Consider the following 113,260-nt stretch of genomic DNA (forward strand, 5'->3'; position numbering starts at 1 on the left):
TCTTTTAGCCAAGTGTTGGATTTTCATATTAGACGGCACTCATCTATGTTTCCTTTAACTTGAACAGGTTGGTGAAAAGCTATCGAAGAAAATGTTACCTTTACCGAGGGACCCGCCATGTACCTTTGGCACCCCAGATTAGCGAAAACGTCACGTGGTACATGCACTCTGGTTATGCCATAAGGAAATTACAAGTTTGAACTGCATATGATACATTGATATTGAACAAAACATATTAAGCACTGTATTCAATAAAGTCGCGTCTCTTTACTTTTTTGCTGTTTATTTAACTGACGTAACTTACAGTGTTTAGTCTAACAATTCATTTGAAGTGTTTTTTTTTTCAAAAAGGAAAGCAAATATGCAGTTATAACTGTGACATTGCTCAAGTTGCTGTATATTTTCAGTTCTTCAGTAAGTTTGTATCATTGAAGGTTCCGTGTGCATCGGTGCATGAATACATCTACCTGTGTCTCTAAATAATATTTTTTTCTACCAGTATCATCAGTAAATGTTTAGTTCTACTCAACCAGCGGACAGAAGGCGTGATCGGTAACTTGCATTTCTACTACCGTCCGCGAATAGGCTCAATCAAACCGTGTTGCAACATTTTGATTTATGTCGTACTGAGGTTTTTCAATTCTTCTATTCTATATCGTGATCGAATTTGTAAGGTTTTATTTCGCTTTTAATTTTATCTATTGAAAGAGATTTTTAAACGATATTGTATTGAATTAAATTAAATTTATCTAGTTCATATTGACAATTTAAGATAAGAAACTGATATAAAGAAAGAGCTTATGAAATTAATCCACCAGTGAGAGCAAATACATACATCCTATTAGCGCAAATGCGTATATTCTTGCTATATAGGGATCATTGAAAAGTTAAGTAAAGCAGGAAAAGTTTGTATTTTTCCTACTTCCCTTTTTGTCTTAATTGCAGTGCATTACTTTGCCAATTGGATAGATAGTTATATATGAACATGTGCCACGATTTATTAATTTGTTTTTAATTTTACTTCCTTATTTAACGTTTTCCTTATATCATTTTCGGACTAAAGTTATCACGTGCCATTCTGTACCATGCAAATGGATTCCTTTTAGAAAATAACTTCTCACCACTTACAAACTCGAAAGATTTTGCTTTTTTGTGTTATATAACATTAATTTTTAGACGATATTTACCTCATCATTTGAAAAGAAATTTGTGATGTTTACAAATCTGTATCATCTTATTATGATAACGGCGAAATGCAGAACTAACAGAGGATTGTGTACTTATTTGAATAAATAAATCCTGAGAACATTGGACTAAAGTCAGGTGACTGCAGCAGTTGACGTGCTAAACAACACTTTGATTGTACTTACACATGTGCATAATATCGGATGTTTCTCTTTCTCGAGTCCTTCCTTTTGAAATATTTTATTCTCTGGGTATTTAGAAAAAATGCATAATAAGATCTATAAATGAATGTTTCAATTTTAATTTAGATGAAAAACTCATTTGCAGTTTATAACTTGAAACAGCAAATGTAAAAGTTCCACATTGATGGGTGAAAGCGAAAAAGTCTTTTTTTTTATTTATAACCATTTGGACTTCTTTTGATCTCATTCCCAAACGTGCATTTATAATGTAAACTAACCTACTCACTATAACATGTTGATATTATAAACTAACCTGGTTATTACATTTCTTTTTAGACTGGTTTTTACTCACAATGTGAGATATTTTATAATGACGCAGGAATAAAAAGAATGATATATTTTAGCTTTGCACGTTTTTAAACAATATTGAAACAAAATATAACCGTTTAATTTCAAATAAAGCTGCTTTAAATAAAATTATTGTAAAACTAGTTGTACTCCATAAACTCATAATTACTACCTATAATAAAATGATACATAATAAAATCTACAAAAATATTATCTAGAAGCATAGAACATTACCGAGCAAACATAAAAGCAGACTTGGTTTGATTGATCAAAGGTAATGAAATGTGACGCACCTCTCATGGTCCCTAGCTCTGGCTTAAGCGGAACTAAATTATCCATAAACATTGAATAGTCTCCATGATCCCAGAGAACCAGAAAATATAACAACACTGAGTCCAAGTACGGGGAGAAAGCACTTAAAGTGTGCCGTTAGGATAGTTGATAAAATGAGCCGAGCCATGAGAAAACCAACATAGTTCATTTGCGATTAGCATGGATCGAGACCTGCCTGCGCATCAGCGCAGTCCGGTCAGGATCCATGCTGTTCACTAACAGTTTCTCTAATTGCAATAGGCTTTGAAAGCGAACAGTATGGATCTTGACCAGACTGCGCGGATGTCCTGCAGGCTGGTCTGGATCCATGTTGATCGCAAATGGTTTTCTCATGGCGCGGCTAAATATTATAATAAGATCCTTTAGAAGCATTAAGCGCAACCAAGCAAACACAAGACTCAGAAAGGGATTTTGATTTAAAGACGACACAAACTTCAATAAGGATAAATATATTGTGTGTTGAGTTGTTTGAGTCATCGAATATTTCAAAGAGCACACGACTTATAGACGACAACTCGATGTTTACAAGACGGTTTTATTGCAAAACTTTAATGTATTTTGGATTCGATACCGGTAATTTAACAGCACTTGTGGACTGCTGTATGTCTAAAGAGAACTTCCGCTGCGGAGTAATGTAACAATGCGTAATATTTTTATTTTGTTTCTCTGCCGCAACGTATTAGTTTAACTGAAGATGTAGATGCCTGGTCCTGGTGTCTTACAACGATATTATGTTTAACTAATAGCTTAAACGCAGATATTCAGGTATGGCAGGAACAAAATGAAACAATATTTTACACACTTACAAACTGTAGCAAAACACTTGCGGCCAAGCAGATGGCAAACAAATCTTTTTGTCGCCAAAATCAAATATTGTAGAATAGGTCAGTTTAACATAATAAGAAAATAACTGTTTATCTGGTAACTTTTCTGAGTTTTGGTAAATATCTCAAAAAATACTTGTCACATGACTCACATTTTGACGTAATAAAATATGATACATTACAAAGTGAAATATGCAAGAAAGTGAAAATTGAAAAAAAAAAAGTTTTGTACCGTCCGTGACGGGAATTATCTTTTGAGGCGATTATTTCCCTTACAAAGATGGCCGCATGGTGGTATGATAAAACGTACAAGTACTTTCTCATTAAGTTACATATAAATATATCAATACATTGCCTTGACACAGTGTTTTAAAGGCAAAAGCAAATACCTTTCCTTTAAAAAGCTATTCAAGAGGAACATAAAAAATCAAGTGACCTGTTGACCTGACATCAGAATGAAAAGTGTTTAGCGTTTTACCAAAGTGAAACGGTCCAGTCTACTTTTTGTATAAATCCACAGACAGTCATTCTCAAAAGAAATGATATTCCAGCAAAATTTGACCCCTTTTCATTTGTTCACACCAGTTCTAAAAATGTGGAAAACTTCAGCAGCTCAAGATGTGTCGAGAGGTAATACGCCCTTGTCTCTGAAATGTAAGGATTTTTGTTCCAATAATCAGTCAATAATTTAATATAATAATAAGTACATGTATATATATGCAGAGGTCGGACTCATTTACATCTGTCGACATTACATTTTGTTTTTGCTATCAGCCTTTTGAATATAAGCATAAAAGCGTTAACATACAACATACAATCAATTTATCCAGATTTAGGATCTAGATAATATTAATAAGGATTGTAAGAAGAATATAATAGTGTGCCATCTTCGGAGCATACTACTTAGATCTTGAAAATATACAAACTTACAGATCTTTCTTTCTGTCGTTATTCTATTGAGTGTACAGCTTATTTTCGAATATGACAGTAATATTTAAGCCACGCACGCCCAAATTTTACAAACTCATATGGAGAAACTCCAGCAACTAAATGTGTGAAAACTGAACTTTGTCATACAGCATCTTTCACATTCCTTCGGACGACAAAAGGCACGCCCTATTCTGACATTGCAAGTCCAGTGCCGTGTAGCAATAAGAATAAAATATTAGAAAATCCTGAATATTTTACAAAAAGTAAATGCGCAATTCTATCTCGGTTACCGCAATTTAAGCAAAGTACATGCCACCTATTTCAGTCATGATTTTTCCCTTTTTGGTTTCAAATAAGAATATCATGTATAAAATGATTATTTATTTGCTATATGTTTTCTACAGCAAGAATATAACATTTATGTACAAACTTCAGATATCATTGAACGATATTTTTATCAATATACCTGTAGGATTATTATCGTTCATCACTTGTTTTTTTTCACTAATCAAGCACATGTTTTCCAGAACAAGTCTTTGTTTATGTACAGGTCAGATATCTATCATCCTGGTAACTTTTATATCAAAATTCATCATATTGTGGTAAATAATTACAAGATGCCAAGACGCTGATTCACCAAAACAGATTCAAACGAAATTCAATAAGTCGTCCGGTGTTTATATTATAATCTTTACTCCGTTAAAATGCTTCTATGTTTAGGCGACATGCAAATCCAACCCCGGTGTATCCACCGAGGAATTTTGCAATGGATTTTGTCAAGTTAAATGGTTTATGGTTTACGACATTTACATTTTTAAAACAATCTAAATCTGTTTTGCTAGTATTCAATTTTTATTTGTGTGTAAACTCTCTATTCAGGGAAAGTTACTTAGTTAACTTAGGATACATCTGTTTCAAATGTTCATTCTCTCAACATGTTGAACAACAGAAATAACGAACTTGTAACCTGTTTTTCCACATGTACATTTTCGTCTTTCGTTAACATTAATGTCTTGTGATGAACACATGTTACCGTAGGGTAAAACACTTTTAAAATTCACACATGTCTTCGGCATCATCAAGTGACTTCAGTGGACGTGAATGATTTTAACTTTTATTTTGTCAAACTTATGCCCCCTTTAAACTTAGAATTTCAGGTTCAAGTTTGCATATAAGCAGGTTTTTCAAAATATACTCAGATGCTTTTAAACTTTACACATGTCTTCAACATCAAAAGATGACCTCACAGGACAAGTTACCTAACTCTAACATATATTTTCGTGATATTAAACTTCAAAACACCGTCTGTTTTATAACGAATCTCAGTACGGAAATTGTCATAACTTACCTTATTTCTTGATTTGATCATTATGCCTAACTGTACGTTCGTGTCCATATTTAATTTTAAGTGATATCATTAACTGAAAAAAGGGGTGCTTACCAAAAAGATGTGCAGGTTGATCATAATCTACATCGGTCAAGGAGGGAGAAGCAATAGTGTCCAGCATGATAAGGGCTAGAGATAGAAATTAAATGGTCTTTGGGTGTTTAAACTAAGCATAAAACCTCTCTCCGATTTTCTATAAATAATTTGTTATGATCATTTAACAACAGTTTCAAACTATAAAAAGCAAATGAATTGGGTCCAAGGTCTTCCTCCACCATTAACGGCTGGATGTCTCAAAAGATAGAAGTAAGTTTAAGTCAAAGACATTAAAAAGAATGTTGCATTAACAAACCTTTAGAAATGAATAAGTAGTGTATGTTTTGATCTGAACGTTACATGATTACATATTTACTGATAGCTGTAGTTGTTATTACCTTATAGAACTTTGGAAAGAAAACACGGGAAAAGAAGGCTAAAAGGATTTAATATAAAATATATTTGTTTGAACTTATTTGTATATTTCTGCTTATTTATTTTTCTTAGGTACATACGACAGGTAAGAAAATTTCAATGCATTTAACTTTTGTATTTTTGTATTGTTGTATAAGTAAAAGTGTATAATAAAACAAAGTCGCAACCAATCATTTTGCATCTACAGAGGAAATACAGTCAAGACTGTTTTAAAAAGGGCATAACTTTGTGATATCAAAACAAAAAAAAAGAGTTATGGAAACTGTATTTCATATGATTACATTCAGATCATCACAGCAAGCAAGTGTGCAAAATTGTAACCAACCGGGTCATGCAAACAGACATAATGTCAAGTGCAATAGCTTTACATATTCTATGAATAGTCGATATCAGACGTGGCGTATTGTGTCACGTTCTCCAATTTTCAGTGGGAAAACGAATTGTTCATCTAGATTTATCATGTTTCTCGAATTCCTTTGATAGTATACTCCGTTTTAATCATATAAACATGCTGATCATGTTTGTTTCGCTTCTGGCTTTTCAATTTGTTTACGTTTATGATGTTTTGGAGTTGCTTGTACTGCACATCTGTAAAGCATAAGAACACTTCATAGATGTAGTCCTCATTAATCTGTATAAAACTGAGAAACATTCAATGTTTCAGCACACTCCAGGAACAAGTTCAAATGTCCTTACATTTTGTTGATGAATATAGTCAGTTCATAAGAAATATGAAAAGAAAAGTGGGGGTCAGTTTGATGCAAGAAAAATATTTTCCGTCATGTCAGCTCAAAATTGAAGTGATGGAATATGATCTAAGTTTCCATGAAAAATTCTGAAAAATTTATGCTACTTATTTGTCTTGTGATTTAAGAAGAAACACTGCAATAGATATAAGGTAAAAAGCAAATATCTGACCATTTGAATCCGTCATTATGCGACAGTTTCCTCTTTAGTGCCTGTATAATTTGACAACCATTCACATTATTACAAAGTACAAGAAAGTACATTCGCATAAATATGCTACAACCTTGATTTTTTCATCAAATATGCATATTATTATATTATTTATACTACTTTTACACAAAATCATTTTGATATTGATAATTTCACTTGGATCAATAAAATAATTTTCCATCGCCATAATAAAGAAAAAGAAAAAGAAAGAAGCTATCAAAGTGCAGTATAATATTTGGTTTTATCTCAGTCTCTCCATGATCCCAAATGACCAGAAAATACAAGAACACAGAATCCAGGTACAGGGAGAAATTTGGCGACCACCGCGACACTTAAAGATTGCTATTGTGGTAATAATCCTGTGCAATCTTTATATAATTCTATATTAACTTTGACATTGTTCTTTTCTTATATTAATAAGAGATCTATTATAATGTGTTTTTGTAGTACTTACGACATTATATACTAAAACTTAGACTTACAAAGTTTGTTGAGATCAAGTAATCTGTAATAAAGTTTACTCTTTCTTCAAACTGACATTGATATTTTCTCCGAAAACCATTTTCCCTCTTGGCTCATCTCAACAGTTAGAGTCAGAGGTAAGAGATATTGAAATATTTTTCAGAAAGTAGTATCAGAGAGGATTGATTTTATGGCCAATTGCTTTACATCTAATAATTCTAACGACTGATGCCAGTCTAACTAAAACTGTCTTCTAAAAACTATAGCATAACGCAACTAATTCTTCCTTTTTTCGGCAAAACAAAATGCAAATTTTTAGCTCTAGTATTCGAAGAATATTACGAGCTATTTTACTCACCCTGGCGTCGGCGTCACACACTGGTTAAACTTTTGCATGCAAGTACGTATAGCTATCATTACCAACCGGCTTCTTTGTTCCGATGAGGTCTATAAACACCTTACAGACCGCTTATGAGGTCTGTAGGAATTTCCAGACCTGTCCTATTTCTAATGTCTACACAAAAATCTCAAGTGTCAGTAGCGGGAATCGAACCCGAGTCGCTCCGATGCTAGTCCAATGCTCTAACCACTGAGCCAAATTGTCGACACACTTACGCAATTTTTCAGAGATTAAATTAAAGTTATGCGTAAGCGACCGAAACAATGCAGTAGAATCATGAAAAGTCCGTGCATGACATTTTATGTAGACATGTGATTGACTCCGTGAATATAGTTTCAACTGTTTCCAAAAAAGTATGTTATAAGTGAAAAAAATCCGACTAGTTTTACATATCTTGAAAATTGCTTTAAACTTGACTTTACTTAAAGTTTTATCATTCAATTTTAAGCAGGTCTTGATATTTGTCTGAACGTTAATACGGGCATACTCTTTCGTCAGAGTGGAGAATGCTTCCTGAAATAGGACAGTTTATTTTGCAAAGAAAAATATTGATTGCTAAAAATACAAACTAAACAAACTTCCTCCAAGTTAATTAATAGTCTGCTAATGCAAATTGTGATGATATTCTGTACAGTTAACATGGAACATAAGTAACGAAGTTGTATTTTTGAAAATAACCCAGTAAAATTATCGTGATACATTCCGAGCGTGTCTGAAATAAGACTAATAGTTTAAACATATTCAAAGGCAGTTTTAGGTAGTGGTAACTGTTGAGAAACTGGTTAATGTAATTTCTTGTTTTCTGAAAAAAATGTTCCAATTTTGCTGAATGTCGTATCGAACTAACACTTGACATTTTATGCCTTTAAATATTATTTCATATTTTGCACTGTACAATGTAAACAAGTGTATGACAACTTCTTCACGTGAATCAGGTGTAGAGAATCAAAACGACATTAAACTTTATAATGTTTATTTAAATCGTTGCCATGGCAATCAAAACAGAGGCCTCTAACTACAAACTTCTTAATTAGTTGTACTCATTGTCAAGAAAACGGAAGCTTTTTATATCTTCTCGATGTTGTGCGCGCAGGTTTTAGCACATTTCGTTGTGCCAAATCAGGATATATTATGATATGCATTTCTTGTAATAATGTAATAATAAATCTATATCAATACTTTTTATACGACAAATTAAAATTAAATTAAGAGCTAAATAAACTTTTATTTTGGGAAAAAATAAATAAATAAAAAACATTATAAAAAACCCATAAAATACCATTCGCGCCAAATTCTGACTAACTGACTATTGACTAGATACACATTGATGATCTCGGAGAGAGACTATTTCCCAAATATGCACGGATTTTTCATGCAATGCAAAAAGACATGTCCTAATTACTGACAAATATATTTACAGGTTCGTAGCAAGTTTGGTCGTTTGTTATATTAATACTATCAAATAAATTGTGACATATATTGTCTTGTTCTTTCTTCTAACTATTTGTTTTTATGATACATACACGTTACACACCTTCTTCAAATCCGACACCAATCTGGACTATGTAAAACAAAGAAGCATGTAGGTAAGTCAGTTATCATTCTCGGAATAGGTCTGCATTGTGTTTATAGACCTCTGAGGAGATTTGAAAACCTCGCTCGCACAATGCAGAACTATTCCTCGAACAATAACTATTACTTAAAGGCATGTTACACTGAAATTTATTAATAGTATCGGCGGGCGGGGTGGGGGGGGGGGGGGGGGGGGGAGGGGGGAAGGTGGGGGCTATACTGGATTTCAGTCCGTCATAGACGGATTTGTCACCTTTTGAGCTTAAACATTTCTGGTTAAAGTTTTGAATACTAGTTACTAGCTAAAAAAACTCAAGAAAAACAAAAACCAAATGCAGATACTTGATTAAAACTCTACTGGTATTTTTAACATTTAGGGTAATATGCATGCTTCTGGGACAACAATTCGAATAGTTGAGTATTGCATCTTACGATTTCACAGTTTACCTAAAACCACTTTGTTTTGTGTGAATTTACTCTAACACATGAAGACACAGAATTGTAAATACACTTAAAGGCAATTAATCAACACGTAATAAAGTTTGTAGTGCGATAATGGTCATCAATCAAAACAAAATTTCACTTAAGTAATTTCATTAACTGTATAAAATAGCTATTTTTCACACTTTGCCAATACCGGTCGGTACTGAATTCACGATTAAAAATTCAGAAGTAATTTTAAACATTCAAACATGATCACCAAAACCGACACTGAGCTTCTAAGAGACAAACATATATCAAAGATAACTCCCTGACACAATATACTATGTATAAATGCATTAAAATATCTTTAATCATACGGACAGGCAAGAATACATTGTTGTGTTTCAGCACACATTATCCTAATATGGTAATTAATTATAAGTGGCAGAGTTTTCTAAAAATAGAAAGGCTTCGTTGCACTATCTTTTTTTTGTTTTAGTATTCCAGGCGTAAGTGAAAATATAGAATAGCAACACGTAAGAGAACAGAACTAGATAACACACAAGTCGAATAACGGTAGTACAGTCACAAAGGGTCCAGATAAAGTGTATTTCGGGAATTGTATTCAGTCATTAAGTAGTTTAATTAAGAAACACTGAGAAAACGTGATAAACTTTATTAGTAGTGACTAATACAAAAAGCACCTTTGCCACAATATATGCACATGTATAGTAAAATTATAATTAAAGTGTAAATATAACACAACAAAAAAGCAAATAAAAAACAAAAAAAATAAAAAAAACAATAAAATTAACAAATTAGAAATGATAACTGTAAAATGCCAGTACATTTTTATATATGCTTTATTATTGTTGCTGTATAGAACATAATGTATAGACTCGCTAAACCTTATGGTCATAATAATGATCTGTCATTCAGTAGACTAAGTCCAGAAATTTTTTAGACAATATTATAAAATTGATTTCTAGTGACAACAACATAAATCACCTTTACATGTATAGTAAAATAATAATTAAAGTGTACATATAATATTAAACAAAGAATATCAATAAATTAACAAATTGAAAATAATAAAAGTGTAAAATGCTGGTACATTTTTATATAAGCTGCCTTAATATTGTTGTATAGAACAAAATGTATAGTCGTTCCCAATCTGATGGTCATAATAATGACCTGTCATTTAGTAGTCTATGAAACTTTTAAGAAATATTATAAACTTTATTTCTAGTGACAAAAAAGGTCTCCTTTGCCGCAATATATACACATGTACAGTAAAATTATAATTAAATTGTAAATATAACTTTAAACTTCTAGAATATCAATAAATAAACAAATTGAAAATATAGAAGTGTAAAATGCTGGTACATTTTTTAAATTTTATATAAGCTGCCTTAATATTGTTGTATAGAACAAAATGTATAGTCTTTCCCTATCTGATGGTCATAATAATGATCTGTCATTCAGTAGTCTATGAAACTATTAGCAAATATTACAAACTTTATTTCTAGTGACACATACGAAAATACCCTTTGCCGCAATATATACACATGTATAGTAAAATTGTAATAGAAGTGCAAATATAACACAAATATCAGTAAATAAACAAATAAAAATGATAATAGTGTAAAACAATTGTACATTTTTATAATAGCTGCCTTATTATACTTGTGAAGTACAAAATGAAGCCTTCCTCAATCTGAATGTCATAACAATGAGCACTGCTGACCACCTTTTTATTTATTTCTAATACAAGTGTTTTCAATGTACGTGTCTATTGGTCGGAAGTAACTCAAGCTTGGTACACCTTGACTGTCCCTTGGACTATTGTTCTACAAACTGCACATTTTCGCAAAGATTTTGAACATTCTACACAAGATGCCAAATGACCACATGGAAGAAATGCCACGCATGCGTCATTATCAAGACAAATTTTGCACGTTGTAAGATCCTTAAGTTTACGATTTTCTTCCTCCAATCTTTGCTTTTCTGCAAAACAAAGAATTCAACATTAAATGAGTTTAGATAAGAGGCTTACACTATTTAAGTAAAGACGTTGGTAGGAAATAAAATATTCGTAGACGTAAACATTTGGAATATTCCAACTAATGAAAAGGTGTGAAAAAGAGAAAAAGCTATTTGAAAATAACTTTCACGTACATTTTTCACAGACGGTTCTGTTTTCTTTCTGTGCATATTCTTTAAAAATCCATCTACATTCATGACAATTTCCTTACTTTAGTCTAGTTTACACAGAAAATACTTTACAATTTCTTCAAAAATTATGTTACAAGACTTGGTAGTAATATTAGTTGAGTATTAGTTTTACATTTACCTGATTTGATTTTTGAGTCTACCGTACTTCTTTTGTCGTTTGTCTCTGTCGCATTGCTAATAACATTTTGTGGTTTATCTTTTCTTTTTACCTATTCAGACATTTTGTGCTTCCCGGTTGCTGGAAGCAGTTGTGTAGAACACTGCTTTTTTGCCTCTAGCATATATTCCATGATAAACTGAGCTTTGATTTCTGTTGGACCTGAAAACGAAATGAGTTTCTCTTAAATACATTTAATCCATCTATATAAATTTTAGCAAATGTAATAAAACTTGGAAATAAACTTTCCCTAGAAGAAAATATTTAAAATCTAATATGCCTTCTCTATACATACCGTATTTCTGCCTTGCAAACATGACACCCTTTTCAACGTCCTCTTGTTTATATCCCACGGATAACACAATTTTGGCCGCAGCACTGTTTATATTCTCTATCAACCAATCATCGGGACAATTTTTTTGATCCATTTGCGACTGAAAAAAAGACAGTTGTGAACCATAACATACTCATTACACACATTTTGTAAGTATGCAGAATCGGTTTCTCTATGTCTGTTGTTTTTATAAAATATGTTAACAACGCCAACTTGAAGTTTACCTCATTATCATAAACAGTGACAATATCAGCATTAACTGAAGAGCTGCAAATGTTAACAAAGGCTTCTCCTTTGCACAGTTTAAGATATGCACAATTGGGAAACCACTTCGCATGTTCGACCCATGCATTGTCTCCTGTCTGCCAATTTTTCATACCTCCATTGCAGAAAAAGCATCTTACACAGTCTTGTATACCTGAAGAACAGAAAAAATATGTTAATAAAAGAAATTGAGGAAAAAAAATGTTTCTTGGATAATAATCATTAGTCACTGAATATATAGCAGAATTTTGAATGATTTCTTCTTTGCTTGACTATTCTTCAAACACTTCTTAAACTTAAGATGATTTGACAGGACTTTAGCAGATGTTTTCGAAACATTTCCAAATTATCCAGGGAACTTAACAAACCTGCAGAGTAGAATCCGGCCTTAGCTAAAACATTCGGATCAGCAACATGCCGTGCAGGCCATTCATGAAATGATGCTAGCCGCTCACTTAACAAGGCATACTCGGAATGTTTAGATCTGGAATGGCTTATCCCTGGATAAATTTCAATCTGTCCGTTCGTAAGTGAAGACACGGACTTCGTCGTCATGCCATATTCTTGATTTGTAACCCCTTGATTTACTGTTGAAATTTCAGTAGAAGCATGTCGAGGCGATGTGCCGCTTACATACAGATTCCTCTCATCTTCGAATATTTCATTTGGTTGTTCAGCAGCATGCGTAGACTCTACATCCCTTTTAGATTCTAATGTTTTAAACGCAGAATTTCCATGCACTTTATTTGAACACTTTGATACTGTCTTCAGTCCGTTATCTCCGTGAATGGCAATATTAGTGGTATCCGCACCACATACAAATCTGCAGTGCGGGGAAAGTCGCCTGTGAACTTCCAGCAGAGACTCGTCCTCAGTCCAAATATCATTTCTCACTCCACAGCAGAAGCAAATAGCTTCTTCTCCTGAACCAGTGTAATAGAATCCAGCCTTAGACAATCGTATAGGCTTTGCAACAGAATTTGCAGGAAACGCTAAAAAGGACCCAAACCTAGACCACTCGTTGTGCATAACATCCATTTGAATATTTGCAACTCTGCTCCCTAAGTTTTTGATTATATTTGACGATGTTACCCGTCACCTTGTCGATATTTATACCGATTTTCTTTCTAAATTTAGATCGTAATCGCCAAGTCAGCACATTTTTGTGTAATGGTTTGTACTTTTCGTATTGCTAAATATAGATAATGTAGGGGAAAGGGGGAAAACCATGTTATGATTATTTTTAGTTTAATATAGTTAGCCAAACGTGTAGTGTTTAGCTGTTTGGTAAACAGAGGAAATCCTGTAACACACTTAATATTACTTTGGAATAAAAATCCTTTGTTTTTGTTTTGTTGGGTTTAACGTCGCTCAAACACTATAGGTCATATGGCGAGTTTCTAGTTTTGATTGTGGAGGAAGAACCCAGGTGCCCCTCCGTGTATTATTTCATCACAGGCGGGCACCTGGGTAGAACCAAGACTTAATTAAGTGTACAACATGGCTAAAATTCACGATTGAACAGTTTAGACATCTTAAGATACAAAAGCATTGAAAAAGATACATTATGCTTCATGATTTTAAGTAATTATTATTTTTTTTTTATAAAATATGAAGTAAATTTCATTAAAGCATATTTACTTCCCTTTGAGATCATTTTTGAATATTCTTTCTGAGACAATAGACCGAATGAAGAGTGTGAGGTTGACGGAAGTTCCATCCTAACCAGGAATAATTAAAATGACTCCGGGAGTCTTCAGTTCTTGTCAAGCATTAGCTTAATATTTCAAATGAAACATTTTATTTAAGAAATAATTTTTAGCAAAAGAGTGCTTTAACACTATTTATGCACGATGGGCGGTTATACGTCGGACGTTATAATTTCACGATGGCGCAGCCCGAGTGAAATTATTTGTACGACGTATTACCGCCCGAGTGTATTAATAGTGTTAAAACACGGGTTTGCTATGAATTATTTCGATTCTAACATGCCCTTAATCTAAAAAATTAGATATAATATAGAAGCGCTCTTTTTTGTTCGCAATAAAAACTTTGACGTCATCGCAACGACGTCATTCTAGCGTAAGAGTGTTTTAACAGAGAAAAAGTATATTAGAATATCTCTTCGATCCTTTTAAAGAGTGTATTTGCAATCTATTTTGTTAACTTAAAATGAGCCATAGAAAAAAGCATGATAGCAAATTTTAGAGTCATGCAATACTTCTTGTGGTCTTATATTGGTTGGTCTGTTAGCATTGGTGTTGTAGTATATAATTTCTCTTATTCTATGACATTGGCAAACGTATTGCAAATAGAAGGAATTATTGCATGTATTTTGTTTATTTTTGTCTTATTGACTTCAATCAAGGAAGTAATATGACTCAAATTAGAAATACCTAAATCATATTTCATACAGGTTATGGAAGGGTGAGAGCCAAACTGTTCTAAATGAGTTTTTGTCTACATGAACTTACACCCACCCATTTCCCTCTCACACCTCGTTATGAAATGAAAATAGCATAGGATCAGTACTGAAAACTATATAGAATTAGATGTATACAAGTTTAATGAGCTATGTACTGAAACTACACGAATATAATGATATAAAGAAATATATGAGGCCATATGTTTTATACAAGACCGAGCATGCACATTAGGCAATTGAACTATTAACATCTGAAAACATTAAAATCATAAGAAATTTAACTACTTTCATATATATAGCGCCTTTGTAAACAGAAAATTTAATGTGTAATTGTTTAATTCGCAGTGAGTAACTATAAATACACCGTCAGTATTTAAATTAAATTTTCATTCTGAGTGTACTTCTACCGTACTAGAACTAAAGTACATAGTCTCCTGTCACAACCTTGCAATTGTTAGGAAATCTTTATCATTATTTGTCAAAGCAAGGTGTATGTTTATGCATCTAGTTGAACTCTTTAAGCATATTTCCGCCATCGAATTCAGAATGTGTATTAATTGTCAAATGTTGATTCTAGGTCATGTTGACCTTCATCAAATATATTATGTAACGTGTATCATCAAGATTGCATATTGAATAAACTTCTTTGCTAGAAACTTCTTTGCTATGATTGCAAAATATGTAAGCTTTATTAGAATATTGACAATTGTTACCCTAATGTTACCTACTTACATGTATGTACTATATTTTCTTATTTTCGGTCAAAAGCAAGATAACCCGTCTTGTTTTATCAATTTTAAGATTTAAAATCCCATCCAAGTATGTTTTATATTCATACATTCTCTAAAAATAATGCACAAGATACATATCAAGATTTAAGCTATTACAATTTCATAAAATACTACATGCCACCTTAAGTTCTACGCCTCTAGAGGTATTTACTCATCTAACAGAAACTTTGTGAATTTTTAAAAAGTAGGTGGAGGCTAGTACATCACTCAGATTTGTTGAAATTTAACTATTAAAACAAATTGTTTTAAATGTGTGCGAAAATTAAACTTCTACTATATGTTTTATTAGTTGTATGAAAGGTATGCTAAATATTGAGTTTTGCTTTAAAAGATTACTTAAGTGCACAGTTGTATGACTTAAGATACTGCCGCCACCAAGCATTTAAGTAAATAGGCTCTCTGTGAATTATGTTACTATGTTAATCAGAGCTTCTGCAGATCATTCAGCACGACATTTATGTTATGTTAGTATGCTATGTAAATTTCAGCTTGAAAATGTCGGCTTATACCGTTCCATTACTCCTGATTTAATAGCAGTGGGTATTGTTTAATCACCCCTAGGATATGATGCCTTTTTGATTTTGCGCTTTGGCAGTTCCTGTGATATGCAGGCTCCTTAATTTCAGATCCCCTCTCTAAATTCTAGTTTGTTTAATTCTGCTCATTGTTTCCTCATTAAGGGCAACATCATTATTTTAAATGGGAACAATACACCATTTTGTATTGAATCGCACTCTGCGTATAATTGAGATTCCATGTGCATCTCGCAATAGAGTCCGCAGGAAACGCTATAAAGGACCCAAACCTAGACCAAATTCTTCAAATTTGTAACTTTTATCGCTATGATTCAAAGTTAACCAGACCTTTTCGTGTATTAACAGCAATTCATATTAATACGGAATAAAATTAAACTTTTCTCTCTAAATGTAGTACATGTTTGTACATATGATGAACTTGCTATAATCACATCACTAAGTCTTTTCCTGTTACTAAATTTAGATCATGTAGCGGGAAAACCATATTATTATACATAGTTATATTTAGATTTTATCCAGTGTTGAACTTTTTAGTTCAATTTTGTCAATATGACTATGAAGGTAGGAAACCCTGCATAATACTTGATATTACTTTTGAATAAAAATCCTCAAAGACTTAAGATTATGAAGTGATCAAACATGGCTGAAATTCACAATGTAGTTTAAACATATAACGCTAAATAATATATCTTTAAGTAATTTTAGTACATTTGTTTTTCAACAAATTTAATGGACAGTGTAGTTTTGAGATATTTTTTATAAATTTTCCAAACAATTTCATCAAAACATATTTACTTTCTTTCGATTTAATTCTTGAACATTTTACATTCCTGTAATATTTCAGAAGTATTTTCAGAAGAATTTTTTGGAAGTATTATCAGGACTTAACTAACACGGCTATGGAAGGTTGCTGTTTTTGTTTAGCACTAGCCCTGTATGAAACATTTCGTTATGTTATAATTATTTAAAAAATATATATTTGAATTGTCTTTTTTAATCATAAAAACAGCCACAGAAAAAAATGTATAATAGACAGTAACTCAATGATATTCAATGGCTCCTGCTTTCTTTTGTTTGTTGTTTTTTATTTTAGATCCGTGGTTGTCTTATATAAATTTGCATATTCTATGACAGTTTCGTTGCATTTACAGACATGTTCAAACTTTCGAATTGCAATTAGAAGAAATCATTTAATGTATTTTATTTGTTATTTTTTTCGTATTGACTTGAAACCCCCATTTTGGGCTCATATGTCTAGTACAATAAGTTTAAAATACTTGAGGATAAATCCCCTTCCATAAAGAATATCGAGGGGTGAGAGCAAAATTGTAATAAATGCTTCTTTGTCTATGTACGATTAGACCCATTTCGCTCTCACCCTTAGATGCATATGTTCAGAACCTAAAACTATAGATTGAAATAGATGAATACAAGCACTATAACAACTTGAATTTAATCACTTTCTTAAAAGAAAAGAAATGACATAATATTCCAGTAACCTATATCGTTCCGATACTTTAGATAGTAAACAACGGACATATAAAGCGATATATTATTATTATTATTATCTTTATTTCCTCCATAACTGAAGAGCATTTACATGATAAATATATAAGTACAGGAAAGGAACACATTATAAACACAATATAAATACGAACATTTGTCATAAATAACTATAAATGTAACGTAGTATTATAGTTACAATATATATACAAGTGCATTTGTCATAAGAAACAACAATATGGATATCAATATAATATATATAACCGATTAAAACCAAACAGATGAAAAAAAAAAGTAGCACACAGAATAAGACAGCCTTAATCGAAACGAAACATTAAGACGACATGTATGTGCAATGAAATTTAATCTCAAAAGTAGTTGATGATAACATCGCAGTCTTACGTATGATACGAAAGTGTAAGATCGCTAATGTTTCATGCTTAATGCAAAAAGTAAGATAAAAAATGGTATATTTTAGTGACATATTAAATTATAAGAATAACCATCAACACAATCACATAGCAAACATGTAATATAATTTGAGTAAAAATCAGATTGCGGTGTGAACAGCTATACAATAATCTACAACGGATATTGGTCTATAAAGAACAGAACTTCTCATAGACATGTATAGTTTTCTTGTTACAAAACTTTTAAGTAATTGCTAAATGAGTCTGTTGTTGGTGTTATTATGCGATAGTTTATAACTCATATATAATTACATACAATTTGATGTCATGTTGTGAACACTAGTCAGGAAGACTTTAAAGCACGATACTCTGACTTTGTCGTCAAGATCAAAAGAAGAAAATCCGCTGAACATTTCTAGCAATTGTAACTCCGGCGAAAGGTTACACAGTACTTCAAATTGTTTTACCCCTAATAGCTTTGACAGGTTTACCCATAATACTGCTCTTGAACTGTCTTTTTTCTCGCAGAATAATGCAATATGCAGAGTAATGGTTTCTGTAAGTAAGTCACAATTTCGCACTTTACTTCGTAATTTCTAGAAAAAAACTTACAAAGCAGTTTAAATGCTGAGGCACATTGTATCTTATATGATTTGAACTGGCGACTAAACCTCCATAGAATACATGACTCATATTTCGAATGTACTTGGAAAAAACCTGACAGACTGGCATCGCATAAAATTCTATGTCGCCAGTTGAATTCCACGGTTTTATGAACGGCTGATTTGACAATTTTTTTCCACGCATGAGATGATGGAATAATTCCGGTGTGCATATAGTTTCTCAAGTAAGTGCTTAATCCGTAGCGCTCTAGTATTCTATATATGTCTGGGACAAAGCCCGGCACTTTTCTTGGTTCCAACATATAGGACGTTAGTCTCGAGGCAAATACTTGTTTTATCTTAAATTTTGTATTTAGGCGACACAACAAACCAAAGAAAAGAAGTTTCCTCTTATCAATAATTGTGCTTATCGGGTATATGCCGAGACTACTTAAGATAATATCGGTTCTTGAACTTGTCGGTACGCTTTGAATATATTTGATGCATTGGCGATTGGTCCGTTCCAAGGGAGCTAATTGTGTATCTGTAATGTCACTCCATAATTCGCTCCCATACAATGCCCGCGGTAATACAACCGTTTCATATATTTTCTTAGATGTTAGTGGGTTTAGTCCATGTTTTTGTATCCCACAATCCGCAGTGCTATAGAAAGGTTTACGAAGTTTTGTACAACTTTCGTCTATGTTTTCGTTTAAAGATAGCGATTTATTACACAACACTCCCAGATGTAAATAACGCTCAGTTTCATTAATTTCACTGTTTCCAAGTTTCCATACACACGATATTTTACTTTTATCATTGAAAACAACAACCTTGCACTTGTCTGTATTGTATAAATAACGTTCATTTTGTGAGTTCTTATAACATAAGTCAAGAAGGTTGTCCAAACCGTGTTTTACGTAAGATATAATCACCATGTCATCAGCCGAAGTTGGACAGCTGCAACGTATATCGTTCAACTTGAAGCAGTATTCACTATTTTCAATTTCATTCATTAAGTGGTCGATGAATAAGAGGTAGAGATACGGACTGAGGCATTGGCCTTGTCGAGTTCCTTGCAAAATTGGGAACTAGTCAGATGTATAACCTTGAGATTTTACACAGCTGAAGCAATCTGTAAAAAGGACACCACTGATTTGAATATTGTTATATCGATGCCGGTATTGTACATTTTTTTAGCAATAAGGAAATCCAGGTTCTGTCAAACGCTTGTTTTGCGTCTAAGAAACACGTGTACATTGGGGAGTTGTTTTCCTTTGCATAGTAAATACATTCACGCATCATATACGATGTCATAAGGCAGTTCACATTTTTTTTGAAATCCTCCCTGCGATGAGTTAAAATTCAACTTTCCATCTTTTTCAATTAATTGCATTAGCACTTTTTCATACAGTTTTAGGACACACGAACACAATGAAATTGCCCGATAACTATTCGGGTCAGTTTTCTTTTTGTTTCCTCCTTTGAAAAGTGTTGTGATTATTCCTTTTTTCAAGTCGACAGGTGTGTGTGAAAAGGTAAGCATATCGTTAAAGAACTTTACTAATACGCTCCGTAATAGGGGTCCACCGTGTATGATATTTTCATAAAATATTTTGTCATTTCCACAGGCCTTGCCCCTTTTGCAAGATTTTAGAGCATTCAAAATCATTTCTTCGTTCACTTTATGCTGTTTTCCACACTTATGCGTTAATGATGCTTTTAATGATTTCAATTCATTTTCGACTTCAGTTTTATACGTCGGATTGAAGGATGCGTCATGTGTGGGCGAATAAAGTTCACTGAAATAGTTTTTCCACCCGGTATTAATTTGCTTAGGATCGTTTAACATTTTGCCGTTAAAGTTCATTTCAAATCCGGTGTTAAATGATTTCTTTTTCCGTCGCTTATTTATCAATTTCCAGATTTCATTATTATCGTATTCTGCATCAGTATCAATTTCTTCTTCCTGGTTCTGTAGATAGCGGAATACGGTCTCCCTGTGAGAACTCCTAAAGAATCGCTTAGCCTTTTTATAGTTGCTATAGGAGAACGTCTCTTTAGACTGGTTTTCATTTAACCATATTTGCCTTTTTCTTTCATATCATTATGGAGGGACGTCAGTGTATCATTCCAATACGGCTTAATATAGGGCTTAAAACGTACTTTAGGTATATATAAGTCTGTCGCTAGATTGATTATAAGAACTATTGTTGAGTATAGGTCATCTATTTCCTGAGTATTGCTTATTTTTAGTTTGAGGGCACACTTTAACACGTCACTATCGTCTAAGAATGCTCTGTATGCATCTAAATTTTCCTGCTTGACATTTCGCCAATTTATCACATTATAACGGGTACTCGTGTGCTCATTTCTCACCTCCGCATGTATATAATAAGTACAAACAATAGGTCGATGTGTGGAAACATTAAGCGCATCGTCATATAAAATTTGACAATGAATTACATTTTGTAAAAATGTATCCTCAACAATAATATGATCTATAAGTGTTTGTCTATCACTGTTATAAGGTACATTGCTGAACTTCGATCCGTGGCACGCATCAAGTGTATTAATTGATTTAAGATCAAATTTTGCTATAGGATTTGATAGCATTTTGCTTCTAGAATCTATATTGATCGTGGTTTGAGTGCGATTTGATTCGAGTTCAGCATTGTAATCACCCATGATAAACAACGCGCCTTTATTTTGATATGTACATATAATATATTCTAACTCTTCAAGGTATTGCTTAAACAATCGTATAGAATGATTTTTACAAGGAAAGTACACTTGTATTATAAATATATAACAGCCTGGTGATGTTATAATTTGAATACCGATGAAAGTTTCACAGTTTAGTTCTAGTGTGGTTACTGCTGAGTTTTAGTTTCTATGCCATAGAAGAGCAAGGCCTCCTTTGCCTACTTTTCTGGAGGACGTCATATCAAGGTCATGGTAAGATATTGCATAACTTGTATAATCAGAGTTAATACTATCTAAGAAGTGCAGATCCCGTCTAAACAGCCAGTGCTCTGATATTCCACTTATGTCTATTTTGTTATTTGTTAGAAAGTCTGCTAAGTAGCTTGCACTTGACATAATGCCAGTTGCGTTCATGTTGCTATTTTTAGATTACATTTATTCTGATAAATATTCATTGGATAAAGCTAAGATTCTATTCCACGTCGTCGTCAATATTGCTATAGGGGTTGTGATCAGTCGGATTATGCCGACCACCTCTATAACGGTTATGATGCCACGCATCCGGCGGGTAACGGGACCTTTCATTATTGGCCTTTCGTTCTCTTTGATCAAGGGATATATCATTATTACGGTTCTTATAACTGTTTTGTGATAACCAAGGTCTATACTGAATACCCTGGGGCCAAAAGTATGGGTCATTAACCAGTAAATTGACCATATCGTTGTCTTCTACATTGATTCGGACAACGGTTGTCCTAAATTTCTTATTTCGGAAGATTGAGACTTTTGTGACCTTAGGACCCCTATCTCCTACATGATTTGCCAATTTTGCTTCTGTAATCGTATGTCGGAAACCGCCAACGTAGAAGCGTTTCGTTCGCCGACGAACATACTGTGAGAAGTCATCACTACTATCTGTATGCTGTGTTTCACGGCGCCTATCAGAACAACCGGTGGGTTCTTGATGTATAGGCAAGTTTGCGAAGTTATTTGGGTTTGGTTGTCTTGAGTTTGAAGCCCGAGACTCATGTGGGTTTAAACCATGGATTGTATCACCGAATGAAACCGGTTTTCTATTGGGGTGGTCAGACATGTCTGTCGTTCGATTGGTTATAATGGGTGGGATAGGAAGACCCCCAAAAGATGAGTCTGTTCCCATAGCCTCTGTGTCGGTGACTGTTTGAGTGACGGGGTAAGCTATATATTCAAAGCTATCTGGGACACCTCCTGTGGAATCTTGTACTTCAGTAAAGGTGTCATCCTCATTATCAAGGCAAATTTTACACGCTATAAGATCCTTTAGTTTACGATTTTCTTCCTCCAACTTTTGCTTTTCTGCAAAACAAAAAATTCAACATTAAATGTGTTTAGATAAGAGACTTACACTATTTAAGTAAAGACGTTGGTAGGGAACAAAATATTCGTAGACGTAAACATTTGGAATATTTCAACTAATGAAAAGGTGTGAAAAAGAGAAAAAGTTATTTGAAAATAACTTTCTCGTACATTTTTCAGACAGTTCTGTATACTTTCAGTGCATATTCTTTACAAATCCATCTACATTCATAACATTTTCCTTACTTTAATCTAGTTTACACAGAAAATACTTTACAATTTCTTCAAAAATTATGTTACAAGACTTGGTTGTATTATTAGTTGAGTATTATTTTTACATTTATCTGATTTGATTTTTGAGTCTACCATACTTCTTTTGTCGTTTGTCTCTGTCGCATTGCTAATAACATTTTGTGGTTTATCTTTTCTTTTTACATTTTGTGCTTCCCGGTTGCTGGAAGCAGTTGTGTAGAACACTGCTTTTTTTGCCTCTAGCATATATTCCATGATAAACTGAGCTTTGATTTTTGTTGGACCTGAAAACGAAATGAGTTTCTCTTAAATACATTTAATCCATCTATATAAATTTTAGCAAATGTAATAAAACTTGGAAATCAACTTTCCCTAGAAGAAAATATTTAAAATCTTATATGCCTTCTCTATACATACCGTATTTCTGCCTTGCAAACATGACACCCTTTTCAACGTCCTCTTGTTTATATCCCACGGATAACACAATTTTGGCCGCAGCACTGTTTATATTCTCTATCAACCAATCATCGGGACAATTTTCTTGATCCATTTGCGACTGAAAAAAGACAGCTGTGAACCATAACATACATTACACACATTTTGTAAGTATGCAGAATCGATTTCTCTGTTTGTTGTTTTTATAAAATATGTTAACAACGCCGTAACAAAGAACTTGAAGTTTACCTCATTATCATAAACAGTGACAATATCAGCATTAACTGAAGAGCTGCAAATGTTAACAAAGGCTTCTCCTTTGCACAGTTTAAGATATGCACAATTGGGAAACCACTTCGCATGTTCGACCCATGGATTGTCTCCTGTCTGCCAATTTTTCATACCTCCATTGCAGAAAAAGCATCTTACACAGTCTTGTATACCTGAAGAACAGAAAAAATATGCTAATAAAAGAAACTGAGGAAAAAAATGTTGCTTGGATAATAATCATTAGTCACTGAATATATAGCAGAATTTTGAATGATTTCTTCTTTGCTTGACTATTCTTCAAACACTTCTTAAACTTAAGATGATTTGACAGGACTTTAGCAGATGTTTTCGAAACATTTCCAAATTATCCAGGGAACTTAGGCCATTCATGAAATGATGCTAGCCGCTCACTTAACAAGGCATACTCGGAATGTTTAGGTCTGGAATGGCCTACCCCTGGATAAATTTCAATCTGTCCGTTCGTAAGCGAAGACACGGACTTCGTCGTCATGCCATATTCTTGATTTGTAACCCCTTGATTTACTGTTGAAATTTCAGTAGAAGCATGTCGAGGCGATGTGCCGCTTACATACAGATTCCTCTCATCTTCGAATATTTCATTTGGTTGTTCAGCAGCATGCGTAGACTCTACATCACTTTTAGATTCTAATGTTTTAAACGCAGAATTTTCATGCACTTTATTTGAACACTTTGATACTCTCTTCAGTCCGTTATCTCCGTGAATTGCAATATTAGTGGTATCCGCACCACATACAAATCTGCAGTGCGGGAAGAGTCGCCTGTGAACTTCCAGCAGAGACTCGGCTTCAGTCCAAATATCATTTCTCACTCCACAGCAGAAGCAAATAGCTTCTTCTCCTGAACCAGTGTAATAGAATCCAGCCTTAGCCAATCGTATAGGCTTTGCAACAGAATTTGCAGGAAACGCTAAAAAGGACCCAAACCTAGACCACTCGTTGTGCATAACATCCATTTGAATATTTGCAACTCTGCTCCCTAAGTTTTTGATTATATTTGACGAAGTTACCCATCACCTTGTCGATATTTATACGGATTTTCTTTCTTAATTTAGATCGTTATCGCCAAGTCAGCACATTTTCGTGGAATGGTTTGTACTTTTCGTATTGCTAAATATAGATAATGTAGGGGAAAGGGGGAAAACCATGTTATGATTATTTTTAGTTTAATATAGTTAGACAAACGTGTGGTGTTTAGCTGTTTGGTTAACAGAGGAAATCCTGTAACACACTTAATATTACTTTGGAATAAAAATCCGTTGTTTTTGTTTTGTTGGGTTTAACGTCGCTCAAACACTATAGGTCATATGGCGAGTTTCTAGTTTTGATTGTGGAGGAAGAACCCAGGTGTTATTTCATCACAGGCGGGCACCTGGGTAGAACCAAGACTTAATTAAGTGTACAACATGGCTAAAATTCACGATTGAACAGTTTAGACATCTTAAGATACAAAAGCATTGAAAAAGATACATTATGCTTCATGATTTTTAAGTAATTATTTTATTTTATAAAATATGAAATAAATTTCATCAAAGCATATTTACTTCCCTTTGAGATCATTTTTGAATCTTCTTTCAGAGACAATAGACCGAATGAAGAGTGTGAGGTTGACGGAAGTTCCATCCTAACCAGGAATAATTAAAATGACTCCGGGAGTCTTCAGTTCTTGTCAAGCATAAGCCTAATATTTCAAATGAAACATTTTATTTAAGAAATAATTTATAGCAAAAGAGTGCTTTAACACTATTTATGCACGATGGGCGGTTATACGTCGGGCGTTATAATTTCACGATGGCGCAGCCCGAGTGAAATTATTTGTACGACGTATTACCGCCCGAGTGTATTAATAGTGTTAAAACACGGGTTTGCTATGAATTATTTCAATTTTAACATTACCTTAATCTAAAAAATTTAATATAATATAGAAGCGCTCTTTTTTGGTCGCAATGAAAACTTTGACGTCATCGCAACGACGTCATTCTAGCGTAAGAGTGTTTTAACAGAGAAAAAGTATATTAGAATATCTCTTCGATCCTTTTAAAGAGTATATTTGCAATCTATTTTGTTAACTTAAAATGAGCCATAGAAAAAAGCATGATAGCAAATTTAAGAGTCATGCACTACTTCTTGTGGTCTTATATTGGTTGGTCTGTTAGCACTGGTGTTGTAGTATATGATTTCTCTTATTCTATGACATTGGCAAACGTATTGCAAATAGAAGGAATTATTGCATGTATTTTGTTTATTTTTGTCTTATTGACTTCAATCAAGGAAGTAATATGACTCAAATTAGAAATATCTAAATCATATTCCATACAGGTTATGGAAGGGTGAGAGCCAAACTGTTCTAAATGAGTTTTTGTCTACATGAACTTACACCCACCCATTTCCCTCTCACACCTCGTTATGAAATGAATATAGCATAGGATCAGTACTGAAAACTATATAGAATTAGATGTATACAAGTTTAATGAGCTATGTACTGAAACTACACGAATATAATGATATAAAGAAATATATGAGGCCATATGTTTTATACAAGACCGAGCATGCACATTAAGCAATTGAATTATTAACATCTGAAAACATTAAAATCATAAGAAATTTAACTACTTTCATATATAGCGCCTTTGTAAACAGAAAATCTTATGTGTAATTGTTTAATCCGTAGTGAGTAACTATAAATACACAGTCAGTATTTAAATTAAATTTTCTTTCTGAGTGTACTTCTACCGTACTGGAACTAAAGTACATAGTCTCCTGTCACAACCTTGCAATTGTTAGGAAATCTTTATCATTATTTGTCAAAGCAAGGTGTATGTTTATGCATCTAGTTGAACTCTTTAAGCATATTTCCGCCATCGAATTCAGAATGTGTATTAATTGTCAAATGTTGATTCTAGGTCATTTTGACCTTCATCAAATATATTATGTAATGTGTATCATCAAAATTGCATATTGAATAAACTTCTTTGCTAGAAACTTCTTTGCTATGATTGCAAAATATGTAAGCTTTATTAGAATATTGACAATTGTTACCCTAATGTTACCTACTTACATGTATGTACTATATTTTCTTATTTTCGGTCAAAAGCAAGATAACCCGTCTTGTTTCTTCAATTTTAAGATTTAAAATCCCATCCAAGTATGTTTTATATTCATACATTCTCTAAAAATAATGCACAAGATACATATCAAGATTTAAGCTATTACAATTTCATAAAATACTACATGCCACATTAAGTTCTACGCCTCCAGAGGTATTTACTCATCTAACAGAAACTTTGTGAATTTTTAAAAAGTAGGTGGAGGCTAGTACATTACTCAGATTTGTTGAAATTTAACTATTAAAACATATTGTTCTAAACGTGTGCGAAAATTAAACTTCTACTACATGTTTTATTAGTTGTATGAAAGATAATGCTAAAATATTGAGTTTTGCTTTAAAAGATTACTTAAGTGCACAGTTGTATGACTTAAGATACTGCCGCCACCAAGCATTTAAGTAAATAGGCTCTCTGTGAATTATGTTACTATGTTAATCAGAGCTTCTGCAGATCATTCAGCACGACATTTATGTTATGTTAGTATGCTATGTAAATTTCAGCTTGAAAATGTCGGCTTATACCGTGCCATTACTCCTGATTTAATAGCAGTGGGTATTGTTTAATCACCCCTAGGATATGATGCCTTTTTGATTTTGCGCTTTGGCAGTTCCTGTGATATGCAGGCTCCTTAATTTCAGATCCCCTCTCTAAATTCTAGTTTGTTTAATTCTGCTCATTGTTTCCTCATTAAGGGCAACATCATTATTTTAAATGGGAACCATACACCATTTTGTATTGAATTGCACTCTGCGTATAATTGAAATTCCATGTGCATCTCGCAATAGAGTCCGCAGGAAACGCTATAAAGGACCCAAACCTAGACCACTCCTTGTTCATCACATCCAGCTGACTAGAATTCTTCAAATTTGTAACTTTTATCGCTATGATTCAAAGTTAACCAGACCTTTTCGTGTATTAACAGCAATTCATATTAATACGGAATAAAATTAAACTTTTCTTTCTAAATGTAGTACATATGATGAACTTGCTATAATCCCATCACTAAGTCTTTTCCTGTTACTAAATTTAGATCATGTAGCGGGAAAACCATATTATTATACATAGTTATATTTAGATTTTATCCAGTGTTGAACTGTTTAGTTCAATTTTGTCAATATGACAATGAAGGTAGGAAACCCTGCATAATACTTGATATTACTTTTGAATAAAAATCCTCAAAGACTTAAGATTATGAAGTGATCAAACATGGCTGAAATTCACGATGTAGTTTAAACATATAACGCTAAATAATATATCTTTAAGTAATTTTAGTACATTTGTTTTTCAACAAATTTAATGGACAATGTAGTTTTGAGATATTTTTTATAAATTTTCCAAACAATTTCATCAAAACATAATTACTTTCTTTCGATATAATTCTTGAACATTTTCCATTCCTGTAATATTTCAGAAGTATTTTCAGAAGAATTTTTTGGAAGTATTATCAGGACTTAACTAACACGGCTATGGAAGGTTGCTGTTTTTGTTTAGCACTAGCCCTGTATGAAACATTTCGTTATGTTATAATTATTTAAAAAATATATATTTAAATTTTCTTTTGTAATCATAAAAACAGCCACAGAAAAAATGTATAATAGACAGTAACTCAGTGATATTCAATGGCTCCTGTTTTCTTTTGTTTGTTGTTTTTTATTTTAGCTCCGTGGTTGTCTTATGTAAATTTGCATATTCTATGACAGTTTCGTTGCATTTACAGACATTTTCAAACTTTCGAATTGCAATTAGAAGAAATCATTTAATGTATTTTATTTGTTATTTTTGTCGTATTGACTTGAAACCCCTATTTGGGCTCATATGTCTAGTACAATAAGTTTAAAATACTTGAGGATAAATCCCCTTCCATAAAGAATATCGAGGGGTGAGAGCAAAACTGTAATAAATGCTTCTTTGTCTATATACGATTAGACCCATTTCGCTCTCACCCTTAGATGCATATGTTCAGAACCGAAAACTATAGATTGAAATAGATGAATACAAGCACTATAACAACTTGAATTTAATCACTTTCTTAAAAGAAAAGAAATGACTTAATATTCCAGTAACCTATATCGTTCCGATACTTTAGATAGTAAACAACGGACATATAAAGCGATATAACTACTTGGCCTTGAGCTTACCAACGCAATGAATATAGACCGATTGAAATACGATTACATAAGTTTATTTAACTTTCGCTACAAAAACGTAATCATAACATAAGCGTAGCAGTTGACAGTTCCCAGCCTTAGATGCGCTTAACTTTTTGCCACCAACCAACATAATGGTGATATTTAGGAAAATTGGTCCGTATTTTAGCGTATCTAGGTTTCACTATTAGCTATACGTAGATACTTCAGAGTCTTATAAATGACATATATTGTTAATGAATCTTACGAAAACATACAAATACATGATAACTATATGCTTTATTTCTTTCAAATACATGTACGTCATTGTAATACGTTGGTTGTACTGTTAAATCAGAAAGTTTCGCGAGGCATTTATTTTCAGTTGAACTGCGAAAATACTCACGAAAAAGTATTTAATTAAAGTTAGATAAAGCATCTGAATCCAAGAACTTGCAAGAGGCACGCTCAAAAATCGCGGGAGGTAATTGTGTTATTCATATAGTTGAACGTTTACATTTGAAAGTTCTGTTTCTTTTAGCATGTACATAAAAATTGTGTAAGCACTGTAACGAGAATATCCCAATCATATTTTAAATAATATCAATAAGAAATTAGTGCACTTGCACTGCAAATTGCAGAATAAGTCGTATAGTATAGATACACATCTCTGACGAACAGCGCCTTATCGCAGGATCGGGCCTAGCAGAATTGAACAAGGCACCCGCCAGCAAACACAAAGTCAGCAAAATTCAAGACGTTTGCCAGGTTTATGTGTCGCTCGTTGAAATCCAGGTCATTGGAAGGAATCAGAAGAATGCCCAATGACCAATACTAACAATAAGATAAGTACATATTTTTGCAATAAGATTAGTAGCAAATGTTCGGAAAACTTTTCAGGTGTCACCAAAAGTTTAGAGCAAGAAACAAAAGTGAGAATCTTTCGAAAACTAAGTCCGATAGTATGTCAGATTGCTATCAGAATTCCGGAAATGAAAGAGATCAAAAACAGGTAAAATCACCAGTAGGTAGGCTGAAAGAATGTTATATCGAATGGGAGTCTATTTATTAAAAATGTTGTAAAAGAAGGTTACAGACTTCCTTTTAAAGAAGTACCAAGCAGGGCCGTGTTAAAGAATAATAAGTCGACTAGAGAAAATCCAGAATTTGTTCTGACAGAAATTAAGAGCTTGTTAGAGAAAGATGTCATATCAAGAACAGGAACTGTTCCACATGTAGTAAATCCTTTTACTTCAGCATATGGTAAATCCGGATATGGTTCCATATTGCAGACATATTAATCCGCATTTGCACTTGTTCAAAGTCAAGTTTGAAGATGTTAATGTAGTTTTTTGAAAACAGTTCTTTTTTATCTACATATGATCTGAAAGACGCATACCATCACATTCATATTTTTGAAGAACATAGAACATATTTAGGATTTTCATTTTCTGTAAGAAACGATGAAAATTTTTATGTTTTCAATTCCTTGCCATTTGGAATTCGAACGGCAGGTCATATTTGTACGAAGCTTTTGACAGTCGTTGTAACAGTATTAAAAAAAAACGGTCATCGGGTTGTAATGTTTTTAGATGACGATATAGGTGGCAATAGAGATTATGAGGCCGCAGTTATGTCAAGCAAATATGTGCAAAGCACAATAAAGGCTTTTGGTTTCCTTTTCGCAGACGAAAAATGTCAATTGCAACCAACACGGAAGTTCGTATTGATAGGTCATGTGATTGATATGAATAAAAAAAATTGTTATTCATAACGGAAGAACGAAATCAGATTTTAGAGATAAAGATAAAATCACTTATTTTGCAAATAAGATTTGACAAATACGGAATTATCCCTGTCAGATGTTTAGCTTCAGTAGCAGGCCGAATACTCTCTATGCAGTCGGTAATAAAGTGAGATAATATACAAGAGAGTTGTTTAAGTGTATAAAACGCAGAGCTAGCTGGAATGCGCCGGAAAGGGTATCAGAACAAGCGGTTGGAGAACTGCTTTACTGGAAAGAGATAATGAGAATGGAGCACATTTAAAGTACTTCCGTAAGAGTGATTTAGTCTTATACTTGGATGTGAGTGCGAGTGCCACGGGGTACGGAAGTTTACTAGAACAAGATAACGCAAGTTCATATTCCTGTTGTATTAATGATATTTTTTTTACATTTTCCCCGGAAGTGGAATTGGAAGGTAAGCACACCCACTATGTTGGTTTTCCCATGGCACGGCTCATATATTTTCTACAACTTAAAGCTTGAAACAACTCATTGAAACGTTGATTAAGTTAGACATAAACACATAGGCAATTGGTATGTTATATTTGTGTTGTCAACAAGAGCCGTTTAGAGCAATTCATGCTAGAAAAATTATTGAGAAATTTTTGTTTAAGATATCTTTCGTATATGTCGAAAGGTTGCAATATTTCATGTAACATAATGGAATTAAATACAGAAATTGCAGATTTATATACTTTTTGGTATCAATAAAGATATTTCTAATATTTAAAATGAAAATGTAACATTTGAACTTTAAAGATGGCACTCTTTTCTGTGGTAATCATTTCCATAAAAATATTGATTGTAAGAGAATAATAGCGAAAGGACAATCAGAATGTTAATATATTTAGCACAAGTACACATATGTTGCAAAATCTTTTCTGTAAAATATATTCTCGGAACTGTAGATATCGTGGCTATTTCTAGTCTGTGCCCATGTAGTCATAGTCCATACAAACAGCTATTATTGCAGGTGACGTATAAAATTCTTCTGCATCGATTTTTCCATCTCCTATAAAATCAATATTTTACATTAACACTGATATAAAGGGCATGGTTGCTGACTTCTGCCATGTCGAGTTATCATGTTACGACAGCACGACAACATGACACATACAGGAAGTGTCACTCTGTCGTGTCGACGGGCCAAATACACGACAGTACGACAGCTCGACAAATAAAGGACACTAGTAGAACGACATTTTTATAACCACCAACATGAAAACTCAACAAAAATATATGTCGAGTTAACGGCATTTATTGTCGTTATTTCTTGTAAATTCTGTCAAAATGTTCACCACGCAAAAACTCGACATGACAAAAATCAGCCACGGTGACCATATGCACCACTGCACAAATAAGTGTATTCAATTAAAAGCGGGAATTGTATCTAAATTCAGTGCGACACAAATAAAAATTTCATAAAGCGTTATATTTCACCATAAATGTCTTTTAGTTTTATTACATTCTCTAAGTAAAAGCTATTTACCCGTAATATCAAGGTTTGCAAAAAGACGGTCGAGTTTCACTTTGTTCCTAATAATAGCACTGATTTCTTTCTTAACGACTGCCCCATCCCCATCGACATCGTAGGTTTCAAATTTACACGGATCTCCTGCCTTGATAACATATTTGACACCGTCCTGAAATAAACGAATTACAAGAGGTCATTTTTGTTCAAGCTTTAGGTCCAACATAGTGAGGCTGAATCCTTTTACAAGCTCCAAACTCATTTTTTGATTGATCAAATTCATTTCGATTCTTCATAAACGGTTAAATGACAACACGGTCTTAAATTTCCGCATCGGTCTTACCGCCAAATACGCGAAAATTCGTCCTGCGTGAACAAAAGTGATTCCACGATACGGGCAATATTTTGTTCTGCTCATAAAAAGACATTCCATGAAACGCCTATACACTTTTTAACATAATGAAGGTTAATGTTGAGGCCTCACATATTGACACAATAGCTACTCAAGTCTATTAATTATATAATGCCAAGAGAAAAGGGTTGTGCGGAAGAGAATATTTGCCAGTACCGCACTTAGGGATGGGTTCATACGAAGAAATGCTTCGGACGAGCCTATTTCTGTGTTATTTGCCGTCGTTGTAAACAAAAGTAGGTTAGAATTTCACATATGGATATGTCTGTTCACTATTTAACTGACTTTTGACAATATAGCGCTATTTGGCCTCAAAAAGTGTCTACCGTTGAACAGATTATATAAATAGCAAAGTACACCTAATGCCAATTGTTTCTTAAAAGGCACAACTTTTTCTTATGCCACGGGTTCTGTCTACAGTTTTTGGCCGATTTGTGACTTATTAATCAATTTATACATAATTTTATCAATGCATGTCTTTTCGAAACAGAAAGAAATGTGCTGAGAATTGCTTACATTATATTACTTGTTACTTACTTGGACCCGAAAGAGCATGCAACAAATATTCATTAACAGCGCGTGCTCATGAGAAGCACATTGTTTGTACACGTTTCACTCCGCTTCAGATTCAGCAAAAACAAATAATTATGCAAGAATATATCGCGAAAACAGCGGTAGCCGCAAAATATAGACCAATAAATATTGACAGTACTGACTGTTGAATGGTACTCATACCAAATGAACGCTTCTTTTCCCTCTGTACCGGTAATAGCACTCTGAACTCCATGAATCCGATTCGCAGCTCTCCCTCCCACAGCCATCCGCGAACCAGCAGCAGACTGATAAAAGAAGTGCTGTCACAACAAAGGTTTTCTGGAATTGAACCATTTTGAATAAAGTGATTTTTATGAGTTGTGTTGATATCTGTTTATGGATACGTCATGAATACCTTTCAAAGATAAATCTGGTCTATGACACGGTGGTTTAATTAATACCAGACAATAAGTACGCTTAAGGGCTATCATATCATTCATTAAGATCATGCATTATTATTGAAAGTTATCATAATCTGAAAATTTGTCTCATTTTTCCATTTTTGTTTCGAATAAATGAGTCTCGTTTTATCTCAGTCAATTTGCAGTTTCGCATTTTCCTAATCCATAAATTCTGTAAAAGTACGGCTTGGATTTTATGAGTAAAAACGTAGAGGCAGAAACAAATTCCGTATTGTACTGTAAATACTGTATAAATATTGTGCATTTAGCCGGACTATTTTCACTGATTAATATGCATGACCTGACACAGTTTTATAAATAGCGCAAACAAAAACCCATTCAGTTCTATTATAACATCGATTGTTCGTTGGTAAACAACAAAAACAACAAACGAAAAGGTTTATAATAAGATGGCCATTATGCGGGATTTTGTATTCGGCTATTGTGGATTTGCCAAGCCGAACAATATCCACTCGAGCCGAATACATTATCTCAGATCAAAACAATTCTATACATGTAATATACAAATGAAAAAAAAATACATTTCAACATTTATAGGTGATTTATACATTTATGTCCCAAACTGCTTCCAATGATGGTTATTAGTTTTTGCCTATCCTTAAGTCTAGTAACCACTGAGCGATTTCAGTTTTCTTTTAAGTTTTCTGTTGATCATTTCATTTGGCTTTCTTTCTGTCTCCTTTCCAAATTTTCTGTTCGCTTCAGTAATTTCAAAATCAATTCGTCGACATTTCAGTGGCTGTTTTTCTTTAATAGTCTCGTTCCAATACAAATCTTTCTTTTTAACAATCGTTCTTTGTTCTTTCACATTTTTCGTCTATTAACAATTCCATTCTTTTGCGAGTTTTTCATTCATCAACAGTCTCGTCATTCCTTTTGCTTCGTTTCTGGTGAATTAGCTGATTTCGTCGTTCATTTTTTCAACTCCCTGACCTTTGAACTTACGAATATCGCCATATTTCTCCGCAAAAGCATGGATATGGTATTAGTGCATATATGGTGTTACCCTTCCTTCTCCAGACCTTGAAAAAGTGCTATGCATAACTGTATAATTTCAAACAATTACCGTGTTCTTCAAAAGATAACTTATCTACCCAATGTATTTTTGAATTTCTTTTATTATTCTTATCAGATTTCTAGTGTCATCATGTGTACCATTATTAACAATTAACAGTTACTTATCGGATAGTCTTTTGAATAGCTTTTTGTATTTATCTCCAGTACGTCATGTAAACTGCTGAGAACCAGTTTGTCTGACCACGTATAAAAGTTCACACCACAGTCGTTAATTTGTTTTATTAACCTCATCAGGTGGTCTGCGGGTTGCTTCATAATCAAAACCTTGCAATCTATTTCATCACAATTATCAATGTTGATTTTATAAATTACAAAAGTTCATCATTTATTCTCACAAACAAGTGCAGTTCGTCAGATATTGTTTCTGATGGTTCGATTTCGGCGTGTGACTTCAGCTTTTCGCATGTGCGTTTTATGGTGTCATTGTTAGAAAAAGGTCGAACGGTTCAGATATGTCTGTAAAGTTTTCTTTATATGCATAACATCAAGGGCATGCATAATTAGATGTTGAACCACTGAGACCCATACAGATATGAATAAATTTCACGTAACCACTGAAAACATGTCCGATGAGTATGTTTTGTCTCCAGTTGCAGTTGTTGGGTTATTTATTAGTTTATTGAATTCTGTTATGACTGGGCTACAGCAAACACTTTCATTACACTTAACAATTGCAATTGTCCTCATATTTGCTTCAGATGCACAGTTCACTTTGTCTGGAAACCACAAAGTAAAAGTTACAAAGTTGTAATTTCTATTGACTTTCGATCCGTCACCAGCAAGCTATACTTTGATTGGTGCAGCATTATGTTCTTTGTGTGTTTTAATGAAATTCATTGTTTCACCATCAATGCTTGTATATGGAATAACTTGTTTATTTCAGATCTCTTGAATTAACATATATTTACGGAAAATTAACAGTAAATCCTAATTCAATTCCATAGGTACCAATTATTTTTATTGCGTATGTGCACCGGTAGCAGAATCCTTCGGATATTTTGACTGATTTTGTAATTAAAAATTCAAATTCATCATAGATACATTAAATCATTGCTTATTTTATATTTTTTTTTGAAGTACAGTAAACTGAAGTAATAGTAAACTGGTTTATATAATTAGTTGAGTTAACGTTTAGGTACAGTCATTATCCTACTATTTGATTGCTTAATTTGTTATAATCCTGACCATGTGAAATATTACATTCATACGCCGTATATGCTTACGGTTTAAAGAGTCAAATTTCTGTAATAAATTTATAATACGATGTCAAAAATTGATAAACTGTTGGTTGATTGAGAAATCGACAAAGAGACATTTTCAAGGCTAAAAGCTTTGGAATAGGACAATTTGTATAATACTGCAGACGTAATTTGTCAGCATAATAATTATTATGTTATTTTCAGATATCATAGATATATCTTATAATTGACTTAAATGTATGAAATTATCAATTATTCCATGGTCCCAATGTTGTAGAAAATAAAAGAAATATAGAAATCAAATAATTGCACCTAGTTAAATCCTACGCGTATTGCCAATGTTTGCCACCGGAACAAGTCATACGATATTACAATATCTGTCAACCAATTCACTGTGGGATAAATATGTTCTTTCTTTATAATTGGTGATAACAGTTTTTTTCAATGGCCTTATAGGTAACTAAATTATATGTATTATATTTTAGAAGGCCTTAAACAACATTTTTAAAGATTATCTAATAAAGATTTCAGTGTATTACTTGGTTTTAGATGTCGTTGGATATATTAACAATCATGTTATGTTTTTAACATTTTTTTATGATTCAGATTCAATATTGTTGGTAAAATGTCTACACAATTCTAATGTTTAAACCTGAAAGTTTCAGGTTTTGTTTTCGCTCTTTGTGATCTAGCGTTTCTCCATCATGAGCAGGCGGTACGCGAAGCGCGGGATCATGATGGCAAAGCGCGAAATCATGATGGCAAAACGCGAGATCACGATGGCGAAGCGTGAAATCGAGAATTTCACATGCGCGAAATCACTATGACAAAGCGAGAAATTTTTACGTTTCGCGGTCTCGCCATTCCCCATCGTTATCTCGCGCTTCACATATCGTTAGAGAAAGGGATGCATGAAGCGTGAAGCACTTGCTCACGATGGCGAATGGCGAGACCGCGAAATAATTAAAAAGGTGTAACAAAACATTTTGCAGAATAATGTTTTAGTTTAAAAATGATAAAGGATACACCTACAACGCAATAGACATATATGAAGGAATGCGTTCTCTATGCAATGTATCATTTTCAGATTTTGTACATTTTTATCAGTATCATGAAACTTAGCATGTCTTTGTTGACTAGTCTAGTATTAAGTTTGGAATTATGGCAAATTCATTGTAACAACTATCGTATATATACTTACAGATATATCTCTTGAATGATATAATTATCCAGTCATAATAATATTTTCAAAGTGTTTCACCACTAAACATTTATTTTGAATTAATACTTACACAAATATAACATGGACCACTTAACAACAGATTGCACGTGCAATATGACGCACATACCTAGTAAAATAAAACATTTTATATAAACAAAGAATAAGGTTTTCTTGCAATGTTTTAGCTTCAAATAAACGCTAAAATGCACCATCTGCTGTTCTCACATTGATAAATAGTCAAGGGGATGACACACCGACCCCCACCCCCATTACGTCAGCGTACTATGACAAATGCCCTAGTTATGCGTCCATAAGCACTGTAATTTATATAGTCGTGTCTCTTTGCTGTGTATTTACATGACGTAGCTTTCAGAGTTTTAGTTTAACAAATCATTTGAAGTGTTGTTTTTCAAAACATATGGAAAAACGTAAACGAAAGCAATTATTAATATACAGTTATAACTGTGACGTTGCTGTATATTTTCTGTTTCTTCAGTAAGTTTGTATCATTAAAGGTTCCATGTGCACCGCCCTATGTATAAATCTGCGGATGTCTTTAAATTATATCATGAGTAAATGTTGAGTTGTGCTCAACACGAGGAAAGAGGGAGTGGGCGGTAGCTTGCATTTCTATCGTCCATGCAAACCGAGCTTGCAGCATTTTCAAATATAATGGGCGACATGTGGTTGTGAATGTTATATGCGTTGTGTTGGACGGAATTATACAACAAGAGCGAAACCCAAACTCAACCTTTCATTGTCGTCCAGATAATAAACAAAAACAATACGGACGTGACGTCAAAGCGGCACAGCGCTCCGCAACGTCACGTAACAAATGGCGCGTCACGTTACGTCACTTCTTCTCAACATCCTGGGGGACGCAAATGCTATTAACTATAAAATAAATTTCTTATTACGAAAATATACATGTTAAGTTAATGCAAATGAATGTTATCTATGCGCCATAGAAATACATGTGTACTATTTACTTATGAAATATGTTACTTATGAATAAAATAGTCTCATTGAATATTATTCAGTGTTCATTTTCTTTCGCAATACGAAACATTAAAGTGTCATTTTAATTCACTTCTAACGGATACAGTTTTGTGATAAGTCTGTTAAACAGTTTGTTTCCGACACGAATTTTCGCTGATCTGATGAGTCTATCTTTGCCCTTGACAACTTCCTCGACCACAGCTAGTCTCCAGGTACTACGCGTGTATCGTCACGGACCTGAACCACACTGACGACTGAAATGTCCTGTTTGTTACTTCCGCTGGTAGTGTGATGTTCTCGTAATGCTGTAAGGTATTCATTCCTCCAACGATCCCGGAAGTGGTCAATAATCGTCTGCACCTTTGCACGTTTTCGAATGTCTGTTTGGGTGATACTGGTCATCTCCAGGTTACTGCTAGTAATGTCACGATAGGGTAGAGTCATTACTCGTCTTTGTATAATAGATGCGCTGGTGTAATAACTTCCGCCAATTCGAACTCTGAACCTTTGAGGGGGTCTGTCATTACGTGTTGCCTCGATTTCAGCAACGATCGTCTGCAGCATTTCAAATGTGATGTAAGAACGCCCAAGTACTTTCTTTAACGTCAAAGCGGCACAGCGCTCCACAACGTCACGTAACAAATGGCGCGCCACGTTTCGTCACTTCTTCCCAGCAATGGTGTTCCATTTTTTCTTTTTTTTCAAATATGGCTTATATCTTGATCGAATCTGTAAGGTTTTATTTTGCTTTTAGATTTAGCTGTTAAACTGATTTTTTAAAATGTTCTGGTTTGGAATTACAATTGAATGAGTTCATATTGAAAATTTAAGGTAAGAAACTGATATAAAGAAAGAGCTTATGAAATTAATCCACCAGTGGGAGCAAATAAACACATCCTTTGAATCCTTGCTATTTAAGAATCATTGAAAAATTAAGTACAGCAGGAAAAGTTTGTAATTTTCCTATTTCCTTGTTTGAGTCAACTGCTGTGTATTTTTTGTTCATTGGATGGATACATATATATGTACATGTGTCACAATTTATGCTCAATTTACTTCCTTATAAAACGTTTTCTAATACCTCTTTATGGCTGAATTTAATAGTCAAACTTCGTTCGCTCAAACTCAACGGGGCCGGGAAAATTTGCTCGAGAAATCAGCAGTTCGAGATATCGAACAATATACTTTATACAGAGACTTTGCCAGGACCTGACAATAAGCTCGAGTGTAGGGCAGTACACGAATTATCCGCGTTCGGGCGAAAGAAGTTCGACTGTAAGTGACATTCTGTATCATGCATATGAACTTTGCACACACTGGGAAATATTATAGAAGCGTCACTACACTTCCTCTAATCTTTAGACGGATACACTTTTAGAAAATAACTCCATGCCACTTATTGGCTTTAACAGTTGCATTGAATAAAGTTCTATTTTTGTGATATATAAGATAAACTTTGACACGATTTTCACCTCGTGATTTTAGCAGAACTTTGTCACGTTTACAAATTCAGCCTAATTGTATGCAGACGGTAGTGTAAACACTGTACAAAAAGACAAATCAAGGACCCAGAACATGCCTATGATATGTATAACTAGGCTTGGCTTTGATAATTCCTGTCAGGTTTGGTAGAAATCTGCCAAATGGTGTAAGAGAAGATGCCAAATTATCATAAAATTTGACAAATAAAAGACATATCTCCCCTACAATTCAATGAAACAGAACATGTTGATAATATGCACAAAAAGACTTAACACTGATCTCTCATGTAAGGTCTGTTGGAAATCTTTACAATTATATAAACGAAGCGGCCAAAACATCATAAAAACAAATCCGAAACGGGACATGTTGATGATATGTATAACTAGGTTTGCCACTACTATCTCCTTAAGGTTTGGCGGAACTCCGCCTAGTTATATAAAAGAAGTGGCCAAAACATCATAAAAACAAATCCGAAACGGGACATGTTGATGATATGTATAACTAGTTTGCACTACTATCTCCCTTAAGGTTGGCGGAACTTCCGCCTAGTTATATAAAGAAGTGGCCAAAACATCATAAAAACAAATCCGAAACGGGACATGTTGATGATATGTATAACTAGGTTTGCCACTACTATCTCCTTAAGGTTTGGCGGAACTCCGCCTAGTTATATAAAAGAAGTGGCCAAAACATCATAAAAACAAATCCGAAACGGGACATGTTGATGATATGTATAACTAGGTTTGCCACTACTATCTCCTTAAGGTTTGGCGGAACTCCGCCTAGTTATATAAAAGAAGTGGCCAAAACATCATAAAAACAAATCCGAAACGGGACATGTTGATGATATGTATAACTAGGTTTGCCACTACTATCTCCTTAAGGTTTGGCGGAACTCCGCCTAGTTATATGAGAATCATACAATTTGACGAATCAAGGACCATAACTCTGCTGAAAATCACCGAACCAGAAAATACCAACGATATGCACAATTAGGCTTGGCAGTGGTCACTCTTTTGAAGTTTGATGTAAATCAATTAAATGATGACGGAGGAGTTGCGTGGACCAATTTTATAACAGACGGACAGACGGACCAAGAGATACAAAGACAGATGGATATCACTAAATCAGTATGTCTCCCCCATTACATGTAGTAGACATAATAATGTTAACAGGTTTCCCCAGCAAATATCCGTTTCAGAGGACAGGGTATATTCAATATCAATTTCAGGATTAAAACAAGACAATGTATCAATAGATGAGCCGGGAAGTCCTATTTCTACTGGCATAAGTGGTCATAATAAAGTGCCTGCACTAAATACTAGTACTTGTTTATTTTGATCATGGCTTTGGCTTTATGTAGTGATACTCAAAAATATGTTGGAGGCAGTTTCATTTTGGATAGATTTCTATACCGACAAAAGATAAAGTATTTCAGTCACCATCATCATTTCAGGCACGCAACAGAATTGACAAGCATATTGAGAACTAGTTTGTCGAGCACTGATGTTGACTTTAACAGTCCAACTGTGTTTAATGACTGATGTCAGGCCGGATTATCGTTTAATCTATGAAATAATTGAACGGTCACTGCTTTTGTTTTACATGTGCATGGACCCCGATATGCTTTTAGCATTGAGAACATAGCTAGACTAAATCGTCCAGAATGGTCAGGTTCTTAACATGGCCTTGCAACATGTTGAACGTGCTCGGAGTGAAATACAGGACAAGAAGTAAAAGAAGATAAAAAGTAACTCCTCACTGGCAACTGCAGTAGAACCTCTTTAATCTGAACATGCTCGGGACTAGAAAACAAAATTCGGATTAGAGGGGTTTTCGGATTAGAAAAGTTGCTATTTCAGACTGAAAATATATGCATTTACTTCAGAACGAATTGATAAAACATAAACTTTAAGCAACATGTAAATGTCAATTCTTATGTTAATATTAATAATAAAGTTTTAGTATATAAGTACCAAATCAGTAAAAGAAACGTAAAATAGGTATTACAAATAAACTGATCAATTATTTTTGGAAATGGCCGCAGTAAGTAACCGTGCATCCAACTATGTTCTAAATATCATCAATTATTTCCATCATCCATTTTCTAACATTCCGCATAACTTTTCAATATAAATACATTAAATCCGCAACAAATTGATCATAATAAAGCAAAGACTCATAAAACATGTTGGCAAATAATGGCTGTTTAAACGTCGTTTTAACGCAACAGTATTTAGTAGCATTTCTATGAAAGACCGGTAGTGACTTCACACTTCACACTTCATACTTCTCACTTCTCAATTCACACTTCAAACTTCAGATTTCACACTTCACACTTCATACTTCACACTTCAAACTTCATACTTCACACTTCATACTTCACACTTCAAGCTTCACACTTCATACTTCTCACTTCAAACTTCATTCTTCAGACTTCACACTTCACTGCACGCTTCGCACTTCGTAGATTAAACATCACGTGACTTTACGTCATCTGCTTATTGTGTATTGGCATAGATGTGTACAGTTCGATTACTAGGTCAAACGTGTTTACACGTTTTCAAACCAAAATTTCTCTACTTAAGAAATGACCTTTCTACTTTTTGATTATGTTTTGTTTGAGCTTGAGCTCACGTTTTCCTTATACAAGACACACTAAAATATAAATCCCCGAATTTAGCTTACAAAACGCAATATTTAATGTTTACAAACATGATGTTTACAAAAACGAACCGTATGCCATTTCTTATTTGAGTTTTAAGTATTATTGATTGTGTACATTTTGAATGTTCTAGGAAAATAAACGACTTTTCGAGTTTAGATTATATCACTTGTTGATATTCGAAAAATAAGGGGAATTCACTGCCTGTCGTCCGTCCGTTCAAAATCTTCTTGAGAAAAACTATTGGGATAATGTTTTAAACAATCTTACTTGAATGATACATGGGTGACGCACATACAAATTGCTAAAACAATTTCATTCAATGCAGAAATGTGGTTGCCATAGTAAACGAAAGGAAAAATATGTTTAAAAATCTTCATGTGTGAAACAGAAAGGCATAGTAATTAGATATATGGTGTGTGGCATTACCTAGCGGTCTTCTAGTATTAAAGGTATTCAAATTATGCCGCTGGATTCAAAATTATCCCATGTAGAGACAGTACTTTTAAACGGACTTATAAAGGAAAATCTTTTTTAATATCTTCTTCTCGTACAGTACATTATACTCTACGGTATTCATTCAAATTACGCCCCTGGTTTCAGAAGTAACTCAGCCATAATCATTATTCTTCTTCATCATGTCCAATCTCGGTAATCCCAGGTTGTTTTAAAAATAGAAAAAAAACGCTCGAAAAAGACTTCACATTTCAAACTTCAGACTTCACACTTCAAACTTCATATTTCAAACTTCAGACTTCACACTTCAAACTTCAGACTTCAGACTTCACACTTCAAACTTCACACTTCACACTTCATACTGCACACTTCAAACTTCACACTTCAAACTTCACATTTCACACTTCAGACTCCTATTATTTGTATGTGTATTAAGAATTATATATATGAAGTGTGAAGTGTGAAGTTTGAACTGTGAAGTATGAAGTTCGAAGTCACCACCGGTCTTTCGTACATTTCTACGGTAATTTATTCATTATTTCAGCATTATTAAACCATTAAGTATCGGATCAGATAAGAGACAGTTTAATGAATTTGTTTCTGAAGAATGACTGTCCAAACACATTGAGTTTGATGTAAACGTTGTCGCAAATGTTCACGTTAGCTTTCGCTTGGGCATTCGCACATACATATGTGAAGGTATACTACCTCCTTAGGCAGACAAGTATTCAGTCGAAAGATATAATTGTTAGCTCACCTGAGCACAATGTGCTATAGGTTAGCTATTATGATACCCATGTGTCCGTCGTCATGCATTCTCCATTGTCAACAATTTTACTGTTAACATTCTAGTGTTCACAACGGTTACCAAAACTTAATGAATCTTAAGCAGAGTTCTTCCCTCGGTACGATATAACATGGCAAAAACTAGACCACTAGGTTAAGTAATAAACTATTCGTTACGACTTAATTGGCTACATTTTCTACCTGATCTTTGTCAGAATATATGTCTTTGAACAGTTGAACACGTTTAAAGCTGGGTTGCCTCAGGTTACAAACTAAATCACTACGTCTCAGAAAACCTTGTTAACACTGTAGATGTCACACAAAAAACTATTATATATTTTTGTCTTGTATAATCTACTTGGTTAATACTTGAAGTTAAAAACTAGGCTAGTTCAGGTTAAATCATAGAAAAAAGAAACATTGTAAACACTCTAGGTCACAAAGATGAAACTTTGTCAGAACGTTTGTCTTTATACAATCTATGTCAAATTTACAACTTGGTCATCTAAGATCTAAAACTTAGGTCAAATCATAGCAAAAACCGTATTGCAAATCTAGAGGTCACATTTCCTACTTAATCTTGCGCAACCAGGATACTATATATTAGATTGGGAATCAATAAATCAGAAAGCTACGCAAATTTTACCTTTTTGGTTAAAGATTATTGAAATATATCAATATCAAATACAAATGTAAATTGAAATCATAATGAAATCAAATGAATTAGTCCATTTTTTAATGTTTTCATACGAAAGGGAAGTATTTACAAAATTTAATTAACAATAATAAAACATACATTTCTAATAATGATTTTGTGTTCATTGAATAAATCTCTTTCAGAATACGCTAAAATGATATATGTCATTAAAGATTGCTTAAATGTAATTGTCCAACTTATATACATATGGTGTTACTAATAATCAGACATAAATTTTTAAATTTCTAATATGCATCTAACTCTATTTAAAGGACGTTTTATTCATGAAATAAATTTCTGACAGAATAAGCTAAAAATATAATATGTTATAAAATGTTGCTTAAATGTGATTGATCACCTTTTATTACAATAGCTTAATATGGTGTAATATGGTGTTACTACTAATTTAGATTATAAATATATACCCCACACTTTGAATATACATGTATATCCTTATTTGTGCTGTATGTAGTTCAATATATATCATATAACATGCATTGTATTTCTGTTCAGATTTATAAAACATATCTTTTCACCCATGATTTTCAATATTTAAACTTTGTGTTAATTATAATAAACGGGCTCACACAATGTTAACAAAGCTAAAGGGGAGCGGTGGTCTAGTGGACAAGGTGTCAGCGGCTCAGTCCAGGAGTCGTGGGTTCGAGTCCCACTGGGGTCACGACCACGACTTATTATATGACACCAGTACTGGTTTTTCCAGAAGGCGGACTCGAGAGTGGTTCCAATAAGCTTGAAGCTTTCATCACAATCGAGCTAAAACAAATTAGTATCAACTAACAAAGCTAAATATATCAAGTTTCAAGTTTCAACACCAAGTACAAATTTCGATTATAATTTTCAAATTTATTTCCAACCTATAAAATATGTATTATCTTATCATGTTTCCCGATCTCTTATTAAAAAGGTTGAGCACCAAATTTATCAACTGTCATTAGAAGTAGTAAAATACACGGGACTTTGTTTGCATCTAGTTCACTCTTCACAATACGGGTAGCTCGCAAAGGTTAAGCTTACGGATTCTGCTGGCCCGTGTTTTTGCGACATTAAATGATCAGGTATTATATCAATATATACACGATCATTTCACTATATTTGTAGAGTTATTCCAAAGTCTTGCATTGTCATTTTTTTTTCTCGTTGAAATACGCCGATTAAAACATATACTTCTTCAGAATATTTTACCTCTTTTATTTTCGAAGTTCTGACTAAAAATTGAAAAAATATACGCTAGAATGCATGTAAATACGTAAACGTTTAAATCTCATTTGAGCCGTGCCATGAGAAAACCAACATAGTGGCTTTGCGACCAGCATGGATCCAGACCAGCCTGCGCATCCGCGCAGTCTGGTCAGGATCCATGCTGTTCGCTTTCAAAGCCTATTGCAATTAGAGAAACTGTTAGCGAACAGCATGGATCCTGACCAGACTGCGCGGATGCGCAGGCTGGTCTGGATGCATGCTGGTCGCAAAGCCACTATGTTGGTTTTCCCATGGCACGGCTCATTTAATCGCACCATATAGATACATGTCTAACAAATTGTGAAATATTATTTAGAGGCTTAGAACACAGCCAAGCTACGTATAGCAGTCTCGGTTTGATTGAGTCTGTTCATGACAGGTTATGAAATGTGCAACACCTCTCACGTCCCCAAGCTCTGTTTTAATCTGAATTCTAGGAATGCAAATTATTTTCGATAGGAATACAGATTAGCTTAAGTACAAAAATGTATATTATTCACTGCTTATATAAACGTATATTTTCAATACAAAGAAAACAACAGTTTCAAATATAAAAGACAAAAGTGTTAGGTTTAACTTCGTTCATGGCCCTTATAGGAATAGAAATACAGTTTATGTTATAGGAATATTACGGATAGCAACCTTTAGAATGTTAGAGTGAACCTATTCTTTAGTTTAAGGTTATTGAATATATATTGATTACTAAAAAATATTGCGCAGTTTGAAACAGCTGTAGTTGTTATTTCATTGTTGGCTTTTGGAAATAAAACACGGGAAAAAGAAGACTAGACAGATTTAATATAAACATGTATTTCTTTGAACTAGTTTGTATTTTTCTGCTGATACTTTTTTCAGAGGTACACGCGACAGGTAAGTCAATTTTTTTTTGTAACGTAGTAGGAGTTAGAATGCATAAATAATAATTCACTACTGGATGCACATACGATTAAACATGGTTTAAAACCCTGTAAAATATCCATTAGAATAGGAAAAACCGTTAATTAACCCCATTAATTTTTAAAGCCCGCCCGCTTAGCTCAATAGGTAAGAGCGTTGGTCTACGGATCTCGGGGCCGCGAGTTCGATCCTCGGGCGGGGCGTATGTTCTCCGTGACTATTTGATAAACGACATTGTGTCTGATATCATTAGTCCTCCACCTTTGATTCATGTGGGGAAGTTGGCAGTTACTTACGGAGAACAGGTTTGTACTGGTACAGAATCCAGGAACACTGGGTAGGTTAACTGCACGCCGTTACATGACTGAAATACTGTTGAAATAAGGCGTTAAACCCAAAACAAACAAACATTAATTTTTGCATCACTTTATTTAACAGGTTTCACAATATTAATGGGTTACATGTTAAAATACCATTAAAACACCCATTTTTGACCATGAATCATGCCATTAAAATTTAGCTTGATAGCTAAAAAAGTTAATGGCTTTGAAAAAATAGTGAAATCCTGTATATTTTGAATTTAACAGGATTATTCATGGCCCTTAAATTTGATTTAATGCCCATTAAATGTTCAGGTTGTGTACGATGTCATTTAAGAGTAAACGTAATGGCCCTTAACAGCAATGTAATGCCCATTAAATCCTACATTCTGTAAAATGTGATTCGTATATATTCTCTTTGTGGTTTTTGGCTTGCTCTCCTATTGAATGCTTATAATTTCAGTCTCATATTGTTCTAAAATAGACTTTAATCACAATAAATACATACTACGCACACATCGTCTATAACATATCATGATGCTATATTTAGTTGCATTAAGGTTATTTCCGCTTGATGCAGTTAAGCCATTTTTTTTCAAATGTTTGCCAAATTGTGTTCCTACAAAAAATCGGATTTATTTCAATGAAAGTCAGATGAAAACGTATTAATTTATTTGATAACATAAATCTACAGTATTTTGGTAATGGTAAATACGTATTGATGCATGCCACTTTTTCTGTTCTTTGTTTTTCTTGTCCAAATAATCAGCATTTGTATAAGAAAATGAGTGGGGTAAGGAACTTACATTATAAAATGTGTTCAGACTAGTTTAGATTTTAAAATTTTGCAATTCTTGAGTAGAAACTGAGGTTTATAGAGAAGTGAACAGTACACATAATTGTGAAGATTTACAGTCTGATTTAAATTTATTTGGGGCATGGGTAGATCAATCGCTTCTTCGTTTCAATGAATCAAAGAGTGTGGTACACTTGATTGGAGATGGGAGAAGCTACTTGTGATGCAATCCCTCAAACATTTGCTCTTAGCTGTTTAAGTGCATGCACGTGAGCACAAAGTACTGAAGAAGAGCTAAATTGTGATTGCCCATTGTGCGCTGACATTGTCATCAACAGTTGCTTTTTGAATACACCTGATGCCTAATATCTGTACCAATAAAAACTTGGTCAGAATGTTTGTCAATATTATAATGTTGAATAGTTAAAACTACCCACATGGTCACTTGATCTATTAAACCGGTACCTGTAAACCCTTCTCAGTACAACTCATTACAATACAATATCCATTTATTTTCTCATTTCATATGAGCATATGACAGAATAAGGATACAATATAACAAATGTTTGAACGAGGCTGTTACATGTGTTTACATTACAAAATAATAAGAGAAAAAAGAAGAAACAGATATTCTTCTAGCATTTTACAAAACAGTACATATGTATAAATACTATTACAGGTGTGGTAATACGTAGTTTAAATCAATACGGCAAATATTAATATGAAGTTGATTATCTTAAGATGTCTAATTCTGAAGGCAAATTTTCATGGCCCTTAATTTGATATACAATTAAAATATTATGAACCCATTAAAATTGAATCTGACATATTTAATGAGACCATTAATCAATTTTTTAATAATTAACGGCCATTAACAGAGTATTAAAAAAAATTAATGCCCCCATTAGTTCTTACTAATTAATGTGGAATTAAGGGGTACCTTTTTAATGGCACATTAATTTCAGCCCAATTAAAATTTTTCATGGAGTTTTAAGGAGCCTGTTAACTTATTTTAATGGTTTGTTTTAAGCAGCTTTTGATGGCCATCAAAGTCATTTTTAATGTATGGCATTAAAACTATGGTCATGAAAATCCCATTAAATAGTAAGAAGTAATGGGTGAATTTTAACAGTGACCTGTTAAAATTCTGTTAAAAACGTTTGAAAAAATTAAGGCCAATTTCATGACCCTTTTAATGGCATGTGCATCCAGTAGTGATTGTTAATCGTATATTAATATACCTGAAACAAGAGTGGTAAACTGTGGAATTTACACCAGAAATATTAAATATCTAAATCGTATTTCTATCTATTTCTGTAACCTGCATCGTCATATATTTTATCAACCTCTAGGAAAACCGTAGCCTGAATACACTACGGATCGCAGTAAATTGACAAATTAGCTATTTTACAGGTTACATTTATAACAGTATCATTATGTGAGTTAGAGAATTTCCTGGCGGGTTAAACATTTATTAACACTGTTTTTTTATTTTGGACCATAGTAGGGGTTAACTTTCAAAAAGGTGGTTTCTTGCGCGCCATTTGCCACTGACCGTTGAAAGGCTGCGCAAATGTGTTCCTTTATTTGTTCGTTTTGTCCTTGTTGTATGATTGTTTCACTTTTTCTATGTATGTTTCTGAAAATGTAAATCATTTGCACATCCACATATAAACTGTTCTAGGGATTCGTTTGGGGAGGTTGCATTTTTGGGACGTGGATTGTTGTCCTTGTACTTTTATTGGTATAGTTAGTATAGTTAAAAAGGTATACTTGAATGACAGCTGATCTTTAATGCTCGGAGATTTCTGCATTAGTGCAAATCTGTGCCTCTAGTTATCTCCCTTGACGGTCGATCCACAGAATATCAGGCTGAAATGAAATGAAAGTCAGAATTATGTCACAATTTAAATAATTAAGAATTAAATGTTGTTTTTTTTTGCTTTTATACGGGTATAAACCACATTGGGATATCTTGCAAATCAATGAATCGCGCAAATCTTGATATTACGGCACTATTAAATATCCTGTTTGATTTTTCTTTCTATACAAAATATAACAGTAAATGTAAATATAAGAAAATTATCCAATTCATATTAATCGTCCAAATTGTAAAATGTACTAACTGTACATTAACGTTAACATTCGATTTGACGGTTCGGCGATATATGACCATTTTGTGTCGATTCGCCGTAAAACCCAACTCACTCACTCACTTAATTTGACGGTTGACGCTGTCTTTATTTAAGCAACAGTATGTCCCATCCAGTGATTTGTCCGGAATATTGAAATAACCTTTGATAGTATAGATGTCCTTATAGGCAGCATATAAACCCTAAAGAACTCTGCTAACTAAGAAGTGTTTGTTGACATCAGAGTTGCCAAGGATGTTACAATGAAAACCAATTCCAGTCACATATAATTTGGTTGTTGCATATGACAATCCTTCCAATGACAACATTGATATGAACTGAACAATAGGGTCTACAGTGAGGGGATAGTTGTTCCGAGACAGTATGAACGAGGGAAATCTCTGGAATCGTAAGTTGTATGGATTTCGTTATACTGGCTGCCACCGATTATCTGTACAGTCTTTCAGATTCATCTTTGATATCATTGGCAGAAATTTGCTTGGTATCAACTCTGTTTGCCTGAAAAATAGTTTTCTTGCATCAAATATCGCCCCATTTTTCTTTTAATTTTTTATTCAGCACTGACAATATTCTTTGAGAAGATGTAAGTTACAGATATTTAAGATGTTTCATATTTAAAATGGGTCCTGATGTGTGCTGCAGCCATTGGAAATATGTCAATTTTATAAAGAGTAAAGAAGAACAGGTAGTTAGTGTGTTGTAACTTATGAGAGAAATTTGGAAAAAAATGAAATCCGGCAAGATGAGGGTTGAAATGGGCTACTTTGATTAGAATTAGATAGAAAATGACAAATTTATTGCAATTTTATTGTAAATATGGATAAAACACAAAAATATTACATTTTGACTGTTTTGGGTGTATTTTGTTGAAAAACTGCGTATTTGTAGCCTAAAGAATACTTTTGGCCAAATCCAACGCGTTGCCTAACATTGCCATAACACCTTAGAACTGTTGGTATCAAACTAAAACCTTGTACCTTTTCATGCATTTAGTTTACTTGCACATTTCAAATGAAACTTGCACAATCTTATAGAAAAACGTTTTCTTTATAAGCTTAGGGAACATCGAAAAAAATGTGTGGCAATTGGTCTGCTGATGCGTCAAGTGTGGTGTGCTGTGTGTTGTGCGCTTGTCACCTTCCGCTTTCAGCCTCCACCGCTGGCTAGCCTTCTGGTGAAAAAGGAGCCGAGTGCGTAAGTCTTCCCTGCCAGTACATAGCCTCTCTGCAGACAAGCCCTTTTGCAGTGCCTCCGAGTTGGCGCCACACGGTAACTGAGCACCTTGCGGCCTCAGGCAGAACTGCAGGGGACTCGGAGGAGGTCTGCCCCTAGACATGTGGCATGCCAGGCCCACCAGTGTGTGGACACGCCCTGATGCCTATGAACAGACTCCCAGCTATGGGACAAATAGCTCCTGTGTTCCCAGGATAGGGTTTTAACTCGAAACTAAGGGTGAGGTAACCACGACAGATACCTAGAGAGTTGAAGACAGAGGTGCTGGGCAATTGGCACTCTCTTAACGAACCACAGCACCATGCAATATCGCTATGACTACACAGCCATCCGATATTCAACAATGTGGTGCTGAATCTCTGAGGTCCCTCCATGGGGATTCAGTGCCGGGCTCTGAGCCTCGACAGAGTCCACCCACAGCTACTGGGGGTCCCTCCTTCAATCCACAACATGCAAAGAGAAGAAGGAGGAACATACCAAGGAGAAGAACCAATCCGCATCAACCTTTCAGGCTGATGCATTGGAATGCGGAGGGTGTCTTCAACAAGAAAGCTGAACTTGAGCATATCCTCCATGAGAAAGACATCAATGTCTGTTGCATTCAGGAAACTCACCTACAGTCAGAGAAATCCTTCAAAGTCAGAGGATACCAGTGTTTCCGCTGTGACAGAATTGGCAGACGAAAAAGAGGCATCATGACATTCAGGAACAACATCAACGCTGTCCAGACCAACACGCATATGGATGACTCCGAGTTCCAAGTTCTGAGCCTCAGAAAGAACGAGTTCAGTTTGAAACTTGTGAACATATATTCTCCAAGTGACAAAGCTCTGTCCCTTGACAAAGTTACAACTGATGAAACCAGTTTCAACGCCAGTATACTTAAGGCTGCTTACAGCGCCATTCCAAGGGGAGCAAGAAAGGACTATAAGACCTACTTGAGTGATGAGTTGGAGAATCTACAGGCAAAGTTATCAGAAGCCAGGGAAGAAGCAGAAAACAATCCCTCACAAGAAAGAAACCTCTCTCTACAGCAAGCCAAGGCCAAATTCCTCAGGCATAAACGGGAAGCACAGAGGAAGAGCTGGAGAAACAAAACAGCCTCGCTCAACCTAGAGCGAGATGGCCAAAAGCTGTGGAGATTGACGAGACAGCTGAACGATGAAGAAACAGGAAGAGGCTCAGTAACTTTGGAAGAGAATGGTGAACTGTTGACGGGTAAACAAGCGGCACACACTTTTGCCTCTAACTACAAAGATGTTTCCAACATCCCCATCAACAGGGAACGGCGAAGAGGAAAAAGGGAAAGGCAGACAAGCCAATTGACACAAGAATGCATGAAGCAGGGTCTTAAACTGCATGAGCTACAGACAACTCTTAGGCAGTTGAAGACAAAGAAGTCTCCTGGACCAGATGGAGTCACAAATGAAATGCTGACCCATCTAGGTACTGCTAGTAGCTTCCTACACCAATCTCCTTCATGGAGAAGCTAACAGGCACACAGCCGTTACAAGACAGAAGACATGCAAAGGTTCTGCTTCAAGCAGAGAAGTTCAGGTCTTTTCAAGACCATCCCATGAAAGCCAAGCTAGATGGCTACACAAATAATCGGCTCAAACGTAGCAGCTTCGTACATGAGGCAAAGAAACTCAACCGACAGTTTAAAACTAAGCTGAGCATACCAACGACTCCCCTAGGTAGTGAAGACATTATAAACCCACTAGCGAATGACCTGTCCTCAGTGACTGTGAGACTTGCTGTTCCTCGTCTTGACCGCGGGAAGCAAGAGGATGAAGGCATTCGGAAGAGCCTCACACTTGCTATGATCAATGAAGACTATCCTCCGGAATCATGGACTCATGTCTATACTGACGGATCAGCCATATGCACCATCAAGATGGAGGAGCAGGAGTTTTCATTCAATACCCATCTGGCAAGAGAGAAACACTACATGCAGCCACAGGAAAACACTGCAGCAATTACAAGGCAGAGACTTGAAGTACTCATGAAGGCCGTCTCAATGGTTGAAGACTCGGCAGAAGAAAGCTCCCCAGTCGTCTTTCTCACAGATGCACTGTCTGTCATGGAAGCTCTGATCAACAACAAAGCTCCGCAGCTAGCCAGGAGAATGCAGAGCCTGAGTATAACCTGCAAAGTAGCACTTCAGTGGATTCCATCCCATTGTGGACTTGCAGGCAATGAAGAGGCAGACAAACTGGCTAAGCTAGGAGCTCAGTCAGAACAACCAACAGAACCTGTGAGTTACAAGGAGAAAGTCACTATCATCAAGGCACTAACGAGACCAAGGATGGAGGAAGATGCTTTTCATCTCCTTGATCGGTCTGAACAAGTGATGATGGTCAGGCTCCGCTCAGGGCACAACAAGCTTAATGCTCACATGTACAAGAAATACAGACTGACATTATCGCCAACTTGTCCATGTGGCGAAGAAGATCAGACTGCGGAGCATATACTTCAGAGATGTAAAAGGCATGACCAGTAGCGAGCTGCGACTTGGCCGATAGATACCTCAATCCACCAGAAACTGTATGGATGCATTGAGGATCTGCGGCAAACCACAATTTTCATCGAGGCTACTGGTCTGACAGTGTAGTCGCGAACGAAAAGAAGAAGAATATCGAAAAAAATAATCTGGCAAGCTGAGGGTTGAAATGGGCTAATTTGACGGAATTTGATAGAAAATGACAAATCTATGGCAATTTTGCTGCAAATATGCGTAAAACACAATTAGATTACATTTTCACTGTTTGGGGTGAATTTTTGGTTCAAAAACTGCATATTTGTAGCCTAAAGAATGCTAAAGGTAAAATTGAACATAATTAACAGTTTAAATATATAATTTGTATGCAGATCAGAGTAGAAAATGACATAACGGGGCAAAACTAGACTACAGTTAGGATAAATGATAGAAAATTATGTCGCGACAGATATTTTTGGCAAAATCTTACACGTTGTCTAACGTTACAGAAAATGCAATAAAACCTTAGAAACTGTTGGTATCAAGCTAAAACCTTTTATCTTTTCATGCATTAGGTTTCTTGCACATTTGAAATGAACCTGGCACAATCTTATAGAAAAATATTTTCATTTTAAGGGAACATTGGCAAAAATCAAAATCTGGCAAGATGAGAGTTGAAATGGGCTATTTTGAATAAAATTTGATAGAAAATACATTTTGCTTTTGCAATTTTGCTGCAAATATGGATAAAACACAAAATTGTCACAATTTCACTTTTTTGGATGTATTTTGTTTTCCAAAATTGCTTTTTGCTTTGTTGAGCTATTTGCATTTGTGTTGCTAAAATCACACAACAGATCTATGCTTGATATGTAGGTAAGCAGCATTTTCATAATGAAATACTAACGTGACAGATTTGCCATGAATACTTAGATCATAGACTACCACTACAATTAAGGCATTCTTGAGCTGATTTTGCAGTTTGTTTGTTTGCCTGAAAATATTTTTTTTTTTTTGCATCAAACATAACTCCCACTTTTCTTTTGATTTTTATTCAGCAATGACAATATTCTTCAAGAAAATGTAAGTTACAGACATTTAAAACGGTTCCTAGTGTGTGTTTCAGCCATTTGAAATATGTCAGTTATGACAAACATTTTTCATTTATGGATGAAGCATTTAGTTAATGCAACTTATTTTTATGCACAAATCGGGAATAGATATTCTGCCTGTATACACTGAATGTACGTTGTACAATGTAGAAATATTGGAAATATTGGAAGTGAAAAACGGATGGATTAATCAGCACGTCTTTGTTTTTTTATTAGATATAAACAGCGAATGTTTTCTTTACTACCAGAAATGCAGATTAATTCATCTATCATTTTCCTGTTACTATTAACATTGAACGAAGAAAAGTTGGAAATGCGCAAGAAGAAAGGATAGATTAATCCATGTCTTCAGGGGTCAAATTTAACAACAGTTTGTACTAGCTGAAATTAGCTAGTGCCCTTTTTGATCACTAGCTAAAATGAAAAGCTACCGGCTAAAGTTAATAATATTTAATTACTCTATTAATATTTTACTGGCCAAAACTTACTGATTGATCTCTGTTAGTAGCCAGTCAAAAACAAAAATGTTTTCTATTAGCTTAAAATAGCTTGTGCCATTTTTTGTTGAACAAGAAAATATCATAAATATAAATGATAACATTCCTTTCATGAAGAAAAATGTGTACCTTCAAAACAATTAAACTTTATTAACTCTAAAGACATTTGCTTGTTATATTATTGACTAGTTGAAATTAGCTAGTACATTTCAAACCCACTAGCTATTTCAAAATTCCACTACCATTTAGCTTGTTTGCTTGTCTAAATTTGAACACTGGTCTTTGATTTTATATAAAAGTTAATATGGTCCGCGAATGTGTTTATCACTACAAAAATTAGGGATAGATTAATCCATCTTTTTCTGTCTGAATATATTTTACAATGTAGAAAGTTTGGAAACGAGGAAGAAAGGGTGGATTTATCCATGTCTTTGATTTTATATCTAATATGGTCCGCTAATGTTTAACTGGATTTTTTCTGTCTTAATACCCTGAATGTAAAAAGTTTGGAAACGCGCAAGAAGAAAAGATGGATTAATCAATGTGTTTGATTATACATGTGAGACGTTTTACGAACATAAAATTAATCCATTTTTCAATCAAAATTAGCATTTGTATTTACAAGTTTTGAATACATGTACAAAGAATTTGTTTGTTTGTTTTGGGTTTAACGCCGTTTTTCAACAGTATTGTTGGCAATAAATGTTATATTTGTAGATGGATTAATCCATGTTCATATGATGCACTTGGAATAAAACCGAAAGCACTCATTTTGCTGTCTTTGACTCCTTTTAGCTTATAAAAATCCATGAAGTAATAAGAAAGTATAGGCAAAAGTCGTTTACTTAGTGTGTACGATATCCAAAAGTCAGGTGGGCTGGCCGACCTTTAATTCAGAAACTGAACGGGTTCTCTGTTTATCTTTTTTTCTACCGATTCATCCTGGATGAGATCACTCTGCAAAGATAGAATAAATGATAGTAGTTTTACTCTTTCAGCCCACAGGAATTATGGGATAAAGGTAAACCTGGAAGAAGAAGCGCTGGAAGAAATTAATAAGGTATAAAAACGAGATTGGACTGTTATAATATATATTATTACTTTACAAAAACATTAAACATTGGTGTTACACAAACTTCTACGGCATATCATTAGTGCCAGGTGCATGTCATTTATTAATAATTATTATTACTATTATTATTAAACATTTATATAACACTCTTTTTATGTACATGTACACGTTCAAAAGTGCTTTACAGAATAAATTGCAAACAATACAAACAAATACGCATTCAACACAAACAAAAATGCATTCCACATTAACAAAAATCATGAATGTAAAACAATATAGATAGAACAAGACAAAAATACATATTTCAAAGTACATTTTGTATTTAAATGACCCTAGGATAAAATACAGTTTTACGCTGTTTTATGAACAGAAAAAAAAAATGTCGGTCAGTTAAAGAAATGTTGTACAAAGAAGTGGGTTTTCGGCAGGCTTTTGAAAGCAGCTAGCATGTGAGCTTCCCTGAACTTGATGGGAAGGGAGTTCCAAAGTTTTGGAGCAGTGAGCGAAAAGCTGCGATTGCTATAAATCATGGTTTTAGTTTTTGGCATAACCAGTGACAGTGTGTCTTGTGATCTTAGGTTTCTGACCGGTTTATACACTTCTATCTTATCCCTTAAACAAGCAGGGGACTGATTGCGTAATCTTTTAAAGGTGTGGGTCAGAACATTGTACTGCACCCTGTATTTCACTAGTAACCAATGGAGCTCATTTAGAACTGGTGTAATATGGTTGCGACGGGGCGTCTTAGTGATGACGCGAACTGTCGTGTTCTGGACATGTTTCAACTCTTTAACTCGACATTTTAACTTACTCACTCGAAATTTGATATATAATTTTTGATAGATTTCGACTTACTTTCGAGTTAATAAGTCAAAGTTTCAAGTACGTTACGTTATCTCGGAGCCATAGTATACATAGATGTATAGGTCCTGATCGAGATTAGGTACCTTGTGTAGCCCTCAGGGGACCTAGATGTCATATAAGATGACAGGTTTTTGTCCTCTTTTAAAAATCTGTTTTAGTCTACAAGGTTTCCGACAAAGTTTGAGCCCATACTTTAAGAGAATATAAACATGCCATACTTGAACGGGTGGTTGTGCGTCCCGACTGGCTACCTGTTGAGAACAAGAGCGGGTATTTGAATAGCTCTAAAATCTGAGGAAAGGACAAAGGCATTAGAAAATTTAAGTATTTTGACCATTTCCATAAGATTGTCGATCTGGATCGAGTCCATTCCACCAGAATATACTATAAATGTAAATGTACACTCTATATATCATGGATGCAGTTTGGCATCTGGAGTAGCTCGAGACAGTAGGGTAGGTCATGCATTAATGTATAGTAGTACTTGTTCAAGTCCCTAGATGTAACTCAAGAGGAGGGTGATGGGGAGAGGAATTCCCTCCTCCGGTAGGGTCCGGGGAGCCTCCCCCGTGGAAATTTTAGACCAAACAAATAGAAAGGGTGGCTTCTGGTGACTTTTCTGACCAAAATATGCTTCTTCAGTTTTGAATAAAATATTCACAAACGGCTCAGAATGTAAAGAAATGTCTATATAAGTTGCTGAACGTTACAAATCGGGATCGGGGAGAGGGGTTGGGGCTGGCTTTTTGGAAGGACTTGGACTAGGCTGTCTATTTATTCAGGACGAAATTTGTTGTTAAAAAATTAAGCAACATGAGCTCTTTTTCCAAACTTATATGTTGTATATAAAATTTGCATCCACTATACATTTTAGGTTGAAAGACAAAAGCTTTAATTTTCGTATAAACAACATTGCAGTAATAGTATCAATGACAGCCCATTCCGCGAGATTGTACTTGTAATCTTACGTCCTTCACCAAAAACATGAACAAAATGACCTCGTTCCAAAAAGTCTTTCTAAATTGGATGCCAAAACTTTGAAAAGGAACATTTAATTATAGCTTTAACTAAGTTTTCTGACGTCAAAGATCACAGTTGAATCGACACGACAGTATAAATTTTCACTAGAGTTAAAAATATTTTAAATAAAAACCAGAACTGTATTCTGGTTGAACGTGTTTGACAGTTCTGTTATAAGATGATCACAAAAAGATCGATATCTTGACATTTATTTTGATTTTCTAATACTCCAAAGCAAATCAGTTATCTTTGTAGCAAGCTGACGTAAAATGCTGTGCGTTTATATGGGTATGAACCACACTGGAATGCGCTTCTTGCTAATCATCCAAAACAGCATTCAATTCTTGAATGAAGTACACATGTGTGCATACGTGTTACAACGGGATATATTCAAATCATCTTGCAGTAAATACTCTAAACTGCCTAGGAACTGATCAGACTGCTGAGGACAAACTTTGACTTATGCAAAATTTCAAAACAGACAAAATGATGAAGCTATTTCAACAGATTCTTATTTCATTCTTCAAGTATATTTACGGTAAATTCTCTTTGTAGAATAATGTTGTAAGCATTATATCAATTTCTAGACAAATGTAATTACTAAAAGTTATTGTTTGCCATCTGTTGCCTGTCTGCATGTTGCATGTTGCATGTTGCATTTTGATATCACAATCGACCTTGCCATAAACATTGATTTTCAAAACTTGCAATTTTCCTGAAATGTACTGTGAAATCATTATTATTCGTGGGGGATTAATTTTCGTGGATTTCGTGGTTGAGCTCAACCATGAATTCAAGTCCCAACGAACAAATTGTGCCCACGATATCTATAATTGTACGTAAAGTCGCCAAAAAAGACACCACAGCCGTTCGATCTGATCCGTAGTTGTGTATGCATGCGGCAGTATTAACCTGCAGCTTTCGTGTAGTTTATGGAGGCTCCATCAACGATAAACTTAGGTATGCGTGCAAACAAAACCGACTATTTTATTTAGAAATGTACCCTTGGTTTGTTTTGACATGCTTGTCAAAGTAAAAGTAGATACTAAAAATAGAAGTTTGACGTAGCGTCACGTGCCAACCGCACTATAATACGGCTGTTATTTGATTTTTTCGGCCCCGCTATGCAATGTTTATGCACTAACCTTTATTTTTACTGACATGTTGTAAAATACTACGACTTTGGAACTATTAAATATTATAAATTAATTGCTAAATCTGCGTCCGATACATTAATGCTTAATTCATATTACACGTTTCTCGGCAGGAAATAACGCATGTACAAGTTCAACAGCTTGTAATTTTAGATGCAGACCCGCCATTCATTTGCAAAAAAAATCGTACCAGTTTATAATAGTTTATGTAAGGATTACTATGGTTATACTAGTACTACGGAATAAAAACAAAATTATTTTAAATCTATTATAGTTTGTGTTTTAATTTGCAGTGCAATAACTAGAGCGAGTTGATCAATGACCAACTTTATATTTGTTTCGATTTTGAATGCTATTTGTGCAAGGTGCTACGGGTTTTGACACTTTTTAATTGGCGCCGACTTTTCTTATTGAATATTTCACAATTTTAAAAAGTTTTGCAAATTAGGGGTCGTAAATTATAGATAACGCTGTCGTTAATTGGCAGATGATCACTCGCTAATCTCTCGCGGCGAAGATTGCAAATTCGGTAACCATGGTAGCGCTGTTTGACACGTGTAGGTTTCACATGTAAAGACAGAAGTACTAGTTGATCTATTCCTGTGGAAATTATGATTTTTTTAAACAAAAATAGAAAATCCATGAATTTACGCCCCCAAGAAACAGCCGTTTTGGCCAAAACCACGAAATTTCGTGCCGACGAAATTAAATGATTTCACAGTATCTACATTCTCGGGAATCAAATAAATAACGATCTTGTAAAAGATGTTTGGGCTGAAATATAAAATCTAAATTCACGAAACGATAATAAAGGAAATGTGTCGAGGGCATTAGTAGGTTATGAGCATTCATTACATATGTGTATCTTAGTTTTAAAGAAATCGAGGTATCACCGTATTGCAAAGGTATTGAGGTGTAGATGTAATTATATCGTGCGTTAAATAATTTTGATTAATGTATTTTTTCGGCAATAAATTTTGAGAAATGGGTGCCAGGGCATAAGAAAATGTTGACTGGTGTTGAAACTTGGTTTCTTTATACTACCTCCTCCCACGACGGAGAGAAGTAGGGTTGAGTAGAGTAGATGCCTCTCAGCATAATGACCCGGAAAGTATATTCATAACCGTATGTTTTTCATGTAGAAATTAATGAATTGATAGTACATGTATATATGACTGAAGTTGAGTGTTACACTATGGTAATGCGGAAAACAAAGCCTAAATGTTAATTCATGAATCTGTTCTTTTTGATCCCGTTGATTCTCTTTGACCATGGGATAGATAATTTGTTTTTGTTGGAGCGTAGCGAATAAGGAAATAATGCAAAAGATTGTTCTTGTGGTAAATAGCAGAAATTTTGATAACAGAGCAAAAGAACACACAAATTATAAGAAAGTCAAGAACCAGGACAACGGCATACTCATATGCTATGACATTGTCCCTACCTCCATACCCACTCCTGGTCAGTTTTTTTTATTGCTTCTATGGAATTTCCAGATTTTATTTTTTTATTTTTGGATTTTAAATGTTACCCAGTCAAGTAACCGAGTATGCCAAGCTACGCGCATGTATGAGTGTGTAGGGAGATGAATCCACTATACAATTTTACTATCCATCAATAAAATTACTTCTAAACCAATGTATTCATAAGAAGTACCCCATTTATATTTTTGGTCTTTAACAGATGGACAGACGTTCAAATTCTACGCAAAACAGGACAAAGTACTAAGTCAAAATTTCAAGTTACTGAGTCTGTAAGATAGTTAATTCGAGTTGATACACATTTTTATTGTAGTTTCACTGATTTTCTGTTTTACAGGAGTTACTTGATGATCCAGATTACGCCGAGGTAGAAGATCTTGCAGACCATTTAGAGACGTTTAAAAGTTAGTGTTACCCCGCTGTATGAATTTATTACAATTCTTATAATGGCTTATATACATCATGTAAATCAAGGGGACGTAACATCACACGAAATGTTTATAACCGCAAAGCAGTATTTAATAAGTGCCTGTCACGATGTAGTTTGTCTTCTCGATGCAAAGCGAGTATAATGTTCCGGGCAATTGAATTTTTTTTATATATATTAATGTACACGTGTTTACTGTTATGAGTTATTTGACGTACATAATCTATACTTTGTTTTTTCCAGAAATGTTCCTCGAGTTTGAAAAAGATGCTGAAGGAAATATTGGTAAGTTTGTACAAACAAAAAGTTTTTAGCCGTTAAGGCTGTATCTTTCTTAATTTTTATGCAATTGAAGCATATTAGCACTTTTCATGGTATTTTTTATACTTGTTACCAGAAATCAATTTCAATAGCAGTGCTCTATTCAAATTGAAAATTAAATGTTTTTTTTAGTGATTTAAAACAATTTGATGTCTGTCTGTGTCTTAGATAATTGTCTCGTACTGTGGTTTCCCTATTTGGACAAAACTTCTGATGACTGAAAAAGCCAAAACACAGACGTTTTAATTTAGCAGGTCATTGTACTTGACTATAGTTTGACAAAAACAATGCAGGCTCTGTTTGAATGAGTCTGTTCATGAGAGATAATGAAATCACCTCAAGCTTCTGCGGAACTTTATTATACAGAAACATTGAATAGACCCTATGATCTCGAAGAATAAGAAAAAGTACTACATGGAGTATCTCCTTACAGCATGGACTTCTTTTTAAACTTTTGAAAAACTCTATTCTAACATGGCTCGATTAAATTGCCATTTAAACAAAGAAGGAAGTGTATATTCTGCGATAAACAAGGTTGACGCGCGGACCGGTAAGAGAGCATTATGACATCTGTTACATATGACGTCAAATTTCCGCCTGGCGTCAGTTCATTACTACATGGATAAATGAAGCCAAACATAATTTTCATCAAATTATTTCAATGATTATGTAAAAATGAAAACAATCAAGGCCTTGTTATGGATTATCGTCTTATTTACCACACTTCATCGTTCCGATGCTTGGATTTTTATCTATTTAATCTTACCCCCTTGCGGCTAAATTAATGCGCATCTTAACAACGAAACGCGATAAATCAGGCGGCAAACCACTCAATGGCCTTGATTATTTGATATCAACATCATTTTGAACAACCAGGGAAAAAACTTGATACAATAACTCATGTTATTTCAGATCTGGTAGGGTTATCCCACATGCTGGAGAAGGTCGGACAACCGAAGACACATTTAGAGATGAAGAAAATGATTCGAGAGATAGACACTACAAACAAGGGAACAATCTGTTACAGAGATTTTATCGCCATGATGTTAGGACCCAAAAGTTCAGAACTGAAATTGTAAGAGGGATTTACTCTTTAAAGATTAATTATTTACTTCAGTTTGAATTGTCTCCTCGTAACTACATGAGGATGCAGTTTATTAGAACAGGTTTGTCGTGGTTATACAAAGCAATGATGTTCCATATTTACGAAAGCTTATTTTCCGATAATTTTGTAATTATGAAATTATTTCTTAAATATAAAATGCTGTTTCGTTTTGTACGAAAAATTAATGTGTTTCACGAACCGTAATTATGTTCTTTTATTTAAGTTATAATTTTCTTTTTGTATTTCAAAAAAAAAATGAAATATTATTTTATAAACATGAAATGTTTTTTTTTCGTAATAACTTTGATTTTATATTCAGGAAACATTTCTTCATATTTACAATACATCTAAAAGTAAAGTACAGATTACTAGTATTTCATATAAAAATTCTAATATCTCGAAATCAAGTTTGTATTTTTAAATACTAAGTAAATACGAAATATAAATTCGTAAATATGAAACACCTTTTAAAACAACAGAAATATTATATTTTTTAACGAACAAATATTTTGTTTTTACGAATAAGTATTTTATTTACGGTATAAATCTAATGTCAATGTAGAAGCCCTGTAAACAAACATTGAACAAATATTGACATTTATATTTTAGGTGAAAAATGTATGTTGAAAATACAGGATTTAAGTATTCAAGCTTCACACATCTTTAACATTACTCATACATTAAAATTCTAATATTTTACTTTCATTTTTTTCTTGTTAAATTACTTGATCTTTAATGATTATGTAATTCAGGATATTGTTATCTGGAGAAAAGAGCTAGGCAGAGGAAAAGCGGACAGGGGTCCCTCCAAAGAGGGATTCGGCAAGTTTGCCATGGAAATTGACAATATTTGAATAGGAGATAGTTTGGGACCAAATTAGACTACTATTTGAGCAAATGATATTTGGAGAGTGAAAGTGCTGCGATTGGTCCAGTATAAACGATTAAAATGATATTTTGTTTCAGTTCAGTATTACTGAACACTTAATAAATGTATGCAATTATTGTTTAAAATGTATTTAGTTAGTTTTGTGAAGTCTTTACAGACGTTAAAATGTGAATATACCGGTATGTGTCACTTATCTAAATACTTTAAGTGCAAGTTACGTAACCTAGTATTTTATAAACTAGAACATTTGGGGTTCATAAGCATTGTCAAGACTACATATTAATAATAATAGAAATAACGACTTTATTTTATATGGATAACATATTTGGTGTTTAACAATTTTTCAATATGGTCCACATGATCAAACAGTTAATACAAATTAACTTATAAAACTAACAAATCAGAGAACAGTTATGATTAAACAAACATTAATACAGCTGAGTTATAAACAAATGTAACATAAAACACAACATTATTTTTAATTTTTGAGGTGTATCTGAGTTTTGAGTATATGATGGAATAGCATTCTAGATTACTGACCCAGAGTATGATAGACAGGGATTTGCAAAAGATCAAAAGATTTCTTTGCCCTAGGTTTAGGGACATCCAGTTCAGCATTATCTCTGGATCTAAATTCAATCTTTTACATGAAATTTGTACGGACTGAAATTTAGAGTTTAGATACTGGGGGCAAATGTTATGTAGGAATTTGTAGACCAGGAGCCGTATTCATGAAGCATATTAAGTATAAGTTATGACTTAAGTTGAAGATTTTACTTAAGTTTGTGGTGATTTTAGCTTAAGACTAAGTATAACTTAAATCCTATTCATAAAACAGCTTAAACTTAAGATACGTAAGAAATGACTTAAGTCAGAAAACAAAATAGCGTCGTGAGTACGGGTAAAGTGTTATTTTTCAGATAAAATCACTTTAAACATAATTGTGCATGTTGTATCTGTCTGAAATTTATGTTTTTTTTTTAATGTTTTCGTCCACAATAAAAGCCAAGAATTACTTAACAAGTTGTTTTATGAATAACAAATATATTTAAGTAAAATAAATTTTTTACCTATGTAATACTGAAGTAAATGATCAATTTCTTATACTTATACTAAAGATGGCTTATGAAAACGGCCCCTGAACAGCCTTTTCATAATGAATTCATTGAGGAAAAGTCATTCATTTGAGTTCTGTGAAGAGTTCAACTGATGGTGCAATGAAATCTTTCTCAAGAATAATTCTTGCAGGTCGTTTTTGAAATTGCCCGAAATTGTACAACAATAGTTTAGATGTGGTAGGATGTATGCATTAAAGAAAAGCTTGCGGGAATATATACTGAGAAAAAATGTTATTCTTAGCAGAAGGTATATATGAGTGTTTCACATTGTCGGTGTATTTTCAACTTGAATCTGCCATTTAAGATTTTTATCAACCTGAACCCCTAAAAGCTTGAATGCAGATATAAAAATTTTCGTTTTGGTACATTTGGAATAATATAGTTTTGTTGACACCATTTTTCAACAATATTGACATCAGTCTTGGAGATAAGTGTGAATTTAGCAACTGTTTTGCCTCACGCAGAGATATTGTTGTATCATTAGCAAACATATCCTCTGTAGAGTTACATGTGAGAAGTGGCAAGTCATTTATATATAGAACAAATAATTATAATAGAGGCCCAAGGACAGATCCTTGGGGTACACCTGCTGAGATATTTTGTGCTTCTTATAGATGTCCAAATACAGAAACCCTCTGTTTACGATTTGTTAAATATGATGTGAACCGAGTAATAGAAGAGCCACTGAAATGATATAACATTAGATTGCTTAAAAAAGAGAATGATTTATAAGATCAAAGGCTTTGGTCAGAACTAGGAATATTATCCCAACACAGGGTGTTTACAGTTATAATCCAGTCGTCAATTATACTGGTTAGCCGAGTTTTCTCGTGCATTTTTTTTTAAACCGTTGCAACGTTTTACTTTTGGAAACATTGATAAATACAGAACGAGAGTATTTTTAGACACTATCATCACGTGGTAAGAAACTTCGCGCATGCGTAGCAGATTGGCGGACTATCGTTATTTTGGAAGTTTTTCTTTGGTTTTCAGCACGATCGAGTCATCAAAACAAGTTTATATTGTCTCCTTCATCTTACCTGATACAATTCCTTCCAAAATCTAGGTTCTCTCAGGGTATACAGGCCGATCCGAGACTTTTTCGTGCACACTTGAACGAGATAATCTCTACCCCTGCACCTTTTCGTAACGTCCCGGGTCCATCGGCACGAAGCAGTTGTTCGACACCGTTCATCACATCTACATCTCTGTGAGTTAAACTTGTAACGAATTTCAGCTATTTTTATAGAAAAACATCAACTTCGTCGCCAACTATTCGGTATCTGAGCCCGGTATTTGAGCCGCATAATGTCTAGTATTCCACCGTCCGGACCGGTAAGCAACATGTTGGAATATTTTCAGGATAATAGCGATGGTATCAAGCCTATGTATACAATGAATAATCAACATCATAAAAGTAGCGTTTACTTAAGAAATTAATTAATATGCATGACCTGATATATTCTTATAAATAGCGCAGACAAAAAACCCTCTCAGTTCTATTGTAACAATGATAAATCTGAAAGATTTCGCTCGGTCCTCATTGGTAAAAAATGCAAAATGGCATACAAAAAGGTATATAATAAAAGGATCATTATACCAGTAAGTAGACCCGGCACTCGTGGATCTTGCCAAGCCGGATCCCAGATCAAGCTAGTATTATAATTGCTCTATTTATATATTATACAAATAATAATTATTCATTTTTAACATTTATAGATGACTTATTCACTTCTGTCCCAAACTGCTTTTAATGATGGTTATTAGATTTTGCCTATCCATAGATTTAGTAACCACTTGTAGCGATTTCAGTTCTCTTTTAATATTTCCGTCGGTCATTTCATTCGGCAATTTTTCTGTATCTTTTTGACATTTTTTGTTCGCCTCAGTATTTTCAAAGTCATTTATTCGACGTTTCAATGACTGTGATTCTTTAATAGTCTCGTTCCAATACAAATTGTTCTTTTTAACATAATAATTCTTTGTTCTTTTGCATCGTTCATCTATTAACAATTCCATTCTCTTGCGGGTTCTAAAATCATAGACAGTCTTTTTTGTTGCTTACTTTCTGGTCATTGTGCTTGATTTCATTGTTCATTTTTTGAACTCACTCACATGTGAACTTACGAATACCGCCTTTTCCTTACAAACTCAGGGACATGGTATAAGAAATGGTGCATGTATGGTACAGTCCTTTCTTGTCTCGTCTTTTCTGCTTATATCTGCATAAAGTTCATTACACTAAACAGTTGCAATCGTCCTACTATTTGCTTTAGACGCACAGTTCACTTGGTCTGGAAATGACAGGGTAAAGTTTCCAAAGTTGGAATTACTACTGACTTTCGTTCCGTCACCGGCAAGCTACACTTTGGTGGGTGCAGCATTTTGTCCGTTGTGTGTTTTAATGAAATTGATTATTTCACCATCAATGCTTGTATATGCTCCTGGTTTTCCACCTGGCGTTCGAGATATGTGGAATAACTTGTTTATTTATCTCTTGACTGTTTTCGGAAAATAAACAGTAAATCGCTATTTAAATTTCTAAGGTATTAAATAATTCCTCATGTACATCGGTAGCGGAATCTTCGAATATTGTGGCTGATATTTTTGTAATTAAAAATTCAAATTCATCATAATTAGGGTAAAATGGGGTAACTGGGACAATGGGGTAAGTGGGACACTTCGCACTTTTCGCTATACTCGGAAAAAAGAAGTTACTTCCCTTTAATAAGATCTTTCGTGGTGAAAGAACATTCACTATCACAGATTATAATGGTAAAGTTCGTCTGCCGAAAAACTTGAAGACCACAATAGAGAATCGATTCCCTTAGCTGCTTGAGGTGAGTTTTACTAATTGAAATAATTAAGAAAACATAAATAACATATTGTTTATAATTACATTTATTTTTGTTATCTGTTTTCGTGAGACATTCTCACGATGTTGATGTTGTGGTGTAAACATTCAGTCAAATTTCTAGACCAATATGTATTCGTGGTTTTGTTTATTTGTCTCCGATTATCGGCAATATTACTTTATTATATTTTATTTCGATGTCGCTTGATAATAAATATGACGTCATAATCTGTGACGCGGTAGTGTTTACAAAATTTGTAATATTAGATCAGACTAGTTTGGAATACTGATGTGTTTTAAGTATCATCGCAAAATAAACACCGAACATCATTTTAACAATATTTTAGTTGAATTACAACAACATTTATTCATAAATATCTAGATATAGAATGGGCAGTCCTTTATTCAAAAGTTGTTGTTATGACGTCATGATACGACGTTATGAAACAAGTGCTTGTTTGTAAAATATGACATATTTTTTATGTGCATATATCTTATCATATGTTGATACCTCAAATCAATATTTGAGGAGTTGCAGCATCACTATTATATAAACCAATAGTAGTTTTAAAAAATATACTACGAAGAATATATAAAAGTACGTTTTCAAATGTGTCCCACTTACCCCAATGCATTGGGGGTAAGTGGGACACTACAGTTCCAATATTTTGTGATTTATAGTGCGCCGGATGGTGGTTAGAATTTGGCATCCTACTTCAGACATTATATATATTTTTGTTATTAAACTTGATTGCTAGATCTATAAATAATAAACATCTCTATTTGTTTCCTTGTTGGACATAAACTGAACGATCTGATCATCATAAAACCCTGATTCTTCGTTATAAAACACTTGTACACGGACGCTTTTATAAATTGTTAGGGCTTAACTTGGAAAAAAATGACTGAAAATGTGTGTGCATGATACTAAGTTAAAAAGGGCGTTTGGTAAACGTGACCAAATTCTCTGCTTTTATATTTTAGGCAAAGTTTTTTTCAGTTATCCCCTAAATTCCCATAACAATAACATTCTATGCACTGTCGTTAGATCTTTGACCCGCACGTGAAATGGTGAAACGTGTATTAAATTTTGACTCTGTTTTTACAGGCATGGTTCGTCGAAAGAAAACAGACCCTAGTAAACAAGGAAAATGGTCAGCGGATGCCATGATTCGAGCAATCGCTGCGATCAAAAGTCGAAGAATGAGTATAAGAAAAGCTGCTAAAAGCCATGGTATTCCCAAATCAACACTAGAAAGAAGAGTGAACGGGAAAGTTCAGATAGATGCTCCTCCAACAAGACCGCCTGTTTTCACCGAAGAACAAGAGTCACAGCTAGTTGAGTATATACTAGAAATGGAAAATTGTGGATTTGGCCTGACTATTCGTGACATTTGCAAGCTTGCATTTGAATTTGCTATTAAGTTAGATGTAAAACACCGTTTCAATGTAGATAAACAGGAAGCCGGGTATGATTGGTATGAGGGCTTCATGCGCCGCCACAAACAATTGGCGATAAGGAAGCCAGAAGGCCTATCTGCAGCACGTGCAAAAATGCTTAACCAGAACGTTGTAACGGCTTATTTCAAGTTACTTAGTGGTACAATAGAAAAATGTAACTTGCACACAAAAGGTGCACAAATATATAATGTAGATGAAACAGGTATGAATACAGTACATCAACCAGCTAAAGTCATTGGTCAAAAGGGGAAAAAGAACATCCACAGCAAAACAAGTGGAGATAGAGGTGAAAATGTCACTGCTGTTGTGTGTGCAAGTGCATCTGGGCATTTTATTCCTCCCATGATTATTTTTAAAGGGCAGAGACTGAATAAAGGGTTAGTTTCCAATGCACCTACCGACACACTGTTTGCCACAAGTAAATCGTCTTTCATTGACAGGGACCTATTTCAGGACTGGTTTGAGAACCACGTTTTGAAATACCTTACATCTACACGTCCGGTACTCCTCATACTTGACGGTCATACTTCTCATATTGGTCTCCGAACTCTTACTCTAGCGAAGGAAAACAAAATTGAGATACTTTGTCTGCCATCACATACAACAAGCGAGTTACAACCACTTGATAAGTGTATCTTTAAACCGCTCAAAGTAGAATACAACAAGGCCTGCATGCAGTTCTTAAAGGAAAATCCCGGACAGATAGTTACAAGGTACGACTTCTGCGGTCTATTCAAAAAGGCGTACTATAAGGTGTGCACGATGAATAATGCAGCAAGTGCGTTTCGTGCTACAGGAATACACCCTCTGAATCCATCTGTTATACATCCTGATGTATATGGCCCATCTATGACATCACAGTTATTAACTGAGCAAAACGAAGCTAGTGGACAGGGTTTAGATACTGTATCGAATATGAATGAGTCAGCAACTGAAATGCATGGAAATGGAAATACCAATTCCAACGCTACTCCTGAAAATGCAAATGTACCATCCACATCAAACTCTACTGTAGACAGATCACCACGAAAAGGACCACTGCAAGATTTATTTAAGGTACCAAAGGTGTACAAACGTGTTAGCAACGGCACTATCAAAAAGAGCAAACGGATAACTTCTGCCCGATGTCTGACAGTAACAGAGGTTATTGAAGAATTGGAAGCAAAAGAAAGGGAAAAGGAACAAAAACAAATAGACAAAGAAAATAGACTAAAACAACGTGAACTAAAGAAACAAAACAAATCAAATACCAAAGGCAAATCAAAAGCAGAAAAATGTTCAACTAACACTTTAAATAAAGAAACAAAAGCAGATCAAACAGACTCTTCCGAGAACTACTGCACTTACTGTGCAGGCTACTATTTTGATGACGACTCCGATGATGAAGACTGGATAAAATGTCAGCAGAAAGGATGCAACTCATGGTACCACGAGTCATGCACTGGAATGTTTGGCAAATCCTTGTCTGAATTCTTTTGTGAAAAACACATATAAAATTGTTTCAGTGCGCTGTAAAGCCACGATTAGTTCAGTTTGTACTTTTAAAAGAGTTTCTAGTTTTGGACAGTTTTTATTAAGTGCTGATATCCCATGTTTAATTTTATAATATGCGACGATGAATCCGTGTTAAAAAACCCACAAAATTACTGTTTTTAGTTAGTGCACGATGACAATCAATATACATTATCACGGATAACTCTTGTTTTCTGATAAAATAGAAATGTACATGTTGGTTTTATTGATTCTTGTTTACAGCAATTTTCTGAAGTTATAATTAAACTAAGATAAATTCTTAATTTAATTTCTTTTCTTATCTAGTCGGCAGGAAACATCGCATTTGTCTTAAACGGGACTGTGACATTTGCATTTTTATTTAACTAGACAATGTCCCAAGTTACCCCAACTAAGTGGGGTAACTTGGGACACTTGACCGATGGTTCATTAACATGCCGCGAGGCACAGGTTTTCAGAATTTTATAAAAGTTTATAGCTGTCATATATCGTGTTGGTTTCAAATAGTAGCATGTCGATAAATCAAGTTTATATTTTGTCTTTGACCATGCCTACACGACAATCTTTTCTTAAGTGTCCCAGTTACCCCATTTTACCCTACAGTAAATTCTTACCAGACAATACTTTCAGTAGTTGTAGAGTTTGAGTGTTTTGAGCCTATTATTTGAAAACAGAGAATGTAACATCGATTTAATTTCGATATACCGACATTATTTATGTGCCGATGTTATCTTGCCAAGCAAGAACACTGTTTAATCCTTAGCCTGCTAAATTTCCAACATGGCATGGTTCATCATTCAATTTGGACAGTATCATATTTCACTCGAAAGGGTGTTCACTGAAATGATACTGACTGAATAGCGAACAGTGCAGACCATCCTTGCAGGCTGATCTTTGTCTGCACTGTTCCCGTACTATTATTAAACAGAAACACTTGCCGTCAGCAGGCTAAATGTTGACATTTGATGCTTACGGATGCTTACGGATACTTACGGATGCTAGACATTTAGCATGTTAAGAATGTTATGTCATCAGGAAAAGCAAGTTTGAACTGCATATAGTACACTGATTTTTAAAAAAAACAACATATTAAGTACTGTATTTGATATAGTCGTGTCTATGACATCTTTGATTTCTATTTAAATGGCATAACTTTCAGTGTTTAGTTTAACATTTCATTTGAAGTGGTGTTTTTCAAAAATAGAAAAATATAAAAGAAAGCAATCATGCAGATATAACTGTCACGTTGCTGTATATTTTCAGTTTCTCCAGTAAGTTTGTGTCATAGAAGGTTCCATGTGCACCGCGGTATGAATACATCTGCGGGTGTCTCTAAAATATGTTATTGTACTAATAACATAAGTAAATGTTGAGTTCTGCTCAACTCGGGGACAGAGAGGCGTGGACGGTAGCTTGCATTTTCACTACCCTCCATGAACTGAGCCTGCAGCATTTTCATATACGGTATGCTGTACCGGGCGACATGTGGTTTTCCATTTTTTCTTTTCTTTCAAATATGGCTTATATCTTGACCGAATCTTTAAGGTTTAATTTTGCTTTTAATTATAGCTATTAAAACTGATTATTTTTAAAATGTTCTGGTTTGAAATTTCAATTGAATGAGCTCATATTGACCATTTAAGGTAAGAAACTGATATAAAGAAAGAGCTTATGAAATTAATTTACCAGAAATACGCACATCCTTTGAATCCTTGCTATTCAAGGATCATAGAAAAATTAAGTACTACAGGAAAAGTTTGTAATTTTAGTATTTCCCTTTTTGTCTTAATTGCAGGGTATTATTTTGTCCACTGGATAGATACTCATATATATGTAAATGTGTCAAAATTTAATGCTTTTGTTTATCATTTTTACTTCCTTGTTAAACGTTATCTAATACAATATTATCATTGAAGTCATAAAGTGCAATTTTGTTGTTCTATGAACCTAAACTTTTACACATTGGAAATAATTCAATAAACCTTCTGCTAATCTGTAGAAAATAACTCCATGCCGCTTATTGGCATTAACATTTAATGAATAAAAACTTTTGTGAGATATAAGATTAATTTTTACACGAGTTTTACCTCATTATTTTAGCAGAACTTTGTCACGTTTACAAATCTGTATCATCTTATATGATAAATGCAGAATAACAGAGGATTATGTAATTATTTGAAAAAATATTACCTAAGAATATTGGACAAGTCAGGTGACTACATGAGTTTACATATTAAACAGCATTTCCATTTTACTTACACATGTGCATAATATCGGATGTTTCTCTTTCTCGTGTTCATTTTTGAAATCTTTCGTTCTTGGGATATTCAGAAAAATAAATGGATTTTTTTAGTTTTAATTAAGAAAAAGTCATTTGCAGTTTATAACTTAGAACAGCAAATATTGAAGTTTCCCATCGATGGATGAAAGCGAAAAATGTACGTATTTCTTTTTATATTTACAACCGCTTGGACTTCTTTTGATCTCATTTCTCGGCGTGCATTTATAATGTAAACTAACCTATATATACGCACTGTCATATTTTGGTATTATAAATTTAACTGGTTCTTGTATTTCTTTTTAGACCGGTTTATATTCACAATGTTATAGAGATTTTATAATGATTCAGGAATAAGAAGAATGATTTATTTTAACTTTGTACACTTTTAAACATTATTGAAACAAAAATACAATTGTATCATATAATTTTAAATAAAGAAGTTTTTAAATAATATTATTGTAAAACTTTTTGACTTCGTAAACTCATAATTATCACCTACAATAAAATGAACCGCCCCATGAGAAAATCAACCTAATGGGTTTGCGAGACTGCAGACTGGTCAGGATCCATGCTGTTCGCTTTCAAAGCCTATAGCAATTACAGAAACCGTTAGCGAACAGCATGGATCCCGCGCAGGCTGGTCTGGACCCATGCTGGTCGCAAAGCCACTATGTTGGTTTTCTCGTGGCACGGCTCAAATGATGCGTTATAGAATTTACAAAAATATCATTTGGAAGCATCGAACATAACCAAGCAAACATAATAGCAGACTTGGTTTAATTGAGTCTGTTGATTAAAGGTAATGAAATGTGCCGCACCTCTCATGGTCCCTAGCTCTGGCTTAAGCGGAACGCAATTATCCATCAACATTAAATGGAATCCATGATCCCAAAGAACCAGAAAATATAACAACACTGAGTCCAAGTACGGGGGAAAAAGCACTTAAAGTGTGCCGTTAGGATATTTAACCCTTATCATGCTGGAAACAACTGATTCTGCATTTGCGACCAGTGCAGATCATGATCAGCCTGCACTGTTCGTCATTCGGTCCGTATATTTTTGGTAACAATCCCCTTTAAATGATCGAAAGATGGACAAGTTCATTATAGAAATATAGCAGGGTAAGGGTTAAGGTGTTGACAAAACTGAAAAGAAAAAACAAGATGACATGTAATTCTCTGCGAAAAACTGGTCCCGATATTGGTCGAGTTTGGCTGAACCAATTAAAATTAAAGAAATCTTAAAGGTAATCCTGCATTGGCCGATTTTGAGCACGATATTGCCGACTTTATCCTCGTATAACTTTGGCAGTTGGTGCAAAGCTATCATATAGTTAATAGTTAATAAATGATATATGGTACAGTCAGGTATTGCATCTATTAAAAAAATAGATGCGATATTGCAGCATACGTGTCAGTACACCAGATTTGTTATCAGATTACTGATTACAGCAGATGTCATATAGTAGTGAAGAATATATACAGCCGGGTATCGCATCTATCTGATAATACATGTGATATGACAGTATGAAGGACAGTACATTGGACTTGATAACGGTTTACTAAGGTCAATTTAAATTTGCAAGCTAAAGGTTTAAAGGGGGCACGTCTCCATGTTTATGCCTATTTGAAAGTACTTTCATTTGTCAGTTATTATAAAAAAGAGAGAAATAAATAGTGATTCCGCTAGATGTTGTTTGTTAAAAACTGCACACACGCAGTCTTTAAAATTTTCACTAGAAAAAGAAGTTTGCTTACTGTAATGATTGTAACATACTCGTAGAACATCAATTTATTTATTTTACTGATTTTAGAATATTTATTAGCCGTTGTTACCTTTTTTGTCAAAATACTTTTAAAATTCACACATTTCTTCGGTATCATAAAATGAACTAAATGGAGTTGAATAATTCTAGCTATTGTTTTGTAAAAATTATGCACACATCTTTTTACTTAGAATTTCAATTTCAAGTTTGCGTAATAAGCAGGTTTTTCAAAAGATACTCGGATGCTTTTAAACTACACACATGACTTCGACATCATGACGAGTTACCTAACACTAACTTGTATTTTGGCAAAATTATGTCATCGTGAAATTCTTTGTTTTTAAGCTTTAAAACAACGATTCTCAGTATGGAAATTGTCATAACTTCCCTACGGCATTTCTTGATTTGATCATTAACTTTACTTTCATTTTGACCAAGGCTCTGTTTAAATCCATGCTTACTTTTAATATGACTATCTATCCCTTACCTTGCTAAATTTATATAATGAATTCGTCTATCTTTCAATTTGGACAGTACCATTACCAGTTAAAGGGGGTGTTTACCAAAATACCGAAAAGCGAACAGAACATGTCATGATCTACACTGGTTGCAAAGGAAGAAACAATCGTGTCCAGCATAAGGGCTAGAGGTAAAAATTACATAGTCTTTAGGGGATTAAACTATTCATGGAACTTCTCTCCCTAAATAATTTTTAGGATCATTTTATTGTCGGCTCAAAATGACTTTTTAGGTAGGAATACAATTTATGCTTAATCATATTTTTGCTTATATTTACATGTATTTACAGTAGAAAGAAAACAACAGTTTCAAAATATGAAAAGCCAATGAATTGGTTCCAAGTTCTTCCTCCACCATTAACGGTTGGCCCTCCCAAAAGACAGTTTAAGTCACAGACCTCATCAAAAAGAATGCTGCGGTAACAAACCTTTAGAAATGATAAAGCAGTGTATGGTTTGATATGAACGTTAACTAATTACATTTGTTTTTTGATAGCTGTAGTTGTTATTACCTTATATGGCTTAGGAAAGGAAACACGGGGGAAAAAGGTTGGAAAGATTTAATACAAAAATGTATTTGTTTGAACTAGTTTGTACATTCCTGCTGATACTTTTTTCTGAGGCACATATGACAGGTAAGATGTTTTCAATGCATTTAACTTTTGTATTTTTTTTTGTATTGTTGTAGGAGTAAAAATGTATAATAAATCAAAATTGTTAACCAACGATTTTGCATCTACAGGGGAAATGCAGTCAAGACTGTTTTAAGAGACCGATTTTGGGAAGCAGCAAAAAAGGTCACATATGACAGGGAGTCTCTTAAAACAGTCTCACCCAACCAGCTGACGTTGGATTCATATATACATATATCTACATGTTTTTTTTCAATGAGGTATATACATTTTATATAGGCCTTTTTTTAAAGGTCCATTACTAAAACCCGAACGAGTATTATATGAAAACCAGAGTTTGTAGCTGAGCCTTCCTATTTACTGAAAATATGGCCCACTGCATCAGATCTGACCAAATAGTCATGAATATGTTCACGAATAACTAACAAATAAACAAAAAATGTTGCCTATGTCAAACCGAAAGTATGTTTTCCGACTGCTTACGAACCCGTCGAGCATCTTCGGATTTTTTTCGGAAGAATCCTCCGACACGAGGTTACTATTTATAAATTGATGCAAAATATATTATATGCCCAAACGATAACGTGATTTTTACAAACGTAGCACATGGAATTCAACAATTTTGTAACTCACAAAACCTTCATGAAAATCATTCTTATAATACAGGTAATAAACAGTTATATTACAAGTTTGCGGGAGGACAATTCAGGCCCTTCCCGAATAAAAGTGATTTTACAACTTCGTCTGCAAACTTTTTCAGTTAATCTCTTTTCAGTATAGTTTTAAGAATATAAATGAATAACTGTCTTACACTGCCGAAACAAAATGTGATTGAAATTTACCTAAATACACTGATTTATGTACTTAGGCTACATTAATTTAATAAGAATTTAGATATTAAACACATTGTCTTGGCCTAATATATGTCACTGTCAATTTTAAACATAAATTTTGTACATTTCATATTTTTCGTGCAAGTCGTGTATAATTACCATCATGGAAATACAGTTATTTTGTCGCGCGTCTTTAAACGGATATTCGTTTGAAACAATTTTAAAATCACGTGATCCCGAAGAATTTCCGACCGGTTACGGAAAAACGATAAAATGAAAGTAGGACAAAATGACCCCCCATATCAGTCTAAGAAAATACAGAAACAATCATTTGTTTCTCTGTTCTTGTGTTGATTTCAAGGGAATATTGCACGGCTATCATAATGTTTAGTACTATATTACAAAATGTGTAGTCTTTTTTTAAGATTTATGTCTATTCATTTGTCTTTATTTTGCACCTTTAAAGTAATAGTGAAAATTGTTTAAAATAAAGCACTGTAGACTCACATTTCGCACAATACGACAAAAACGAAAATGTTGCAGGCTCGGTTTGATTGAGCCAGATCACGGATGGTAGTGGTAATTCAAGCTACCGTCCACGACCTCTAGCCCCGGGATATGTGAATCTCTAAACATAACAAAAGGTCAGAAAACACTAAAAGTATGTTCTATAAACCCAAGATCTGTAAAAACCAAAACATTACCACTTTATGATTTTATCCTTTCAAACGATTTTGACGTTGTTGCCATCACAGAGACATGGCCTGACAATACCGGGGAAAAAACATGCAGTAGTGAGCTTGTCCCTGACGGGTATCGCATGAAGCAAGTTCCTCGTCCAGGGAAAATGCGCGGGGGCAGAGTCGCCATTATTTATAAGTCCAATTTAGAATTTTCAATGCTGACATCTTCCGGTGATGGACACTTCTCAACATTTGAGCACATTGATTGTAACATTGCTACAAATAAGATCTCCTCGCGACTTTCAGTCGTATACAGACCACCACCATCACAAAAGAACGGTTTCAGTACTAATGACTTTCTTCAACACGAATGGCCTCTGTTTCTTTCAAAATACGCTACAATTGACAAGCCAATAGTTATTGTTGGCGACTTAAACTTTCATCTAGACATACCTATGGATCGTGACACTATCAAGTTCAACAGCTGTCTAGAAACATTCGGTATGGAGCAACATATTCAAGGACCAACACATGTTGCAGGACATACTTTGGATGTCCTTATCACAAGAGACACTGAAAATATTGTATCAAATATAGAAGTTACTGACCCAGGACTCTCTTATTCTGATGAGAAGATATGACATGACCATTTCGCTGTGGTATTTCATATTCAAGCAGAAAAACCTGCTCCAATAAAGAAAACTGTGACTTTCCGAAAGTTGAGATCCATTGCCATTTAAATCATTTAAAAACGAAATAAAGTCTTTGGAAATTCTTGACACGAACACGTTAATTTCTGATGTTGACAAGCACGTGGAATCATTAAACAACAGTTTGATAACACTCATTGACCAGCACGCCCCTTGGCGTACTAAAACAATAGTGCTTAGACCGACTTGTCCATGGTATAGTGAAGAACTACACGAAGCCAAACATCTGAAACGAAAACTTGAACGCAAATGGAGAAAAACAAATCTGACAGTGGATCATGGGATATACAGAAATCACTGTGCTTCTGTGAACTGCTGAAACAAACACGTGTAAATTTCTATTCTGAAATTCTATTCTATCCTGCGGACGAGATCAGAAAACTTTATTCAAAGTGACTAAGAATCTTCTTGGTAGAGTCATTGCATGACCAATCACCGGTCTATGTTAAAGACTTGCCGGAAGTCTATCAGCCAGCAAGAAATTTGAGATCCAAGAACAACCCAAAACAACTAGTTGTTCCAAAAAGCAAAACTGTGAGGTACGGTGATCGTAGTTTTTCATCAGCTGCACCGAAGTTATGGAATGCTCTTCCGGCTACCATTAGAGATGCTAAAAGCTTGGATGCTTTCAAACGATCATTGAAAACACTTTTTCTTAAAGATTTATTGAAAATCACTTTGCACTGGAAAACAAGCTTTGCAATGGAAATTATTTCCTATTGTTAATTGTTCTCTAAAAAGATATTCAGGACAATTAATATGTAGAGTAAAACCTGATTCAGGCTAAATACCTTTTATTGTTAATTTTTTTTGTGTTGTATTGTATGTCCATATCATTCTGTGATATGTAGTTTGTACAGCGCTTTTGAACGTTTATTTTATAGATGAAAAGAGCGCTATAAAAATCTGGTAAATAATAATAAGAAGAAGAAGCAGAACTCAACATTTTCACATGTAATAAATACTAGAATACTAGAAAATAAAACATTTAATTTAAAAGTAGTTTGCATCATTCATCGAGAATATGATAATGATAAAACTTTAAATTTATTAAAAAATTTAGGTTTGAGATCATGAGAATCAAAGTAAACAGTAATTGGGATTAAATTTTTATTTGATATAAAATGTTCTGTTCCACTAGATATAGATTAACTATTTACACTGATCTTAGTGTTCATTTATCACTAGGCGACGTAAGAACTATTTACAGTTTTCTTTTTTTCAAAGTAGTGATATGACTTTGTTTTGGTATGTTTTGTTTGCAGTCAGTTTGCATAGCTCATCATAAAATTTCACAATGCTGTCCATCAATATTGGATTTCCTAAATTGGCGGCAAGCGTTTTAAGTTTATTCACAAAGTCATTAGTTGTTATATGTACAGTGATAAATCATTTTCAGTTTCATCGCTATCATCTCTCTCATCAATGCTAACAGAGAAATAGCATTATATGGCATGAGCTCTGAGAGTAAAGTTTCAGCTGGTGCATCCCAGTTTGTATTTGTATTCTGGGTTTCACATGTTATAACCTCTTCGTCAATTTTGACCAGACCTTTAAAATTGTACCCAAAAAGCTCCAGCGGCATTTGCATTACTGCTAATGGAACATCATCGTCCTCCTCACTGTCCTCGTCACTGGCACTGACATGAGCAAAAGAAAGAACACTGCTAGAACAAGCAACGTTATCACTACCGAAACCAGCTTTTGAAAAACATTTCATGATTATACTTGTTTCTACTTCTGACTAAGAATTGCTGAGCTAGTAAATGGCATCCAATGTTGTTAAGTGTTTCAGAAGTTCACTTCCCTGCATAGCTGGATGTTGTTCCATGCCTTGTACCATATGTTGTAGATGAAAGATAGAAAAATACGTAACAAAATCTGTTTCCGAGAAGCAATAAAAAGTGCAAGACATCCTAAACCCCTAGCTCTGGATTAAGCAGAATTCTGTAGCAAATAAAATTTGGAAACACAGAGACTAACAACATTAAGTGACCGCAGTATTTCTTTATTACGTTTTGAAAAACAAATGATTTTTAAACACCCTACTATTGACTTATGTATGTAAAATATCCAAAGGTATAACCTACCTGACACTTTCTGAATTTAGTTCTACTGTCTGGATTATCCGCTGATCAATTGGCTGTGTGACAGACGTTGCGTTGGCTGGCAGAAACATTACATTAATATTGCTGAGGTTGACATTGGGATGTGAAGGTGCATTATCGTAGTGTTTTTCCAGGCCTTCTCAGCGTGGCGCAGCGCTATGTCCCCTTTTTTACGTGACATGTTGCCTTCCTTAAGTGCCGCATGCGCCACGTGCCCTTCTTACTTCTAATTGATGACACCTGAACACGGGTAAAATGTATCAAGTGATGTAACCATGCAGACGACGGTACTTTTGCATACTCGTATATTAGGCCCTTACTTTAACTATAAAACTAACTGTATTATGTGTACCTTACAGCATACTAAATTGCCCAGTTTGACAAATTTTCATTCCATCCCGACGATGACATACAGTAGACAAATTTGAAATCATGTCTTATTTCGGTTTTAGCATTTCCGGATGAAACAGATGTTTTAAAAAAAACATTAACCAAATATATGAAATAATTATAATGATAATGATAAGTTAAAAACGGTTTCTTTTTAAAAACAATCGATCTGAACTTTGGTTTGCTCCGTTCGTCATGTATTTTCACGACCCTGATTTTCGGACAATTACAGTCATTTTTAATCTTGATTTTCTTGTAAAAGCCTTTTAAATGTGGAGACAAGCTTCAGGAAGCAAATATTTAATGTATTTATTTCGAATTTCCTTTTACTTATGTAAACTGTATAGTCACATTTTATCCATCGTTTGGAAAAGCTCATCCCGAATATTCTACGGTTTGTATATAGAAGACAAGACAGCTATTTATCCAGAGTAGCATTACATCTGTTAGGAATTCACCTGGCGGGGTTAACTTTCATCTTTGAACCATGGTAGGGTTAAAAGTGAGAAGGTGTGATGCGCTCCATTCGTATTATTGTGACTGAATGTTCTAAGCGGTGCCATGGTGTTCCTTTATTTGTTCGTTTGTCCTAGTTGTTCAATTTTGTCTACGTATTTTGGGTAAATTTTAAATCATTTGCACATTCAGACCTACAGTGTTCTATGGTTTTGTTTTAGAGAGGTTGCAGCCTTTTCTATTGGGTAAGCATGCACAAATTAGAACTGTAACGGAAAGATAAAGCCGCCACGGGTTGCTTAAAAATTCAACAATGAGTACATTTTTATTGTATTCAAGATGCAAAAATGGGTATAGGGTAGAGAATGGATGGGGTTGTTTGGACAAGTGGGAAAAGCTAGGATGGTCATTAAATAGGGAAAGCCACGATCCAAAAACACAGTGTCCCTAGACCGTAAACTATAGACCTTCACAAGACCAACAAACACTGGTGTGGGACTGTGATATTTCAAGAAAATATTTCGAATGTTTTTAACAGAAATATGAAGATTTTTTTTAAAAACTTATCTCGCAACACTTTTCACCTAAACTCACCGTACTTTTTGCGTATATGAACAGTCCTCTTTAATAAGGTATAAACTTGTGAATAGTTAGACATCTGAAACAAAATGGGCTATATGGAAATGATATAAAAATGTTTAAAAACTGTTAAAACGTTTTACAGAAAGTTAACTTTACTTATCAGATAATTTTTATTTAGAAGAATATTGTAATTGTTAACTATAGCAAAGTGTAACATTGATTTGTTTTTGTGGCCTGTTGGGTACTATTAAATGATTTATTAATAAATAATTTGGATATCGTTAAATTTTTGAATTACTGTAATGCTTGTATTATACGGATTTTTTAATAATATATTGGAATTCCATAACATTCGTTTATTTGTAAGCATTGTAAGGCAGCTAGGCGACCCCCGACTCCCATCATGCCGTTGACGGGGAAAAATAAATAAGATTATCCCTTTGGTTGCCTGGCAAAAGGCAGGAAGTGTTTAAATTCTGAGTGTGTAAAACTCTACATTTTACATGGTTTTTGTTGTTATATTGTAGCAATAAAATGTACTTCAGATATATCATAGACATACGGATCATGTTTAAGACCACCAATATGTGATATAAAATTCGCTGGAAAAAAGATAAGTATACACTTTGCGCATTTAAAAATCTCGAAATGTGAAATTTTAAACAAGGGATCTTTTTATAGAGGAATATGCCAAACTTAACAAAAAATATGTTACCTGTTTTCAACAGAGCAGGGCGACGAGAATTGCATAAAGCATTGTCCAACCGGAATGATTCCAGACTTTTGTACAAAGCAAGGTTCTGTAAATAGCTGTCAATGCGTCAGAGGTATGTATATCAGTAGAATTGGTGTGTTTCCACAACTGCATTCATTCTTACCAGTTTCTGCCTCATCAACAGATATAGATTATATTTGTATAATATCCTAAAGAACAATTGCATGCAATTTAATATCATAAAAATATTTTTGAAATCTTAAGTACATATAAGTGTTCATCCGTATTAGAAAGATCTGGCTATAGCATTTTTCCATTTCATTTTCCATAGAACTATTAGGCGGGTTTATTTGTCCCTCATTCATATGCAATGTTACAGGTCGAACTGCGCGAGCTCTTACATCACCTACGTGTATATGTTAAAATTTGAGAGACTTTTATTCCGACAATAGTGTTTTTATTTGTGAAATTAACGGGGATAACCTAGGTCGTCCGTCGTCCGTTATCCGTCGTCTGTTGTCCGTAAACTTAATTTAAACGACATCTCCTTATAAACCGCTAGGCCAATTTCATGCAAACTTCACAGGAATGTTCCTTGGGTAAAGCTCTATAAAAATTATTCAAAGAATTGAATTCCATGCAGAACTCTGGTTGCCATGGCAACAGAAAGGAAAAACGTTAAAAATCTTCTTCTCAAAAACCAGAAGCTTTAGAGCTTAGATATTTCATGTGAAGCATTGCCTAGGAGACTTCTACCAAGTTTGTTCAAATCATGACCCTGGGATCAAAACTGACTCCGCCCCAGGGGTCACTTAATTTTACATAGGAAAATCTTAAAAAAAGTCTTTTTCTCAAAAACCAGTAGCACTAGAGCTTAGATATTCGACATGTAGCATTGCCTAGTAGACCTCTACTAAAGTTGTTCAAATCATGACACCATGGTTAAAATTGACCCCGCCCCAGGGGTCACTTGATTTTACATGGGAAAATCTTCAAAAATGTTTTAAAAATTAACCAGAAGGCCTATAGCTTAGATATTTCACATGTAGCATTGCCTAGTAAACCTCTACAAAATTTGTTCAAATTATGACCCCCGGGTCAAAATTGACCCCGCCCCAGGGGTCACTTGATTTTACATAGGAAAATCTTCAAAGATTTCTAAAAATAAACCAGAAGGTATAGAGCTTAGATATTTCACGTGTTGCATTGCCTAGTGGACCTCTACAAAATTTATTCAAATCATGACCTCCGGGGTCAAATTGACCCCGCCCCATGGGGTTACTTGATTGTACATAGAAAAATCTTCATAAATTTCTAAAAATAAACCAGAAAGCCTATAGCTTAGATATTTCACATGCAGCATTGCCTAGTGGATTTTTACAAAATTTATTCAAATCATTACCCCCGGGGTCAAAATTGACCCCGCCCCAGAGGTCCATTGATTTTACATAGGAAAATCTTCAAAAATGTTCTAAAAATAAACCAGAAGGCCTAGAGCTTAGATATTTCACGTGTTGCATTGCCTAGTGGACCTCTACAAAATTTATTCAAATCATGACCTCCGGGGTCAAATTGATTCCGCCCCATGGGGTTACTTGATTGTACATAGAACAATTTTCAAAATGTTTTCTCAAAATAAACCAGAAGGCCTATAGCTTAGATATTTTACATGTAGCATTGCCTAGTAGATTTCTACAAAATTTGTTCAAATCATGACCCCGGGGTCAAAATTGACCCACCCCAGGGGTCACATGATTTTACATAGGAAAATCTTCAAAACGTTTCTTAAAATATACCAGAAGGTCTACAGCTTAGATATTTGACATGTAGCATTGCCTAGTAGACTTCTACAAAACTTGTTCAAATCTTGACCTTTGGGGTCAAATTGACCCTGCCCCATGGGGTTACTTGATTGTACATAGAAAATTTTTCAAAATTTTCTAAAAATAAACCAGAAGGCCTAGAGCTTAGATATTTGACATGTAGCATTGCCTAATGAACCTCTACAAAAGTTTTTCAAATATTGTCCACCCAGGTTCAAATTAACCCAGCCCCAGGGGTTATTTGATTGTTCATAGGGAAATATTCATAAATTTGCTAAAAATAAACCAGAAGGCCTAGATCTTAGATATTTGATATGTTACATTGCCTAGTAGACTTCTACAGACTTTGTTCAAATCATAACTCACGGGGTAAAATTAGCCCCGCCCCAGGGGTTACTTGATTGTACATCAGAAATTCTTCCAAAAAATTTCTAAATATCATCAGCTTGACATTTGAAACATGTAGCTCATATTACTCTGGTGAGTAATCCAGGGTCATCATGACCCTCTTGTTTTATTACTTGACGGATTTTCATAAAAAACGTGCGTCAAAGGCAGAAAATGAGTGCTTTTCTTCGCACAAAGCATCTGTCATCAGTTCTCAGAGCTTTTCTCAAACTGTTTTTCGTGAACTAGCGTACACACTTTCGCAGTTTGGCGAAATGTTAGAACAAATGTATTGAGAACTGAACAGACGTTTTCTGTGGGGGAAAATACTTAAGTTTCTGTCTTTGGTGCTCTTTATCTTAAGTAATAAGGAAAATATAGCCAAAATGCAAACTGAATCTCGACATTTTTTCCATGTGTACGATATCCAGAAGTCACGTTGGTTGGCTAACCTGATACATTAAGAACTTTGAACATGTAGCAAGTGAGGCAAGAATAGTGGCGAATAGCTATTTTAGTCTAACAATGCTATTTATATTAACACAGATGACCGTGAAGGTATGTTGCATGGTTACTGGGATGTTGACAATAAAAGAAATCGTTGTATCCTTCGTTGTTACGAAGGGTACATAGCAAGTGGATGTAATGTACAGCAAAAATGGATTGAGGGAATGCCTACTTGTGTTAAAGGTAAAATGTGTTATATACCGTGGCCACTTTGAACGTACAGTTATACTATCTGAAAAAGGCGATACATGTATATTAAAAACGTCTTGATAACAGTCTGCTGAATCAGATATGTTTATTTAAGGACATGGTTTTCCTATTTCCGATCCCTGTAATAGACAAATTCATTACTTTTGGAACGTATGCTGTAACTGCAGTTTTACCTTGACCGAATTCGTGTATTTAATATCAAAATAATTAAAACTTGTAATAATTCAGATGACTGGAGAAGAAAATTGAAAGACTGGGGTAAAACCAGTTTGAAAGTAACGGCGGTGGCAGGAACAGGTGTCGCAGCTGGGGCCGGAGTGGTCGCTGCAACACCGGCTATCCTCGGCTTACTAGGTTTTGGATCGGCAGGAGTTGCTGCAGGTACATATATAATATATATTTATATTTAAAAATATTACATAGAAACATGCCATATATATAATAAACTAAAACAAAAATGTATTTTTCCTTTAATTCGTTATACGTAAGGTATTTTCTGAATAAAAGATAAGTGTACTTTTACTATTTTGCAGTTATCGGTTACTCACATTTTATAATTTTCAGTTTATAAGACATAACAAACCATTGTTCATTGAGGGATCTGAGGAAACATTAAGTTGAGCACACCACTACGTTACGTTTCTATAAGGAGAAAAAAAGAGTAATAGGATAGAAAGTCATTATTTGACCAGTTGTTTCGGTATTAAAAATGTCGAATCGTTTGTTAAACAGGATCCACCGCAGCGTCTATACAAACAGCAACAACAGCTTCAGGAAGTCTATTTGCTTGGGCTCAAAGTGTGGGTGCTGTCGGATATGTCGGCACGGCGGGATCGACGGTGATTGGAGGGGGAACAGGTACAGTTGTCAGCGGGGCAACAAAATACCTTGTATCAGCATTTACCGGCTGTGAGGCAGAATAATAAACAATTACCTTGCATACTTCAAAATTTCTTTCACTCACAATTATTTTTTTCAGTACATTTATTTTATGTCAGTTCAATTCCTAAGAAACTCAAGGTTATAAAGGGTATAAAGTTCCTTTTGGTTACGTAAACAGCTATATTATTTTACTGAAATGTAAAACACAATTAGAAAGATCCATATTATCCACCGAAAGACTATCTGTGATCATGTTATGTTATGTATGACGTCCGGTGAATGTTTCCCTTTTTGCTGTGCAATTCTGTAGAAAGATGGTATTTTAATTTTCTTTTATTTGGGATAGGACACTTGCAGATTTAACAACATAAACTTGTTGCAATATAGTTAAAAGTAATTTGTTTTGTTTTACATTAAAGTATTTGAGATTGTATTGAATAAATATCTATTGAAGATCTAACATAGATAATATTGTTGGTATAATGATAAAATACTGAAGTAATTAGTTATTATTTAAAGTTGATATTTTCTGAATTTAGTGTAAAAATAGATGCACTTTCTTTTCAGTAGAAAAATCTGAATTAAAAAAAAAATAAATTTCTAAATCAGCAACATGTAAACAAATATCGCTTTCGAGCGACTTAGAATGTTTACATGTCTAACGTTCCATGTTTTAGTTTTGCTGGTTTACTTTTCCATTAGGAACGAACTTTCCTTAAAACTTTATCTCAACAATAAGTGTTAGACAATATGTTTTTTATATATCTTATTATTGATATTTGATCCACATTTCACATCACATAACATTTAAATTTGTTAAGTCACTATGGATCTTCCAACTTTCCATTCAAAAAGCCAATGGAGTCAATACTTTGAAGCTTTTAATTTTGATTCAGATATCAACAGGTCCCTTATAAACTTGCCGAATAAATTACTTAAGGCAAAGGCACACGTTGTACGTGAACTATTGTTAAAGGATGCTTCTGCAGGACTATAGTTTACATTACTATGTTATTATATGTCTGTACATTTTTATGATTATGATTATTTCAAAAAGGAAATCTTGGGCATGTTCATTATTCTTTTTAAATTAATACACATAATTCAAAACAACTGTATACTATCCCATTTCAGATATTGTAGAAAAAAGTGTGTTATTAAATTCTGTAATAATTTTATAACCTTTAATTTTTCATTCTGTATTCTTACTTGGAAGGCCTGCAATGTTACCATATACGTACCTGTGTGGTGTGTTTACTTGAGGAACTTCAGGTAGTCATCATATGTAGAATAGCCGGTCTTTTAAAATATATGACATAAAGGGAAGCAACTTCACAGACCAAAGTTAGTGGGCAATGCTAATTGTATGCAACTCACTTTGTGCCTGGCACAGAGTTAGTGGACAATGCTCATGATATGCAATTCACGTTGTGCCTTGCACAAAGCTAATGGACAATGCTCATGATATGCATCTCACTTTGCGCAAAGTGAGTTCTCTGTGCACATAGTATGTTACTCACTTTGTACCTGGCTATGCTCAGGGCATGCAGGTCACTATGCTCATGTTATGCAACTTACTGAGTATGCCTGGCACAAAGTTAGTCGACAATGCTCAGGCAATTCAACTCACATTGTTCCTGGCACAAAGTAAGTGGACTATGCTCAAGGTATGTAACTAACTGTGTGCCTGGCACAAAATTATTTGACAAGCTCAGGGTATGGAACTCACTTTATGTCTATCACAAATTTAGTGGCTATGCTCAGGACATGCAACTCACTTTGTGCCTGTCACGAAGTTAGTGGAATATGCTCAGTGCATGCAACTCACTTTGTGCCTGTCACGAAGTTACTGGAATATGCTCAGGACATGCAACTCACTTTGTGCCTGTCACGAAGTTAGTGGCTGTCACGAAGTTAGTGGAATATGCTCAGGGCATGCAACTCACTTTGTGCCTGTCACGAAGTTAGTGGAATATGCTCAGGACATGCAACTCACTTTGTGCCTGTCACGAAGTTAGTGGAATATGCTCAGGACATGCAACTCACTTTGTGCCTGTCACGAAGTTAGTGGAATATGCTCAGGACATGTAACTCACTTTGTGCCATTCACGAAGTTAGTGGATTATGACCTACACTAACTATAATTAAGAACTGGAAGTCGTTTCAAGAGTATCATGTTAAATATGCTATATTAATATACTGCCTTCGTGTGACAAAAATGAAGGTATTAAGAAATATTTTGAAGAGAAAATGCCTTAAATGGGATCTAAGTGTTTAAGTATCTTGTAATGAAGTCGTATATAATTATATTGACCATTATTGGCATCCCTACTGTAAATAAGAATGTCTGGTTAGGGATGCTTAGGGTGACCAACTGAGACCAGCTTTCTGAATTCATAATAATTATACTAAATTGAAATACAATTCGATGCTCATCGATCCATCAGTTATAATCTGAACGTTCAAATGTTGTAATTGAAAACCGATATGTGCATCCATATTGACTTTTAGTAAGAAACAATTACCAAAAGAAGGTCATTGAGATACCAAAACATATATTGCAGTGACTTGATGACACACATGTAAATCTTGAATAGGGACTTGAATTCCTAATTGTTAAAAATAGTCAGCCAGTAATTATAACCTAGCCCAGTTATGCTCGCGAATAAAACTAAAATGCAAGCGTGCGCACAAAAAAGTGTCATTATGTAATGAAATGGATAGACAACTGATTCATGCTAAATACTGTTGAAAAACGGCGTTAAACCCAAAACAAACAAAACAAACAAAATACAATTGTGCAATACATTATACAAAAAACATAATGCTTATCACAACCAATGTAACATATGCTGCCTTTGACGATCACAATTATGACAGATACAAAATGTCGTAAAAAGAAACATACATCATAAATAATGCATTTGAGGTAGTTTATTTGCAAAACAAATGTAATGCATACAAGGCAGTAAGTCTACTTATAAAACAATATCAACCTTGACAAAGTAATATATATATACATAGAGTGGTCACATATGAAACGTTTTTATAAACATTATATGCATTCTTCAGATAAATTATGATCGAGAGACAATGTAAGTGTAAATGATTGCATGTTTTATTATTGATTTAGTAAAACCCAAGTATCTCAATGTGAAAACTAGCAGATAAGTAAATACAAAATTTATTGCAGTTGGCATCTGGCTACACTAAGCATTTCAAGCTTGATATACCCTGACTGTTGCTTGCACACTTGTGTTCTACAAACTGCACATTTTTACAAAAATTTCGAACATTCTGCACAAGACGCTAAATGTCCGCATGGAAGAAATGCGACGCATGCGTCATTGTCAAAGCAAATCTTGCACGTGATTAGATTCATCAGCGTACGGTTTTCCTCCAGTAATTTCTGCTTTTCTGTAAATAAGTAAAATGAGATTTAAATTAATACATCAGAACAGTAAAATGATGCCTTTGGTTTTTAATAAAACATAATGATTGTTGTCATTATTTATACATTTTATGTAACAAGCGAATTCCAGAATACACACATCAGTCGTGAGCAAAGGGAGGAAATTGTTGACAACATAACAATATAAGTTTGTATTAGTTTCCAGTATGTTTTTACTTATAAAATTAATGTTTTCAGTATGATTTCACTTACAAAATTAATGTTGAACTTTATCTTCTTTGAATCTAAATATCACAGACAATACTGTTACCTTGCTTGATAAATTGTCTTTAAACAGTTATTCAACAAAACTGCTCATATGCTTAACTTTTTATATTTACCTGACTTAAGTTTAGACCTGTTCTTAACAAATTCTTTGATGTCTTGTTTTTATCTTTCTCATTTATAGTACTGTTGTACGCTACATCTATTATTTCTTCAGAATAAGGCTGATGTACGTGATAAGAAATTTTGCTATTCCCGCTGGTAGCTGATAACTGCTGTTCAGATGTTTGCTTTTCCGCTTCTTGCATACTCCATGATAAACTGGGCTTTGATCTCTCTTACACCTGAAAGACAGAGACAGATGTATCTAAATACATATGAAATTAAATAAGACCCACAGTTTGTATGAAAATGAAACATAATTAAACGTGGTATTTCTGTGAAAATGGATATAATAGGATTATTATAATAGTAACACGATCTGGGATCTAGCTATTGTTGTAATGACCCTTTTATTATATACATCCATCTTTTTGTTTGTTATTTTGTTATCGATCGAATGTGGATGTTAAAATAGAAATGAGTGAAGTTTACGTGTGCGCTATTCTTAGAACTGTGTTAGGTCATGTATAGTAAATGAAAGTAGTCCGGCAACATACAACATAAAAGGTACAATACGGATTTTGTCTGCCTGTTCATATTTACTTGTGAAATACAGGCCTTATTTTTGACGGAATTTATATAGGTATATAATAAATAACAATACATATACTGTATTTTTGCACTGCAATCACAATGCCTTTTTCAACATCTTCTTGTCTGTATTCTGCGGATACAACCATTCTGGCTGCAGTGCTGTTTATACCCTCTATTAACCAGTCTTCGGGAATATTTTCTTGCTCTGATTGCAACTGAAATAAGAAATTCAAAATGTTAAAGATATTGTGTGCCATAACATATACCAATTTTATATTGATATTTAGAAATTATAACTTGTCGTTCATCCGAAGGTTTCAGTTTGTTTGTATAACGAAATAAAAGCTATACAAGAATTTATTTGACACATTCAGTATCTGCTTTTACAGGTTTTAGAGTTACCTGCGGCATGATCTATATAAAAAAGAAGCAATAAGTATAAAATAAACAGTTACGGAATTGAAACGCAATTAATGTATTATATGTACAATCATTACCTCTTTATCATAAATTGCTCCATGACCTGAATAATTGCAGAGCGGCAAATTTTAATAAAAGATTATCCTTTGCACAGTTTAACATATGCACAGTCGGGAAACCATCTCGCATGTTCGAACCAAGGATTGTCGCCTAGTTCCCAGTTTTTCATTCCTTCACCTACAGAAAAAAACATCTTAACAAAAGTTATAACATAAGTAATAAATTCATTTGCATATTTTCAATTTACCTGTCAAATAATTAATTCATTTAAAATCTATTTATCCGTTGAAATGCGCCTGTGAACTTCTTTTTTTTCCTGAGCCGTGTAGAAGGTAATTAATCAGAGATCAAGAGATGGTTAGCAATGATTAAATTGATGTTTTGAACTTTACGCACCTGCATAATAGAATCCTGCGCACATGCTTTAGCCAGAACTGCCGGATCAATAACATGCCAGGCAGGCCATTCGGTAAATGGTATCAGTCGCCTACTCATTAAAGAGTAATATGGGTGCTTCGGTTTGACATCACTGATCCCCGGATAAAGTTCTGTCAGTCCGTTTGAATGCTTAGGTACATTATGTGTCCTGATATCATAGTTTTGATTTATATGCACATGACTGACGGTTGGTTTATCTAGAAGTGCTAGATTAATCAATTCACCTTTAACACACAAGTTTCTTTTGTTTTCGCTTGTGTTGTTTCCTTGTTCAGCAGTATATGATGTTAAACCGTAGTTATCACTGTCATCTTTAGATTCTTCTTTTTCATTTGTTGAATGTTTAACTTGACTTCCACTTTGTTCTTGCTTATTTTCTCTGCTTATATATAACCCGTTGAGCATTTTGGTACAGTTACTGACATCATACTTCTATGTTCATGCATAGGAATATTAGTAGTATCATCGCCACAGATATACCTACAATGAGGCGAAAGTCGCCTGTGAACGTCTAATACGGTCTCATCCTCAGTCCAAATTTCATTTTGTATTCCACAGCAGAAGCAAATAACTTTTTCTCCAGAGTCAATGTAAGAAAACCCAGCCTGGACCAATTCATTTTGATACAAAATTTAGCGATAACTCGTATACATGTAGAAATTCACAGTGAAAGTGATCTAGATCTTTTCTCAATAAGCAATACAACTAAGCCAACGCTATAACTGTCACACCCTTATCTGACTCATACACAAGATCTCATCAACAACATGGAACTACATTTTGAATTGCAAAAACAGATCATCTAGCATCATCTTACATGCTTGGCGAACTTCTCTTTTCGTAACACTGGGGCTTATTGTCCCTGTGTAGTTAGTGGGAACCGATGCGCTGTGCTAACTGCCAAATGCTAAATAAGAAGTTGTTAATGCTAAATGTCAATAGCTTAATGTTAATGTCACATACTTAATACTAAATGCTACATACAAAATAATATATGCCGTATACAAAATGCTAAATGTCATAAAAAACTCTTAATGCAGCCATAGGAAAACATTGCTGCAGCAATTACAAGGCAGAGACTAAAACACTCATGAATGCCGTCTCAATGGTTGAAGACTCGGCAGAAGAAAGTTCCTCAGCCGTCTTTCTCACATATGCACTGTCTGTTATAGAAGTCTGATCAACAATAAAGCTCCGCACTAGCCAGGAGAATGCAGAGCCTGAGTATAACCTGCAAAGTAGCACTTCAGTGGATTACATCCATTGTGGAATTGTAGGCAATGAAGAGGCAGACAAACTGGCTAAGCTAGAAGCTCAGTCAGAACAACCAACAAAACCTGTGAGTTACAAGAAGAATGTCACCATCATCAAGGCACTAACGAGACCAAGGATAGAGAAAGATGCTTTTCATCTCCTTGAATAAGTGATGTTGGTCAGGTTTCGCTCGGGGCACAACAAGCTCAGTGCTCACATGTACAAGAAATACAGACTGGCACCATCGCCAACTTGTTCATATGTTGAGGAAGATCAGACTGCGGAGCATATATTTCGGAGATGTATAAAGGCATGATCATTAGGGAGCTGCGACTTGGCTGATAGATGCCTCAATGCACCAGAAACTGTATGGAGGCATTGAGGATCTGCGGCAAACCAAAAGTTTTATCAATGCTACTGGTCTGACAATGTAGTTGCGAACGAGAAGAAGAAGATAACAAGAGGGCCAAGATGGCCCTAGGTCGCTCACCTAAGAAACACACCATAACAGTGTAAAACATGTTTGACCTAGGGATTTCATGGAAACAAATATTCTGACCAATTTTCATTAAGATTGGACCAATAAATTGGTCTCTTGCGATAAAACAAGCATTTTCTTAGATATGACCTAGTTTTTGACCCTTGATGACCCATGTGCAAACTCGACCTAGATTTTATCAAGGCAATCTTTCTGACCAAAATTCATGAAGATCAATTGAAAAATACAGCCTCTATCACATACACAAGTTTTTTCTTTGATTTGACCAAGTGACTTAGTTTTTGACCTCAGATGACCCATATTCAAATTCGACCTAGATTTCATTAAGGCAATCCTCCTGACCAAATTTCATAAAAAATCAATTGAAAAAAAAACAGTCTCTATTGCATAAACAAGATTTTTCTTTAATTTAACCTAGTGACCTAGTTTTTGACCTCAGATAACCCATATTCAAACTCGACCTAGATTTCATCAAGGCAATCACTCTAACCAAATTTCATGAAGATCAATTGGAAAATACATCCTCTATTGCATACACAATGTTTTTCTTCGATTTGATCTAGAGACCTAGTTTTTGACCCCAGATGACCCATTTTCGAATTTGGCCTAGATTTTATCAAGATAATCATTCTGGCTAAATTTCATGAAGATCAGTTGAAAAATACAGCCTCTATTGCATACACAAGGTTTTTCTTTGATTTAACCTAGTGACCTAGTTTTTGACCCCAGATGACCCATTTTCGAACTTGGTCTAAATTACATAAAGGTAATCATTCTGACCAAATTTCATAAGATCAATTGAAAAATACAGCCTCTATCGCATACACAATGTTTTTCTTTGATTTGACCTAGTGACCTAGTTTTTGATCCCGGGTACCCATTTTCGAACTCGGCCTAGATTTTATCTAGGTTATCATTCTGACAAAATTTCATGAAGATCAATTGAAAAATACAGCCTCTATCGCATACACAAGGTTTTTCTTTGATTTTACCTAGTGACCTAGTTTTTGACCCCAGATGACCCATTTTCGACCTCGGCCTAGATTTCATCAAGGTAATCATTCTGACCAATATTCATGAAGATCAGTTGAAAAGTACAGCCTCTATCGCATACACAAGCAAAATGTTGACGGACGACAGACAGACGACAGACGGACGACAGACAGACGACAGACGCCGGACGCCGGACATCGAGCGATCAGAAAAACTCACCTGAGCATTGCTCAGGTGAGCTAAAAACAAATTCTTTTTTGTCAAATGATAAATGGTAGTTCTTAAATTATCAATCTTTGTGATCTTTATTTCTTCTACTAATGAATGTAACTTTTACTCATTTGGAAAAAAATAAATAAATGTGCTGCCTGTCTAATTTAAAGCAATAACGTTTCAGATGTTACATGGACATGTTATCGAAACATTTTGCAGTAAAATGTTTATTATATGATAGACTAAGATATGTAACAGAGAAAAAAGTTATGTAACGAAGGGCAATGGTATATAACTGATATATTCAGCACTTTATTTCAATGAAAACTTAGCAATGAGCATTTTGACATTTTACCGTTCGAAATCCAATATTTGAAGTTAAGCAGTTCGAAAATAGCATTTTTAACTCGACTATTCATAGAATAGTAGAGCTATTGGACTCGCCGATGCGTCGGCGTCCGCGTCCGCGTCCCGATTTGGTTACGTTTTTGTATGTAAGCTGGTATCTCAGCAACCACTTGTGGGAATGGATTGAAACTTCACACACTTATTCACTGTGATAAACTGACTTACATTGCACAGGTTCCATAACTCTATTTTGCTTTTTTACAAAATTATGCCCCTTTTTTGACTTAGAAATTTTTGGTTAAGGTTTTGTATGTAAGCTGGTATCTCAGTAACCACTTGTGGGAATGGATTGAAACTTCACACACTTATTCACTGTGATAAACTGTCTTACATTGCACAGGTTCCATAACTCTATTTTGCTTTTTTACAAAATTATGCCCCTTTTTCGACTTAGAATTTTTTGGTTAAGGTTTTGTATGTAAGCTGGTATCTCAGTACTCACTAATTGGAATGGATTGAAACTTCACACACTTGTTCACTGTCATGATCTGACATACACAAAGCAGGTTCCATAACTCTATTTTGCTTTTTTACAAAATTATGCCCCTTTTTCGACTTAGAATTTTTTGGTTAAGGTTTTGTATGTAAGCTGGTATCTCAGTATCCACTAACGGGAAAGGATTGAAACTTCACACACTTGTTCACTGTCATGATATGACATGCAGTGCAAAGGGTCACTAACTCATCTTTGCAATTTACAAAAGTATGCCCCTTTTTAAACTTAGGAGTTTTAGGTTAAATTCTTATATGTAAGCTGGTATCTCAGTACCTACTAATGGGAATGGATTGAAACTTCACACACTTGTCCACTGTCATGAGCTGATAAGCACTATGCAGGTTCCATAACCCTATTTTACTTTTTTAATAAATTATGCCCCTTTTTCGACTTTCTTATTCATTCAAGCGACAAGGCTGTTAAATAGTCAAGCGTTGCTGTCCTCCGACAGCTCTTGTTCATTTTGCATTAACAATTTTGCAGTTACCATTGCGCATTGACCTTCCATAGGCATATCGCATTTGGTATGTTGCATTTTATATAAAGCATTTGGCATTTTGCATTAAGTATTTGGTGTTAAGCATTAAGTTATTGGCATTTTGCATTAAATAATTGTCATTTAACATTTGGCTATATTCATGGCGTACCGGCCTTCAATACATATCAAATGCCATATGCGATGTCCTTTGTGCTAAATGCCTATAATTATTGCCAAATGACAAATACTAGCATGGCACACCGGCTTTCCATAGCCTTCCATAGTACTTAATTAATGTCATTTCGTTTTCAAAACATTTTGCATAAGGTGTTTGGCATTTAGCATTGTTATCTGATATTTAGCATCTGACAAATAACATGGCGCACCAGGCTTCCATATAGACATGTACATTAGCATCACCTTAGTAGAACCGATCTACACACACTGGAAGTCTTTACACTAGGCCTAGTTTACTCCCATTATTGTAACGCTTAAGTATGGAGGGAAGTCCAATATGATTAATTATTAATTATTTTATGCATGCATTATATGTTAAGCGTATCTATACAATACTGACAAGTGACAATGTCACAGAAAAAAAAAAAAACATAATTTATTCACATGTTTTCCAACAATGAATTTGATATTCAATCTTTTTTCATATCATATATGTTAAATATTCCAAGCCGAGATTCAACGAGTTATTCCCTAACTTCATAGTCCATGTGTATTGAAAAAGGAAGCGAATGAATAACGTATATGGCATGCAATCCGCTGCATTAATACATATATGAAATGGTGTTAAACTGACCTATCAAAAGTTTTAGAATTTTAATTGAATGCGTATTATATAACATTTTCAAGCCAAAAATCAGCCATAGTTGTAATTCAGTCTAGGAAACATTTTCTGATAAAACAGGCACCTTGTTGGTTCACAACTAAATGCACATGCTAATAACTAAAAGTGCACGTGCTGACGACAAATAAGAAATTTAATAAGATATTTAGAATATAATCACTGCAAACAATAGGTATTCACAACTTAATAAAAATATGAAAAAAAAAGTTTCTTATACCATTACTTTTTGAAATATGACAAAAGAAAGATTTTTAGTTTCCGCGATTATCTGCTTCAGAAGCCGTTTCCATGGTTACGGCACACCGCTAAATTTCTACGACCTCTTCAAAACCTCCATTTGTTGCCAAACTGTATTCTTATATAGGTAAAAAAGTTTGGGTAAATTAAAATCCGTACGGAGGGCCCGTACACACGAAAGCTTCTTCAGATAACCTTAGACTCGATATTTACGTTAAAGTTACGTCAGAGCGACAAATATGACGTTGGGTTTTGAATAAAAAATATGCTTTAATCTTGTCTAATGTGAAACCCAAACAATATAATTTGACTAAACAGTAATATGATGATGAAAACCTTATGTAATCGCAATGAGTATTTGTTTCTGTAAATCTTCATTTTAAGATAAACTCTACTTTTAGATCAAAATAGCCTTTAAAACTCTGTTACCGTAGGCAAAATTATTACGCTGAATTACATAACTCTACCCCTACCCCAGATAGAAATAAGTAAGTGAACGGGTTCTCGTATGTCTTGTGATCAATTTTAACCTATTTTAAGATTTCTTGAATTACCTCTTAAGTTTATGATTATACATAATTGATACACACGACATTGCAAACATTTACAAAAATAATAAGAAAAATTAAAAGCCCTAATATCGGTATGTCATCATGTTGGAATAAACATCACAAATTTATTTAACTTTATTATAAATTTTATGTTTTGGAAATATTTCGACTGTTTCGAGAGTAGTTAGACACCCCGATTCCAAATAAAGTGCAGCCACGGGAAAACAGAATTTATATTCATTGTACGGAGGCTGTTGCTCTGAAAAGGTTAATTTATTAACAACTCTAGATAGAAACACCATCCTTTACCTAAAAGAGGTTTTAGCTCTCCAGAGATGTGTTTAAATAAAGGTTATCCTAGTATTCATAGACACATAATAGAAACATATTCCATGATAACAGTTTTCCTAATATTAGAGACCTATCAGACATAACAAATACGAGTAAATACTCTGCTAAAAATGATAAATATTCCATAAAATAAAAAGAAAGAAAACTGTTTGTTTGTTTGTTTGTTTTAGGTTTAGCGCTGTTTTCGGTTACGATATGCGGTTAACCTAACCAGTGTTCCTCAACAAGTAACTTTCAACTTCACCACATAAAATCGGAGGTGGATGACGAATGATTTCGGACAGATACCTTCTACCAAATTGTCACACTACATGTGTATACCCAGGGATCGAAAAAGCGATTCATAGAACTGAGCTTAGCAGATGTGTTAAAAGAAAGAAACACAGTAAACAGTGGTTGTGATGGAAACTCGGTGTAACTCATCAGCGGTTAAACATGTATAATTCTGTGTTGTAATTATCAATTTGAGCGACTCAAGAATCGTAACTTTGTACATAGGACCGACGGCTCAAACTTGCTAGTCCTGGTTTCGTATTTACAAGATACTAGGTTTTGTATCAGTATATGTATATGTTTAAGATTTTATTTTTTATTTATTTTTATTTCATAAGCGTCTGATATGTCAACATTCAGAATGTAAAAAAATCAATCATTTTAGCAGTCACTCATCAGTATTTCATAAAGCTACGCTTATGCGTTAATGTAACTTTAGGATAGTATTCAAAGCGATACCTCTGATTGAGCCGTGCCATGGGAAAACCAACATAATACATTTGCGAGCAGTATGGATCCTGACCAGCCTGTGCATACGCTCTATGTTGGTTTTCTCATGGTGCAGCTCATATCATGATTGTCCTGGAACTCATATCTCAAATAGTGTCCTTTGCTTTAAAATTTCAAAATACTCTGACTAGTAAAACCAAATCCCGCCGTCAAAATATGTGAACATTTGCGTGGAGCTGATAATTAACAGGAAGAGACCATAGAAACTAATCTTATTGTCATATGTTACTAGGCTGGAGAAGTTAGAAACGAAAGAGTAAAAATGCATGACACTGGGATGTGCGGGCGTGCGTGCATGTGTGCTTATTGAGGAAAAGGGATAATATCAAGAAAAACATGAAACAATTAAACTTTACTCTCGTGGAGGGCAAACTTAAAAATATATGAAACTGTTGTATAATACTGATCTATGATATTTTACAATAATTATGCTTTAACTTTGTGTTTCAAATGTGAAATCTCCGAACTATCTACACAATTGCATATGTATGAATTCTTCATTTTAGCAGTGTATTACAACGGAAAACTTGTTAAATTGGTACTTTGAATAAGAAAAAGATGAAGAAAAACATCAGTATTATATAGAAAATATATTAAAAGCGATTTTCAAAATGGCTGAATCATGATGTCTCGAATTATGGTACAAAATTTACGCATGGGGTTGGGGGAATAAAATCACATGTACAGAAAAAACTAAGTCGGTGACCCCAGTTTTATTTGTCATTTTGACTTGGTATAGATTTTAAACACCGTTTGTTGAAAAATTCAATAATTTAATTCAGGGATTTTGTAATATGCTGATTTAAAGCCGAAAAATGCTGCGAAAGTGAACGTCATTTTTTAGTCAAAAACGATGGTTTTCTTTCCATTTTTCAAGTATTTGTCGGTGTAGAACAATGCTTGTTGTATCACCATAAAGGAAAAAAAAATAATTCTCGTCGAATAATGTATAATTTAAAAAATTTGTTGGCTGGTGCCGTTGCAGCACCCGTGACAGTTCCCAAGGATACGCGGCAACGTCAGTTTCAAAAAAGGGCTTTGGTGGTCAACTTTGACGTCTCGTGTACAAAAGCTGGTTGGCTCTATAGGTATAAAATAAACTGCATTATGTTTGAAATATGATCAACCTTACACATGCAATATGTCAAGACGCTACTCGAAAGTTCGCAAGGTGTCGCGTTCTACCTTAAATTGTAAAAAGGTAAATAGGGCCGATATGACTTTCATTTGGATATATCGTTTTCGAGAATATTTTGTCTTATTTGTTTCTTATATAAATGTGCTTATAATAGTACTCATTTGTGCTCATGACTCCTCATTGGCAACTATATGGATCAGAAAGGTTAAATTTTCAAAACTGTCTTTGAAGATACCAAAATATGGCCAACTCGATCAGGAGCATCAGAGGTAGACACATATTGTAAAGTCTCCTCCAAGTAATAGTAATGATTTGAAGTACTGTACTTCAGGTACCATATTATTAAATTCTTTGTGAAAACATCTAAATCGTGTAAGCTTATAGAAGCACTTGGAGTTTGTATGAAGTCTGATGACCGCATAATTACATGACGTTTTTTATCTAAGTGCTAGTTTAACATCTCAATAGAAATTTCTAATTTATAGGTGTCAAATCAATTATGGATTTCGTTTCGTTCTGCTAGGGTAATTTATATCTAGTTATTATTATAAATGGTATGACATTTGCAGTTTGTAAAACTTATCTGTTATATTCAGTCTACTTGCAGTATCACAAGTAAGTAAAAGCCTGTATGCACGTAGTTAGTATCCAGTCTGCATGTAATTTCCTGTCAAACGCAGGATGGATTTTCACATAACTGTGTATAGAAAGGATCAGGAAAATATCATATACAAGGGTTTTTACACTTAAGATGTCTCTCTTAAGTATCTTGTGTCAGATCCGTAACTCTTTATGTATTTAAGGATACTGACATTACTTTACAAATACATACAAGATAAAAAGCAAAAAAAAAAAAAAAAAAAAAAATAAAAAAAAAATAATAAAAAAAATAAGAACTGTAAAAGATTCACATTCCAAGCTCACAGGTCAATCTCACATATTCCGGTAATATAATTTTGCTGCATCGTGCATCGTTTACATTTATTCAGAGTCAATTATTCATTGGAGAGGGTATCTTATTTACACATAGTATTTAGAATAGACAGGTTTGATAAATCAACATTTATTTAAATCTTATATTTAACTTTGACCGTAATTAAGCTGATAGTTGTTGATCCGTCAGTCATTGATTTTTTATCGTTCAAAAACACTTTCTCGCTCGCTCCATTTTTTTTTTAAAATTTCAAAGAAACAAGAAACACGGATCAATTTAATTTGACCATTTCAGTCTAAAGGCACAATCTGTACCAATTTAAATGAAACTTTGTCAGAATATGTCCCTGAATTATATCTCAGACAAGTTTTAAATGTCAAAAAACTAGGTCTATAGTTCATACAATGTAAAACTCTTTGATTAAATCTAGAAGCCACAACTTTTATTTACTTGATATTCATAGATTTTTTTGGCTCTATGAAATGTATGCCACTTTAAAATTGGGTTACCTGAGGTTGTTAACTAAGTCAGTCAGAGAAAGACATTGCCAACTCCCTAGAGGCCAAATTTTCTACTTGATCATTTTGATTTTTATCAGAATATAATTATGTCTCTATAAAACTTAGTTCAAGTATACAACTAGAATATCTGAGGTTAAAAACTAGGTCGCTTTGTTAAATTATAGTAAAAAGCATGAGAAGCCACATTATCTCTCCTATCTTCATAAAACTATGTCAGAATGTTTGTCTTTATGAAATGAAAGTTGAAGAGATTAAAAGCCGTGTTTTAGGTCGAATCATAGAAAGAAACAACACCTTTTTTGTACATGATTTTGACGAGACTTGGTCAAAATGTTAGTTTGTTAAGACGTATGTTACCATATGTCGGTTACTTGGGTCAAAACGTAGCCTTATCTATCTATCTTCCGTTTAGGTCGAACCCCTCGCGAGGACGTTGACCTTGCACGCGTCAACCGACAAAAGAATATTAGTAAGAATGTGAACATAAAGAGGTTTAAAACAAAGAAATAAGGTTGGTTAAAAACAGGTTTAAAAAAAAATAGAGCAGGTGGCCTTAGGTCATTATATCAATTAATTGAAAAAGTAATATATTGATTTACTTGGTTTACATTAAACAGAATAATTGTTTTAATGAAATCTTGGTGAGAGTAGATACTTTATCTTTATTATGAATGAAGCATTCTTTTCTACGATCATAAAATACATGTAAAGTATCAGCATGTATTTAATACATACTATTTCTCTTCAATCTGATGTTTAGATTTTTGTTTGAATAAAATGCAAAAAGTCTTGAAGAAGAAAATATTTTGGGAAAACATTCTTATGTATAGATACTTTGTCCAGACTAGTAAATATGCCTGGAAGAGTTATCTTTCACTGTCTCACTTTCCAATTCGACTTAACAAATTTTCTTTCTGCAGGAAAAAAAAGAAGTATGAAAACTTGATCATTATAAGTACTCCACAATCAAGATGTCAACAGAAAGTAATGTTAGATGTAATTTCAATTTTAGGTACGATCTCTGTATTTGAACGTTTTTATTGACAAGAAGTGCTATGAAAGCAGACTTTACGGAATGAAATAATGTTTTCCATTCCAGTGCGAAATCAGAAATATGTTATCGTTTTCTTTCAAAACTTTTAAGACAGTTTCATTTAAATGATAAAATACTTAATGGTTCTTTCATTTAAAGTAATGGCTAAGCTTCCACACCGGTTTCAAAATTAAAGTAACAGTATATCTTGAATTGTCTGCTTGAAGATATAGCATACCATGTCGGGGAGGTGAAAGGGGAGTAATTACAAAGTTCCATGAACAATAATAAAACATACATTTCTAATAGCGATCTAACTCTTGTTTAAATGTCTTTTTGTTCATTACAAGAAATATCTTACAGAATACGTTAAAAATGATATATATGTCATAAAAGAATTGCTTAAATGCAATTGTCAACCTTATATATACATGTATATGGTATTACTACTAACCAGACATAATAGTTTTACATTATAAATACATATCCCACACTTTCAATATTATATGTATTGCCTTATTTGTGCTGCATGTATTTCAATATGTATCATATTACATGTATTGTATTCCTGTTCAAATTTTTAAAACATATCTTTTCGATCATAATTTTCAATATTTGAACATTATGTTAATAATAAACGGGCTCACAAATTGTTAACAAAGCTGAATATATCAAGTTTCAAGTTTCAATAATGAATACAAATATTTCGATATGAATTTTCAAATTTACGTCCAATCTATAAAATATGAGTGATCTTATCATGTTTCCCGATCTTTTATTGAAAGGGTTGAGACTTTGCTTGCTCACTCATCACAATACGATTGACTCGCAAGACTAAGCTTAATGATTCTGCTGGGCATGTGTTTGTAAAGGTAGATAATCGTATTCATTGTCATTATATCTCGTTGAAATACGCTGATTTAAACAGACATTTTTTAGAAGTTTTTCTTCATACATTGTATTGTAGATGTTCTGACTAACAATAGAAAAGAGATGCGCTGGAAAAATTTCAGGTAAATGCATGTAAATACGTTAACGTTTAGAACATTTAGATACATGTCTATTAAAATATTCGAAAACATTATTTGGAGATATAGAACACAACCAAGCTACGTAGTAGCAGAGACGGTTTGACTGAGCCTGTTCATGACAGGTTATGAAATGTGTAACACCTCTCTCCCGTCCCCAGGTACCGGTTTTATCTGAATTCTAGGATTGCTAATTATTTTCGATAGGAATACAGTTTATGATTCACTGCTTATATATACGTATATTTTTAGCACAAAGAGAACAACAGTTTCAAATATCAAATACAAATGTGCTGGGTTCAACTTCGTTCATGGCCCTCATAGGGATAGAAATATAGTTTTAGTTATAGGAATATTACGGATAACAACCTTTAGAAATGTTAATAAATTATTTAGTTTAACGTAATTGGATATATATCGATTATTGAAAAATCTGTATTGCGCAGTTTAAAATAGCTGTTACTGTAGTTGTTATTTCGTTGTTGGCCTTTGGAAAGAAAACACCGGAGAAAGAAGACTAGAGAGATTAAATATAAAAATGTATTTCTTTGAACTAGTTTGTATTTTTCTTCTGATATTTTTTTCAGAGGTACACACGACAGGTAAGTCAATTTTATTACATTTATTTTGTAACGAATGCATAATAAATAGTAATTGTTAACCGTAAATTAAGAATAATAATACACGTGTAACAAGAGTGATAAAAGTGTGGAGTCTACACCAGAAATATTATATATCTAATTTGTAATTCCATCTATTTCTGTAATCTGTATCGTTACATTTTATCAATCCCTATGTAAACCTCATCTTGAATATATTACGGATCGTAGTAACTAGACAAATAAGCTTTCTTACATGTTACTGGCTGGTTTAACATTTTTTCACACTGTTTCTAACTCTGGACCATAGTAAGAGTTAAATTTTGTTAAGGAGGTTTGTTGTGCTCCAGTAGTGTTCATGGAACGTAGATTTTTCTATTAAAGTGTTGTTCTTACCTTTTTTTTGGCGAGTATAGCTGGAAAGGTATATATGAATGAAAACTGATCTTGAATGCTCAGAAATTTGTGCAGGAGTGCAAATCCATGCCGGCCCCCTAGTTACCTCCCTTGACGGTCCATCCACAGAATAGCGGGTTGAAATGAAATTAAAGTTATAATTACGTAACGAGATGGACTAATTAAACCGAATGCTATTTTTGTGCTGTCATACGGGTGTAAACCAAATTGGGACATCTTTTACATCCGTGAATCGCACTACGCTTGATATTATTGCACCATTGTTGTTAGCTGTTTTTTTTCTTTGTATACAAAACATAAAGTGAATGTAAATATCAGAAAATGATCCAATTCATATTAAAAGTCCAAATTGTAAAAATGTACAAACTGCACATTTATATTGACGGTTGAAGCTGTCCTTATTTAAGCAATAATATATCCCAGGCTGTGATATGTCGGTAATTTTAAATAAGCTTTGATACTATAGATGTCGTATAGACAGCCGTGCGTCTCTAGAACATTAATCACTCCGTTTGAAACCCTCAAGTACCATTCTAACTAGTAAGAAGTGTTTGGTGACATCAAATTGGCCAAGGATATTAAAATGAAAACCAATTTCAGTCACATATAGTTCGGGTTTTGCCAATGACGATCCTTCTTATGATAACATTACTATGAACTGAATACTATGTGGTTGGACAGCTTGTTCCGAGACAACAGTTTTTACTTCTGAACGAGACAAATCTCTGAAATCCTATGTTGTATGATTCCGACGTACTGGCTGTAACCGATTCTCTCAACAGTCTTGCTTCATCTCTGATATCATTGGCAGAAATTTGCTATTGATCAACTCTGGTTTCCTGGTTGTAGAAGGAGTAACTTCCAGTAAACAGACCCACATATAAAGTTTGACTTCGAGGAAATGTGATGAGCCTTAAACAAAGTATTGTGCTTCTTTTCCCGCATTATAAGAGACTAAATGCATTAGTCGACGCGAGTTCACTTGTTCAGGGATTTGTACCACTCCGTTAAAATGTTCAAGAAATCTTAGATATAAGCGTAGGTCTACCTTCTTTTTGCTTCAAACGACAATGGTCGTACTTTTGTGACAAATCAGGGAGAGCATCATAATGCTTTACTGGACCTAATAACCTTACTGACGAAACTGACTTTCCCTGTCATTTGTGTTTTGCGACAAGATTGTAGTTTAAGCCGTGTAACTTTTTTTCCAGTAAATATGCATTTAGATCATAGTGACTGGCACCCATATGTCCATATTAACAGTATTAATTTCAAGAAAAACAAGAGCTAGTCGAACACGAAATGCCCCCCTTGATGCATTCAGTAATTGCACAAGGAACAGAAATTAATTGCTCACTGTAAACAAAAGTTCTACTGTTCTGGTTCAAAGTGACATTGACCTTTGACCTATTGACCTCAGAATCAACAGGGGTCATTTGCTGGTCATGATCAACCTCCCTATAAAGTGTAGTGATCCTAGGCTCAAGCGTTCTCACGGTATCGTCCGGAAAGGGTTTAACTGTTCCGGGTCAATGTGACCTTGACCTTTAGCCTACAGACCTCAAAATCTATAGTGGCCATCTACAGGTCATGACCAACCTCCCTATCATGTTTCAAGATCCTAGGCCCAAACGTTCTCAAGTTATTGTCTGTAAACGGTTTAAATGTTCTGGGTCACTGTAACCTTGACCTTTGACCTACTAACCTTAAAATCAATAGGGGTCATTTGCTGCTCATGATGAACCTTTCTATCATCTTTCATGACCCTTGGCCCAAGCGTTCTCAAGTTATCGTCCAGAAACCGTTTAACTGTTCGTGGCCAATCTGACCTTGAACTTTGACCTAATGATCTCAAAATCAATAGAAGTCATTTGCTGGTCATGGTCAATCTCCCTGTCAATTTTTCTGATCCTAGGCCCAAGCGTTCTTGAGTTATCATCCGGAAACCGTTTTACTGTTCCTGATCACTGTGACCTTGACTTTTAACCTACTGACCTAAAAATTACTAGGGGTCATCTGCTATTTATGGTCAACCTTCCTATCAACTTTCACGATCATAGGTTTAAGCAATTTTGAGTTATCATCCGGAAACCGTTTAACTGTTCCGGATCACTGTGACCTTGAACTTTGACATACTGACCTCAAAATCAATAAGGGTCATCTACTGGTCATGACCAACATCTTTTTCAACTTTCATGATCTTAGGCCCAAGCGTTCTTGAGTTATCATCCGGAAACTGTTTAACTGTTCAGGGTCACTGTGACCTTGACCTTTGACATACAGATCTCAAAATCAATAGGGGTCATCTGCAGGTAATGACCAACATTCCTGTAAACTTTCATGATCCCAGGCCCAAGCGTTCTTGAGTTATCATCCGGAAACGGATTGGTCTACATACAGACCGACCGACCGACAGACAGACCGACCGACATCTGCAAAACAATATACCCCTCCTTCTTCGAAGAGGGGCATAAAAATATCAGAACAGTGACGGGGCAATCCAATATTTCCTTAGCTATAGGAACTTCTTAGTTCGAGCAAAACTAGAGGAATAACACAGTGATAAGACTATTCTTTGTAAAAACTTTATTAATGTAAGAAATGATATAAGTTTTTAACCAATTAAATTAGGTACTCACTAATGAATAAATGCTGAAATCCTTTCTTACAGATTGCAAGAAATACATACGCCTTTGGGCATGCACTTGTCATAACAGTAACTGCAATTGACTGCTAGAATTGTAGTTAAACGTTTCTTAAAAGACGAAGTCTGAAACATAGAAGTGGTTGTGTTTGGTAGCTGTTGTTCATTTGGAACCGACCGTTTGTAATCAATTTTACCCCATACCAGAGAAATCCTAAATCATATTTCTTCCATCCTAGTCCACACAAATTTTTGCACCAGACCTTATCATGTTCGTATACGTAATAATTTTCTGTGTTTAACTTTGTTGACACCATAAATAGATACTCATGTACATTTTAAAGGCATCAGTCAAAGTTTCGATGGACGTTATCTGCAGGGAATGTGACCTAGGCCTGAGTATGAGCTCATCCGACGGCTAATGATAACCTAACTATCTGTTTAAAGGCATCAGTCAAAGTTTCGATGGACGTTATCTGCAGGGAATGTGACCTAGGCCTGAGTATGAGCTCATCCGACGGCTAATGATAACCTAACTATCTGTTTGAGCTATTTGAATTAACATTGGATAACTGAGCTAGATCTTTTGCCTTAAGAGTATCTGAAAGTTTGAAGCCTAGCTCTGCATGTATACTAGGTACATGAAATAAATCTTCATCACCTGTAGGGGTTGCTCTCGTCATAAGACCAGAGCCTTGTCCGCTATTATCCGCTTATCCCCTATTTTCGCCATGTTGTCAACATTTTCACCAGATTCGCGAACGTTTCCATGATCGCTACAATTTCCATCCAACGTGTCCCTATTCTTATCTTGTCCACCAGTCTTTCCTGCATCTCCCTCAAAAGCTGTCTTGGCTGCGGGGTCGTCTAATCTCAATTCCTTGGTTCGTCTTTCCAAACGTGTTCTCGCTTCATGGCTTGTCGGTGCTGGTTTACTTAAATATAGAACGTACTAAGGTATCATTAAAAAGAGAGCAGTGTCAGATACAAATTATAATCCCGCCTGAAGTAAGTTAGCCAAATTCAGCATCAAAAGAGGCCGCGAGAAATGTGAGAAAATAATAAATTGTAGCTCTACGGTAGAAATTTGTTAAATTTTTCTTTTGTTTTCTAGAATCCAGATCTAGACCTATATATCAGTCAGAAAAATTCAGAACCAAACCTGATCTACTTTAATAGATATTTGTAATTACCGAACCATACCCTATTGTATACATATTACTTCAACCTTAGGAAAATGCCAGTATATATATATATATATATATATATATATATATATATATATATATATATATATATATAATTAGTAACAAATAAAATAAAGGTTTATATAAATTCACTTCATATTATCTAAGAAATACAAACTAAGACAAAAAGAACTAAAGATATCATTAAACGTTTTTTTCTAAATAAAACTTAGATGCACGATGACCCCAATGTTTTCCTTTCCGTTTTGAAGCACTTTTATATGTCAATAAAGCTGAAAAAATCTTAACGGCAATATTTTTTTGTAGATTTAAATACATTTTCCATTGAAAATATATAGGATGGGGTAATTATGTCAACATGTAAAAACGAAAAAGATTTGTTAGTGACATTTATGCTAATATATTTTTTATGACCTTGCATTTATAGCAACATGCAAGACGTGAAGTCCCTATAACATTAAGTGAGGTATTATATGTTTTATAAAGTATCACCTTTTTTGTTTCAATTTTACAAAATTTCTGACATGCTTAAACATTTGGGGAAGAAAATGCCCTACAAAATCAAATCAAGTTCGGTGACCTGTGCTTTTTCTTCTCTTGTTTGTCTTAGAAACTAATGTTCTTCAAGGTTACAGAGTATGAAAACGTTCTTAATAGTACAAAAGGAACGATCCTGAATCCTTAAAGAATACGCCACAGACATGTTTTTGACGAGTATCAGAGAGCTGTCTAAACTTTGGAGTTTATTTTACATATTATAGGGATATTTTCAGTATTTTTTTCTGTGTTCTGGTTATAATTATGATATAAGTAGTTTGCATGTCTTTAACCTTTTGAAAAACTGTAATGCTTGTATTATACAGATTCCTTTCACATTTGACTTTCGTAATATTCTTTTATTTGATAAGCATTGTAAGGCAGGTAGGCCATGCCATTGACGGGAAAAAATAAATGGGATTATCCCTTTGGTTGCCTGGCAAAAGGCAGGAGGTGTTTAAAATCTGAATAAATTTGTAAGAATGTATGTCTATGGGACTGACAATACATTTTATATTGTAGTAAAAATGTACATCAGGTATATCGTAGACATAGGGATCATGTTTTAAGACAGCAATATGTGATATAAAATATATTAAGAAAAAGGATAAGTATACATTCTGCACATTATAAAATCTCGAGAGCTAAAATTTTAAAACAAGGGCATGTTTTGCAGAGGAAGGTGCAAAATGGTTCGGTTTGATACGTGAAAAAATGCGTTATCTTTTCTTCAACAGAACAGAGCAACATGAATTGTAAAAAGCATTGTCCAACAGGAATGATTCCAGACTTTTGTACAAAGCAAGGTTCCGACAACAGCGGTCAATGTGTCAAAGGTATGTATATCAGTAGAATTGGTGTGGTTCCACAACTGCATCCATTCTTACCAGTTTCTGCCTCATCAACAGATAACGTGTGTTAGTGTGTTATTTTCCATAGAACCAGTGTGCGCGTTTATTTGTCCCTTATTAATATGCATTACTTCAGGTCGAACCGCATGAGCTCTTACGTCACTTAGCGCGTGCAACCTACGTATATGTATTAAAACTTGAAAGACTTCTATTTTAGCAATAATGTTTTTACTATTGGAATTTACATGGAAAACTTTGGTCGAGTCAGGATCTTTATGAATATAGTTTTAAAGCAGGCACGATATTCAATTTTCGCAAAGCAGAAGCGAACATTGAATTATAGAATCTATATGTTTTGTTTACTTACGCATTGACATTATGACATCGACTGTCGTGTACAGTTACGTTAGCCTCATAAATATTTTTGTTTTAGATCTATACATTTTTATTTTGCTACGCTGGGCTATCCAGCCTTAGACGTTGTTGACCATTGCTAATAAATCTTAAAAACTTATTGATTGAGTTTGTTTATAAGAGGTAATGAAATGTGCAACATCTCTCACACTTCCTTCGTATCAATGGCGTACGCGGCACTCCACGACCCCAAAGGACCAGAAACATATTTTTATACGGGCATGTTAGTAGAATTTTTCAACGTACTACACAAATGTATATAGCCAGAGTGGCCAACCCACGTGACTTTTGTATACCGTAAACACGGAAGAAACGTCACGATTCAAGTAATATTTTGCCTATATTTTCCTTATAACTTGACAGACTGATAAAATAAAGTGCGTCGAAGACAGAAAAATGGGTGCTTTCCTCTGCATAAAGCATATGTCATCAGTTCTCAGTGCTTTTCTCAAACACTTCGCCCAACCAACTGATTTATTTCATGTGTACGATATTCAAAAGACACATGGGTTGGCCAACCTGATAACACTAACATAAACATTAAGAACTTTGAACACGTAGCAAGTGAGGCAAGAATTTATAGTGGCGAATACTTGTACATTTGTCTCTTCCTATTTCAGTCTAACAATGCTATTTATATTCAAACAGATGACCGGGAAGGTATGTTGCATGGTCACTGGGATGTTGACTACAACAAATGAAATCGTTGTATCCTTCGGTGTTATAAAGGGTACATAGCAAGTGGATGTAATGTACAGCGAAGATGGATAGAGGAAATGCCTACTTGTGTCGAAGGTTTGTACTAGGAGCTATGGATAGGCCTTTTACTTTAAATAATCCTACCCAAAAAGGCGGTTCAATAAAATTTTCTTGACTAGAAATCCACTTATAAAGTTTATTTAAGAATACTTTCCTTATTTCCATTTACAGTTTCTAAAAATGTCTGTGCTTGATAAAACTGTTTTAAATTGTTATCTCTGTACTTGTGGCTGTAATTGTAATTTTATCTCGACCAAATTTTTGATATTACCTAACCAACATAAACATTTGAATATTAGATGACTGGTATAGAAAAATGAAAGATTGGGGTAAAATTGCTTTGAAAACTACGGCAGTGGCTGGCGCAGCAGTTGGGGCTGGGACTGGCATGGTGGCTGCAACACCGGTAGTCGTCGCAGCCGCAGGATTTGGATCGGGCGGCGTTGTTGCAGGTTTGATATATCTTTACGTTTAGTTACAATAGTATAGTTTTCATTCGTAAAACATATGTAGCCAGTGTTTTTCAGGTTCAATCTATGCTTATGGCACCAAGTTCTAGTTTTTCGTTCAAATGCAGATTTCCATTTTAGCCTTCTAGTTGGCAAAGTTTAGATAATAAGCTTAATTCATGACAGTATATTGATTAAGTCATGAAATACGTTGTGAGGATAACTGAAATTATGGAGTTGGAGCATATCACTACATAACGTTTTTTACTAATTTGCGATTATCATTTGTAAAATAGGGTCCATCGCAGCGGGAATACAATCAGCAACAACAGCTGCAGGAAGTTTATTTGCCTGGGCTCAAAGTGTGGGGGCTGTTGGATATGTCGGTGCAACAGGATCGGCGGTGATTGGCGGGGGAACAGGGACAGCTGCCGGTGGATCAACAGCATACGTGATATCAAAATTAACTGGGTGTGAGGCGGAATAATGAACAATTATCTTTTCATACTTAAGAATTTCTTTCACTCGGACACTTAATTTTTTTCAGCACGTTTATTTTATGTCAGTTTAAATCCCGAGAAATCCATTAAGAAAGTTCGTTTCGGTTAGTTACGTTAACAGCTATATCATTTTCTGAAATGTAAAACACAATTAGAAAGATCAATACTATCCACTGAACGACTGTCTGTGATCATGTTATGTTATGTATGTGTATAGGTTGGCGTGACACTTATAAAAAGTGTCCCTCCCCGCTGTATTCATGATTCACGCAACACCAAGTTAAGATGCAAGTATGACAGCAGGTGAAAGTTTGCCTCTTTGCTATGCAATTCTGTAAAAAGTTGCATTTTCACTAAACATTATTTGGGGTTGGTCACTTGCAGATTTAACAACATAAACTTGTTGCAATATATTTAGTAATTTATTTCGTTTTATATTATAGTAGTTGAGATTGTATTGGACAAATATTTATCGAAGATCTGACATAGATTGTTGGTATTACAATCAAATACTGAATAATTAGTTTATATTCAAAAGTTGACATTTTCTGAATTTATTGTATAGACAAAATGCACTTTTACAAAAAAGTCTGAAATAAACCGCATTTCTGTATCAGCAGCATGTAAACATCGCTTTCACACGACTTTAAATGTTTACATGTCTTACTTTCCATGTTTTAGTTCTGCTGGTTTACTTTTCCATTAGGAAGGAACTTTCATTAAACCCTTATCTCAACAACAAGTGTTAAACAATTACCTATTACTGATATTTTATTCACATTTCTCATCACATAGCTTTTTATTTTTGTTTTGTACTATCGATTTTAATACAGTTAAGCTTTGAGATATTTTCAATTGGGAGAACTTTCCATTTAAAGAAACCAATATTTTGAATGAATTCTGACGCAGATTATTGACAGATCCCTTATAAACTTACAGAATACATTACTTATTGATTCAGTGTTGTTATATTTTCTGCTCCTTTGGGATCATGGAGTTCGTTCAATAAATGTGTAATATAGTTCCGCTTAAACCAGTGCTAGGGGGCGTAATGCACATTTCTTACCTATCATGAACAGATTCAATCAAACCAAGTAGTGTACACCTTCTATCAGCCTTTCTCCATTAAAGCTTCATTCCTCTAAGTCATTTTATATTCCTCGTACTAATTTAAATTCTACAGCTATCTTTCGTAATAATCTGCGAATTTGCCTCTCACCTTTAAATTCTACTGTATTAAAGAAATATCAAATAAAACATACAAATTTTCCACAGAGATGTAGAGGTTACCGTTCTATTAACAAGTGCAATTCTAAGAGGAGGTGCGGTTGTTGCAATCATTTATCGCACAGGTCTACTATCACTTCAAATGTTAATGGAAGAACTTTTAATGTAAATCTGACTTCTGACATTAATTGAAATACTTCCCACATGATTTATGTACTGACGTGAAACGCACCAAATTGTGGTATTCAGTATGTTGGCCAAACTGGGCGATCTTTGAAAATTCGTTTCCGTGAAAATTCATCCAAAATACGTAGTCGGAACAAGTCTACTACCTTTTTATACCAACACTTTCGTAAATCTGGCCATACATTTGATCAGGTTACAATTCAGCCAGTAGAACAACTCGTATATGATTTAAATGCCACCTCTAGTTTTAAGATCAAAGCCAGACATTTAGCAGAATTCAAATGGATAAAAAATTTACAGTCACCGTTTCCGTTGGGCTTAAATGATAACATTTATCAAGAAGGTAATATCTCTAAAAACCCTGATACTGACATCTTTTCAATTCTGAACATTAGAAAACGTAAATCTAGATCTCATGGAATAAGACGCAATGGTAATGTTAAGCGTAAATCTAAAGTCAATATGTATGTCGCCGACCTTGATTTAATTCTTTCTAACTCTGGTAGACACTCGATGCTTTCTCGTCTCACATCTTTATCTGTTCAGTCCCTTAAAAAACTCGACGAAGAAGCGGACCAGTATGTTATTCAAACAGATCCATTTTACATTGTATCATATCTTATTC

General features: G+C 34.3%; 7 protein-coding genes across 8 annotated transcripts; 4 read left to right on the top strand and 3 right to left on the bottom strand.

The window, feature by feature from the left end:
• Positions 1-11,347: 11,347 nt before the first annotated feature.
• Positions 11,348-13,530, bottom strand: LOC123556201 (E3 ubiquitin-protein ligase XIAP-like). The gene is made up of 5 exons (XM_053542391.1): positions 12,833-13,530; positions 12,425-12,618; positions 12,162-12,300; positions 11,828-12,028; positions 11,348-11,481 (listed from the first exon to the last, which is right to left on the bottom strand). The coding sequence occupies exons 1-4, from the start codon at positions 13,500-13,502 to the stop codon at positions 11,919-11,921; spliced, it is 1,113 nt and encodes a 370-aa protein (XP_053398366.1). The 5' UTR covers positions 13,503-13,530; the 3' UTR covers positions 11,348-11,481; positions 11,828-11,918.
• A 9,877-nt stretch (positions 13,531-23,407) lies between these two features.
• On the bottom strand, positions 23,408-23,943 carry LOC128556732 (baculoviral IAP repeat-containing protein 7-A-like). Its single transcript, XM_053542392.1, has 2 exons — positions 23,709-23,943; positions 23,408-23,580 (listed from the first exon to the last, which is right to left on the bottom strand). Exons 1-2 carry the CDS (start codon positions 23,859-23,861, stop codon positions 23,419-23,421), a joined length of 315 nt encoding a protein of 104 aa, XP_053398367.1. The 5' UTR covers positions 23,862-23,943; the 3' UTR covers positions 23,408-23,418.
• Positions 23,944-31,313: 7,370 nt separating this feature from the next.
• LOC123556202 (calcium-binding protein 7-like) lies at positions 31,314-33,572 on the bottom strand. The gene is made up of 3 exons (XM_045346775.1): positions 33,405-33,572; positions 32,276-32,429; positions 31,314-31,798 (listed from the first exon to the last, which is right to left on the bottom strand). Exons 1-3 carry the CDS (start codon positions 33,555-33,557, stop codon positions 31,710-31,712), a joined length of 396 nt encoding a protein of 131 aa, XP_045202710.1. The 5' UTR covers positions 33,558-33,572; the 3' UTR covers positions 31,314-31,709.
• A 12,664-nt stretch (positions 33,573-46,236) lies between these two features.
• On the top strand, positions 46,237-66,179 carry LOC123556200 (allograft inflammatory factor 1-like). Its single transcript, XM_045346773.2, has 6 exons — positions 46,237-46,401; positions 56,017-56,078; positions 60,947-61,013; positions 61,280-61,321; positions 62,270-62,432; positions 63,215-66,179. The coding sequence occupies exons 1-6, from the start codon at positions 46,338-46,340 to the stop codon at positions 63,240-63,242; spliced, it is 426 nt and encodes a 141-aa protein (XP_045202708.2). The 5' UTR covers positions 46,237-46,337; the 3' UTR covers positions 63,243-66,179.
• Positions 66,180-68,433: 2,254 nt separating this feature from the next.
• On the top strand, positions 68,434-70,278 carry LOC123533220 (uncharacterized). The gene has a single exon (XM_045314858.2). It carries the CDS (start codon positions 68,434-68,436, stop codon positions 70,276-70,278), a length of 1,845 nt encoding a protein of 614 aa, XP_045170793.2.
• Positions 70,279-75,239: 4,961 nt separating this feature from the next.
• LOC123556199 (uncharacterized) lies at positions 75,240-86,932 on the top strand. Of its 2 annotated transcripts, XM_053540720.1 has the most exons (5): positions 75,246-75,495; positions 81,983-82,081; positions 84,726-84,869; positions 85,125-85,277; positions 85,629-86,931. In XM_053540720.1, exons 1-5 carry the CDS (start codon positions 75,432-75,434, stop codon positions 85,817-85,819), a joined length of 651 nt encoding a protein of 216 aa, XP_053396695.1. In that variant the 5' UTR covers positions 75,246-75,431; the 3' UTR covers positions 85,820-86,931. The 2 variants fall into 2 exon arrangements, with proteins under 2 accessions (XP_053396696.1, XP_053396695.1); XM_053540721.1 differs by lacking the exon at positions 81,983-82,081 and having other exon boundaries at positions 75,240-75,495; positions 85,629-86,932.
• Positions 86,933-103,288: 16,356 nt separating this feature from the next.
• On the top strand, positions 103,289-112,021 carry LOC128556256 (interferon alpha-inducible protein 27-like protein 1). Its single transcript, XM_053540726.1, has 5 exons — positions 103,289-103,446; positions 108,987-109,085; positions 110,163-110,309; positions 110,573-110,725; positions 111,019-112,021. The coding sequence occupies exons 3-5, from the start codon at positions 110,291-110,293 to the stop codon at positions 111,207-111,209; spliced, it is 363 nt and encodes a 120-aa protein (XP_053396701.1). The 5' UTR covers positions 103,289-103,446; positions 108,987-109,085; positions 110,163-110,290; the 3' UTR covers positions 111,210-112,021.
• Positions 112,022-113,260: the final 1,239 nt, after the last annotated feature.

Source organism: Mercenaria mercenaria, chromosome 4, assembly GCF_021730395.1.
Source record: "Mercenaria mercenaria strain notata chromosome 4, MADL_Memer_1, whole genome shotgun sequence".
NCBI classification, from domain to species: domain Eukaryota; kingdom Metazoa; phylum Mollusca; class Bivalvia; order Venerida; family Veneridae; genus Mercenaria; species Mercenaria mercenaria.

What these genes read in the sequence shown, in the direction of transcription:
- LOC123556201 (XM_053542391.1), bottom strand. Translation starts at nt 13,502, where the DNA reads ATGGATGTTATGCACAACGAGTGGTCTAGGTTTGGGTCCTTTTTAGCG. An exon ending in TCACTGTTTATGATAATGAG is followed by an intron (nt 12,301 to 12,424) that starts GTAAACTTCAAG and finishes TCTTTTTTTCAG; the next exon opens with TCGCAAATGGATCAAAAAAA. An exon ending in GTTTGCAAGGCAGAAATACG is followed by an intron (nt 12,029 to 12,161) that starts GTATGTATAGAG and finishes TTTCGTTTTCAG; the next exon opens with GTCCAACAGAAATCAAAGCT.
- LOC128556256 (XM_053540726.1), top strand. An exon ending in ATCGGGCGGCGTTGTTGCAG is followed by an intron (nt 110,726 to 111,018) that starts GTTTGATATATC and finishes TTTGTAAAATAG; the next exon opens with GGTCCATCGCAGCGGGAATA.
- LOC123556202 (XM_045346775.1), bottom strand. Translation starts at nt 33,557, where the DNA reads ATGGTTCAATTCCAGAAAACCTTTGTTGTGACAGCACTTCTTTTATCA. An exon ending in GGAAAAGAAGCGTTCATTTG is followed by an intron (nt 32,430 to 33,404) that starts GTATGAGTACCA and finishes CGTTTATTTCAG; the next exon opens with GACGGTGTCAAATATGTTAT. An exon ending in TGCAAACCTTGATATTACGG is followed by an intron (nt 31,799 to 32,275) that starts GTAAATAGCTTT and finishes TTGATTTTATAG; the next exon opens with GAGATGGAAAAATCGATGCA.
- LOC123556199 (XM_053540720.1), top strand. Translation starts at nt 75,432, where the DNA reads ATGTATTTGTTTGAACTAGTTTGTACATTCCTGCTGATACTTTTTTCT. An exon ending in TAGCTGTCAATGCGTCAGAG is followed by an intron (nt 82,082 to 84,725) that starts GTATGTATATCA and finishes ATATTAACACAG; the next exon opens with ATGACCGTGAAGGTATGTTG. An exon ending in AATGCCTACTTGTGTTAAAG is followed by an intron (nt 84,870 to 85,124) that starts GTAAAATGTGTT and finishes GTAATAATTCAG; the next exon opens with ATGACTGGAGAAGAAAATTG.
- LOC123556200 (XM_045346773.2), top strand. Translation starts at nt 46,338, where the DNA reads ATGTATTTCTTTGAACTAGTTTGTATTTTTCTGCTGATACTTTTTTCA. An exon ending in CGCTGGAAGAAATTAATAAG is followed by an intron (nt 56,079 to 60,946) that starts GTATAAAAACGA and finishes TCTGTTTTACAG; the next exon opens with GAGTTACTTGATGATCCAGA. An exon ending in AAAAGTTCAGAACTGAAATT is followed by an intron (nt 62,433 to 63,214) that starts GTAAGAGGGATT and finishes TATGTAATTCAG; the next exon opens with GATATTGTTATCTGGAGAAA.
- LOC128556732 (XM_053542392.1), bottom strand. Translation starts at nt 23,861, where the DNA reads ATGAAAAATTGGCAGACAGGAGACAATCCATGGGTCGAACATGCGAAG. An exon ending in TCACTGTTTATGATAATGAG is followed by an intron (nt 23,581 to 23,708) that starts GTAAACTTCAAG and finishes GTCTTTTTTCAG; the next exon opens with TCGCAAATGGATCAAGAAAA.
- LOC123533220 (XM_045314858.2), top strand. Translation starts at nt 68,434, where the DNA reads ATGGTTCGTCGAAAGAAAACAGACCCTAGTAAACAAGGAAAATGGTCA.